The sequence below is a fragment of the Columba livia genome, chromosome 2 (genome assembly GCF_036013475.1).
Source record: "Columba livia isolate bColLiv1 breed racing homer chromosome 2, bColLiv1.pat.W.v2, whole genome shotgun sequence".
NCBI classification, from domain to species: Eukaryota; Metazoa; Chordata; class Aves; order Columbiformes; family Columbidae; genus Columba; species Columba livia.
The window spans coordinates 144,371,834-144,516,012 of record NC_088603.1 but is presented as its reverse complement, the minus strand read 5'-3'; positions in this window follow the sequence as shown (position 1 = coordinate 144,516,012).

Here is a 144,179-nt window from a genome sequence, read left to right as displayed (position 1 = left end):
TAGCTAGAAAAGCTTAGCTGGTAGGAAAAATCCCTAAAAAAGCATTTGTGTTGTTTTAACCAAAAGCAGGACAGTGTTTTAAGTTGAAAGAAAACAAACTTACATTATTTCTAAGTTTAAAGTGAAGTTATGTCTAGAGGAGCTGTCAGTAGATGAATTTAAAATTGGGAGTTTATTTCGTAAAGCAGAAAACTGGTTGTGTAGATACAGTATACATTTCTGCAGTTTGTTCCTCTAATAGATCTCTATTAGCAAGAAACTGCACATGAGATCTTAGTTCAGTCACAGCCACTGAAAGCTTGATTTTTTTAATTCAAAAATGCCATTGAACACTATCAGCTGATGTACTGATGATGTTGAGAGGTCTCTGTCACAGTCTGAGACTAAGCAGTGGAAGAATCACAGAATCACAGAATGTTATAGATTGGAAGGGATCTTGAAAGATTATCTAGTCAAATCCCCCTGCCAGAGCAAGAACACCTAGATGAGGTTACACAGGAAGGTGTCCAGGCAGGTTTTGAATGTCTCCAGAGAAGGAGACTCCACAATCTCTCCAGGCAGCCTTTTCCAGTGTTCTGGAGTAATGGAATTTCAAGCACAGTTTCAATCTAATTTAAATCAGTGATAGGATGATAAAGCTTTCAAATCCTAACATCAATTCTCTTACCATAAATATGACTAAATATTACTGATGAATGATAATAAATGGGAGTCTAGCTTTAAAGTTGTAGATACTGCTCTGGTATAAGCTTATGCAGGTATGGAGTTGCACAGCATGATAGCAACACCATGAGCAGATAAAGCACTATTTCTAGTAACATAAACATTTTCAGAAGTATTACAGAAAAGTATTATTATTATTATAGAAGTGCTGGGAAAACTCAGCAAAGTGTGTTATAGCATCTCCTGATTTAAATATGTAAAGAAATTTTAAAATTCAGAATTCACAGACACAAACTCTTCTTTCTTTGCACTCCCCTAATTAAATCAGTTTCATTGACTACTCTTTCCACAGTTGTCCTCTCTTGCTACCCACTCTGCTCCCCACCCGAAACCTGCAAAGCCTGCACTGAGACTCAAAGGTGCAGCTGCTTAGTGAACTAGCAACACCTATCTGACCCACGGTCTGTTCCCTCTCACACCTCCTGCAGATACCACACTCACACATTGCTGCCTGTGTAGAAGCTGGATCTGACCCTGGGGCATTCTGCTCACTTGGCTGTCAGGGCAGTGTGACAGCTTGGTGGCATGGTTCTCGGCAGCTGCTGACAAAACCAGCTGTGTCACTCAGCTGTCCTGTCCAAAGACAGCAACCAAAATTCTGCTCAGTAAGTTATTTATGTGTTGCATCACACATTCTTCTACTGCTTGTTCTCCTCTATCATGCATTCTACATTAAATTTTCTTTACTTATCCATACACTAAAGGTATACTGATATTCTCATAACTAGCAGCATCGCATTTTTTCAGTCATTCAATACATCTATAGATGTTGTATTTTGTCATTTCTCTGTTAAAAGTTTTCTTCATATAAAACTACAGGTATTTTCTACAGGCAATCTACTTGTGAATCAGTTACCTACACAAGTTCCATATTAATTCAGTTGCACAGCAAGAGTAATTTCAGATCAGCTCTTTCAAAATACACTTTTTAGAGTTCTTTTCCTCCTTAAAACAAACAAATAAATAATGCAGTGTTTCTACTAAAAGCAGACTTATACTAAACATGGGACAGTATAGATTGAATGACTGGCTACAAATGTAAAGATATCATTTTGCAATGTTGTTAAAAATGTTTTGAATTGTTTCCATTCATTTTCCTTACAGAAGTCAAAATATGATATTGCTCTTTTCATTCTGAACTCTAGGAAATTTTGAACGTAGTGAGGATTTAGAGAACATCTCATGACGTAAAAGAAACTGCAAATCAGCAGTGATCCCCTTTGCCCACTGTGCAACCAGAAACCTCCCATGTAAGAGAACTCTACAGCCAAACTGTATCTTTTTGGCTAATTGACCAAATTTCCTACTTTTGGCACATACTCACGGTCTATTTTCTAGGAGTTGCTGACAAATTTTTCAACAGGAGAAAGGAAACCCTGAGATCATTTTAAAATTAAGGGAGAATAAATTCAAGATTCATTACTTTCTGCCTTTAGTTATAAATAAATATATAAAATATCAAATATCACACATTTCTATGCATTAAATTTACTAGTGTCACGAGACATTGAAGACTGCAGTTTGAGTGATTGATGTTAGGTATATCACAATTATCCTTTTACTTTGAACTATGCTTTTACTAATTCACATTAAAAAAAAAAATAGAAGAGTCTTTCTACAAAACCACTACAGGAAATCTTTCATTTGTAATGTAATCCTCCACTTGCTAATTTCCTTTTCTGAAGTGAGTATAGAGTTGCACAAATGTAACTGACAGCAGAACTTGATCTCAGCTCTGGCTTGCATGATCTCATCTAATGTTTCAGGAATCTTTATTTCTGTTAAGAATAGACAATATTGTTAGGTCAAAACAGCAGCAGTACCAAAATGATGAGCATTGGAATACCTGACTTCTACATCTGGTCTATGGAAGAAATTCCACCACTCTTTCCCTCTTGAAGCTCAGGCTCTCATGTACTGTGAGGACACATCTGCCTCTGCCTTGGAATTCTCAGCCTCAAATGTCCTGCTGAAGATCATTATTTTATTTTTTCTTTAAATAATAAATGTTATAATTCTTTTCAGACTTTAGTAGAATAGATTGCCACTACGTTGCCATCATCTATCTGCAACTCAGCTCAAAAGTAAACACATTTACCCATGATGTGGGACATCTGTGGAGATTCAAGCCCATGTCTTCTATGTAATAGTCTGTGTAAATAGAACCATTCTGAATAGATCATGGACCACTTAGCTCTTCCACATAAAACATTGATTAAAAGAACAATATGTGCCCAAGGACAGAAGGTTGCTAGTTTGTATGGGAATACTTCAGAATAGGTTACTGGAACAGTTTCATTGGATGTTGTTAAATATTTTCAGGCAAAGATATAACTGGAAACTGTGTCCTGTGTAAGTGCATTAATAACTTTATGAGCACCATTTTGAAAAAGTCAACAGAAACTGCATTTTCAGTGCATTGATCTGTTGACTGCACTTGAGATGCTCTTACCAGCTGAAGCTGTTTAAGTTACACAAGATTAGCTACTGTCTCAGCAATGACTTTTAGAATCATTATTCTGTAATTTGAAACAGTATAAAGGGTTAAACAACAGAAGTTCTTGAAGTTCTTACTAACATACCATCAACATTTATTTTGTGTATGCATTTAAATAGATTTCTGTAAGCCAGATTTAGTGTATTTTTTCCAGACTTTTGTATACTTTGCATAAACCGAGATGTTCTATTATAGTGATTGTTGTTATCATAATGTGCACAAATATGAAACAAGCATTTTTACAAAACAAATAAATTTTAATAATAAAATTTTGTTTAAACACTTTCAGAGATTCACAGAAATTCTAATCTCACACAGAATTTTATCCCCACAAGAGGAAGTTCAATACAAAAATAGTGGAAGAAAAAATTAGAGCAAAGAAAGTTGAAGTAAAAAGACAATAAATGTCTCTATTAAAGCTCAAGCAATAGCAAGAATAACTTTGATTCACGATTAAATTTGTATGCTAAAACAAAAGCTGTGTTTAGTATCAATATGTTGTTTGACAGAATATCTGCTTAGATAATTTAGAAGAAATTGCATTGGGTAGTCATTTTGATGGCAAGAATATACTTATTAAAAGCTTTATTTTTTTCCATGCCTTACTAGTCTTACAGACAACTTGAGAAGCCCATTAGTTTTGTTAAAAGATGTTTCTGAATTCTGTGTTACTTAATACAAGACAAATAGACCTGTTTTTACTTTCAGCATCTTGCAACAAAACTAAATTTGTCTGCCATTGTATATCTAATTTTTCTAAATTATGCTGCTCTGGATATCTCTCAATAATTACACACTCAGTTCAATAAATCCAGTTTGTGAATGTACGGTCTTAGTTTAATTTTACATTTAATGTTTGAAAACAACTAGAGTATCTTAATTTCCTTCAGTGTGGTCAGAAACTTTCTTCACATCCTTTGTGGTGCTTTCATAGTTTTCGTAGGAAAAGGTACTTTGGAATCTCCCCACAGTTATGTATTTGTGTCTGTATGTATCTATCTACCTCTATCTCTATCTCTATCTCTATCTCTATCTCTATCTCTATCTCTATCTCTATCTCTATCTCTATCTCTATCTCTATCTCTATCTCTATCTCTATCTCTATCTCTATCTCTATCTCTATCTCTATCTCTGTCTCTATCTCTATCTCTATCTCTATCTCTATCTCTCTATCTACATCTACATCTACATCTACATCTGTCAAATGAGGTACATATAAACTATACAAGATAAATGTTCTAATTCTAATTTTTTTCAAATGTCTTGCCAAAGTACAATGCACAAGCTTTACATAATGATTCACCTTGTTTTACTCATCTAGACTTTAGGAGTAAAATGTGAAACATGATCCATAACTGCTACCATTTAATTTAGTTCTTTGTGTTGAAATAAATTGGCTCTGTTCCTGGTTCATGTTCTCAGAGAGGCTATTTTAAACTCTTCCTCATAAACAAAAAGGGTAATAACAATTTATCTTCAAAGAAATTCCCAGTGCTCATGGGTAACTTAGATTTGAAGCAGGGGGTGGGGTGGTATGTGTGAAAACTTTCCAAAAACATTCTGTGAAATATAGTCGATATGCATATAATGATTTAATGATATAATGATTTAGGATTATCTCCTCTATCCCATTATTTCAAAAGGTCACTTGTTTATGACTGTGTATATACAAGGCTCTGTTACTGTTACTGCTACAGTTAATAGCCCTTTTTCTTCCAATTTAATTTTATGAGTGGAATAATTCTGCTTGCTTTGACTAACATGCAGGTCTGGTCAGCTATTACCAGAGCCATCCATCCACCTTCATACTTATTTTTGCATTACTCTCCTGCACTGAGATTTCCCTACCCTCATCTTCATTTCTTTACACTAGAGACTATTTTACTAAGTAAATCGATAACTCAACAGCTCTCATTTATCTCATTTATTAATGCATCTACTTTCTCATTCTCTTGCCATCAGTCTTTTTGGTTTTGGTTTTGTTTGTTTGGGGTTTTTTGTTGTTTGCTTGTTTTGTTTTGTTCTGTTTCTGTAGAGGCTGTTATGCAGACTGATATCTGCAAAACTATGCAAAATCAGATAACTGATGAATCATCGAAACAGTGTAATAGAAGACTACCCATAAGTGCAGGATCCTATCAAACAGATTTAGGAACTGTGTAAGTATTGATGTGGAAACCAAAACAAGCATGTTGGAAACTGAGATATGAAGCTTATGCAGAGCATTTCTAGAGCCAGGCACTACATTTATCAACATTTTATTTCTAAGGCAACCAGTAGTACCACAAAGCATAGCACCTCTAAGGGCAGAAATTCCATGGCTTGATACATATTGAATGATGTGTCTGCTTCTACCCTGCATTCTCCTGACAATGTACTAGGAATTTGATGCACTGCCTGAAAATGCTCCAGGAAATCTGAGAGAGCAATAATTCTTTAATCACAAATTTGACATGTGCAAGAAGTGCTGTTCATCCTTCTGGTGAACCTTACTGACTTTCTTGCTTGGATAAGCTCAATATCTCTATGTTCAGCAAATCAGGTTCTTTTAAGACTGAAAGATAATGGATGTGTTCCAAACATTTTACTTAAGCAATAGTTCAAGAAACTTCACTAATTTTTCAATAAATTGAATTTTTCTGAATTAAAGGCAATCTTAGCCATCATGGAGGTTAAGCAATGTGATCAACATGGCAAGTTTATAAAGAGAAAATTGTGTTTAAATTCTACTCTGTTCTGAGTTCCAGATAAATTTTAAAATAACTGGTACTGTGAATAAATTGAATAAGCCTAAACAAGTAATCCAATGCAGTATTCTACATGAATAGAAAACTGGCTACATTGTTATGTAACTCTTGAAATGGTTTTGTTCTTAAAATGTAATTTTTATTGGCATTTCGAACATTAGACTTGGGTGGTAACTCATGCAGCTCTGGAAGGGCAGAAGATGACCCTACATGAAGCAGTTTTTTGTGTCGATGAATGTAAAAAGAGTTTATGAACAATAAATCAATTAATTTAAGAAAAAAGTCAATTTAGGAAGTAGTGATAGATGTTACTGATGTAAGAAAAGATAAGATGATCATCCATTATGTTTACATTTTCTTTATCTTAAAACCTACCAAAATGGCATGATCCTCAACTTCAGTCTGTCATGGTGAGTTTTGTAGGCAATGTATATAGTTTGTGTACAGCTAAAATTAGTGGAACATAAAAGTGTGAAGTTTTTGATTTGTTTGTTTATTTGTTTTAAATTGGGTTATGCTATGGTTATTTACTAAATGTGATGTGCACATCCATGTTGTTACAAATTTCAAGTATTTTTAACTAACTGTCTTCAGTTCTGCATACCACTCATTCTGGAAGATGTATTAAGAGGTGAGTGAGGGGGCAAGAAAAGTGCTCTTGTCTGCATTCAACATGAGCGCTAAAGACTTTCTGAAGCCCAAGGTAAGGGAGAGGAAAATAGAATCAAAACAGCATTGCTTACGTTATATAAAAACACTACTGCCATATAAACATAAAGATATTTTGCAATAGATTTTAAAAGCTCAGTGCTTACAGTCAAAAGTAAATAGATAATTGTAATTTTGTTAGTGTTCTGAAAAGCAAACACAAATGACATAGGGATAGGCAAAGGCAAATTCTGTTAGTCCTAAGTAATTGACTCCAGCAGAGAACAACTGTGATTTCAGTGAAAGCCAGTGAACAGAAGTAACAACTTTAAAAAAAAAAAAAAAAAAAACAAAAAAACGACTAGACTAGAAAGAAATCTTAAACTTTAAAACTGTAGTCAACAATACTGAAATGCTTTCTGAATTTCTTGGTTTCTCTATTTTCTTTACATTCAAAGCAACAGAAGAATGAAAGAAGCCATCTTAATAGAAAATCAGTACTTAAAGTACAATAGAAATGTGTATATTGACATTGATTGTTAGTGACAAAGCCATGATAATTGGTTTATTATTGCCTGCAGACAGAAAAGATGAATATAGAGTGCATTTAAACCAAGGAGTTACTTGAATCACTTGTGTAACTCCATTTTCTTTTTCTTACTTGTTCAGCAAAATAAAACATTAGTCAGAAAGCAAAGCCTATGAAACACCAAGTATTTTTATGCATCACACATAGCCAAACTCCGCTTGCTAATGAAACACTGATATTTAACCTACTCTGTTAGTTACCATGCCTTTAGCCAGGCATCCAGCATTTCCATCTATTTATCTTTTTGGCCCTACACCTGGTCCTGCTGTTACAACGTTGCCTCCTGCTAGCAGGGAATAAATGGAATCACTTCAAACCTCCCCAAAGATAATTAGAGGATTTCAGTCTCCAGAGCAACTAATCAATGTTCTACTAGTTTTTTGAAAAAAAAAAAAAAAAGAAAACAAAACAACAGCAACAAAAAACTCAAATATAAAAGGAAAAAATCTCAGAACATGAAACAGTTTGAGACCTTCTAAACATTAAGACCAACCACTTTATAATTCTGAAAGAGCTAATACTGAACACATTGGATTTTCAGATTTTCATGGAAAATACTGTGGATTTCTTGTTTATCACAGCACTGCACATACACACATGCTGATGTAAAATCCAAAATTAACAAATATCTTGAATATTGCCATTGTGTTTCTATTATTCTGAGAAAAAAATCCTATTTTTACCAGATCTTCAAAGCAATATTGAAATGCAAGTCTAAATTATTGTATCGTATCCTCTGCTACAAAATCCGTTCAATTTTTTCCTATAAATATTATGAAATTAAAACATGCTGATTCATACATGTCAGCATAATCACACGTTCAGGATCTTGAACTATGTGAAGTATGCCTGTTTACATGAGTAGTACTGTATGTGCTTAGGTTCCTTGATGGACACAAGCTAGTGCTCAATACCTGATAGCACCACGTATGATAAATGCCTGCAGAAGCCTTGTGATCTGAGCTGGCTAAATTTGGGCTGTCCTCTTTACAGATCAAAATTTTGAATGGGCAGGAAAATAATAAATAAATAAATGGAGAAGAAAAAAATGAGAGTAGTAGGGAAAGGTAAAACCTCCCTTTCTGCTTGCCTTCCCCATGGATTATAGAAACAGGAACTGGGTTGTCTTTTCTTCCCTTTTTCCTTCTCTATTTTTGTGTTACGTCTTTGACAGATCACTTCCCTCCCATTCATGCTACCAACAGATATGGCAAATAAGGTGGCTAGGTTTAGGGGGACATTGCTTGTTATGGGAAGAGGTGAGGTAATGAAGATATTGTGATTTACTGATTCAGCAAAACAAAACCTCGGGCTCTCAGATGATGCTGGAAGCCAGCAGATCTCCAGTTCTGTTGGAAAATAACTAAATCACAAAGGTGAAATGATCAAACTGCCACAAATTGTGTCATGTCCTGTCCAGCTACCTGGAGTCAAAAGTGAAGAGTAAATTCTAAAACTGCAATACATCCAACTTCAGCAATATCTATCACAGTTGATGATTCAGTAAGGGATCAGTTCACTTGCCTAAAGGGAGATTTCTATGCTCTTTGAATTGCCCTAATACCAGAGAGATTTGTATGGGGCTGTCAAATACAGGAAACTCATGCCATTTCAGAGCTTAGATAGGATACCTATGAAGTCTCCAACAACAATAAATGCTTCCAATTAGGCAAATGGATCATGCCCATAATGTTTCATTGCTTGTCTTGTAAATCAGCAAGTTGTACAGTCTTTGATATGTACACTCTCCTCCAGGGTTGTTACGTTTCTCCAAATTGGAATATAAGCACTACTCATTTTTTCTGACATTGACTATACCCTTATATCAAAAACCTCATCAGATTTGTGATGAAAACTTATTATATTCTGCCTTTCAATTTATATGCATCAGCCTCAGTGTTTTATGTGCATGCTGCTGAACCTCTGAAAAACAAAATATTTTTTGCTCAGAAGAACACATATAATTTTAAAAATCTAACTTCAGACAACAGAGGTGTGATTTAAGCTGAAGTCCCAAAGTGCAATTTTCTATATTCCATCCCCAAGTCACAAACTAGAAGATTCCTACAAGGAAGTGATTGCTGCTGTCTTCCTCTCTACTACCTACCTATTCCTGCCTGCATTGAGGACTCTTTCTTCCCTAGAGGGATTATTTAAGCCTAAATTGTTATACATTCTCTTTTTCAAACTAACGGTTTGGTAAATCACTTTAGCACCAAAAGCACAATGCTATAGATTAATGAAATGCACAAATTTTATTCTTGGCCCTTTAATGCATAATGTGTGAATCAGTCTGTGGGATACAGATGGTCATATTGAGCAAGTTTGTAACTCTAAGGTAACTCAAGTTATCTGTGTACACATATATGCAATACTAAGGAAGGAAGGCTCCAGAGTCATAAGAATTCAAACCAACCCAAAAACTTTTACTGATCTTATTTGTCTCACACAAGATTACCTGTATCAGATGGGCTTCTACGTATATGTATTCTCTCATACAACAGCTAATCCTGGATATAATTTCCAGGCACATGAAGAACAAGAATATCGTGCAGAGTAGTCAGCACAGATTCAGAGGGGAAGTCATACATGACCAACTTGTTAAACTTCTACAGTAAATGACTGGTCTGGTAGATGAGGGGAAAGCAGTGGGTATTGTCTACCTGGACTTCACCACAGTATGATACTGTCTCTGGAAAGAACCTTACAGACAAGCTGTTGGTGCTTGGACTAGAGGAGGCAGTGAGGTTGACTGACCAAGGCAAATAAAACCAACATGTAGGTACATACAATTCAGGCCATACCTCCAGACTGGGAACTTCATTTGAAAACAGTGCCATAGAAAAGGGTCATAAAGCCTTGTCAATCAAGGCAACAAAGATTGTACTGACCACGTAGAAATGCAGAAATATTATACCTCACATCATTCAGTGACTTAACAATGAAGTAGTGTTTGAAACTTAGTGGGGACAGATTCAAAATGAGATACATGGCAGAAAAAAATAATTCCTAAACTACCATACAAAATAGTGGATCCAAGCTTGTCATTACCACCAGGAATTAAATATTTGGGTTATGATAGACAGTTCTGCAAAAACATCGTTCTAGTGATATAACGGCAGTTTAAAAAAAAAAAAAAAAAAAAAGTTATTTTTCTGTCCTTTCCTAATATTGGTGGAAACATCAATTTTACTATATTAATCCTGTTTGCAAACTGCACTCAGCATCTCAAAAGTGACATGGTATAATGAAAGAGATGTCAGACTAGGGCAGCAAGAATGCGTTGGCTTCTCTATTAGACACCTAGAAGTAAACTTCACTTTGGGAAAAAGATGAATGAAGATTAATACAAGAGAGATCTATCAAAATCATGCCTGAGTGGCATGATCATGGCAAATCATGTTGAGTGAGGAATTATTATTGTTTCTCTTTTCCAGCTTAGAGAGTGGATGTAAGAGGCATGAAGCATAATAAACACATGCACAAGAAGCCAAAGAGGGTGAGATATTAGGACAATGGGGTGAGGATCTCTGCACGACGCTGTAGAATTTGCTGTAGTTGAAAAACAGGTTGAGCAATTTTCAGAGGGTTACTAAGTATTCAGAATCCAGGTCTCAGTTAAGAAAGCCTTAACTGGATTAAAATCTGGGGGAGTTTTCAAGGGGATGTTGATATGTGCTCACTTTGTTCATATATTCTTGTCTACATATTCACTTTTGGCCATTATCAAAATCAAATGCAGTGCTAGCTAGACCTTTACCCTGTAGACTCTATTTATATCTCATGCTCTTATGATGAACTACTGAATATGATTGCTCTGTGATGCTGCAGTAAAATGATTTTATGCAACTCTTGACTATCTGAAGAGTGGAGGACTGCAATGAGGTAAAGATAGCAAGGATTCTGCCTTGATTCCAAACACTGTTGGGCTGTTGCAGGAACACCATAAATGCTTTTTGTCAGTTCTTCAACAGCTGTGTGTTGTAAAAATTAAAAGAGGTCAGAAAAAGTTGTATGGAAACCTTTATGGTGAGAGAATAAAGAAACTCAAGTGATCTGAGAAAAGGCTAAAGCAGTTTTTTGATCACTGTCAGCAGGTATACATACTGAACGGAAGAGATTTTTGATAGGTACTAATCTATTGGTGGATTATACTCCTAGACTGAAGCAAAGCACAGCACAGAGCACTAGCTAGATGCCTTGCTAGCTACTGTTTTGGTGCATGAAACCTGATCTATACAGCGACTCTGAAATTACTTTGTTAAAAACCTAAAATGTAATCAAGGAAATTATTTTTTTTTCTTTTCAATAAATCTGTATTTAAATCATACATACTGTTAGGGAAATAATATCTTTCTAGTCAAATGAATTTAGTCAGGTATCGAGAAAACCTTGATGTGTGAAATTTTGATTAAATAGAGTTTTGTATTTATGTTGTAAAGGAACAGGAAAAGGAAACTCGCAACTGAATTCTCAGAATTCTGCTACAGGTTTTAGCCATATATTTGTACTTTCAAAGATTTTAAAAACAAATTCACAATGGAATTATTTTGATATGTTTAGTTTCCTTCACTTTCTAATCTGTAAATGTTGTATGCACATTGCTACAAACAAAGCATGAGATGTATAACCCTCTGATTGCAGGATAATTAACTTTTATCTGTTAATGTCCTTGTCACTGGGAAAAAGTGAAATTTAAAAGCAAATCAGCTTTCAGTGGAAGCGATTCTCACTAGTATGACTTGTAGGAAATCAAAATCTATCCAGTTCTTCTTACTACTGAGAAACTATTTTATTTCATCATTCCTGGAAATGAAGAGATTGCATTTTGAGTCTTAATTTAATTCAAACCTCCTATCTATACATTGAAACTGCCTTTTTATAAATAGAAGTGTTACTAGAGAAACATATCAAAAAGAACAAGCACTAAAAAAAATATATCATAAAGTGTGCTCATCCTTATACCAGGACAACAACAACAAAAAAAATGGTTATAATAAACATTTCTCTGTTGTTCCAAAACACAAAGAAACTTTTCTTGCCCAAGAATGGTGTTTGTAACAAGAATAACTCTCTTTAGACCAGAGTCAAACTTAATGCTAAAAGCTATAGAGCACAATCTGGAGCTACCATTTAAACTAGTTACCTGGCAGAACTGGCAAAGATGGATTAAGAGATTTACTGCAAATGTTCTGGAAAGATGAGGAGAGAATTATGAAAACACCGCTTTGTCTGAGATATTCAATGACATAGCATGTGTTTAACCATTTGCAGCCTGTATCTGATGGTATCCTAGGAAAGAAGAATGAATTTAACTGTCAAAGGTATCAATTGTATAACTGTTTCCCTACTTGGACAGGAAAATCTATACCCCAGCCCACACTATGGGAGTAAAATGCTGCTGATGAAGTGCACTGTATTCATATTCAGTGAACATTTTAATGTATTTCATTATGGAAAGCACATTTATTTTAGCTGTAGAAACTAAAGGATAATAGACTGTAGTGGGATGCGCTGCCTATCATCATTTCCATTTGGAAGAGGCAGAACTATACATATGACTTGTAGAAGCAATTCAAAGCTTAGATTTAGGGCATAATCATGGTCCAAGCACCTTTTTATTTCAGCAAAACCTCTTATCCTTGATGACACAAACAAGCATTATAGTGCACGATTTAATAATAATTTTTTTTTAAAGACTGTCTTCAAATCTTATTTTATCTTGTGCTGTGAAGCTAGCACAGTCTTTGGAAAATTTCCTGAGGTGAAGGGAACTAGAAGAGTAAGATTTTTTATTCATTTTATTCCTTAGCCATTAAAGTTGTGGATCTGTGGTTAAAAGCAAGCACCCTAACTAGCAGCTTTGTCAGTTTGTACTAAAGTACATGAATATGTCACAAACATATTGAATTTTTTTGACACTTTCATGTGTACTTTATTTTCAAAGTGTCATGGTTTAATCCTGGCAGTTACTCAGCCCAACACAGCCACTCGCTTACTCCTCCTCAGTGGGGTGGAAGAGCAAATCACAAGGGTAAAAGTATAAAAAATTGTTCATTGAGATAAAGACAGTTTAATAGGTAGAGCAAAAGTTTTATGAGCAAGCAAAGGAATGGATTCATTCATTACCCATCTGCAGTCAGGTGTTCAGCCATCTCCAGGACAGCAGGACTCCATCACATGTAGTGGTTATTGGGGAAGACAAATACCACCAGTCCAAATGTCCTCCTCCTCCATTCTTCTTCCCCAGCTTATATTGCTGAGCACAATGTCATATGGTTTGGAATCTCACTTTGGTCTGTTGGGGTCAGCTGTCACAGCTGTGTCCCCTCCAAGCTTTTTGTGCACCCCCAGCCTACTCACTGGCAGGACAGCATGAGAATCAGAAAAGACCTTGACACTGTGTAAGAAAAGTTCAGCAATAACTAAAACATCCCTGTGTTATCAACACTGTTTCCAGCACAAATCCAAAACACAGCACCATACAAGCTACTATGAGAAAAATTAACTGTACTCCAGTCAAAACCAGTACACCTAGCTATGCATTTTCCCTTCCCTCCCACCGCCAGATGTTCTTGGGAGAATTAGAAACCTAAAAAAATTGAACCTGTAGCTCTTGATGTCTGTGTTTGCTGAAACTCAGCTACTGTCAGAAGCAGCACTTGTATCCAAGAATTGTCTAGTGAAATATACAGAGAAAGCTTGGTGCAGGAAATGGAAGGAGACTGGGACAGGGATTTTGACTTACTGGGGAGAAAAAAACAAACCAAAACTATTTTGTGTCTAAGATCATTAGGTTCTCATTGTAGATTAACAGTTCTTAATAGAGATTCACCAGCCTAATTTTAAGTTTCTAATGAATTAATTCTTTCATCAATTGTTTTGAATTCAGTATTAGCAATGAAAGGTACATACACATCAGAGTGGAAGAAAAGGAAGGCTATTCTACATTTAGCCAGAAGATGGTTTCAGGCAGTGTTCCTCTGTGAGGAGAGGGCAGAGGCTGCCCAGATGCATCTGGTCCCAGACAGCTTCACGATGGACTCATGATAAACACAGCTGAGACCATCAGCCAAGCTGGTGGTGCCTCTGTCATAACAAAATTTGAAAAGAAAAAAAAAAAAAAAAAGACAGACAGTAGAGAGGAATGAGGGAAGAAAGAAAAAAAACAAAACAAAACACAAACAAAACCCACAAGAAATGGTTCTGCAACACCAAGGTTGGAGAAGAAGGAGGGCAGGAGGTGCTCCAGGCGCTGGAGCACAAATTGCCCTGTAGCCCGTGGTGCAGACAATGGTGAGGCCAGCTGTCCCTCTGAAGCCCATGGAGGTCAGTGGTGGAGCAGAGATCCACCTGCAGCCCATGGATCCCACATCACAGTAGGTGGGTGTTCACTGAAGGCAGCTGCAGCCCCTAGAGAGACTGTGCAGGAACAGGTTTTCTGGCAGGACCCGTGGCCCGTGAGGAAACCACACTGGAACAGTCCATTCCTGAAGGACTGCACCCTGTGGAAATATAAGTACTGTCTCCTCTAGGTGGGACTCCACACTGGAGCAGGGGAAGAGCATGAGTAGGAAGAAGCAGCAGAGACAACACATAATGAATTGACCACAACCTCCATTCCTCATTTCCCTGTGACATTTGGGAGAAGGAAGTTAGAAGATTCAGGAGTGAAGTTGTGCCTGGGAAGAATGGAGGGGTGCAAGGAAAGTGATTTTAGATTTGTTCTCATTTCTTAGTATGTTGCTCTTTTGAACTGGTAACAAATTAAATTGATTTCCCCATGTTGAGTCTGTTTTGCTCATTAGAGTAATTGCGGAGTGACCTCCCTGTCCTTGTCTCAGATAAGCACCTCTGCTACCCAAACTTTGCCATATAAACCAAATACAGAGGAAAAAAACATAAATCAAACTTAATTCAAATCTGATTTCTGCTAATATAGTAAATAAGCTCCTCGATAATTAGACAATTTAGAACACGGAAATAACTACTTATCTACATTATATTTACATACAGAGTTCCTACACTGAAATACAGTGGAGGAAGAAATAATTAGTTGAAAGAACTTTAAGGTTTAAAATTGAAATAACATCTAACTGCATAAAATGTCACTCTCATCAATCACATTTGTTGACATTTGAATGTCAATTCAAATTCAGTGAAATCCCATTCAAATGCAGACATATTTGGATAGGGAAATTAGAAGCACAGAAGAATAAATAAGCAATGTTAATACACTTAATGGAAACACACACATATATGTGTGTGTGGAAATTTCTTGGATTGTTTGTGAATTTAAAATCCTCTTGTGTAGCTCAGTAAAAGACAAAATGACACAGTCCACTGAATTAGCTAGAGTCAAACAAAATACACTCCTCCAATAGCTTATTCCTGACTTTTCATATTTCTAAGGATGAATAGACTACCATACCTAGTGTTTTATGTGATGTACATTCACCTACTGGTTTACATGCTTTGACTCAGAGATCTTGAATTCTAAAGAGTAAAGCTAAAAAGTTCCTACTAGTGACTAGTAGAAACGGAGCTACAGCTCCAGTCTTCTTCCTTTTCACTTCACTCCCTGTCCATTAGTTCATTCATAAAGAAAAAAAGTCATTCTATACAGTATTAATCTATTCTAAATATAGGTATACCAGATAGGTATAAGATTTGTCAGAAAAGTCATTTCCTAACATGAAGTAAACAGACATACCAATTTAAGAGTATTCAGTAGTCTGCGTTTCTTTCTTATTGCACTATTTTGCTTCCAATAATGGGTAAACTCCTGTCTGAAAAATCTTCACAGGAACTTTCAAACCTCAACTATTCAGTGATTCTCTAAAAGTAGAAACTAATATTTTGATAAAGCACTAAATATATAGCCATTTTCCAAACAGTCTGAAAATCACATCATTGCCTGAAAAATTGAATAAGATGGATTACTAATTGGTTTTAATACTATTGTGCCTTTCGTTTTACATTAAGTTAGCAGAGTAGTGACACATTTTTTTCTTCTGTGTATGGAAATCAACTATAACTTCTAGGATGGTTTAAGGTACTACAAATGAATATATTAAAGCAAACAATTTTTAACTTTCAGGCTTGCTGCTTTATCTCTTTTGCAGCATAATTTTCATGTACACAATCTTTTTTTTTTCTTTAAATGACAGCTTGTTTCTTAAATTTTTAACTGAACTTCCAGTTTGTATTTTACAAAACTGATTTTTTCACAGATATTTTTACTGCTTAAATAATAAAATTTGGTTTGACTAGTATTTGACAAGGAGTTTCAAATAACACTTAAAAGAAACTGAATGAGTATGTGGGTACGAATATATAACACAAGACAAAACACTTTTCTCTAGACTAAACTATAGGACTTTAGTGACACTAGTCTGGTGCAGCTCCCTTTAATGAATCTGTTGCTTTCCTGATTTTTTTTCTTTTCAGTCCATCCTTATTTTAACAAAAAAATGCGAAATCACTCAGCAATTTATATGGTAAGAATAAAGATCATCTACATTTTGTGTAAGCTGTGACATTGAATTCTTTAAAACAATAGATCGCCAAGGGAGGAAACAGTTGTCCGTAAGAATAGGTTCTAAAGATATAACCAATATAATTGCATATCTAATATCTGCTTCTGAAAAACAATACTTTATTAACAATTGATATTCTAGTAAAGGATATTCTTTCAGATATGTAGTAAAGACATCAGCTTCAACAACATGTGCAGAAAAAATTCAGAAAAGGGTGGGAACAAGCATATTTTCTATAAAACCTGAAAACTAGAAACAATGTGACAGTGTTTTTGAAGCCTTAAGAATGCAAACTTATAACTCACAGATTCACTGTAGGACTTCCTAAAGTCCTACACTCTCCCACAAAAAATAAAAACAAACAAAAAAAACCCAAACCAAACCAAAAAAAAAAAAAAAAAAAAACACACACCAAAAACACCACAGCCAAATAACAACAACAACAAGTGCTAAGAAAAAGTGCTACGAAAAGCTGTTCTCCACCACCTTTTTTTCCCCCTATTTTGCTGCTATCTTTTGATAACTCTTAGAGAACATGTAGTCTTGCAGGTGGGAAAATGAGAGCATTTAACCAACCCAGATGCCTGTCTTGATAAACCTTTTCCAGGTCTAAAATGTTATCTAACATGTTATCTAACATGTTATCTATGTTTCAAGAATGTTTTTCATATACATATGTACAAGCACATATACTCGTGTGTCTGTATATTCATCTCACATTCTCGAAGCTGAGGAAATTCTGGTATTGTTTCTATCCTGTCTTAACAGTAGGAACCCAGAGTTATTTCTTCTTGGAAAAACCAAATGGCTATAGTAGTACTTAGACTGCATTAGTTTCATGGATCTATAGACCAATTGTGGATTCTCAGGATAAATACCTCCCTTAGTGATCATATAAATCACTTTTATTGGCAAATTGTATTAAAAGAGAATCAAGTATAAATTATGTTATTTTTAAAATGATTTATAAATAAAACATATTCCTGATTGTTATTTGTAAATATCTATCATACTCTCAAATAAAATAAACACAAAAGAATATGTCATCATCTGGTTATTTTTTCTGTGCCAAGGTATAGCAAATGCACGTCTTGCTTGCTAATTGATGATTTTCCAACAAGTTTTCCCATGAAGGAAGACTTGGATATGTGTGAAATTAAGATACATAAAAATTTTCAACTAATTAAAAATAAAATACTATAGCTTTTAGCACAGTTCATAATTTAAATTTATAGATCTGAATCCAGCCATTTCCCCTAAATCTTTTCCAATTCAGTAATAGATATTATTCCTTACACATTCTATCCTGCTGTTTTTTCTTAAAGCACTGTAATCCTGTGCACCACCTGTTTAATTTGTATCCAAAAACATCTTGGAATATCTTAAAAAGCCAGAACATTTCTAGTTTTGTTACAATTTGCTCATCTTCCCATTTTTTCAGCTGAAAGTAATATGCCTGACAAGTCAAATTTGCCACCAGTAACAAAAGTTGCAGGGGAGTGAATGATACGTATTTTTAAAAAGAATGGATGTCAGCTTCTCTTTCAAAATCTTCTGGGTTTTTTGAGAGAAGATTTCATGTCAGAAATCGTGAAAGAAGATAAAATGAGAGGCATTTTTACCTGCTATAAAGCATCGTTTTCATTACTTTTATTCAGTGCAAAAAAGTTAAATTGCAACTTGTCTTTGGCTTCAAACTCCATGGAATTTAAATGTAAGAAAGGGAACAAAAAATGACAGTGGAAAGAAACTTTTCAGTATAATTTAATTTAAGCATGTTTATTTTGTACCCCACTGCCTTGTCTTCTGCATGTAATACATGAATACCTCAGAAGTAAGTCATAAATATGAGATCAAAAAGCAGTGGAAATTTCACAATAAGTCACTTTATCTTATATATAGAACAAACATGAGTATACCCTGCAGTTAATACTTGTCTGGAGACTTTTAAAAGTTGCTGAGATCTTGATTATGCAAAATGGGCTTTTATCTTCAAAAAAGTCAATACTTCAATTAAAGTGCAAAATGTCTTTCAGAGAAATCCACTGTGACCAATTACTTAGGTTCAGTTAAAAGTTAAAGAAGTCTGATACTTACCTATTTTTTCCTTGTAGTCAGAATGATGAAATAGCATCACTGAATAAAGGGGAGAGTGTAAGATAAGAATGACATAGATGTTAAGTGAATTCACTGCAAGAAACAAACCTTCCAAAGGACACAAAAACTCTACTGATATAATGAATTAATTTACAGTTGTAATTGTTATACTATTGCATTAGTATCCAAAAATGCTATCAGAGAAAGGGAAAGTAAGGGGAGGTTTTATTTCCAACAAGTAAGCTTCCTACAAAACACTAAGAAAATCAAGAACAGATAATTTCAAGCATAATGAGAAAAAAAAAATTCTAATCAAAATTTATCAAATAAATACAATCTGTGCAAATGACAAACTAAAACACCATGATAACATATATGTATTCTTACCTTCTCCATTTATTTATATATATATATATATATATATATATATTTACATCCATATAAGTATGTTTGGTAAAATTTGTTTACAGTTAAATGTTCAGAAGGGCATTATAGAAACTTATCTGTATAGACTGGTAATGGATTAATAAGAACACGTTTTCTTCTTAGTACTGAGTACAATAAGAATGTCACTGCTCAGCCAGCATAGCATTTCAGAAGGATTTGGCACTCCATATAAACAAGTCAAGCTGTAAAGTAATCTTGATATATATGCCAAATGGCAGCAATAAGAACTTACTCTCTGGAGTAGAAATTACATGAGGTTGTCTTTGCTTGTCCAGAAAATACATGTAAATCCACAGAAAATAAAACCACATTGCAGAGCACCCTGAAACTCTGAAGATATTGTTATTTAAATGTAACTAATTAGATATCTGTACAAAAAGATGGAGAACATATATATCCAGTAACTGATTTGAAATACTAGTGAAACTGAGAAATCCTTACTTAGTAATCTTTCATTGATAAGATAACAGAACTGGGTCTTTTAATATTAATATCAGGCAAAGGTATGGGAGGCAAGAGAAATGGGCAAGAGGCTTTTGTTTGGACTTTGGAGACTGTACTACAGTAAGAAAGCTTTCCTGCCTGTAATGGGTTGAGCCTCCTGGTTAACGCTAGCTGTATTTGGCTCTACAAGCAGAAAGCAATAAGGGCAAGTGCACCAACACTTTTGAAAAACCCTTCATGTATCCTCAGTTCTGGAGGGTTTTGATTTAACTAGTAAGCAAATTAAAATTTTCTCCCATCTGTAGTTGAATCCACTGTGCCTTTCTCTGAAAAATCATGCCCAGGGGAACTGAGGCAGAACTGAGCTAATTTTCTCACTCTACAGTTCAGTCACTAAGAGGGAAAAGGACAACAACCTCATACCACAACCTCTTTAGACTGTCAGGAAAAAAAAAAAAGTAATAGGAAGTCTGCTGCAAGACTATGGATCTGGATCTATAGAAAACCTTGAAATTCTCAAAGCCTGCTGAAATATTTTATAGTAATTTACATAATGATGTGGTCAGCCGTGGCTTAGTGATAAAACCATAACAACTCAGCAATAATGCTTGCTAAACTAATTTTGTTTGCACATCCATTTATTATTTGTTTCTGTCCTCAGTACTACATTAGCAATAAAATGATTTAAATCATCTGGACATACCGATTTATTCCTAATAGCAGCTGTAAAATATCTTAGTAATGATTGTCAAGTATTAGAAAGTCTTGAGTCATTACTGAGAGTAACTTTAAGTGACCCATGATTGCAACTTTTAATTAAAGTCTCTCCATATTAAAATGTTATCTTGCACCATATATCTGCAAATGTATTATTTTAATGACTTCTATGAATTATATTATGTACATTTGTCAGGGCTAAAACTAGTGAAGAGCAATGAAATGTTGTAGTCAAAATTGTTTTTCTCAGCTGACTGTCTCCTTTCATTCAGGTCCAGAGTCATCTTCACTGACCTTCTTAATTCATGTCTCTTTCTCCTGTCATGTCTGAAAAGTTGCATTCTGCCATAAAATATCTGATCAAATTTCCACAATATTACTTGAAACTTTGGTTAGTACTTCTTAGGAATACTTGCAGCAGATTTCTCTCTGTTTTATCAGTTACATATTTTCACACATAAATACCTAATGCTTTATCTTTTGTAGTACTGGAAAGGTCAAAAACTTTTTCTCCAAGGGAAACATTTCTTGATATTATCTTCCAAAATATTAACTCATAAAACTACTTACAAAACTAGTAACATATTTAATCCAAGCAATAATAGTATAGGTTTGTAAAACCTGTGATAATCGTAGAATCATAGAATACTTTTGGTTGGAAAAGACATTTAAAATCTCCACATCTAACCATTAACCTAACACTGTGAAGTCCACCTATAAACCATGTCCTTAAGAACCTCACCTACACATCTTTTAAGCAACTCCAGAGATGGTGACTTAACTGCTTCCCTGGGCAGCCTGTTCCAATGTTTGGCAACACTTATAGTGAAGAAGTTTTTCCAGATATCCAATCTGAATCTTCCCTGGTGTAACTTGAGGTCATTTCCTCTCCTCCTGTCACTCGCTACTTGGGAACAGAGACCAGCACTCTCATCGCTTCAGTCTCAGTTATAGAGACTGCTAAGGTCTCCCCTCAGCCTCCTTTTCTCCAGGCTAAACAACCCCAGTTCCCTTAACCACTCCTCATTAGATTTATGCTCCAGACCCTTCACCAACTTTGTTGTTTTTCTTTGGACATGGCCAAGAATCTCATTGTGTTTCCTGTACTGAGGGGCCTGAAACTGAAGACAGTATTTGAGGAGCAGCCTCACCTGTGCCAAGTAGAGGGGGACAATCACTTCTCTAATCCTGCAGGCCACACTATTCCTGATACAAGCCAAGATGCTGTTGGCCTTTTTGGTCACCTGGGCACACTGCTGGCTCATATTCAGACAGCTGTCAATCAACACCCCCAGATCCTTTTCCTCCAGGCTGCTTTCCAGCCACTCTTCCTCAAGTCTGTAGTGCTACATGGGGTTTATTTTGACTAAAGTGCGGGACCTGGTATTTGGCTTTGTGGAAAGTCATACAGTTGGCCTCAGCCCAAGGATCCAGCCAGTCCAGATCCCTCTGTATGGCCTTCCTACCCTCGAGGAGATCAACACTCCCACCCAGTTTGGTGTCATCTGCAAACTTAGTGAGGATGCACTCAATCCCTCATCCAGATCATTGATAAAAGCATTAAAGAGAACTGGCCCTGATACTGAGCTCTGGGAAACACCAATCGTGACCAGCCACCTACTGGATTTAATTCCATCCTTCCATCCACCACAACTCTTTGGATCCAGACTGCCAGTTTTTAACCCAGTGAAAAGTATGCCCATCCAAGCCATGAGCTTCCAGTTTCTCTATGAGAATGCTTTTTTTCTCTACAAGGAAAGCCCAACAATACTTTTTTTTTAATTTTTTTTTCTTCCCTATTTAATAGCATATTGCCCAGCTATTTACACTGAAAGGAGATGGTACTGACGATTTCATCCATCATGTGTGTACAAAGCACATATAATGCTGTGCACAATACATATCATTCAAAATTTTGAGCTAGTAGAAACTGGGATGCTTCTGCTGATTTCAGCGAGTATCATGAACATTATTCTGTACCCAACTCTATAACTCAATATTGTCTAAAAATGCCAATTTAAAAATAAATTAACATACGCTTGGTTATTTTGTTCAGGTTATTTTATTTCTTGGACCTAATTTTTGCTGTTAATGAACTGATTATTTAAATGATTTTAGCTTTTTAAAATTTAAAAGTTACTTTGAAAATTAATTTGAATTATTTGGATATATTTTTGAGGGCAGATTGTTATTGGTGATATAGAGAGCTGAAGTTTAGGTTTTTTTTCATAACCTTTTAGGTGTAAATTCCATATCTTTGTCAGGCTAAGCAAATGATACTCTAAGATCAAGTTTTAGAACTTTTAATGCCCAGAATTTAAACAATAATTTTTTGTATTCTTTTTAAAAATGCAATCGTTCTCCTACCTCAAGCAATAACGAACCACAGTAATGGTATGTTGAACAGGTAGGAAGTACCATATAATTAATGAAAGAGTGTCTTTGGGATTTACTGAAAAATACTGATCCACTTAAATAGCCCTTCAAAAAAACACCCAAACACACTCAACTGCAAAACTGAAATTAATTAAAAAAAAAAAAAACAACAAAAAAAACCCCACAACACTCAAATATTTTAACTTCCTTTATATGAAGCAACCTCAAAATCTTTTTACACTGTACGATGGTCTGAAGCAGGTGAGATTTGCAGGAAGATGTAAGCTGTCATTATAACAACTGCTATAGTAGAGAAAAAATAACAAGCTCTTGAACACAAAAAAGAACAGTTTGTTTGCCTGGAAGGTTGCCTGTTCTCAGCTCCAACAGTATTTTCTATTAGATGAACTAATATTATCTTTCTCACAAACATGCTCACAAATATCCTTTACCCATCACAGCTAGAGCAATGTCATGACAAGAGCAAAGACTGTTTTAAAGAAAACACCCTAAGCCTTACAAAGTAGGCATTGAGTGCATGTAGTGAAAAATCTCTGCTATCAGTTGCTTTCAACCTGTTTGAATGGTTCTACTTCTGCTATTTAAGTTTCTTCTACTCAACATCTGTTGGTAGGAGTCAATTAACTATCTCTCGCCTGAATTTATATCATGTCCAGTCTCCACTTGTCATCTCTCACAACAGTAATATTTTTCTTGCAACATCTGGACAACAGAAAAATAACAACATTAATATCTTTGACAACAATTTTCAACACTGATGCCTTATGCTGAATGTTGAAGTCTCTGTGTGCACAGGCTGCAGTGGGGCCCCAGAAAAACATTTGATTAAGATAAAGTGTCAAGCAGCCACCTCATGTGTCAGTCTTCAGAGTCTTTTAATTGAGGGTCACCAAGAAGAGAGGCATCAGGTCTGTGGTATGCTTTTCATTCTTTCGTAGAGCAAACTTATTTTATTTTTATATCCTTGGTTACCAGATCTATACTAAATCAGACATGATATAGTTTGAAGATAATATAAAAATTAACTGAATGAGTACTTGAGCTGTTCAGCCACTGCAAAACCCTGGAGTCTGTGGAAGTATGTTGATATAAGCCAAATCTTTTCCTCTAGCCTGTTCATAGTCTCCTAAAACAAAAATAAAATCTAAAGCTCTTTATCCTGAGACCTTTGCTGAACAATCACCCCACACACAGGGCATTATCTGGTGTACTTCATGGCTGGTGTCCTAAGAGGATTGCTGAAGAGGATGTTGAAAATTCCATAAATAAAATATAAATGAAAAAGGAAGCAAGCACAAAACCTCCTTACACAGGCTATCTATCCTGTAAAGAAACTCAGGACGATCACCAGTTCTTTCTCAATAGTCTAAGTAGTGGTAAGCATTAAAATTGACCTCAAATAATAATAATAATAATAATAATAATAATAATAATAATAATAATAATAATAATAATAATAGAATCTCACATGACATGAGAATTTAAGTAAATGAAGACAGGGAAAAAAAAACACACAGAAATATATAGACTAACACATCTGGATATTCCCCAGACTCAGAACAAGACTAAACTTACATACTTTATCACTGATTAAAAAGGTTTAAAGCATTACGTTTACTGCAACTTGCACCTTAAGACACTACAGTAAAAATGACTGAAAATAAAATTTTAAAATATACTTCATATTGTAGCCTAAGAGGGCATCCTGATGAAGTTTAATAATAGAGTAATGCATTTACAAGTAACATCTCTCAAGAAAAATGAAGACTTAGCAAACCAAGAAGAAGAAAAATGTGCCACATTGAAAGAAGTTGAACTTTCTTTCCAAGTGGAAAATCCTGTATATTAAAAAGAAGGCATTTGGAAGACCAAGTTTGAGAATGGGAGGCAGGGGGGAACACATCCTGACTACTTCTGAACAGAGGTAAGCTGTAAAACCCTGGCAAATCCCTTCTTTCAAACTAATTTGTCACATTTGCAAAGGCAAAAAAAAAATGAAGTGTAAAAGCAGAGGTAAGTTCACATCATCAAAAAAATTTCAGGGCTTCAGGAGTACAGTGAAAAATTCTGAGGCTAAATAAATGGCCCAGTGAATGTAAAAATGGGATTTCAGACCACCTGAGGTTCACGTACTGTCTGCAGCTAGATGAGCACAAAAAGTTCTGTAGTTTACCCCATTACAAATTGGTATGTATCACTTGGAGCTTATTATCTTGTAATCCTCCTTGGATGTCAAAAAGCCTCACGGAGCAATGTGAAGAGAAAAATAAGTTTGCTCTTGTGAGAGATTTGAACAATGTGAAAGATTTGTGAGAAACTGAACACAAATGAGAACAATGGACAGAGCACAAGCATCTATTTACTGAGATGTTGGAGGCGATTTTAATCTCCATCCTGTCCACAAGCTCCAGAATGGGACCTAGTGTCAAACAGGTTTCTGACATGGTCATCTTTGTAATCAGATTGGGTAGAGTCTGATCCTGGTAAACTTTATCAGTTCAGGACCATCACCAACATGTAACTTAAGACTGTAGTATAAAAACATGACTGTGTTGGGAATGACTTCTTCAAGAACAAACCAAGTCATACAGGTAGTTCAAGTCATCAGGGATTTAACAGCAGGGCAGCAATTCAAGGCCCAGGCTGAATGCTTGTATACAGATGTCAAAATTACTGCATGTTCTACTTGTGTTTTATGGTACTACCTAAAGAAAAATTATGTTAGTATCGTCATAGATTTAGCGTCCTGGAACAACTACATGTGTAAGTACCTGCAAATATAAGAAGCAATTTAGGAAATGTATTTGCCTTTTTGAAAGCAGAAATGTAAATAATGGGTTGACTATATGATTTGTCCAAACTCTTATATCCAAAATAATATGAAGTGAAATAAGTTTCCTTTGCTGTATTTCCTACCAGGAAAAGTAAGATATACAGATGATACTTTATCTACAGAGGATAGAGTTATTATTTTGTAGTAAAGTCAATAACATCTTTTCAGAAAACTCAGTTCTTAGCAAGAATAACTGGAGAAAAAATGCATACATTCTTCTTTTATTTTAAGGTGCTTGGTGAATTCGGTTGTATATTCAGTTATTGTGCCTTAATACTCATGTGAAGGCACCTGGACTGTACCTTGTTTTACTTGTTCTGTCAATTTCTGTTCTGTACTTTTAATATTGCTGCAATTTACCTGTCTGTTGCCCTTGTAGCTCTAGTAGCTTTGTGTCATCATGTTATGCAGATGAGTTTTCCTTCCTCAGAAGGAAAAATCCACGTATTTGGAGTTAAGGTCAATGTCCTTTACCTTGTATTTTTTGCAATGTCTGTTAGACCAAACTGTGTTATGCACAGTCAAAGAGATCTTGTTGTCTGTGGGGAAGAACTGTTTCACAAAATGCTTGTGATGAAATGACAGTGTAAGAGGGTTATAAGGCTTCCATTCAATGAAAGTGAAAACAAACAAAGAAACAAAACAACTTTGCAATGCAGAGAACACAAGGAAATGGATTTTCAGAGTACCAAACACTGATATAATGAGGAGATGATCAGAATTTTCTCACACCACTATCCTTGAACTTTCACCTATGAACAACACCACCAAACCAACAAAAGACTGCAGTAATTGAAGAGTAAGCATGACCATTTTTCAAGTGCAGCATACAATACCTAACATTGCAAATGTATACTCCTTGTACAGCACCACGATTTCAAATTGGGTCCATCTCTTTGAAACACCCTGTATTTGTAATGTAACCTCAGCAGCAGTAACTTTCATTTCAAGAAACATGAAAGCAGTAAGTTATATACATATAGAGATGGAGAAAGAAATAAAGAAAGTAAAAAAATATGTTGGGAATGGTGCAATGAGGCTGTGAGGTGGCACAGTATCTTCTCCTATGATATAGCCATACTAAATGTCTTTTGGAAAACTACTTACAGACTTTGGAAAAGGGTGGACCAAGTATACAGGGCAGTGGAAAAGAAAAAAAAATGAGAAAGGAGAAGAGTTTTCTTGTCTGCAGAACATGTTGTCTTCACTTTCAATGGTGAAAAACTGTCATTAACATTTTTTTATAATAATTTCTGTTCTTTGGCATAGCAAAACAATCTCATGGCTCCTGTTGTAGTCCTATGTATATTGCTCTGCCACTAATTTCTGACTATGGGATCTTCCACAGGGAACTAAAAATAATTTTCATTTTTAACCAGCTTTCACAAGGTTACCAAGCAACACATCTTTAGGAAGAATTAAAAAAAAAAAAAGAAAGCAGTACAATTTGAACAGATAGTGTTGACCTTTTTACGTTGTCAAGTACACTGTTGGAAGTAACTCAGTGTTGTCTCTAGTCAGCTTGAAGCTTCATATTTTCATACGCTATCATTTTCAAAAATGCATAATTGTTCCATACAATTGTGATTTTTTTTTCCTAAAAGCTTTTTTTTAAAATGCTCCACATGATCACAGTTTCTAAAGCACAGTCCTCCTAAGAGCTGTCAAGAGATGAGGTTTTAAACATAATATTATAAAGAACATATCCAGATCAGTGAAAACAATTCTCACATTTAAAACTCTTCTTAAGTAAGAACATTTTTTAAACATAAGTGAACTATACACAAACACCTATGAGTTCGAAATATTCCATAGAATATCCCTGAAACATTAATGATATATCTTACTCCCTGAAAGCTACACAAGATGTATTGAAAATAGTATCCAAGAAAATTTGATTTCCTTTAAAAACCAAACAAACAAAAGCTACACCACAAGAATACATAACTGAAGGCTCATTTGTTCCAGTGCTCTTCATCATAGTAAATCGTAGTCTCTCTGCCCCCAGCCAGCCATATCTTGCTCTCAGAGATGCCCTCTAATACAGAGTATGTAGTTATAACCCATGTAAGGTAATAAATATCTTTAATCTACTCACAAAAAAAAATCAGCTTTCAGTTTTCCAAAAGCACATTTCAGAATCCTTAAATGCTCTTTCAGCCAAAGTTGAGGAGAAAAGTGGGATGGAAGAATGTTGAAACTTCAAACATCCATGAGAGGTGACCATAGGAGCAAGGATGTCACTCTCCAATTAGTGAAAAAAAGCACAGGTCGTCAAACAGCTGAGCCTTCCCAACCCAGCTGCCCTCACACTGGTGGATCAAACACGATAACCACCTGTCACTACTGAAAAACCCTCTTTTAGTAAATTTAGACCGACGACATGTAATACTGAAAGCAAATAAACATCAGGCCAGTCTGCACTAGATCCTCTCACCAGCAGACCCGTCCATACTCGCCTCTGAAGTTACCAAAAGAAAGGAAACAACACCCCAGTTAAATTTAACCTTTTACACATGAACACTTTACTACAAAGTAACTTGTGAGTGGCTTATTGAGCTCATCCCTTTCCACAGGGGTCCAGCCTCCAGAGTGATTGTGGAACTGCAGGGTCGTGTAGCCACTGAAACCGTGGTGGCTCTGCCTTTGATTTTCATGACATCAGAAAGATGCTCTCACTAGGGAATCATGGTGTCTGAAGTTCGATGAAACCATCAGGTCAGTTCCTCTCCATCAATTGAGACAACAATTGCCTAATTTCAAGGCTTCACAGGTGAAAAAGAACATCAGTTTTTTACATAAAAAGTGTTTGAAATGTTTTCACCAATGCAAGTAGCATAACTTGATGAATATTCAAACATATTTTTTTTTTTTTTTAGTATTATCTACCCAACATAGCGAAGTCCAGGAATTCAAAATCCAAATCTCAAATAAAACAGAATTTGAATCAACCCTCATGGTAGACATTCAGCTGTTTGCTTAACTGTACACTGTGGTCATGTCTTTAGGAAATATACTCAGCTAGAATACAAATTAAAATAACTATATGAACTGCAGCTTCCCCACTGAAAATGGTGGTTGCTACTTAATTTTAGTAGCGGTCCAAAGACTCACCTGTCTGTAGAAATATTTGGCTGTCAAAAATAATAAAATATCAGCTTCTGTCATAAACAAGGATTAAAAATGGCCTGAGATAGAGCTAAATAAAATCAGCTTGCATATGTGGATTTGAGGGTGTATGTATAATCTCATTTTCCATTTGTTTACTGTACCTAAATAGAGGTGATAATTAACTAGGAAATATGGAGAAATAAAATTAAAACAGGAAGAGTTGCCACACATAAGAGACACCTTGCATCAGGCTTTATCAGTGTCACTCATTGTGGTCAGGTATTGAGCTGCAAAATGCCAGATTCTATAAAACATAAGTGACCTTGAACAAAATTCCCTTGCCTAAACTTGGCACCCTGAAAGGATACTGCTGCAGCTAGAAAAAAATATATGTCCCAAATACTTATATTGATAACATGGATCAGTCACTAATCTCTCAAAAAAGTACTAACTTAGATTAAAAGTGTCATTAAAATATTGCTGATGGCTCATTCATAAGCTGCAAACAAAATAAAAATATTAAAGGAAAAATAGCCAATTAAAAATACCTACAAATAATGTGACACTTTAGTGGTGTATAGAAACATCACTAGTCATTAAGATGGGCAGCTGGAATGATCTTAGTGGGACAGTGTAGATGTTTCTCCTAAGCTTTGTAATTAGTACCTACTTTTTGCAGTGGAGGGTAGACTGGAAATACTGATAGACAGGTGACTCTCTCTGGATGTCTTCTGTGACTAATTTTGATTGTGTCACAGAATAGAAACCATAGCTAATTTTTAACCAGAGGGCAAGGCCATTAACAAAAACATTTTTAATAGGAGAATACTGTATAGCTGTCACAGTGAGTACATATTAGAATGTGCATACACAGACCTACACGCACACACAAACATGTAATTAATAAAACTGAGTTTAATCAAACATGAAAAAAATAATTCCCTCTGTACAGCTTAAACCAAGTCCAGTTTTTATGCAGAAAGCTTTCACTGTAAAAATAACATTGCTTTTTATATAGATTCTGTTCAAGATTTTTAGTATGTTCAACCTCAAATACAGGAATATCTAGGCATTTTCTAAATTAAATACAATAGCTAATGATTCACATGAGAACACAGTACTATTTTTTTTTTTAAAGGTAAATTTCAGTGATGATATATATATTTTTCCCAGACTTTTCAGAATCTATTCTAATAAATTGGTGGCATTTAAATGCATTTTTATATCAGTGTGACGTTTTACATTACATCTTAAGAATAAATTTCTCCCTGAATGAGAAATCATCTGTTCAGAAACGTTTCTTCCTGGTTTACCTGACTCTTTTTGTTAACACATAATTAATTAATTACATTGTATACAGTAAACTTCAAGTTAGTTGGAGAAAAAATTGTTCTCTGCCAGTTGTTTTTTCTTTTCTTATTAAACGAAAGAATATTCCACAATTTGTAGTTGTTACCCCTTTCTGTTATATGCCATCTTTATAATTTATTAATCATTTGTTTTGTGATGCTTTTTACAAAGATTATTAAGTCTATATACTGATGATCCATTTATGTAAAACTATCACAAAGTAATTATTCATGCTAGAACAGGTCCATCACATAATACAGTTTATCACTCTTGCTTTTCTCTCCACCTAGACATTTTGAGATATTAATATTCATCCTTTTGTTCTGAAATAAAATATAGTTATTGCATTCAGCATTTGTTTATTTTGTGGGTTGGGAGATCATGTCAGTTCTTTTGCGCTATGTGACAGTTCTTTTTTCCTCTTTTATCCTAAATTTAAAGCCCACTTAACAACAATTGGCAGTTTTTGCAAGCTGGAGGTCAGTGGCTCTTTTTAAATGCAGGGAAAGTATTCAGAAGTTATTTTCATTCAGTGCATTAGAAACTGGGTCTCAAGGTTGCCATTGAATCATTTGCACTTGGCAATAGAAATAAGGCCTCCATTTTTCCTAACTTATTTTTCATTTCTGGTATTAAAATTATATATATAATATATATATATATATATATATAAAAAAAAAAAGAACCAAAAACCCCACCAAAACACACACCAAAAAAAACCCCAATAGTCCTCACAGTGACCATATAAAGCATCAGTAAAGCAGGACTGAAATTAAAACAAACATACCTCTCATGGATACAATACTTCCAGCAGTCTGAATTCTTCATTTGGTGACTGTATGAAGAAAAAATAAAAAATAAACTAAACTGTAAAAATTATTCTAGATTTTCATCTAATCAGAGTCTATAAAAGATAAGCAATCTAAACATTATGTATTATAGTACCTAATAACAGGTCAAAATGAAGGTCACTTAGTTTCTTAAGTGCAAACAGCTATATGATGACAATGGCATCTATAGTCATCAATCAGAATGACCAAGCATAGTCCTGACAAGAATCTCCAGAGGATCCTACTTCAGTGCTTATGTACCTCCAGGTATAAGGATCCCCTCGAGTGACTCAAGGCTGAACATCTAGCAATAAGAAATGAAAAATCACTTGTCAAGATGAAGTAAGAAGAACTAAAACAGAGATGCAAGAACTGACATAGTGGAAAAAGCACTGCAGAAAACAGTAGTGACAATGCCAGCAGGAATTGCTCCTTCCTATGTCCAGACATTAAAATAAAATAAAATAAAATAAAATAAAATAAAATAAAATAAAATAAAATAAAATAAAATAAAATAAAAATTTTGGTGTTTTTTAAGTTCTAACAATCAGTTTAGGGGAGAGTTTGGGCAGCAGTTCTGCAGATAAAGCAGAAACTAGCATGTTAGTTTAGCTTTTAGAACCATGTTTTCAATAAAAGCAGATACAGACATATGTGCGTCTTGCCATCTTTGCAACTAGAATTCCTTTCCCTGTGTAAGCGACTGCACCTTTCTAGGGAAAAAGGCTCAGAATCATATAATTGACAGGGGCAGTTTTCTTCTTGACTACACGCAGCTCAAAGCAGCTTCAACTTTAATCAAATCATGAATCACAAAGAAAAAATTATATTCAAGAGTTCAAAAATTAAAAAGAAAAACCACATGAATTACAGGACAGATAGAAATCCAGCTGGGGAAATAACTCTAGCATAGTGTCAAAACCACCATCAGTAATGGAGTGTCATATAGGGCACCTACCTATGGGGCTTCAGCTGTATAATGGTCATTTTTTAAAGATAAATATTCTTGCTGAAAATTACATTTAAATTTTATTATTAGAAGCTATAAAATATACAATTAAAATTAATCATGCAAAAAATTATTTTTGAAGTAAGGATCATTTTCTTTGTATGCAACATTGTAGTGGTTGACTTCTAAAGTGGGTGTGCTGGTAGGAAACCTTTTGTAGTTTATATATTTGAATTATCTTAGTGGGTTATTTGGTGGAATTTTTCTTACTTTTCAGAAACCCACCTATCATCAAGCATATCTTGGATGAACGCTATCTGGACCTATTTACTATGTTTAGCTGCAGAACAGAAAAAAAAACTTGCTTGATTTATGCCCTGACAGAATAACTGTTAAGTCTAATCTCTGTATGCCAACAGCGAGAGATCAGTTAGATATAGCAGCTTGAAATTATTTGAGAGTCCATTTTAAGCAGAACATGGCTGTAAAGGATAACAACTAGTAGGTCTACATCTGACTAGTTTGAACACCTTCTCAAAAGAGCAGATAGCTCTGCAGTATAAACCTAGATGAAAACACAGGTAAAACTCTTAACATGTTCTCAATTTCACATGTGGTCTTCAGTAATTTTAACAGGCCGAGTCTAAAATAATTAAAGGCACTTGGCCAGTTTAATGTAATGCATGCATAAACAACCAGTGCTCTTGTGCTGGCAGACAAACCAGCAGTATCACACGTGGTTGGCTGAAATGTAAATTTTCAGGGAGTATATAAAATATGCTCCTTATTGTTCCTCCTAAAGATCTGTTTGGTTTTTTTTTTTGTTAGATGACAACTTCTGATGACCTTTATTTAAAAAAAAAAAAAAAAAAATCTCTTATTTTTATCTTGATCTGATGGAAAATGGCCTTCTTTAACGAAAACAGGTATCCCTTGTTTTTCTGAGGTAGTTTTCAACCACTCAAAAGAAAGAAAAATATATTTTACAAAATCAAAGTGAACACTTTTTATTTCTCCGTGACTTAAATAACAAATTTGTGTTCCGAAAAAATCTTAATTATTAAAATCTAATTTATTCTTATTTTTTCTACAATAATTTCAGAAACTTCAAAACCAATTAAAGCAAAGCAATAGCAGCAAAGCTGTACAGCTTCTAAAGTTCTTCATCTGTTCTGGGTACTCTAAGAAAACACCCACAAGTATCCTTACATCAATTAAATTTTGAAAACTGTTTAAATCTGTTGAATGACTACTTAACTGTTAACTTGTCTTTTGAAACAGCTCACTTTCAGAAGAAAAGGAAATAGTTGCCTGAGATAATTCAGTTCTGTTCCCCTGTAGACAATGTAGCTAATAGTTATGTCAAGGGATAATCTGCCCCGTTATGTTCTTCCCTCAAATTATTGTTCAATTTTGAGAAATATTAAGACCAATACAAGAGTGTGTAGCATGGGAGGGGTATTTTTGGACACTTGTTTCAACATCATAGTACTGTACACTATAATTGTATAATTTAATTTAAAATAATATATTGGAAGGGACCTCCAGAGGTCAACTAGTCAACTAGTCTAATCCCTGTTTTTAAGCAGGTCCACTTACATGACTTGGCTCAAGTTTTGACTGACTCTAAGGACTGAGATTTCACAGAGTCTCTGTGCAACTCATTCCAGTGTTTGACCACCCTCACAGTAAAAAAGGGTTTTTTTGTATCTAATTGGAATTGTTCATTTTGCTGCTTGTGCCCTTTGTCTTGTCATCTGACTGTGCACATCTGAGACCAGTCTAGCTTTGCCTTCACTACAGCCTCCCATTTAGTGACTAGAGACAGAAGGATCTCCTTTAGACTTCAATATCTAAAACTGAATACGATCAGATCTCTCAGTCTTAGCCTTCCCTTTGTCAATGTGCTTCCAGAAGACCTCACTTCACAGGAGTGCCATCTCCTGCTCAACTTTTGTTTTCTGATCTCCAACCCAGCAATCATGAGCAATGTCTCTGTGGTCCTCTCAGGTAGCTCATCCTTGCCTCCACCCCGCTTGCATTTTCTTCCTGCACTGGTGCTCAGTTGGGGTCTTTATCTGAGCTGGTCTTCTGCTCTGTCAGCATGAACCATTCTGTACTTTGAAGATGTTGTCCTTGAAGATCAACTTGTTCTTCAAAGCCCTTTTGCTCTTCAGATCAGTCTCTCATGAAATTTCAAGAAGTAGATCCATAAACAAGCTGAAAACTCCTGTCCTGAAGTTCATGGATGTAACTCTACTATTTGTTTTATTAATTTTCCTCAGGACATCAACCTATCTTGTCTCACAGTTGCTATTAATATGATCAAGGCTACCACCAATAAACACACCACCAATCAGTTCTTTATTTGTGAGCAGCAGGTCCTGCACATCTATGCATCAAGAAACCATCCTCAGTACTCTCCAGAAGTCCGCTAGAGTGTTTGCACCCTTTCAGCAGATATTGGGTTGGTTGGTGTGCCCGATATGAATGACGTAGTGTGGAGCAAACACTTACCACAGTGTCACTGTTATTGGTCCATTCTCTGATCCCTGAGTTCTCAAATGGCTTTGACCCCTTCTGAGGCAAAGCTCTGTCCATACGATAGGATAAAAGGAACAAAAAAAAAAAAATCTTTTTTAAGAAGTACTTAGGGATTTCTTATAGGTATAATGATCAGTTAAGTATGCCTACATAATACTGAAAATATATATTTCTTGCTCAATAAGATAACTTGAATTAACTGTTCAAATTAGAGTCTATATGGAACATCATTTATACTTCTTAGTTTACACTTAGCTTCTGTATTGAGTTTACATGTTAAGGTTTTGATAGCAGGGGATGTTCAGTGATGGGTTTTGTAAGAAAACACCAGGACTCACCCCTGTGTTGAACAGAGCCAGTTCCAATCAGATCCAAAACAAACACACTGCTGCCCAAAACTGAGCCAACCAGTGAAGCTGCTAAGACTTTTGTGATAACATATTTAAGAAAGGGTAAAAAATGCTGTGCAGCAGCTGGCAAAGTGAGTAGTAGAAAATATTTCAGAGAAATAACCTGCAGATAGCAAAGTCACAGAAGAGGAGGAGATGTTCCAGGCACCAGGGCAGAGATTCCCCTCCAGTTTGTGGAAAAAAACATTGTGACACAGGTTTTCCCCCTACAGTCCATGAAGTACCACAGCAGAGCAGATATCTGCCCTGCAGACTGTGAAGGACCTCACATCAGAGCAGCTGGATGCGCCTTGAAGGCAGCTGCAGCCCACAGAGAGCCCATCCAAGAGTAAGTTTTCTGGCAGGACCCGTGGCCAGAAAACCCATGGTCCCTTATGGGGACCCACACTGGAGCAGTCCATTCCCGAAGGACAATACCCCATGGAAAGGGCCCATGCTGGAGCAGTTTTTGAAGAAGAGTTTCAGCCTCTGGGATTGACTGACAACAGAGAAGTTCATTAAGTACTGTCTCCCAGGAAAGTGACCCCACTCTGGACCAGGGGAATAACGTGAATAGGAAGAAGGGGGGCAGAGACATATCATTATGAATTGACCTCAACTCCCATTCCCCATCCACTTGCGCTGCTTAGGAGGAGGAGACAGGAGAGTCAGGGGTGTAACTGAGCTTGGGAAGAAGGGAGGGATGGGGAGAAGCTGTTTTTAGTTTGGGGCTTTTTTTTTTTATATTAATGGGCAATGAATAAAATAAATTTCCCAAGTTCAGTTTGTTTTGCCCATGACGGTAATTGCTGAGTGATCTTCCTGTCCTTATCTTGACCATGAGCTTTTCATCTTATTTTATTCCACTATTCTGTTGAGGAGGAAGACTGAAAGAGGTGCTTGATGGGCATCTGGCAGCCAGCCAAGTTCAACCCACCACAGCTGCTAATCCAGCACAGAAAAGGTTATTTTATTCTTTTCAGCTTGATGTTTTAACCTAAATTAATTACATTCAGGTTCAACTAGTGAATCATAATGAAGACAGTTTATATATGGTAAATTATGTGATGTCTACCATACACATTCTTAAGGAGCATTGAACCAATCCTAAAACCAGTAATTTAATATAGGTTTTGAGAACAGAATATTTTTCTTCTATTTTATTTAGTGTGAGCTTTTGAACTGCAGCTGGTCTTGTTGACTGTTATCAGTTATGTCACCCTGTTTCATGACCCATGAACAATTCAATAGCTTATGTCAGGGTATGAAAACACCTTGGCTTGGAAGGCTTGGAAAGGAAGGGTTTATCCACCAAAATACCCCAAAATCAAGAGGTAAAGTGACAGTTTACAAACTAAAAAATAATAGCTTTGAAATATCTTTTTATAGGATCTAATTTATGTAGCAATGGGATGTTGTTTCGCTCCTAGCTTCTTTGTGTTTTATTACAACCTCTGTCACCTGAAAAAAAAGCACATTCATTCCATACCACTAAAGAGAGACTTCTATAAGGACTTGAAAACTGATACACAACTACTTCCCTGAACAATAGTTTTCAGAATGCTTTTTAATTGTTGGGGTTTTTTCTTAATTAGATGAAGCATCTTGAAAAATAATGTTTTCCTTACCAAAATGCAGCATTTTTTACCTTATTCCTTTGAATCATAGGACACAGCTGCTCAGCCAGGAAGGACTTATTTTCTTGCAGTACCTTGGCAAGCTCCTTTGGCCATTTGTGTCAGCAGCTCTGGAGCTACTTTTGGTCAGTCATTTGCTTATGCAGCTGATAGCACTTTTGTCTTCTCCAATCTCAGGAAAATATTGTTGGGTTGATTTTTTGGTTTGTTTTATTAAAAAAAAAAAAAAATAAATTGTTCTTGTTTCCTAGAAGGCACATTCATTCAATGTGGCAATTACATTTGTTGAAGAGGTGATTTTTAAATACCTCTAAAAAACTCCAAATTCTTCTCTGATTACCAGCAGATATTTCACTTCTTAATACAAGCTACAACAAAGTTTTTAATTGACTTAGTGAAAGCTAAATGGATTAGTCTTCAATTCAGTGTAATGAACTATGGAATGACTTAACTTTGTATGCAGAACAATCTACTGTATGTAGCACACTACATGGATGTCTCATTGACAACACAACATTTTTACATTAGATTTTCCTGCCAAGGGTATGGCTTCTGGTAATGTGTAATTAAGTTTCTGTATTTGTTCAACATGCCTGCCTTAGATTTTTCTTCCGAGTTATCTGTGTACACATATATGCAATACTAAATGAGGAAGGCTCCAGAGTCATAAGAATTCAAACCAACCCAAAAACTTTTACTGATATTCTTTGTCTCACACAAGACTACCTGTATCAGATGGGCTTCTACGTATATGTATTCTCTCACGCAGCAGCTAATCCTGGATATAATTTCCAGGCACATGAAGAACAAGAATATCATCAGAAGTAGTCAGCACAGATTCACCGAGGGCAAGTCATACATGACCAACTTGTTAAACTTCTACAGTGAAATGACTGGTCTGGTAGATGAGGGGAAAGCAGTGGGTATTGTCTACCTGGACTTCACCACGCTCTATGACACTGTCTCTGGAAAGATGCGTACAGACAAGCTGTTGGTGTATGGACTAGATGAACAGACAGTGAGGTGGATTGAAAACTGGCTGAACAGCTGAGCCCAGAGGGTAGTGATCATTGGCACAGTGACTCATGACGTACCCCAGGGGTCTGTACTGGGTCCAGTCCCACTTAACGTCTTCATTAATGATTTCAATGCTGGGCAGGATGTACCTTCAGCAAGTTTGTTGGTGACACAGAAATCAGAGGAGTGATTGATAGGCCAGATTGTTGTGCTGCCTCAACAGGCTGGAAAAATGGTCTGAGAGGAACCTCAAGAAGCTAACAAGGAGAAATGCAAAGTCCTGCAAACAGAGAGGAATGCCTCATGCACCAATATATGCTGAGTGTGCTGACATCCATTAGGCAACACATTGCCATTGGTTTAAGGGAAGTGACCCTTGCCTTCAGTATTTGAATGGATGGTCTATGGAAGCAGAGTAACAGTTTCAAACACATTTCTCTGATATCAAAGAAATTGCCAGAAACCCCACAATAGTAAAACTGTAGCATTTCCTGTACAAAATAGATATTTAATGGATGCCATAACGATAAGCCATCACTACGAATGCAGAGGTGGTTATATTTCATTATAAACAGCACCATTAGAAATACTGGTATTGGTCAAAAATATTATACTTTTTAGAAGTTCCAGCTATAATATTTGACAGCACCATAATCTGATTGAGTTAATTCTAAGGGTTAGTTTTCAAACTACTCAAAAATTGTGTTTTCTTTTACAGTATATTAAAACAAAGGATAGGCTATTCCACTTTATATATACACATATCTTTAGTAGTTTAGTCCACTGTCTGTCTGTTGAATTTGACATTTTCTTCTAAAGTTAAGAAGTTTGAATTTAAAATTTTTTCATACTGCAATATGTCTTACAGTATATTTTGGACCATGCATATACTATCTTTGCAAAATCACTAGCATCTGTGCTGGTTATCATGTTTCCTTCCATGTATAATTAGAAAAGGTAAGCATCCAGTTGCAAAATGTAGTCTATCTTCAAATTATCAACTGTGCTTCATGAAAATACCAAAATCTGTTTTTCTCTAAGAGACATGAATGGCATATCAAAATACACATATATCTAGGTCTCTGCATATCCCTTGTTTAGAAACACAATATTAATGTATGAAAACCAAGAGCCAAACATAAACAACAGCAGAGAAGTAAACATATACAGGACTTAAAATATGACCTGATTCATGACTAGCATCTTAAGACCTCAAGGTGGGGATGAGGGGAGCGGGGATGGAAATCTAAAAACTTTATTAAGAAAGAATTGCACAAAGGTATTTTTTCTTTAAGAAAAAAAATAGATAATTTAATTAATAGAGAAATCTAATTCCTTCAAACATCAAGATATAGATTTGAATCTGAGATGTATTCAAAAATCTCTGATATAAACACTAATGTCAAATTTCACCCTTCATACACTTCTGATTCAAAATTTTTATGACAATATTAAAATGTTATAGATTAATTTCATACTTGTCAGTATTAATCTGTCTCATACCTATACTGGTATGAAAGGTAGAAGAACATGAAGTTAGACTGTCTGCTTTTGGAGGAAAAGCAAACCTACCTCTCTTCAAAGTAATAAGTAATTTATGCTTCTCCTTAGTGCAGCTTCTCCGTGGTGCTTAGTCAGCAGAATTTTCTTAAAATACATTTCATCAAAATTCATGATTAAATTCATGTCATAAAAGAAAAATTATATTAGTCTTTCTTCTAATGGCACTAAATTATGTGAGTGCCTGGAAAAAGCTTAGTTTGACTACTGGCAGAGGCAAAAATATAATACTTAAATTTCTATCAATTTACAATACTACTAATTACAATTTTCAGTTATGTTTTACATGCTGCCCTGTGTTTCAACTACACATCCAGCTTTTCTGGAACTATCAGACTATCTTAAGCCTCTGAGACAACATGCAACACATGCAATACTTAGAAACTGCCTGAGTATGTTTTATTTCTAGGTTTTATTGACGTGTGCATGGGATGACATATAAGGCTGGTTTCATACATGGTATCATACATGTTCTCATACCATGTATAAAACGTATGTATATGTTTGGCTGTCACTTCATTTAAGGTAAGAAGCAGTCTAAATAAAAGGAGCTATTTGTTCCTTAATAATTCAACTTATTAAGAATGAATGGCACACAGTTACAAGATTTATTTATTGCTAAAACTTGACAAAGTTCAACATACACTATTCTTAAACAATTTCATGTGAAGTGTCCCATTAAGAAAAATTAGGTTTATAGCTTAAAATCTCTGCTGACTGTGTAAATGCATGTGTATTATTCATGTACATGTCTTTGAAACTGTCAGATATTCTTGTAACAATAATATTACCAGGAAACTAAAGTTGGTTGACTGGGAGTAAGACTGTCAGATATGAATTAATTTGACAATCCAATGGAGAGTGTCAGCTGTGCAAATTTATAATGTGAACAATCCAGAAATCTCTTTTGCCTGTTTTTCTTGCATCCATAAAAGCTACATAATCTCACAAAAACATTTATTTTGAAAATCTATAATGTATTATTCTCTGAGAGAATTGAGAATTTAGGAGCCTATGCATTCTAATATTTTCATAACTCTAACCCTTATAGAAGTCAAATTTGTTTCTGAAAATTACTTTCAAAGCAAGAACAGACATATCTCAACAAGTATGAATACAATTAATGCAATTTTAGCAAATTAAATAGCTGTTTCATATTTTGTAATGCTAATGGGTCCATTTAAAAACAGCTATTTAACTGCCAAGATTACAAAAATCTCTATGGACAAAAACCAATCCTGATGTATGAATCATGCATTACAAATAATGGAAGTTACAAATAAATTAGAAAGCTATCTCCATTAAATAATCTTCCAGGCAGAAACCCTTTATTTTAAAGGAGTTAGAAACTCCACTAAGAAAAGCATTGCTTATTCTTCTAAAAATCAATATCTGTTATAAATCTAGCTCACAAAGTAGTAATCTCAGAATTCTCCAGACGTGGATTGTCTCATCGGACATGACCTATACAGAAACAAATAAAGCATGTTCTACCATTTTTATCCTTAATCTTTGTCATAAGAAGGAAATAACTACCTTTCCAGAAACAAAACCTCTCCTGAGTTATATACAAAGTATTACATCATTATGAAGGAAGAGAGATACAGATGAGAACACACAGAAAAGGAGTATGCAAATTACATCCAGTGCTACACCTTTCCTTCACATCAAATAGGAACAACTCATAGTCCTTTTAGTACTCACTGAAAATTAACACCTGAATAAGAAGCATTTCATTAAAGATAGATTAAAGAAACTCCAGATTAATATCAAAGTGTGATATCGAAGGAATCTGAAAATATTTTAGAGAGTGACTGAGTTCAAAACAAATAAAATATTGTGAATATTATTTGACAATTAAACACAAATATTTCCCTAAATAAAGATCACTTTTGGTTTTGTTTTTGTCCAGTTTTAGACATAGACAGATGTTAGAATTAAAAAAAAAAAAAATAAAATGCTGTCATTTACCTTCAAAGAGAATGGACTGAAGAGAAATTATTTTAACTTCAGAAACCCCTGATCTTTTTCTTTTTCTTTTTCTTTTTCTTTTTCTTTTTCTTTTTCTTTTTCTTTTTCTTTTTCTTTTTCTTTTTCTTTTCCTTTTCCTTTTCCTTTTCCTTTTCCTTTTCCTTTTTCTCTTTCTTTTCCTTTTCCTTTTCCTTTTCCTTTTCCTTTTCCTTTTCCTTTTCCATTTCCTTTTCCTTTTCCTTTTCCTTTTCCTTTTCCTTTTCCTTTTCCTTTTCCTTTTCCTTTTTCTCTTTCTTTTCCTTTTCCTTTTCCTTTTCCTTTTCCTTTTCCTTTTCCTTTTCCTTTTCCTTTTCCTTTTCCTTTTCCTTTAATGTGAGTTTGCTTTAAAATGTCTCTTATAACAAAAGGCACAATTATATATTACCATTAGTTTGATTCTTCTTGATTTCCGAAAAGATTTTCATATGTATATCAATTCCAAGCATCCTGAGGTGTTCTCCTACGCTTTATAAAAGAACTTATTCCATGTATATTTTTGAGGATCTGAGAAATGAGATGTAGCATCAGAGCAATATTAAAATATTAAAATATTAAAATATAACTTTAACTCTTCCTTAAAAATAATTTCTTCCATACCTTGCTAGAGTCCTATAATTATTCCTCTCAAACTAGTTGAGAGTTGCCGATTTCCTTTGTATCTTAACAACTTGGCTTTAAAATCATGGACCCGATCATCACAGTACTATGAACAATGAGGAGATATCAGCTATATATATTATATGTGATGTTTTAGTAGGACACAAAATCCTCTGAAGTACCTTAGGGCCACGCTATATACTGACTACACCTACATACAGAATTTTGAATGGATCATAGCAAAGGTAGATGAAAACACGTATTTCATAGCTTAGTTCTCTTTTACAATATTTAAAATCTGACAGAAACCTTATCATTACTGCTAACGAGTATAAGAAATACTGATATAAAAAGTAGTATGTTGGGATGAGCAGTTTTCAGTCAATTGCATGCGCTGCCTCACTTTCTTTTTTTCACTATTAACTGTCCTACCCAAACTCCCTGTCACACATCTGCAAGTTTAATTTTTCCAGTACTAGCCTGAAATGGGAAAGTTAGAGATTTTTGTAGCTGTAATAGCATACATTCTCTATAGTCTGAACAAACTGCGTTTGCCAAACCATATGAAGGTGTAATTGAAAGTATTTTGTTTTTTTGACCGCATATTAAATAATCAAACCATTTTACCAGTCTTCAATATTCTCACTCATGGGAGCACTGAATTATGAAGCCAATAAGGACACTGAGCTACCTGAGCAAACAGTGAGAAAATATCAGAGCACGTATTGTGGAAAGGATTGGCTGGATGTTCAGAATAATGGGGGGAATTAAAAATTTCAGGTAAACATGAAAAAGGCTGTGTTACAACTAATTAAAATGTCTTCTGACATTTTCATCACTAGTGAACTGGAAGGGGAGAGGCAGAATCAAGCCAACCTTTTTTACTTCAGTTCATGATTGCAATTTATTTCCCCAGAAAACTATATCAAGATGAAACATTCATAGATCAGCAAACTGAAATAAGGTAAGCCTTGTGTTTTGTCTGTCCAGGGGCTAAGATTCGGAATAATTAAATCAGTATTAAAAAAAAAAAAATCCCACAAATCCCACCTCCTTCCCTCCAGTAATTATTTGTGAACATAAAGCCTGAGAGATCCAGTTGTTGACTTTAGAAAACTAGCAGAGTGGCATGACCAAAATATCTACAGAAGTATTAGAAGCATTTGGAGCTTTAATACAAGAACACTACATTATATCAATACAGGAATTTCTAGAGCTGTCTCATAGTAGTTCTATGTATCTACCTAGCAGTGTCTTGTGCATAGATATTCCCTCCTATAGCTACATTGGTTCAGTATATTCGTACCACTCCCTTTCAGGCCAAGTACATTATCTAGTTTGCTTGTCTAGATAGATTTGAGTTTTAAAATGAAATACAAAATTCTATCATGCAGTTTAGGCATAGCCTTAAGCACAGCTTTGCTGTGAGAGAAAGGAAAATAGCACACTGGAATCAAGTGAATCCTCAGCAAGTTTGCGGATGTTACCAAGCTGAGTGGTGCAAATGACACACCTGAGGGATGGGATGTCCTCCAGAGGAACCTGGATAAGCTCGAGAAGTGGGTCCATGTGAATTCATGAGAACCATGAGGTTCAACAGGGCCAAATGCAAGGTCCTGAACATGGGTTGGATCAAGCCCTGCTATCAATACAGTCTGGGGGATGAAGGCATTGAGAGCAGCCCTGCATAGAAGACCTTGGGGGATGGATGAAAAACTGGATGTGAACCAGCAAAGTGCGCTTGCAGACCAGAAGACCAAACTTACCTTGGGCTGCATCAAAAGGAGCACGGCCAGCAGGTCAAGGGAGGTGATTCTGCCCCTCTGCTCTGCTCTGGTGAGACCTCACCTGGAGTCCTGCGTTCAGCTCTGGAGCCCTCATCACAGGGCATACATGGACCTGTTGGAGAGGGTCCAGAGGAGGCCAACAAAATGATCAAAGGGCTGGAACACCTCTCCTGTGAGGAAAGGCTCAGAGAGCTGGGGTTGTTCAGCCTGGAGAAGAGAAAGCCCTGAAGAGACCTAATTGCAGCCTTTCAGTACTTAAAAGGAGCCTATAAGAAGATGGGGACAGATTTTTGACAGGACAAGGGGTAATGGTTTTAAATTAAAGGAGAGAAGATTCAGGCTAGACATGAGGAATAATTTTTTTATAACAAGGGTTGTGAAACACTGGAACAGGTTGCCCAGAGAGGTTGTAGATGCCCCATCCCTGGAAACATTCAAGGCCAGGCTGGACAGATCTCTGAGCAACCTGATTTAGTTGCAGATGTCCCTGCTCATTGCAGAAGGGTAGACTAGATGACCTTTGAAGGTCCCTTCCTACCCAAAATATTCTATGAATTCACTAACAGGATATACTAATCCATTGTGGGTCACTGCATTGTCTGAGTCTGAGTTAAAGGAATATAAACTGTTTTTGTTCTAGTAAGTCAGGAAAAAAACTCGCTTAACAGACATTTCAGTAGAATAGCATTAAGACATTAAATATACATAGATGATTACGGTTATTTAGAAATGTCTATTCTTATGTGTTTTTTAAATTTTTAATTAAAAAAAAAAAAATCAAGAATGCTTTTGGACACCAACACTAGTTACTAGGTTTGAGTTGAATAAACATGAGCCCAAATCCTAGAGGTATTACATGGTGATACAACTTGTACATTATATGTCATGACTTCCCTGAGGCTTAATTTGTGCTGAGATAAAACCTCATGAGTATTTCAAGGACAGATGAGGATGAAGAGTGAAGTCTGCCAACTGAGGTAGGTTCAGTCAGGTAGATAACAAAACTACCAGAGAACCCAGATGGCTCATTTTTGGGTGGCGACCATAGGGCTTCAGTGCAGAAGTTTTTTAAATTATACAGATAACTTGAAGGAAGAGCATCTTTAAATTGCCAATCTTCTGATAAATCATTTGTCGTGTAACTGAAAAGCTGTTTTATCCCATCAACTTATAAACTTACTCCACGCTCACATGGTTTCAGTATTGCAAGCAGAATGCCCTTTAGACATACATAAAATTTTGAGCACTTTCTTTTAATTATTTTTAAATACAGATTTAAATTCACTTTCCAACCGGGAGGCATTCTAACACTAAAACCAAGGAAAGCAGGAGTTTTAAAATTTCAAACATGGCTTGAGGGATCTTTTTGTCAGAGGAGGAGAGAGTAAAGAAGGAAACTTTTGAAGCAGGGGAACTCCATGTTATTAAATGATGGCGTTTCATACCTTAAATCTAGTGCTCAGTGATTTGTATTGGCAGAAAATAAGCAACTCAGATCCAACAATGCTCAAACTTAGAAAACAATCAGTAGGCTCCTTTGACTAGCTTAGTTAAAATTTTCTTAAGCAAAAACTGGATAGAATTGTCTGAATTTGTCACCTAATTAATACCTGATGGGCACTAGATACTGCAGTTCTAGAAAGAGTTTCCATTATCATAACTAACTTAAAAATAAGTATATTATACAGAGAGACAGGATCTTATTAACTTTATGAATCTATCACTAAACGTGAGAAATAAGAGGGAGAAAATAAGCTTTATGATATTAAATAACTTTCAGGAGAGAAAGTGGCAGGTTCTCTGTGTATGCATATGTTTATTTTAATTCCAAGAGAAGTAAAGATACAGTCTGCACTGGTTTAGATCTCATATGGTCAAAACTCAGAGACCAAGCCATTTCTTACTCAAAAAGGCCTCCCAGTTGTACATGACAGATAGACAAAGAAATGAAGAATTTTTCTTTACTGATATTAATTTTTCTCTGGGTAATAATAGTGTGACAAAATCTATGTTTCCATAGACAAAACCAAATTACTGGAAAATAAATACTTAGAATATGAGATAGTTTCTTCCTCAGTTTTAGACTAGCCATTAACCAGCAGCAAAAACAGAGCTGCTTCACAAAGGGGATGAGCTGGGAGCTGAATGTGACCTGAGGGCAGGCCATATCCAGCTGAGGACTGAAATTTCTGTAGCATTCACCTTATCACACAAATGAGAAACTTAAGCACCACAGCGCTTAGTTCAGTAGCTACTTGAAGACTGCATCATTCTTCTGAAACCATATTCTCTGTAAATGAATACTAGTTATTACTCGTGGTAATGCTTATGAAGTAGGAATTATATTAAAAGTGAATACAGGAAATACAATGGAATAAAGAGTTCTAATTTTGAGGGGAAGCAAACCTTACTGGGTGAAAATGAGGTCTGAACACCTTAACAAAAAAATATGAAAGTTAATAATTTGCATAATAGTGGTGTTAAAATATGGGTGGGCCTGGGGTTGGTGGAATCTTAAAAATTCTACGGGTAAAAGTTAGCTCTAACAAAAGTTTAATGCAATTCACGCAAGTGCATGAAAGGGAAGTGTCCAATGGAAGCTCTGCTATTGACTTCTGTAATACCAGACTACAACATGAGCCAGTGCCCTATGAAAGTAAATTAAAATGTTCCTATGAAAAATTCATCTCAATAGGCATCTAGATCTGTGCAAGACACCTTGGCTTACTTAACCACTTATCACAAGCAAGTAATTAAAGATTATGATGCAATTCATTGCACTATTTATAGCATATGCTCTATAATATTCACATTTAGTGAGATGAATTACACTCTTTATTATATCTATATTGACTGTGACAGTATAGACAAACAGATTCAGTTTTAGATGCCAACAGTGCAAGAAAGATGAGCATTGCAGGGAGGTGTAATTAATTTCATCATAACATACAAAGTGCATAATAAGTGAATACCACTTTTCCCTAAACCAAAACCATCGGTGGTCACAACATTAATGCCAACTTCAGAAACAAAAGAGTAAAATAAAATTTATTTATCTTTCTTGTTCTTTTTTCAAAATAATACATTTCAGGATTTTGCTCTCTGGTTTTTGTGTTTTAAAAAAACATGGACTTCAAATTGTGTAGTTTTTCTCCATAGTACTGAAGACTGGAAATTAACAACTCTGAAATGAAAACTGAGTGTTATTTTGCAGGTGCTGACAGTCCTACTTGATGGACAAGATGTGTCAGCCACCCACTTCTAGATTCATTAATAACCAAGAAAACTGCAGTTACTTTCCACCACCGTAATCCATTATTTAGCAAAAAATATTATGACTTCTGTTATTCTTTAACTTATTACTTAGAAATTCACTTCTAATAACTCAGAAAGCAACTATTTAATAGAAGCTTAAAAGGTGTGCCTACACTGACAGTTATAGATTGATTTCAGTTTACTTTGTGCAAGTGAAAGCACAAAGTAGTGGAAGAAAAAGCACAAAGCAATTCCACACCAATGTTGAACCTCTCCGACCTCAGTCCTGATGCAATATTAGTGTGCATCAAAGATAATTCCTGCCAAGATATCCAGCTGATGAGTTACATTCCTATCCAAAGACATACCAAAGCATTTGTTTGGGCCACGTAGGACTCCAGGTTCTAATATTCCAGTAAGCTGTCATCTCTGCACTGCACTCATCCAGACACACACGCATTGGCAACCCGAATGACTAATGATTACCTGCTTGTTCCATGTGTGCTGTTTCATAAGCAATTTTTTTTCTCCCTTCAGAATTATTTATCTTATTAACTTGCTGTATTTTTCAGTGTAAAAGGTAAGCTCTTCCAGTCATAGGTTGTTATTTTTAACAGATTCATGGGCTACATGATACAATTGGGTCCTACCTGGTCAAGTCATCCACCCCAAAACATGTCTGTACTGCAAATTTTAGAGCCACTTTGAACAGAATTGATGAACCACAGCAAATATTGAAAAGAAAGAAGGTAGGTTCTGTCATAATTACCTGAAAACCACCATTTTCCAAACATCTCCATCAATGTTTCCACAGACATTTTACAAATGACCTTGGCAGGCTTAAATTCTAGATTGTATTTGAAGGCCTCTGATAAAGCTTGTAATGGTATTTTTTCTGTGCCCAGCTGTTGGCTTTTCAGACCACAACAGTTAAATGCTTATTGAAGACTATGCTGGTCACGGATACCCTGCCAAATTAATGAATAGGAAAATTTAGATATAGCAATAACAGTTTCTTAAAGAGGCAGCTAAATTCAGGCTTTTTGTAATGTTAAATTATCATCGTCCATTAGCTTCTGCAGATAGAATAAAAGAGTTGGCAGAATCTTTTCTACAATATTTCGACTAACATATTTTTGTTCAGTTTGAAAGAGCACACAGATTTCTGCTCAAATACTTTCCAAGAAACATCACGCAAGCACTGGAAATTGCAACTGGGTCAGATTTTAGGTAAGACTGGGAAAAAGTTTTTTTCAATTACATATGTACACACTATTTAAATGTATTCATAGTATATCATACAGTTCAAGATGAAAAGTGAACTACAAGTTACAAGAAACAAAAAAGAAAAAAAGGAAACAGCAATCCTACAGGATGGCATGGGCTTGAACTTACGTCAGCCTGAAAGTAAAAAAAATTAGGGGCTTTTTCAGGAACTCCCCATGAGTGAAATTCAGGCAAAGCTATGAAAAAATTATGTCTTTTTAAATTAATATTAATATTATATCATAAAAGAAGCAATGCATATAGTTTGGCTCTAAATTTTATTTGTAGTTACTGTTGGAGAGAAGAATTAAGACATAGCCAGCAATGACGCCAAATTAACTCATCAGTTTGATTACAAGTCCTTTTATTAAGAAAGCAATCTTAAAATAGTCTGTAAAACAGCACAATAAACATCCCATGTAAGTATAGATTTTTAAAATGTTTGCTTAAGTATAGTTTTGTTAAGACTGAAAAAAGAAAAGTATGTAGCCAAGGCTCTAAAAACACCAAAGTACTTAAAGTGGGACTATCACTGAAATAACTCAAACAGCAATTTAGCTAGGAAATTATGACTAAATCATGATAGTGATTAGCTCTTTCAATATGTCTGAAGCACTGACTTTTCCTTCCTAAGAGACCCTAGCAAGCTTTTGGATTTCTTAATAAGACAAAATGCTCATCAAATTTGAACCACTGTGGATCCATCATATATCCACTGTCTAGGTTTAATTCTCACTAGAACAGAAATATAAAGGTAGTCATTCTGCACATATATTTTAAGGTTAATTTAATTTCACAGAAAAAAATCATTTGGAATTTGAAATAATGAACACACAAAATCAATTAAATTCAGTTATTATGTTTTTAAAATCAGTTGTGGTCAATGTTTATCTTGAAAGCTTTTAGATATTTTTCCCTTCTTGCTTATCCTCTAATGATTGGAAACCCTTCTTTTAAATTTAAGGCCTGTCCAGTTTGTGGCAAATTTATAGACATCACACCTGTGCCAACATTTGCCCTCAGCTGAAATAACTTTTCCCTACCTCCTGTTTGCTTCTGTGATGTATTTATGGAGGAAAATCTGATCTCCTCTCATTCTTCATTCTGTTGGTTACACAAGCCTAATTCTTTTAATCCTCTCTCATAAAACTGACTCTTCACTTCCTGGTAAGAGTTCTTATCTCTGCCTATGCCAATTCTACCATGTCTTCCATAATCAAGGTAACCAGAGGGGCATACAACGTTCTAGATGAGGTCTATATGTCGCAAGAATAAAAAAAATAAAATAAAATAAAATAATAATAATAATAGTAGTAGTAGTAGTAGTAGTAGTAGTAGTAGTAGTAGTAATAAAAAACCCAACCTAAAATATATATTTTCCTAAGGTCATATTTGTGTTTCATCAGAAATACACAACTGTGGTTAACGGATATGATTAACTAATATCACCAAATTGATCTGATCCTCTTTCCTTTACTCCTCTTTGTTAGATGGTCTTTTCTTTTTCTTTTTTTTTTTTTTTTTAAAAAAAAAGGGTTTTTAGAATTCAACCTTAAAAGCACCATAAAATTTTGTGATTACATTTTGTCTTTATTTTACATGTATAGACTTGTAGTTCTTTCAGCCTCTTCTACTGTTATCTGTCCTTCCATCTTTTTGAGTTAAGTATCATCAGTGCAACCTTACTTTTAGTGTTTAGCTCATCAAATATAATTGGTGGAAAAACAAACAAATAAACAAAAAACACAAACAAACAACCATACAAAATCACAATAGCAACAACAAACACATCACCTCATTCTGAAGAGGTACTCCAACACTAGAAAATTCCTTTCTAACTCAAAAGTATCAGTAAAATAAAAATCTATAATTATCCCACTTTAACAAGTTCTCTGTTGTCTCAAGGACCACATGTTTTCTTTTTCATGTTGTAACAAATGCTTAACTGAATTCTTAAATATTTAATCTATTTCCCTAATATTTACAACACTCAAAAATACTGAAGACATCATCAGTCCTGAATGTTGTAATGACATGCATTAGTAAAACTGTGCAGTACTCTATAGAGTTTGGTTTTTGTCTGCATCGATCACATGATCAGGGTTTTTTTTTTTTGATGACTAAAAAATATTTCAAAGCTGTAAAAAGCCCGGTGTTTTATAGATGATTAAATATATAATTTTGAAAAAAAAATAAAAAATATCGCCAATACATTGTTAATCAGATTTTTTTTTACCCAAGCGGTGTATTTTATATCTGGCTGTGACAGCTGGGAACATTATCTGGATTCATGATGAGCTGAGGGAGTTAAGGAATCATGGCTTGTTAGCACAGATGTTCCATAAATAGGAATTTATTTTGAAATATGTTAATCAGCTTCCAGATCCTGAAAAAGTATATCAGATAACTATTCATACAATTCTGTTGTACATTAAAATATATAAATATTAAAAATAAACTCTCTATCAATCTGTCTAGGTAAAATTTAAAATCAGAAGTTTAGATCTACTATACTCACTTAGCAGCTGCTTTGCCATAGGTGAACCATAATAGTAGAAAATAACAGAAAGAGTAGAAGTTCAAAATGTAAAACTGTTGTGGTTTTGTAGAAATTAGTTGTCATCATCAATACATTGCAGGTAAGAAATTACAATGTGTGGGACTACGGTGGGTCCTTGGATTCCCTGATGGAGGGCATGGGAACAGAAATTAGCCTTGAAGATATTAAGGCCTACCCGTGAGAAAGATGGGAGTAAAGGAGTATCCGGAGATGTTAAAGATGTAACCATGAGTGAGAAGGGAGTAAAAGAGTAACATTGATGATAGCAAAAATAGCCAATGAGATGTTACTGCTGTTACATGTAACCAATAGTGAAGAGACACAGGAATTGATAAAACTGTTTAAAAATGCACTTGTGGCAATAAATGGCATCTACTACTGTCACGGAGGCACCCCGAAGTTAGTTTAAGGGACAACAGGGTCCAAAACAACTTTTATTAAACTGGTGAGAAACAGGGTTTTAGTACTCCAAAAGTGACTTCAATACAGGTTCGGATATCAGTTGAGGAAAATTATTAAGGGGCAGCAACTAATACAACAGGAGGTCCACAGAGTGCATGCACATGGTTTCACCCAAAACAATGCTGGAGCCGTCCCTGAGTCCCGGAGAAGTACACACATGCCTGAACACGGTGTGGGATTATTTTTAAAGAGATACACGTACTCATAGTGAGTACGGAAAGTGTACACTCGCGATTGTGCGAGGGTAAGTTTATAATACACTCACAATCCTGCGAGGGTTAATTTACTTACACGTGCAAATGTGCACGGAATATTACACGTGTTTATGTGGAAGCACGGGAGGAAAATACACTCGCGATTGTGCGAGGAAATAATTGATACACGTGCTCATGTTGAGCAAGGAAAGTTACGCGTGCAAATGTGCACGGAACGTACACGTGCTTGTATTAAGCATGGAAAGTTACACGTGCAAATGTGCACGAAAAGTATAAATATACTCGCAATCCTGCGAGGAGAAGTTTTACTCACACCCGTGGCGGCAAGGCATGTGGAGTCCCCATCCAGGGGAGGGGGGCTCTCGGCGGCAGCATCTTGCTCGTGCTCCGAGAGACCTGCGACAATGGGCGGAGTCTCGACGAGAATCCCGTTTTTATATTGGCTGATCAGATCTGACTGTAGGTATTCTAGAAGCTTCTCTGAACCCCCACACTGGCTGTGGGTGCCCCTGAAGCCTCCAAACTTCCCCCACACTGGCCACAGGCACCCAGCGGTTCACTGGTGCCTCAGCACTCCCTTTTCCTAATGGCCCTGGCCAGGGTGCTCTGGGGCCAAACAAAAGAAGCTGTTAGCCTCAAGTAGCAGAGAGAGAGGGAGATGTGCCTACTCCTTCCATACTGAAGGAGGGAGGGGGAGAGAGGGGGGTTTGCATTCTGCCACAACTACTTTAATTGTGGAAGAACTTGGTCTATGCCGTTTGTCCGTCTCAACTGCGACAATAATGATATTTTATTTACATAGTAATATAGATGTAAATTCTAATTTTGATATCTATAATAAAATAATATTTTTCCATTATTCTAATAGAATCAAATTCTTCTACACGTATTGTAAGTGTGAGCTATAATAAATATTCATAAATCATTCTTCTGAGACATTGTCAGGGGTGACACTCATTTCACCTAAATATCTTCATCCTAATCATAAAGTAGGAACAACAGGTAAATGACATAATACAAACATAATTGCCAAGTAATAGTAAGCATCTTAAGGCTTACAGGACCACAAACAGTTCAGCAACTATCATCTGAATAGGTACAAAAAGTACTGAGAAAGCTAACATAGTTATTAGTAGATAAACATTGTACAGTTGGAATTAACTAGACAAAAGTAAGTCTTGAGTTACTTTCATTCTTCATGTAAAATGGAATAGTGTTTGTAAATGAGGGAGATACAGGTCAAAACAAGAATTTCTGAATATCACATCTTTTAGAGAAAGAAATACTATTTTCACTACCACTACAGTCTACACACAGAACAATTATTTACTTGAAATAACTTCTTAATGCCAGCATTGTTAAAAATAAATAATTTCTCTGAAGTTGGTGTCAAATATTCTTGTAATATATATTCAAATTCTATTGGCATCAATCTTCAGACAATTCACCTTCATCCATCAGATCCAGGAACTGAAAGAAATAAGATACTTTTCCATTTGTCTCCAATGTATACCCATGAACTGATGTGAACACCAACATTCAGATGACTACATAGCCCAGTCACTTGAGAGACTTTCCTCAGGCCTGATGAACATGACTGCAAAATTAGCCTCCATCAGACTACTTAAGAAGTCTCTGTTCCCAGACACCTTGTGTTAACATAATGTAACCAACCACAACAAAAACCCACAAAAAAAAAACAACTAAAAAACCCCAAGAACAAACAGCAACAACAACAAAACCACCACAACATGGTGAGACACAAGATAGAGGTTTTGCGTGAATATGCGAGCAATGTGACCATGAAAGGTGCAAAGATGCATGCAGCTATGTATAAGAGAACTCCAAAAAACAGAAAGTTGCAAGACAAGGCAAGCACAAGGGGCAACAAGCAGGTAGGGCACCCTGCCAAATATGTGAGACTGATGAGTACAAAAAACAAAAACAAGACCAGGAATGTTGGGAGCAAACTGCCCACTTTTGGGAGGAAGGCAAGTAGCAAAAAACATCAGGCAGAGGCAAGTAAAATTAAAGAGAGGACACCTTTGTTCTCACTTCTTTCCTCAAAGAACTCATGACTGATCTCCTTGACCTCAGTGACTTAAGAACCACCACCAGCAAAAGTTGTCAGTACTCACTGTACAGCATCAGCTCTGTGTACTGCATACAAATGATTAATTTTAAAATACAAGTATTAAAGACTAATGGTTTTGTAGGTGTAGTACTGATGATTAGTAACAAGAAAGAATTGTTAGTACAATAGGTGATGTTATAGAACTAAATTAAGAAAGTTTAAAGTTTAAAATTGTCTTGATTTACCAGTCTTCGAAACACTCTTGTCAACACAGTCCCTTGCTGACACAAAGAAATTCACATAAATCATAGAATCATTTTGGCTGGAAGACACCCTTAAGATCATTGAGTCCAACCGTTAACCTAACTCTGGCACTAAACCATGTCTTTTATATACATCCTTTAAACACCTCCAGGAATGGTGACTCTACCACTTCCCTGGGCAGCTTGTTCCAGTGACTGACAACTCTTTCAGTGAAGGAATTTTTCCTGATATCCAAGCTAAATGTCCCCTTGTGCAACTTGAGGCCATTTCCTCTCATCCTGTCGCTACTCAGGAGAAGAGACCAACATCCTCCATGCTACAGCCTCCTTTCAGATAGTTGTAGACAGCAATAAGGTCTCCCCTCAGCCTCCTTTTCTCAAGGCTAAACAGCCCCAGTTCCCTCAGCCGCTCCTCATAAGACTTGTTCTCTAGACCCTTCACTAGCTTCTTTGCCCTTCTCTGAGCTTGCTCCAGTACCTCAATGTCTTTCTTGTAGTGAGGGGCCAAAAACTGAACACAGTACTCAAGGTGAGGCCTCAATGATGCTGAGTACACTGGGATGACCACTGCCCTAGTCCTGCTGGCCACACTGTTCTTGATTCAAACCAGGACTCTGTTGGCCTTCTTGGCCACCTGGGCACACTGCTGGCTGATGTTCAGCCAGCTGTCGACCAAAATGAGTGTTCGGCTTTAACAGTTTTCAACCACCAAATGACAGCCGCGTGATCCAACATTTAAAATAGTCATCTTCAAAGATACATACATATACATTCTCTGTTTGAAAGGATGATGTTTGCTTTATAACTCTGTTTCTCTATTATGTCTAATAACTGTTGACAGAAATCTTACTATCCCATCTAGAAATTATGCCTAAATAACATTTATCTTCACTCATATTGTTGCTTTCGTCTGTTCTACACGGGACTATCAAACCATAGGGAACTCATCAGCCCACAAAGAAGTAGAAAAATCTTTGGTATCTCAATTCAGTTCAATTATCTGTAATTTCTTGTACTCATAAGAAATCCTTAGTAGGGAACTGATACTGGTTCTGAACTGATGCATTTTATTCAAAAAAAAAAGTCTATTACAAATTTTTCTTCCTAACAAATCTCAGTTTCTAAAACTTGAAGAAATTCTGTTTTTTATAGTACTGAATTAAAAGCATGAACAAAGTTATCATGATTCGTTTACCTGCTTTGTGCCTTTAGTCTACTTTATAATATAAATGCAGAACTGAACACTAGTAATTCTGTCTGTAGAAACTAATTGCCTGTATTATTATACAATCTCTCTTCTTCATCATGCTTACAATGGTTTAAGTTCATGCAGTGGCAAAAACACTGCAAGTCATGAGAACTGTAAAAGTTCAGAAGTTAAATTTGTGTGCTCTTATTAACTGTAATGACATGGTTATTTTCTTTTAATTAAAAGAGCAATTAGCTATTGAAAGAAAGTGGAGGCACAGGAACCTCCTGTGAATGCTGTAAAGCCTGCAGGTATTCAAAACTGAGGCTGCACAGATCAGACTAGGGTTAATGGGAACCCTCCAGCCTCTAAGTAAATTTATGCCTGAGGCAAGCTATGAAGGAAATTGATTATTCATTTTTCATTGTTTCCCTTTATAACTTATTATTTTTTTTTCCCAGAAAATATCTTTCGTCATATTTGGAAGTTTCGTGCAAGGATAACTAGGGAAAATTCTGTCACTTTTCCTCAACACAAGACCACAACGGTGCAATCTAATAATATTCATTCTCACATCATACTAGCAACAGAAGCATATAGAAAGCCATTGAATACCATTTCCACTTGCAATTGTGTGATATTCACTTGGTCTACGCTGGGCTAGGTAACACAGAAAAAAAAAAAAAAAAGGATAGTAAGTACAGCATCACTAATCTGATTGAGGAAATGAACTGCAGCATCAAATGGTTTGCAAAGAATGCAAAGTGCCTGGAGTGTCTGACTAGATATGCTGGATGTAATCAAGATTTATAAGCCTATTAACATAAACTATAGTTAGACAAGTTCATTTAAATTTGCGCACAAATGGCCACAGATATGGCCTTAAGATCTGCAAAATTGTCAGATGTTCCAAGTGTAATTATTACAACTGCATTAATTAAAAAGATTAGATTAAAAAGTTTAGTTTAAAGCTAGCATAACATTTCACCTAATAAACATGAGCATGACTATAAGGAGAATAGATTCCCTAGGCACCTCTCTTTACCATTGACCCATAAATGATATGCAGAAGAGTAATTAAAGGTTTTTTTCTTCTTTTTCAGCATGCAGTCCCATTGGGCTCTCTCCCTAGATCTGACCCCTGAAGGGTACATACAAGAATAATTAGAATATTTATTACATCATGAAGTTCATACTTTGTAGATCTAACTTGAAGAGGTTTATCTGTGCAGAGAAAGGGTTTGTATTAAACTTATTTTTGGTGAGGAAAATGTACTATCTACTGGAAAAAAAAATAAATCTATAAAGTAGAAAACAAAAGATAACTAAAAGCATTAATGTTGATCATCCCACCTCCAGCTCAGTGGGTAAAGAGGTTGCCCCAAAAATATAGTTTATATGTATGTATACATATAAACATATATACATTATAATTATTATTACCAAAAAAGACACTTGAAATCACTCTTCCAAAACGTGTCTCCAGCATTTCAATGTATACTTCATTCTTTTACAGAAAATGTTCCCAGATAAAATTAGCATGGTAGAGTTCCTTGTTCTACATATTGTTTTACTGTAAGAGTGCACGTGTGCTTGAGAGAAAAATACATGTGAACAATCTTTCAGCAGTTTCACCTTCTGTTTTTTTTGAGCAACATAGTGGCTAAAGAGCAGCACTATGGCTAAGCAACTCTCTGTTTCTGGGACAGAAACAAAAAGCAAAAGTAGATAGAAAAAACAGTAGAGAGAAAAGCAGCAGGTAAAGTATGAACCAGAATTATTCTAATAGTATGGATGGATTCACTGCAGGAAGTCAAATCTTATCTTTCTTGTATAAGGCAGTGTAATGACCAGTATTTGCCAAAAAACAGAAGGTTTCACCTGTGATTCCAGAATAGACTAGTGGAACAAAGAGCTTTATCATCTCTTGTTATATGATAAGTGCAAGAGAAGTATACCATAATGAAGGAGGTGTGACCACTGCATTTGTTACGACTTCTTTTGATGCAAAATATGACAGTCCTAGTGGACTTCATTGCATAACATTCCCTGATGGCATCACAAAGTCTACAATTCAGATATTTTTGCCTTCTAACTAGCTGTGCCTATAATTATTTTATTGTGTTACTTTAAGTTATCATAAATAAGAGGATTTTCTTGAGATCTGTGAGCTTTAAAAACTTGGTAAAGAAGATGACACGCAAGGAGTTCCTGCAAGTCCTTGCAGCTCCCAGGCTTATGCAAAAACTAATTGTTATGCCTAAAACAGACAAGACTTGGCAGCACCTGTTTAACAACTCTTCTACACAGACAAGTCTTCGACCTTAAACCTCTTGAAGTTAATAGATGTCAGTGAACTGTGGCAAAAGCTTTTAATGGTAAGGCTGACTTATAGTATTCTAGTCTGTACTCTGAAAAAACATTAGGAAATTGATCTTCCACAGTACAGGCAGATAAGTAGAGGAATGTGTATTGCTTCATAACATATTGGATTTGATCCTGGAGACAAAGCTGTATTCGTAATAATGTGTCAGGGGTGTAGAGAAAGACATTTATTTTTTATTTGCTTCAGTTTTAATCTGTGTGATGGAGGTATTAACACTACCCTGCTCAAAACTGAGCCCGTTCAAGAGTCTGGAAAGGCATTTAATGAGATTTATATAAAAGAAGTTTCTGGAATGTTATCATTAGTCTCATTACACCTGTCAGAAATCACCCTTATGAAAAAGTAGGGGTACAGAAGTAATTCCTCTTGTAGGCATCATAAAAATATACCTGTTCAGTAACTTTACACATGTTGCATTGTTTCACTTGTTTTAATTTCTGAAACTTATTTTACTGGTAAAACGCAGTTGTTCTTTTTACCTGTTTCTGGTCAGTCACTAACACACAGTCAACATTCATTAATTAGCTTATTTCGACAGAATCACAGGATTGCTAAAAGGACTTTAAAAGCTCTTTCACTTATTAATGTACTCTAAGATTGATATTGTTCCATAATTTTGACGGGTTTTGTTTTGATTCTTTATAAGCATTTTGATTTGCTTAATTGAATAGTTTCCTCTGGTCGTGATTATGCTTAAAAGTACGCTTTTTGGTATATAATTCAGGCACATAAAACGTGTAATTATATAGTTATTTATTTTGCACACATCTTCTCTAATTATGAAATATTTGTTTTCTGATAAGGTTAACTGTTCAGTAAATTATTCATCAGTTTCAGTGCTCTCATGTCTTTATCTGTGCCACACCACATAGAAGCTTAACACATATGTTAATGGTGATTTTCTTAAGAGAAGCGTATCAAGATTTTACACACTTGATGTATTTGGGAAGTTATCTCTCAAATAAGTAACTGGATAAGAGTAAAAAAAAAAAAGTTTAATAAATTATGAGAAACTCTGTTTTGAGGGGACATGAGAAGGAAATAAATGAGATTTGTGCAAAAAAAAAAAAGTCCTTCTTTTTCTTATTTCTATGATTTGTAGAAGATAAGCAAACACTGCTCACAAGTGTCATGATACTCAGTGTGTGTTCTGTGACAAATTATGGTTGGTAGGTCTTGATTGTTTTAATTAAGACTTTGATCTTCTTCACATAATCTTTCCTGAATATTTCATTGCATACACAAAATGTTTGATTGTAATCATTTTAGAATACATTTCTATTCCAGTGTAGTAGTGGTATTTTTCTGCCTTCTGGTGTAGTCATTCAATGGCCAAATGAGAGATGTAATTGCAGTAGTAGGTCACTCTAGTAGTCACTCTAGTAGTAGGTGTGTATTACCAATACAGATGAGAGCAGTTATTAAGGGTAAACTACCGAGGAAACTCTAGTAGAATATAACTATTTCAGAATGGCTAGACCAGTTATCTCTTTCAGTTGATAAAGTCCACAGAATTGCACCCATCCACAGATAAGAGATCTGCATCTGCTTGGAATTCAGAAGTACAAGCTGTGTTGCTGAAGCAGTTCCTGACTATGTAAATCCTCTTGTTCAGTGCAAGATGCTGTGATGCATCATTAAGTGACTTGTCTCATGCTTTATGCTAAATTAAAAGATTTTGCATTTCCCTCAGACTGAAGAATTCCAGAAACTAAATGTGACCAGAATTTGCTGCACAAATAGGATTTCTAGTAGCTTACTCCAGCAGATCTGTTTGTGGTAGTCTCCCTGCCTGAGGCCCTATTCTCAGCCAATACAAAATAATTATCCTAACTTTCTCTGGTCTAGTGTAGGATACTCATGAACACCTGGTTTCACATCTTTCCTCAGAGAGGAGCAATAAGTGACAGAATTTAAATTTTTACTTGTTGAAAACACAGAGAATAAAACCAACTGCTTCAGATTTGTACCTAGTTCATTGAACGGTTCCTGTTCCTGGTTACAAGTTATTATAAACATAATCGGTCTCTTAAGAATTTAGACAAGAGAAAAATAAGTGATTTAAGTTCCAGTCTGCTTTTTTGCCACCTGAGATTTTTTTTTTTTTACCATAGTTCTTAGCTCTATGGGTCAGTGTGATATTATTTGAACTCCAGCAAATTTCACATTGGATTTTCTTTACTTCATGTTTTCCTGACATAAAACAGAAAATAAATTTTGGTCTTTTTCTTACCTGAGTCTTGGAGCTTGTTAGTTACAATGAGGCAGAACTGAAAGCCAAGAGAAAACACTGGAGTATCACACTTATCACCACAAGGCAGCTGGCTGATTTGGAGTCAGGATCACCACTTTTTTTCCTCTGGCTGCAGACCTCCATCATCTTTCTTGCTCCTGGGCTGGCTCACCAACTGACAAGGGAAGGGAAACACCACAGACTGGATGATGGAGGTGAAAGGAATAGTAATCTCAATTTGTATCATCTTAATTGCTGCAGAAGGATAGGTGTAGAACAGCTCAGTAGCTGTTGAAACTGATCTAAAACATCTCCCCACAAAAACTCAGCCTCAGCACATCCTTTCCCATAAGGTGACACCAGGTAAGTGAGGTCACTTCTGCTGAGTTAGCATTCTGTTTCTCTAGAAAATCTACATGCCCAGATAAGCAGTTATTTAAAATTCCGATGTATTTTACCCAACTACATGAGACAAAACCATGCAACTCAGCAATGCTGTGTTCTTGGTAAATGTGATGACTGGGGAAAAAAAAAAAAAAAAAAAAAAAAAGGTAAAGAGCGATATTATTTTCCTGCTAAAATTGAGAGAGGATCCGCTGTAGACAATCTACACAGTCTTCCTGTGGAAAATGTTTGAAATATATATGAGTAGTAATACAACTGCTCACACCTGCTCATTTCTGCGGGTAAAGGCCAGAGAACACATCCACAGAAATAAATCCTCAGAGGTCTTTAAAGTATAATATTTTTCAAGTATATTTGGTTTTCTGTAAGTAAATATCAACAGATGCTGGAATATATGGGCTCCTGCCGTAGGATTGTGATATGAGGTCCTTTCCTTTTTGTGCTTTCCTTCTTGTGCGACAGTACGCTTTTGATTGTATCTTTTCCATTTCCCACTACTGCTTTTGTAATATCTTTTGAGAAACCTGTCATAATTAATTCTTTATTATCAGCGACAAGTTGCTATTAGGGATTATAACAAGAAGATACAACTGCAAACTTTGAAAGCCCGAGAGTTGCTTTATCAACTTCATAGACTGGAATCTCCCTCTTAAATAAAGCATTCAAAGCCTGTTTTCCATGGTTGTAATATTCACCATTGAGCTTTCTTATATCCCACTGGGTACAATATGAAAATGAAAATATTTCATTACAGCTAAGTACTATAAACAATCAGTGAAACTGGTGTATCCAAGATTAAACAAATACAAATTGTCACCAAATTCTTTATGAAATCTCAGAATAATTTCTGCTCTTTTTTTCTCTTAAAAAAAAGTCAGCTCTGAAGTACAGTTATTTTTATGTCAAAACTTCAAAATCAGCGAGGAGTTGAGTTCATACCAATATCCTTAAGAAAAAAAATAAAATGAAATGCAGACATAAAAGTAGACCTTACAGTTCAGATGGATTATTTTGAATCAGCGTCTCTTGTCACTTTATAAAATGACAAAGCTCAAAGTTCAGCAGATCAATCTTAAACATAATTACTGTGTGCTCAGATTCAAAGATAGATGGCAGATTATATATTTGTTTGCTTTGCTGAAGAATAGGTGATGGTAGGCCTTGTAATATTTTGGGGTAAGATGCATAAGCACAATTTCTTTTCAACCCAAAACTTAGTTCAGATGCATTCCAAAATAAGCTGAATGCTTTTCAGGAACTCAGTATTAGTCTCAGCTTTTGACCAGATTGTTAGTCTGGTTTGCATTTGAAAGAAAGATAAGTAGAAGAAAATAAACTACAGTTTGAGTTTTTAATAATTCCTTTCCTCTTTGTGAACTCAGGATTTTCTTGGAACATAGAGAGTACTAGCCCTGCATATCCATACACAATGGTAAGCTAACGAGTGGTTCCAGTGACTCATGAGTCATAAAAACCAGTATGTTTTACTTTACCATTTCCCAAGCAGCAAATATTGGTTTATTGTTAGAATATTACTCTCTATCAAAACCCGAACTAATAGCATTTAGAATACTATTTGATCATTCTTCCTCATATTCACCAAGATAGGCTACCTTACAAGCATATGGATTCCATCTGAGTATTTGGAAAAATTTTAGTTGTGCTTTGAATCTTGTTTATAGGAACTTACTAAAATAATACTAATGCACTTCTTACTAAACACTGTGTTCATGTGAGTTATCAATAAATTTTAGTGGTCATACTCTTCTTTCTTTATACAAAAGTTTCCACAGTACCAATAGCTGTTTTCTTCAAAGCCTACATTCCTTTCTCACGGCATGCAGTGCATGTTCTCAAAAACCAAATCAAAACAAAAGGAAAAAAAAAAAAAAAGAAAACAGACAAACCAAACAAAACTTCCAGTGTTTTAAATTATTGTATCTTTTAGATAAACAGTTTTTATTTCAATGTAAACACATCCTTCCTCACTTGTTTCCTGTATAAAAAAGGAATGAAAAGGTAATAACCCCACTGTTGAAGCATCATCTTTGTAAAAAATGTGTCTCAACAGTATTATTAATTCAGCATAGTCTGTATCTAGCCAGAATTATTATTACTGGTAGCCAAATAAATCATTAAAACCAAGATCTTCTTACTGTTTTAAATACTTTGCAAATAGATCTGCAAGTACAATATGCAAATAGATTAGCAATTATAATACGAAGAACTGAAAATAAACAGGATGGAGGCAGAGATCATACAACAGAATTTATCTGACTGGAAAAGGTAACCACAGAAGCACTTCAATATAGTTAAGGGGCATAAGATTAGAGATGGTAACGTCTAACTATTCCTCAGCTATTAGCTTCTCCATAAAAAGATGGCTTTATTCTGAGTCAAGTTATGCATAGATCTCAAAATCTACAGGAAAAAAAAAAAGGGGGGGGGGGGGGGGCGGGGCGGGGGAATGTTAAAAGGAGCACCAAGGAGTGAAGCATGCAGAAAGAAAAAATGACTGTATAAACAAGACTCTTCACTCCTAGTCACATCTCTTTGGAGACCTCCACAGGTCTGCACTCCTTTCCTGGTTTGTAATGAAAGACTGAAAGGTTGAGTCAATTACCCCCCAGCCTAGGGAGAGGAATTAGCCCCACTTGTTCCCCTCACTGCCCAGAGACAGGTAACCAGGCTCTGTTTGTCAGTGAACTCAAAGGTACAAATCCCATGAAGTCTGTATCCTCACCTTTCATGCTTTTTCCTCTTGCACTCACTTTTGTCTTAAACAATTTTGATTCCAGAATAAAGTATTATGAAGGCAGATTCTCATCTCTGCCAATGGGCTGTCTCTCAACAGTCAGGATTTTTAACAGCTGATGATTTTGTCCAGAAGGTTATTCTGAAAGGTGCAGTACATGTTGGCAGAGAGACCTTGCTCTCCAGCAGCATTCTGGTGTATACATTTGTGTTTGCACTTGTGCTAATTCTTTCTGAGTGATTACAAGCAGATTCAAAAAGATAGTTTACATAGAGATTATAGCAAAGCTCTGATGACCTCACTACTACAGGTATGAGCCTCCTACAGTGCAATTTGCTGTGGAATTTTGGGTTTGTTTAGAAGTAGAGAATATACTTCCTCTTATAGGCTCTCATAAGTTCCACAGATCTGTTCTGCTTTTGGTCATGCTATTTTACTGGTACACTAGATCTCTTATTCTGTCTCCTGTGTAGACTGCTTGAAATTGATAATCCATCCATATCATCAATCCAAGACCATTGTCAAATGCTTCTCTAAGTGTAAAGGTATTTTGAAGTTATCAGACCCTGTTAGAAACCAAAGAATCTTCACATATATTTAGCAGTTATTAAAGAAGAAATCAAAACATGCTTTGAAAACTGTAATATCTTTTACTAGTATTGCACCCAAAACAATATTGCGTAACCTTGGATAAACCGCTAATTTTCAGTGCAACTCAATTTCCCCATCTGTTTAATAGAAATAATACTACAATCAAAGTGATAAATAGTAACTTCAAACTTTTCATCTTCCCTTATTTTCTGGAAGAGTTAGAAGTCAAATAGAATAATTAAAAATAATTCCATTCCTTCTCTTTGTCAGATGAAAATGTATGTCTAACGACAGTCATTTGATCCTTATGGTTGAAAGATTTAAAAGCATTTTTCAGAAGGAGCCCAGAATAATGGGGGGTACACTGAAGCAATATAAACCTCTCATGTTACAACAGTGAGCCTACTAACAGGGTATTCTCTCTCTTGTAGTTCTCATTTTTCATAGGAATGTCTCCAGCTCCTGCATTGCTTCTTGCTGAGCAATATTAGTTTCTCACAAGTTATAGCTTTCCACCTGTTGTTCTAAGTGTGAGATTAGATAATGAGTTTTAATTTTAGATAGAATAATATATTATGACATTTGTATCTATAATCATCTTGCAATTTTATAATGACAGTTTTGTGAAAAATTTACTAAAAAATAATGACTGGGGTTATTAGGTGAAATTATTTTTAAATCTCAGGGTGTTGGTTTTTTTATTATGTGAAGGGAATGAAGCCTGTCTTCATAAGGAATAGCAGGCCATTCATTCACCTTGGTGGGTAAGACATGCTCTGGCAAAGACATTGAAAACAACAGGAGGAGGAGAAGTCAGAGCTATGCCTACTGTTTCTGAAGTGAGCATGTCAACCAGTATATTTCTAAATAAACATAAGCCACAGCAAGGAAGACCATGCATCATGTGAAACGACTGATTTTGTTAACATCTGGGAATTAAAGAGAAAAAGGGAGAAACATATGTTTTTCATTAACAATAACTCTGTTACTGAGAACCACTAGGACATTTTTAGTACTGTAAGCAAGAATTTGTACTCCAACTCAGGAATGGAGAATAGATAGCAGGAAGTCTCACCCTGCCTCTCACCTGTAGCCTTGATGGAGCATACTGCTAGCACCTAGTCCAAACAGCTCATATCAGAGACTGAAAAGAATTATGTCTCAAACATTGTGCCAAAATTAGTTCCTCCAGTCTCAGGAGATGGAACATTGTCAGAGACTGAAAAGAATCACACCTCAAACATTGTGGCCTAATAGCAGGAGAAGGGAAACTCAGGATAAGGTGAATCATGATTTACTTATCAAAAACAAGCTAAGGAGCCACAAGCAAGCCTAGCTAGCTGACAGTAGGATTTGGAGGACATGCTGGAAGGCACACAGCTCCATATTCTGATATGCCGAGCATGACACGAACGGAGAAGCTGATACTCTTCAAGCTGTCCCAAAACTTGCCTGTGTTTTGCAGTCATCCCCCAGACTTTTCTATCTTTTCACGATAACACCTCCACAAAACACAAAATAAAATATTACAGAAGCAGGCAAACCAGAGGGCTATAAAAAGGCTCACCTACACCAGTATTGGCAGGGAACCCACCATCCTGAGGACTCTTCCCTCCAGCCTCGTTGCAGGAACCAGACCAGACACCTGAGGATGTTGCACTTCCAGACTGCAAACCTCAGCATCCTCATCACAGGACACCGGAGAGCACACATCACTGGACCCAGACTACAAGGCACATCATCCACGCTTGTAGATAAGAAGTATTTTCATACCAGGAAGCAGTATTACTATCACAAATTTATTAGTCAATAGTCAATTATGAAAGAGCTACATAAAGACCAATTGAATTAATAAAAATAAATGTGTCTTCATATTAAAAATCCAAAACAGTTTTCTACACCATTCCTCCTAAGTTGATTTCTGACCAAAACCATCACATTCTTTGTTCAGTTGCTACAGCGTACTAGACCACAACTGAGCTGCAGTCTGTTTCCGCTTCTGCGATTGACATAATCCTTAATTCACATATTGCATCTGGTTACAAAAGACATTGTCACGTAATACTCCATTAGGTCTTATATTTTGTGACACTTATCAAAATATTCTAAAAGTTAGACCATACTAAGTTTTACCATTCCCATTACAATGTATTCCAGAATGGAGCTAAATGTTAGCTCTGAACAGTGTTTTATTAAGTTCTTCCGTTCACTCAAATCACTTCCTTACAAATGGCAATAACTTTTAGAATCTGTTCATTGTCATTCTATTGTAAACTCAAAACCAGGATCATAATTTGTCTTGATTACAGCTACATATTTCCCTGACATTTATATTAACCTTTCTTAAGGTATTCCAGGCAGCAATTTTGAAAGAAATATCAAGGTTTGCAGCTCAAAAGGGTCACGGTGTGTCTGTTCTGGTGTCAGACTCACAGAGAAGCTCTTTAGAATGACTCAGCACCTGCACTAAAATGCAAGCTGCTTTTGTAAACACCTAAATGTCTGACATCTATGTTGTTATTCAGCAAGTCCTCCATTAATCTGTGAGGAGGCACCATGCCAGTCCAGGAGATGAGTAAGAGCATTGACAGGAAAAACACTATGCAGGAGTAGGTGTAAAGGCATGATTCCCAGATTGAAATGCTTCTTCAACAGTGATTAAGAGGATGTGTAATCACTATCCTAGTTCTAAGATCAATTATCTTTGAAAAATATTTCTGCTGCACCACCAGGTATAGTGAGCTTATGACCTTCATGTATTAAATGGATTCCTGTGTGTTTTCCTGCTATGAGCTAACCTCTATTTTATCATACTGCACTCAGCTGAAAGCAAGGATTCAGTTCCATGATAAATCACTACAAGGTTGTTTGCTAGTGTGGAACCGGTTCTTAACAGAAAGTCATACAAAAGAGAGTTAAGCAACACAGAATTTATTCACATATCCCTTCAAACAAAGAGACTTACAGTGTTTAATCTTCTGGCCATATATGCAACACCACCAAACAAAAATGCTGCCTTAAAACAACTGAACCATGATAAACATTTATTTTCCATTCCAAAAACCTATTCTAGGACAGAAGCCTGAATCTTCTCAGAGCCTTGCTTAAGGTGATGGGGCTTTGTAGGATCTTGCTGATATACTCACAAGCACTGTTTTTTTAGGACACTGTTCATCTCTTTTTTTTTCCATTTTATACTACTCAGTTTGTGGACCCTGGCACAAAGCTGAACAATCTCAGGTCAACTGATCTGCTGCATGCATCTGAGGGTTGGCTTTGAGCAAAAATAAGGTGAAATGTACTGACTTTCATATGAATGAATAATATATAAGTAGTTAGATTTTACTTGCAAATTTGTGCACATGGTTAGTAGGTGTAGCCCAGGGAATGCTTATTAGTGTGTATTCCAGATACCTAAGCCCTTATGGACTTCATCTTTCTCCTAGGTATTCATGATTTCATTTGCAAAAGATGTTAGTGGATGTTTTCTTGGTGAACAGGTCAATTTGTTACTGCACTTCCTTAATGTTCTACATAAGGAGTCTTCAGCCAGCAACCACAAGCAGTGTGTGACATGTTGTGCCTGCTCTTAAAATTCTCCTTCTCAGTAGTTGTTCAGGAGTCAGGGGGAAGTGACAGCAGATCTGGTGACAGCAGTGGCCTTTCTATGCTGACATCTTTCATAGGTCCTACCCATACGTGAGTATCACTGCATCCAGGCAAATGGTGCCTGTCTGCCCCAGGGTCCCATCACAGAGCAGGAAAGGGGCTGTGATGGTTTACAGCCATCCTATGATGGCACTTGAAGATAAAAGGCCCAGCCCATCTCACACAGAAAGGTGTTCTCACAGAAGCACTGAATGTAGAAACGAAATTGTTCCTCAAGAATATTTGTTTTGACAGAATTTCAGTGAAAATAAGCAAGGCAGAAACACAAAAACTGTGTAATCAGTGCTGACAATATAGGACAAATGACAAAATGATTACTAATATTCTGTATCATTACTACTTATGAGTACAAGCCATAAACTTAGTAATGATGTTCATTTTTACAGGTTAACCTGTATAGAAGTAATAGTCATAAGACTTAATCAACTACCCTGTTCTGTAAGTGATTTAAATTAGAAGGCAATTTTGAGCAGGATGGATGAAGGTAGGTTAAACTGTTTTGGTGGCAAATGATAGCCAGAATATCACCATTAATATCCTTGTGTAAGCAGTAGATAGAAACTGTGATAAGAGAGGATAGTAGATAAATATGAGAGGATGAAGTTCTAGACAACATTGAAAAGAAACACAAGAAACAGTTTCACTAAAGGGTCATCATTGGAACAAAATCCAATTAAGTCAGTGGACTTCTGATGACGTGATAGGGTATTGCACCAGGACATTCTCTGCAAAAGAGGCTGTTTGGGAGTCAGATAAAAGAATAAAATAGTAAAAAGTAGTTGTATACACTAACTGCATGAGATAGTGAAAATGCTGTAGTACTTAACTCTAGTATCAGCAAAAACCATCTCTTCTGAGTCATGTTAGCTGTGAATTCAATTGAGATCTATAGTTCTCTCATACCATACTCTCCTAGAAGTCATTTAAAATGTCCTGGCAGGGCTGAATTTCATTTTTTGTCCAGACAGAGCTGAGCAAAACTTAATTCAGGTCTGTAGAGGTTTATGACCTACCTGTAACTGTTGGCATATTTTTCAAACCATATTAAATTATTTTGATTAATGAGCTTTTCTGCGTTTTCTTATGAAGAAAGTGTCATTTTGTCATTATGGTTTTTTAGCTGTTTTTAATTTAGTGGTTTTCTATTTATGTCATTTTAATAATTACAGACACTTTAAAATTTATTAACATCTGGTGCCAATTCTTTCTTCAGAAATTAAATATGACAATTGAAAGATTTTAGGCATCCCAAACAAGTTCAAGAGATTGATTTTGGATTATACAAAAGAACTGTTGTTAAAACTGTCAGAATATAGATGTGGGTGTGTTACTTATATGCAGAAAGGACTTTAGCTTCTTCCCCACAGCACACATTCCCAGCTCACAGGGTAGTAAAAACTTTTCCAGTTGACTCCTCAGTTCACCATGATGGGTAGACCTGATTTAGACTATAGACTCTAGGGAGCGTGACTGCAGCCATACCACATGAACATTTTTTTCTGCAGACAGACCCTCCCATATTTTGGACTATGCACCTCTTCAGCTTATTTCATGGGTGTGACTATCACAATATATAAATCCTATTTATGGAAGGATTTTAGATTTTCAGAAACTGGTTTAATTCTGAACAAAAACATAAAAATATGTCTCTCCTTTTCTTTTTTTCTATATATACACAGATACATTCATATACATATGCTTGTAGGTATGAACAGTGCTTGTATGTACAAAAAGTTTTATTTTTAATATATTTTAATGCAACAGAAACAAGTATTTAATTCATTTAAAAAATCTTATTTTCTTCAAAGTAAGCATTTTTTGTTTGCTTGTTTTAAATCAGAACATTTCTTAACATATATGAAAGCAATGTACTGCACTTTCCAAACAGCTTTGTTAAAATTTTTACAAACAGCCTTCAGGTTTAACAAGTTGCAGATCACTGGTCAGACACCTATATAGCATCCACAAAGAACACTATAAATGATGAAATAATTAAAATACTTCTCAGACAAAGCAAGACTGATTGGAAAAGTAACTGTTACAACTCTCCTTTTCAATGGCTGTAATTGCTTGAAAAGAAACACTTGCCTTAAAATTAGATGGACTTCTAATCATCAAATACACTGTTACATTCTGCCTACAACTTATAAAGAAGCTTAACTTTTGGGATGCATGACATACATTCTATTAGTGGCCAGTTCATTTGAAGTATAAATATGATTCTTTACAGATGTCGAACTTGGAGTTTCTTCCTCTATTTAGTATTAAACTCCCTTTTCAGAAGTTTACGTACCTCTTCAGGGATTGTTTGGGGAGATGAGAGAGAAAACAAGTATGTTTCAGAGTTGCTGGAAGCTTATGTATCCTAATATATTTATTCTAACTTACATTTGAAACCCAGGAATTACTGCATATTATCCTGCTTAACCTGACACATGAATGCTTTGATTAAGTGTATGTCCTACAGCAATGAAAACACAATGATTCTCTTTGTTTTCCTTAATTTGTCAATATATTATTTAAGCCTAGGTAAGTTTTATGCAGTTTTTTAGGTTTTGTGCAGTTCTGCATGGTGGGGAAAGATGATTCCTTTGTCTTATGACACCTACAGAAATTTTTTAGTAGATTGACTCCTCCCACCATTAAGAGATAATGATTTTTGTAACCGGGACCAACTGCTACTCTCAGGTTTTTTCACTGCCTATTGCAACAGATCTTGTTTTATTTATCTCGTAGCATATGAATAATTTTTATTTGTAAACATATTTAAAACACATAAAATGATGTAAATTGTTGCAACATTAGCAACTGATAACAACAAATGTAAAACAGACACTGAGGCTGATTCTCAGAAGCTCTTGAAAGAGCAAGAAAGGAAGGCACACAGTGAGAAGTTTGCAGCATTGAAAAATCTGTGCCCAGGTTGTTATTGATATACCCATCACCCATCCAGTGGTCCTAGTCAGTCATACAGAGCATAATGCAGTAAAGATCATCTGAAACATTTGAACTGGAAGAGAAGGAACACATCCTTTTATCAGAAGGATTTAGTGCACACTCCACAAAAACTACAGACTTGTTAAATTTCCTATGCCAGGATACCTCTTACTCCTTTTATGCTTCTTTTGCTGTCTTCTGCTGCAGAAATTAGCTTTCCTGAGTGTGTCTCTCTCCTTGTATGTGATGGATAAATGAAGACTTGCATCCTTTTAAAAATAAAATAAAATAAAATTAAAAAATCAATCATTTTAGCAAAGAAAAAAAAGGAAAATCATAATTAAGCAAAACATCTGGTTAACTTCTCATTCTCTTGCTTCATTCATTCATGCTCAGTTAAAGGGTTCTGGCAAAAATAGAATTATGTAAACTATTTAGAGAATAAAGAAATATTTTTATAGAATGGTATCCAAAGCAAAGATTAATTCATTTTTATTTGGGGTTTTGCGTTGGATTCTTTTGTTGTTATGTAACAATAAAAATCAGTAAGCTATATATCCTACACTTTCTCACTCTTACTGTGTAAATCGTCACTAGTTGGCAACGTTGTAAATTCAGGTTTGTCCTTGTCTACATTACTAGAAAAATTTAGATCAACATCATGTTATTAATAGTTAACTTTACTCCGGAGGTCATGTTCTAGCAGCGTAAATTCTTGCAAAGAAGACAAAGGCCTTTACAAACCTTGTGAAGATTCTTAGAAAACAGAACAACTCCCACTAATAGTTGGGGGAATGCTTTTGTGATAAATGATTGTCAAAACTTAAAGACTCTTAAAAAAGGGATCTGCAAAATTGTGTACTAGATTTCAAATGAAAAGTTTATTCTGACATTATTTATAATCATAGTTATTAGTTTCTACAAATACCTCAGAGCTATTTGCTATCTGTGAGAATACTGTCTGAGAGAAAGTTTGAGAAAGACATTTAAAATACATTTGTTCAAAGATCCTTGACAGAAGCGGTAGTGTAAATGTCTTAAAGTTACTTTGATTTCTTTTCTGTTTATGAGTTGTGATCAGAGCAGGGAGCAGGAACAATTCTCTATAACTCAAGTAAGTACTTCAACTTATGGTAAATAGCAGCCTGATATTCCCAAGATAATTTGTGATGCTACAACAACACTATATGGCTCACTATATTACTTTGTGGCTTGAGAATATTAGCCCTTTTGAAACACAGTGTAAAAATCAATAGACTGAAATGAGTTAACATTAAAAGTTTTTGTCAGTTATTAATAATGAATATGCTTTTGAATTAATCATTTGTTACATAATTTACAAAAAGAGAAAAAATTATACTGCACTAAGTTGCTTACTCTGAATCATTCATAGTGCTAACTATCATTTGGACAGGTGTTTCCTGTTTGCTAGTACTCCTTATTATGAAAGCATATATTAGTATAAATTCTATGGACAATTATAAAATATATATCTAATTTGTTCTGTAGTACATTTTGTTTTGAATGTCTGATATTGTATTAAAATAGCATATGTTAAATATTATATTCACATCAAGTCATGATATTTGATCCAATCCACCCAATATTTAGGGCTTTTTCTTGGAAACCAAAAGACATAATCCTTTATAATCTACATCATCTAGGTATTTATTCATTACCTTGAATAAATCACATTTTCAATCGGAAAGATACATATATACCACATAATGATTAGCTGCCAAGTCATATTCTTCCAGGAAAACAACAATTTATCTGTTTGAACTGACCAGTAAAAATTCACAAATTACCAACAGAGCAAAAACCATGAAAAAGAGGATAGATTTTTTTTTTTTTTTAATGTACCTGTAGCATTGATTAACTGAGTTGACAATAGTATACGTGACTTAAAGAACAAATGCTTAGATAAATAATGACAGAAGTCTGCCACAGCATCAAAAAATAATGGTTGGACAAGTCATTAAGTATGTAAAGCTTTTAGAGACAAATATTGTAGAAATCAGGTTGTAAAAATAATGGCACAGATAGAATATACCCTCGGCAGTTCTAATCCTATTGTTTGACTGGAAAAGTGGAAGTACAAGGAAATATTTTTTTTTCCTGTCTCCACAGTGAAAGTAAGTGTAAGGACAAAGAAAATGGTATTGTGAATCAGATGTCTGGGATTCAATACCAGGGACACTGACGTAAAAGCATTAATCCTTGAAAGTATGCTTGACACTATTCCTATATGGTTAAAGAAGAATAATGCATTTTACTTCTGGTACATCATCTCTTAATTTGAAATCCAGTAAATTTTATTTAATTTATAAATTCTGTGAAGTGAGAAAAACTTTACATGTTAAAGTGTTTTGGTTTTTAAGCACTGCATCCATATAAAGGATGGCATTAGTGATCGATCAGTGAACAGCAACCAGTAGTATCTTGGTGTAGAGGTGAATGCTTCATTTCATGAAAAATAAAAAGTGTTTCTAACCATTATGGAACGAAAACAATGCCCTCTCAAAGACACGGTAAATCCCAGGAAAAACTTCCTTCCACTTCTGTGGAAGTGGACATTTATGAAAATAGATTTTCTACCAACACAGAGTCACAAGGCCACTTTTTCTAAATCCTCACTACCACCTCCTTCTGCTACCTAATACTTGAGGAAAACACAGAAGCAAGCAACAACAACGAAAGAATGTGTGTGACCATTTGTATAACCCTTCACAATGATTAAAGAAAAAGTGCTATAGAAAAGCTCGATTATTACATTAGCAGGTAGAAAGAACTGAAAATATTGTGGTGATATTGCAGGTACTGTGGAAAACACATTCTGATACTGCTCTTTTGTGAAAGGGGATATTCACAGCTACATGAATTCCCCATCCAGGAGAGATTCCCTTGAGCATCCAGTCTCATTCTGTGAACATACTTTTCTTAGAATGACTCCAGAAATAAGAACATGTAACAGAATTGTATTTTAGAGTTTATTAGAAATAACAGTGCATGTAAAGGGTTAATTGTGTTAATCCCAATGCAAAAAATGTGTCTTTTTCATGACTGCATTCGGTTACCCATAGTAAGCAGTTATATCCTCTCACAACTTCAGCAGGAAGCGCAGCACTATTGTATTCTTTTTCCATGTTTAGCAATGGATTTATAACAATCATGTCATGAATCACTTGACTTCGTCACTCTGAATTACCTCAGCTATGTAAGCCACATGTCATAAGCTCATTTTCCATCTCTATAATAGTAAATTCTACTTTATTCCAGAAGCAACAGAGCATGGCAACCTTTAATATTCCAGTAGGCCTTACCCATGTTATATAAAGAAGCAAAAAGATATATACATTCTAAAGAATACTTTAGGTCATCTCAAGATACAATTCCAACCACCAGACCAGAGGTGGCCAGCCTCTCTGATTTATGAGTTACAAGTTTTTATGTGGCTGGAAGGTCCAACACATTTAGCACACATTGGTCACCAAAAGATGTGAGCTTGTGCTACCTGTGTGATTTATTTCTCCCTGTACCAAGGCTTGTGAATTACCCAGAAGCATTCTTGCTATAGCATCTCTGCTGTTCAACTATACTATGTAGACAAAGCATGTAATCCACATTTACACTGACAAGTAAAAGGCAGATTTGCAATAAGAATTTGGTACCTTGGTTCAAACTACAATTAATAGTCTTTGTTCTGAATATATGATCTTGTATTTTGCCATTTGCGACTCTTTAACTAGGAACTTTATATCCCTGTATAAGAGGAATACAATCTCAGTATTAATTACTTCAACAATGCCTGCTTTGCAAATTCTACTTGCAGAGAATGTATTCAGTCTGTGTTTTTGATAAAACTAGGTAAAAAGTGTATTTAGTATTCCTTGTTGCAAGGAGAAAGTTTAAAAAATCTGAAACATTATTTTAATTTATGGGTCATTCATTCTCAACAAGTGTGTTACCACTTCAAAATATTTTTATAAGCCTGAAACAGAGACATATTTTACTATATCATCACAAAATCATTACTCATTTTTGCATATCCTTTATCCAAATGCTACATTCTCAAAGTATGGCATGAAAAGAAACCACATCTATTTTTGAGAGAAGCTGTGGGACCAATTTAGCAAGTGATGGTAGAAATACAGCCAGGAAAAGAAGAAAAAAAAAGGATGATTCAGCTCAGAAAAGTACAAGGCTGTACATTTGGGGACAAGTAATCCAAAATCAGATTCTGTGAAGGAGAACTACGGAGAGTAGGAACGGTTAGAAAGATGTGTACAGGAAATCTTCCAAAACATTTGCATTGCATTAACATAATCAATAAAGCAAAACTATTCCACAAATCTGCAAATATCAGGAAAAGTTTATTGAATCCTAATATAATCTAGTGAAAGCGTACTTTCCCAAAATAATCCTCAGTGCAGCATTTCTGTCATGCAGAGAGCACTGATTTAGACATTGACATTTCACTCAAGTTTACAGGTCTCTCACATAAAAGAAAAAAAACAAACTGTGAATGACAACAAAAATTCAGTGAAGAGGGAACTGTTCAGAAGATATTTTTAAAATATCAGTCACTAGATGCCTGGATAAGAAGAAAGAGATCACAATTTGTAGATGGCTTTCAAGTAGAGACAAAAGTAGAATAAACTGATGTTTTAAGGGAACAAAACAGGTTATCCGAAAGTTCTACTCTCAAAACAGTTGCCTGGGATGAAATAAACTGCTCAAAGAATAGTTTTGCATCTGTATTTTCCATTTGATGGGTCAGTATTTTCCCGCATGTATTTAATCTCTCTGCAGTAAGATAGCATAAAATGATATTCTTGTCTGTTCCTCAAAATCTTGATTTCAATAAATCAATATTTTCTTAAAAAATATTTTAATGTAAATTCCTGGACAGCTCCACTTTAAAGCTGTTTGTATACACAGGGGCAATATGTAGGAAATACATATGGCCTGAGGAAACTCTGAGATAGAAATAAAGCTTTGTCTCCGATATTTGGCATGGACACATATCCTACTAGTTAGTGCTGACCAGACAACCACCAGAGCCACCTTCTCCACTTCCTTTGGTGAATCTCCTATGACACATGCTTAGCCTCCCTCAGAGAATTTGAACATGGAAGCCATTTAGCTTATGCAATACTGGATTAGATGTATGGCCTGACTTTTTGGCCTGGAAAATATGTGGTAAAACTTTGTTATAGTTTGGGTTGTTTTTTTTGATGGTTTGTTCTGGCTTGTTTTGGTTTTAATTAGTTTAGTGCTCTTATGTCTTATGTAATACCTGTATCTCTTTACACTGGATGCTGTGCAAAGGTATTTGGCTAAAGCTTGGCAAATGTAGATGTGAATAAAGATTAACAGCTTTCATTTAGCTGTTTCACCAGTATTGTGAGAATTCAAAACACTTTGATCTGAATGCAGACTTTATTTTAGTCAAAACCAAAGTCCTATGCATGCAGTCACGTTTTTTTTTCAAGGGTTTATTATATTATTTTATTTTATTTTATTTTGTTTTATGTGATGAAATAATTTTTTAAAGTTGAAAAGGCCCAATTGCTTAAAAATTAGGGATTATTTAATGTTTTGACATGTTCAGCCCAAATAAACATACATTATTTCTGTGTCCATTGGAGTACATCATGTTCATCATTTTCATGCAACATTTTTAGATAATTTGCCATTATTTCCATGGGTGATATATGAATTATTTGGAAATGCCCTTAAAGAAGTTAGTAGTGACACATGGGCAAATAGAGAAAACCTCAAAAGGAATGACACAGCATCATGATAACATGACGGCATAGCACAAAAGAAAAGCAGTCCTCTTACCAAACCAAAAGTACTCTACTCATAGATTATATAAAAAAGATGAAGACACAATATCTCCTAAAGGAGAAATCAATACTTCTGATTCCAGAATAAATGCAATGACACCACAATGCCATTTACAGACAAATTTCCAACAACTTACTGCCTAGGAAGTGGAGCAATATCAATATTCTCCAAATGTGATTTTTCAAACAACATATTTTTTGTGATGAATGAAGCTCCTTTCACTGAGGCTAAGAAGGTTTTAGATTTAATAAAAGAGGAAGAAGTATGGAAAGAGGAGCAATAAAATAACATAAAAGTTGAATTATCTGAAGATACCGAGATATATGCATCATAACATTGCCTTCAACACACAGTGATACAGGAAAAGTCAAAAGGAAACAGAGCAAGACTACGTGAGGAGTATTTCTTTAGAAAATTATTAACACTGAAATAATTCTTTCAGTGGATATGAAATAATCTTGAAATAGACCGAATTATCAACAAGATACTAATCTCAAAAATGAGAGAGAGGAATTAGTATCAAAGGAAGAAAAAGAACAAAGAAAAAATGCCAGTGACATAAGAAATATGAATAGCTGCAGCCCCAAGCTGATAAAGCACAAGGAGTGGGATCTGAAGTAAATGGAAGCCTTTCCGATTTCAAATTATCAACATCACAGCTTTGCTGGGACAGATTATTTGCTTTTTCCTAGTCTGCTGTCTTCAGATGTAATTAGAATCTACTTTTGTTTAATTAAAAGCATATTAAAAATATATACAGGAATGTTATTAAATATATTCAGACTATACCTTCTAGAAGGCATTCTCAGCATAAACAGTTTGATCTGGTAGTCAATTCTAGGCATTACTTCTTCAGTAGATATTTTGATTCACAATTGTTTTCACTATTTGCTATATTCTTCTGAAATGTAAACGATAGAGGGAATTAACAATTAACTGATTAACACTTAAAGAACTTGCCTGTGTCTAAACTGCAGCAAGGAGAGAAAGGAAAAAAAAAAAAAAAAAAAAAAAAGTAGAAAAAAACGCTGCTAGAAGTGGCAGAGGGGGAAGTGGGGGGCAGGACAAGCCATATGCCTCTCAGGGTAGCCTGACACCTGTAATAGCACGAGCTCCCCTAGAGAGTGCAAAAGAAGTAGAAATTTGGAAATGTTATTAGATGTAGCTTGGAGAGTATTCAGTAACAGGGGAAAGGAAGATTGTTGAAAGGATGAGAAAGTAGGGAACCAAAGAGGTTGGAAGGTTTTGAAAGCCTTTAGAGAGAGATCAATGTATATTGGGAAAAATGAATGCTGGGGAAGATACAGAAAAAGTAGGCAGAGAGAAAAACAGACAGTAGCAAGTTTTGAAAAAGACTGATGGGAACCTGGAATGAACAAGTGGAATTTTTGGTGGATTGCCAATGAGTAACGACTACATAGTAGGTAAAGGGAGTCACTGGCCAAAGTGAAAGGACGTATTTTTGTGAACCTTTGGAATACAAATTAAGTGAACAAGTAGATATTGATAAATTTCTATATATGTCCAATTCCCCAAAACTTTTTTGGGAGAAATTTTTTGGAACAAATGGAGGCAGTAATCAGATTAGAAAAAAGGAGAAATTACTGTGGAGGTAAATGATCAGCAATATATGAAAATAATAGGCTTGCTTTTAGCAACTGTTCCCACAGAAGGCAAGATTAATGAAGAAGTTGTGAACCAAGTGTATCCCAGGGTAGAGGCTTCTTATGTGCCTGGAAGAGCCAAAAATGCTCCACCCATCAAGGTAAAAAGCAAAGAAAGAGAAAAGTCGGTAAGGATAAAACAATACCCTTAGAAAAGGGAAGACAGAGAAAGAACTTGGCTGGTAATAGAGAAATTCATACAAATTGGGTGATAAACAGAATAACAGAGAACCTCTACGCAATGGTAGCAAACCCATACACCTATCTGTCTGTATTAACTCTAATTTAATTTGGTTTACTGTTCAGATTTTAAAGATAACTTTTTGCCCTCCTCTCCGTGAAGGCGGCCAGACAATATTTACATAAAACCCAGCTCACATGGACGGTGCTGCCACAAGGATTTAAGAACAGCCTGACAATATTTGGAAATCAGCTCGCTAAAGATTTTGAATCTTGGGAAGCCCCATCTGATGAAGGACAGATGCTACAATATCGCTACCAGAACAAAGGAGACGTGCATAACCTGAACTGTAAGTTTATTGAACTTTTGGGGGCTCCAAGGATATCGGGTGTCACGGAGGCACCCCGAGGTTAGTTTAAGGGACAACAGGGTCCAAAACAACTTTTAGTAAACCGGTGAGAAACAGGGTTTTAGCACTCCAAAGTGACTTAAATAAAGGTTCGGATATCAGTTGAGGAAAATTATTAAGGGACAGCAACTAATACAACAGGCGGTCCACAGAGTGCATGCACGTGACTTCACCCAAAACAATGCCGGAGCCGTCCCCCAGTCCTGGAGAAGTACCTACTTGCCTAAACACGGTGCGGAATTATTTTTAAAGAGATACACGTACTCGTAGTGAGTACGGAAAGTGTGCACTCGCGATTGTGCGAGGGTAAATTTATAATACACTCGCAATCCTGCGAGGGTTAATTTACTTACACGTGCAAATGTGCACGGAATATTACACCTGCTTACGTGGAAGCACGAGAGGAAAATACACTCGCGATTGTGCGAGGAAATAATTTAAAGTACGCGTGCAAATGTGCACGGAAAGTTACTCGTGCATATGTGCACGGAAGGAAAATACACCTGCGATTCGGTGAGAATTAATTTTACACACGCTCATATGGAGCACGGAAAGTTATACGTGCATATGTGCATGAAAAGTATAAATATACTCACAATCCTGCGAGAAGTTTTACTCACATCCGTGGCGGCAAGGCAAGCGGAGTCTCCATCCAGGGGAGGGGGGCTCTCGGCGGCAGCATCTTGCTCATGCTCCGAGAGACCCGCGACAATGGGCGGAGTCTCGACGAGAATCCCGTTTTTATACTGGCTGATCAGATCTGACTGTAGGTATTCTAGAAGCTTCTCTGCACCCCCACACTGGCTGTGGGTGCCCCTGAAGCCTCCAAACATCCCCCATACTGGCCGCAGGCGCCCAGCGGCTCACTGGCACCTCGGCACTCCCTTCTCCTAATGGCCCTGGCCAGGGTGCTCTGGGGCCAAACAAAAGAAGCTGTTAGCCTCAGGTAGCAGAGAGAGAGGGAGATGTGCCTACTCCTTCCATACTGAAGGAGGGAGGGGGAGAGATGGGGGTTTGCATTCTACCACATCGGGTATCACAGAAGAAAGCCCAGATGATACAGCAACAAGTAACTTACTTGGGCTATGAAATTAGTGCAGGGCAGAGGACCCTGGGACAGGCTCAAAAGGAGGCTATATACCAAACTCCAAAGCCTCAAACTGTAAAAGAATTATGGACCTTTTTGGGCATGACAGGGTGGTGTCAGTTGTGGATCTATAATTACGGCTTGCTTGTCAAACCATTGTATGCACTGATAGCCACAGATCAGAAACACCTGCAATGGAATAAAGGAGCTACACAAGCTTTTGAAGAACTTGGTAATGCTTTGATGACAGCGCCTGCTTTAGGACTCCCAGATGTGAGTAAACCATTCTTTTCTATTTTCTCACGAGAAGCAGGGAATAGCCTTGGATATACTGGCACAGGATCTTGGCCCGTACCAACCAACAGTGGCCTGTTTCTCCAAACAATTAGACGCAACTGCAAAGAGGTGGCCTGGATGTCAAAAGCAGGTATAGCAGTAGTACTGAACATACAGGAGGCCTAGAAATTTACCATGGGTCAGAAAATGACTGTGCTACTATCCCACATGGTGTCTACAGTTCTAGAAGCAAAAGGGAAACCTTGGCTTTCCCCACAAAGATTACTCAAGTATCAGGCTAAATCATCGTCACTAACATTGTCAATCCAGTGTCTTTCCTCAGTGGTAACATTGGAAAACTAGGTCATCATGATTGCCTGGAAACCATCGAAGCAAAATACTCCAGCTAACCAGATCTAAAGGACAATCCTATGGAGAACACTGAGAACTGCTTTATGGATGAAAGCAGCAGTACCCTGAACAGTGAAAGGCATGCTGGTTATGCTACAGCCATGTGATGGAATCTGGACCTCTGCCTAAAAGTACTTCCGCACAAAAGTACTTTGGCACAATAGTCGCCCTTACCTGTGCTCTGGAACTAGCTGAAGGTAAAACTGTGAACATTTATATGGACTCTAAGTATGGTTTCAGGGTCATGCATGCGCACGAAACAATTTAGAAAGAAAAAGGACTCTTGGACTCTTGAACTCTCAAAGCAAACATATCAATCATGCAGAAGAAATATTGGCAGCTCAACTTCCTAAGAAGGTGGCAATCATGCATATCAAGGCACACCAGAAAGTGAGCTTGGAATTGGAAAAAGGAAATGAGCTGGTGGACAGAGAGGCAAAACTGATGCTCAAGCAAAAGGTAAAAGCAGAAAGTGCCTTAGTCCCCTTAGAAAGTGCCTTAGACGGGCAGGTCGCTTTAGAAGGTAAGCCAGGATATACTAAGGAAGACCAGAAACTTATTATAGATCTAGAGGGATCATATAATTAGGAAGGGTGGGCTCACACCCCACAGGTAAAACCTAGTGTCACCTCCTATTTAGTATGGCCTTTAGTAGCAGAAGCATTATATAAACATTTGATGAAAAATAGTAGCTAGAAATTTCTATACTATTGTAAGACACGTGAGACAGCAACACGATCTTTGCCTCCAGACTAATCCTAAGAATATACCCAAGCCAGAAATGGATCAAATCGGGAAAGGAAATGGACCTGGGCAACAATGGCAAATTGATTTTTCAGAACTCCTAAGTAAACGGGGGTGCCGATATGGGTTGGTACAAACTGATACCTTTTCAGGTTGACCAGAAGCGTTCCCTACCAGAACAGCAAAAGCTCGGGAGGTAACTAAAACATTAGTACAAGAAATAATACTGAGGTTTGGAGTTCCAGCTGTTATATCCTCCGATAGAGGGCCACATTTTATTTCAAAAGTTGTACAGCAAAACAGTCAGCACTTGGGAATAGACTGGCAACTACATACTCCTTATTGTCCTCAATCCAGTGGCCAGGTAGAAAAAAAGATGAATCATCTAATTAAACAACAAATTGTAAAGTTGGGACAGGAGACGAACTTGACTTGGCCTCAATCTTTGCCTTTGGCCCTCTTGCATATACAAACAAGGCCAAGGGCAAAGGAAGGGTTAAGTCCTTTTGAAATCCTGTATGGGAGACTCTATACTGTACAGAAGAGGATGTCTGCACAAGTAGGGGATGAAATTATGACTTCTTATATGGTAGTATTGGGTAAACAACAAAATTGGGAAACATGTTTGGAACTCGGAGTAGGGGTTTGGATGGGCCAGTACATAACATCTCATTGGGAGATTATGTGTATGTGAAGTCTCTTGCAGAAAAGGACTTTGGAACCACATTAGGAAGGTCCATTTCAAGTCCTCCTGACATCTTTCACTGCTATTAAGATTAAAGAACAGAATGCCCAGATCCATCATTCTAGAGTGAAGAAAGCCTGCAAAGCACCATGAAGGGTAACTCAGGTGCAACCTGGAAAAAAACTGTTTCTTACAGTCATAACCTTAGCACATGGGTGGGATGAAAATTGGCATGGGCAAGATCTGAATAAAACCATGGGGTGATGCTTTAAATTGGTGCTTTGGAATCAAACCAAGCAGAGTATATATATTACATTGCTCACTTCTGCAGGAGAGAGCTTTAAATTTGTAGGAATTAACCAAGACCTTTCTGAAATTCTATCAAAGAAATTAGATTATGTCCACCTTGACATGTTTTGGTCCTTCTGGACCTTCTGAGTGACCTTTTGGTCCCTTTGGTCCTTTTGGTCCTTCTGGCTGACCAGCCCAGGCGGCACTTACTACCTCAGCAAGACGAAACCCGAAAGAGAAGACAAATGCTACAACTGCAGTAAGTGGGGTCACCACACCAAAAAATGCAAGCTCCCATCACAGACCAGAAGATGTCGTTTCTGCCAGAGCACCAGGCATATGATTGTCAGCTGCCCCAAAAGAGCTAAGCAGCACAGCAGGCAAACACCGGGAGCCAGACTTTTGCATTAACATTAAAAATCTGTTTAAGGATAGAGATGGGTTTTCTCAGGTAGAAGTAGCCTTCTTACCTGTGACCAGAGAAAACATAGATAAAGAATCATCACATTAGTAAAAGAATTTACTAACCTCTTAGAAAAGGGGAAATTATGCAGGAAATTGTCAATTAACTAATTAACACTTAAAGAACTAACACTTAAAGACACTTAGAGAACTAACCCTTACTCCACATCACTAGACTTAAAGAGCCAACAGAGAGCTAGCCCTTTAACCCACATCACTATTGCCTAGCCTTGCTTAGCTTTGTGTAAGTCATTGTACGAGAAACAGGAGTTCGCTGACACCTTGCAAAGATAATAATCCTTGGGTGCATCCTTGGTGCATCCTTGAGTGAACTAGATAACAGAAACTTGGGGACAGGGCAGGACATACGCCAGTTTTAACCAACTCAGCAGTCTGAGTCCCAACCAACTCATCACACTGGACCAAAGGTGACCGTGTACAGAGAAGAGGACCCGGGTTCATGATTATTGCGCAGCTGCAACTAGGAGGAGCCAGAGGTGGAGACTGTGGAAATGGTGTCCCAGAACTGATTGTAATAAGAACCGCCTTCTTGGGGACAGGTTATGAAAATGTATAGGCGTTCCTAAAACTTTCATGAATATGTAACACTTTACTGCATTTAACCAAGCTCACAGCTACTGTAAATTTACACACAACTTGGGTGGAGCTATCCTCTGTGTGTCCAGCACTGTATAAATAAATACATACCTTCTTTACAATCTCAAGGGTTGTAAGGTCATTTCCATGCTTCATAAACATAAAATCAAATTTACCAGGGTAACTGAACATTTTGTCACCAGACATTTCTGTCAGATCAAAAGTTTTGGCTTAATGATCCCTGATTCATCAGTCATTGAAATTTTCATCAAAAAAAATACAAACATCTTATTCATCCGCATATACACAGACGCACATATGCACATAAACTCCTAGAAAAACACAAAGCTTCATGGTGTCTCAAAGTTCAAAAATCATCTAGTTGTCTAGTAAAATTTAGGGTAGTTTAACAGAGGAAAGAAAAAAAAAAAAAAAGAAAAATAAGAAGAAAAAGAAACGGAAAAAGAAATAAAAAAGAAAAAAAGAGAAAGAAAATAGGAAGCCTACAGAAAGTAGAAGAAAGGACAAGTAGCCTGGGAGGAATACAGAGAAATTGTCTAAGCATACATAGATCAGGTTAAGAAAAGTAAAGCCCTGATAAAATTAAAATCTGGCCAGGGTCGTCAAGTTCATATTAAATATATAAGAAAGGGAGAAATCTCCAACTAGTCAGGGATTTAATTCTTCCAGTGAATCTTCATGGTGCCATTTGAATCTAATCTGATTCATTGGAATATCTAACTTGACCTCATTATAGTTTTTCCATATTAGGCAAATGCTTTTTTAAGAACCCGCTTCTCCTAGACAAGCCTTGTAGAAAAATACAACAATCATAAAAAAACTTTCTTCAGACTTCGAGACAGCATGTGGCAATTTGTGTTAAAATGAAGTAATTGTTAACCAAATTAAATTACTGTAAGAAAAAGCATTATAAATATAATTTGGAGCTGTCATAAAACGGTTTGTCATTCACAAAGAAAACAAAAGCTGACAGATTCAGAAATAATCTTTGATATTAAATGTACTTTTTTCATTTTTGTTTCTTTTCAGAGCTATTGAAGACTTGGAGAAAAATGCCTAGTACTATTAGTATGTCTTTTGTAGCCAAAACTGTCTTTTAGGCAAATCTAAAACTACAATATTTTCATATGGTTGATTTAGACTAACTATGAAAGAACTAAAAAGCAGTGATATAAGAGATGTGGATTTCTTTAAATTATTAACATTAATTTGGTTTTGGAATAAATTGCATAATAGCTATTTTACAGAAAAAAATATACTGAAATTCTGTGAGATCATATTTAACGTGAGTAAAGGTGCAAGTCTCTAGTCCTAATGAATAGAAAAGAAATACTGAGCTCTATTAAAAAATTAAAGTTTGAGATTAACAGATGGTTTTGTTTATATTAATAGAAAGGCAAAAAAAACATCAAAGTAATTTTTTCAGTCCTTTAATGTCAATGCAAATATATTGTCCAAGTTTTGTTAAAAACAAGTTTATCTTTTAGTGAATTTGATTGTCAGCTAAAGCCTTCATATTAACTGCATTTTCCTGGAGAACCAGACACATGTTTTGGTAAACCTAGCAATGGAATGCAAACTTATTGATAAGCATGGATGGACATCTCGTGAGAGGGGCAACGAGAAACAAGTGACCAAGAAACTGACCAGCTGTGTATAGCATTCCATTCACGTGAATACTTCATATAAAAGTGGGAGATCACAAAGATATCGTCCCTTTCCCTTTTCCCTTTTTCCTCATGGCCGACATTAGGAGAGGACCTTGCTAGTCGTCCCTGCGAACTGAGGCCTAGTGACAGACTGAATCCAGCTCCGGTTGGCTGCAAAATCCAATCCAGGACTTTGGGTGATGGCTCTGCAGTTGCTGAGACTTTCAAGATTGGTTTTGTATATTTTGTATTATTTTCTCTCTTCTTATTAGTAGCATTAGTAAAACATTGTTAATTTTTTCAACTCTCTTCTGTCTGTCCTCCTTTCCCTCCCAATCACCTGTCCTTAGTGGGAAGGAGGGAGAGGGAGGGGCAAAAGGGGGAAGTGAGGGGGGAGAGGAGGTTAACAATACATCTGTCACAGTTTTGTTGTCACCCCGCAATTTAAACCCTCGACATATATCCATTTTCCTCAGCAAGTTTAGGTTGAGATCCGCATTCTTACAAAAAGTCACGTAGAACCAAAGGTCAGCTATATCCATCTTCCCTATGGATTGATGAGATGGAATACACAAACTTATGCTATGCCTGCTTATGTGTTTCTAAGTGATTTGGCAGGATGGAAATGCAGATACATATATGCCTAATTTTTGAAAAAGAAGTAAAAAAAAATATTGGAAAAAAATATGGTATAGCCATCTGTGGCTGTGGAGCAGTGAATATTTTCAACAAGGAAAACATACAGTCTGATCTTCCTGCATGAAACAAATTAAATATAAGAATGAGTAACCTGATCCTGCAAGACATCCGAGGGGGAACTAAACAACTTGCCACTTATTTATTTCAAACACTATCCTTACAGAAATTATAATTGCTTACATAGTCACCAATGTGACTCACAAATGTTTTTGCCTGTAGAGTGGCTGCAAAGAGAAGTTCTATCCCAACTTGCACTGTATGTCTGTATGGTTCACTCCAGACTTAAGCATAACATACTGCTCAACAAATATACATCATTAGTCATGATGTTATGTATTTCTCAGAAAGTACACAGTACTGTCTAATAGTTCAATCATCTGCTCTGGTGTCTTTTCTTTGATACCAGTCTACCAGTAACTCCAGCATAAAGGAAAAAAAAAAAAGAAAAAAAAAAAAGCAGTTTCTTTTGAAATTACTTTATCTGTCCCAGTACAACTGGTGATTCATATACTGGTAGAAAGGATAGAAGTATGTCTGAATTGATTTAACTTACAAAGTTGAACATATATTCACACAAGAGTGGTAAATACTCTACCCCATCTCTATACAGCTGCTATCCTACTCTCCTTCAAGTTAATGGTAGTTTATTTACTGACTTGAATGAAATGAAGCTGTATGCTAAATCACCCGTTCTTCCAATAACCTATTTACTTTTTATGTTTCAAATTCCAGAATGTTTTCAGATTTCATTATTTTTCCAAGCTTTTTACTAACAATGACAGATATTTATACCTGGGGACATTTTTGTCCAAACAAAGTATTTTTTAAATTGTATATCTAAAAACTGAAGAATCTGAACCCTAAGAGAATATCATAGAAGAAACAAAAAAAAAAAAAAGTGATTAGTAACTCCAGGGCTTGTACTACTTGCATTTTGATTCTTTCATTGAAAGACAATTCAAATAATTATATTACAGTTCTATAATTCCCACTCTGTTAACATTTTCTTTCTTACCTAAAGCAGCTTTACAATATATTCCATATGGTTTTCCAACACCCATTAAATTAAAGTTGACTCACTACTATGCAGTTCCTGCTGTTTTTATAATGTTGAATTTTGAGTTTAATTTTATTTGTTAAATGCATGAACAACACTTCATTTTTACAAGACTGGTAATAAAAACTGCAAGAGGTTGGAAGGGAATAATGATAAGAATCTTGAAGCATTCTTTACCATACCTAATGACCCTAGGCATTTCAGTCTGTGATATGAATGAAAATTATGAAAACCTGTATACCCATTCTATTACACAATACCAAGGCAGCCATCAATTTTTATTCACTCATTAATCAGATAAAATGTAATATATTTACAGTAGTATTTTTGTCATAATTTTAAGGCCTTAACTTAATCTGTCAGACCACACTGAATCCAGTAAATTCTTTAGGGTATTGGCAAGTTTATGAGAATTAGTAATAGCTTGTGGGAATCTGTGTTCTTTAATCAGCAGGTTAGATCTCTAGTGACCAAGGGCCTTTTTGGTAGTTAATAGAAATAAATTCTCTGGTGTCCTTTGCCTGTTTTGAAATAAGTAAAACAGTGATGGCCTTTGGCATGTTCTAAAGAGGTCACAAAAAGTACAAATGTTTTCTTACCAGCTTTCCAAATAGACTTCAACTTAAACATTCTCTTAGCAATATGAGTCAGATTTGTGGAATAAAACCAAGATATCACCATGTAGATGGTTTGTGACAGACAATATATACCTGCTCATACTAATCAGGGCTCCCTTACCTTTCTACATGTCTAGTACAACTGTGCATACTTGTCATTCAGAGTGTGCCCATGAATGAATAATAGTAATTTTAAACAAATAAAATAATAAAGAAAAAAACTTTTAGCTGATTACTCCATACTTTTAGCCAAAAAGGACTACATTCTTTTTTGTTTAAGCTGGGGGGAAAAAAAAAAAAAAAGAAAAAAAAAAGTTTTTGAAAAAGAGGCAAGATTGTAATAATTCTTAACTCTCCCTTGAAATTATTTTTTGAAATTACAATTTCAAATTCATTTTCTTAGACTAGCAGAACAATTACATTGTAGCACTCTTCACATGGTATTTTTGTACATTCAGTTTTCACACTTTCAAAAATAGGCACATCACTTGCTAAATAAAATGTGGGAACCTAGAGTCTTTTGTATGCACCATGTGCACTAAATATTCAGTTCAAGTGTCTGAACTTTGCAAGGTAAATACTGAAGACATAACATATTTTGAATGGAAACTGTAGAGACATCTGCCTGTCAAAATTCTCACCTTGATATTCTCAAAAGAAGACCAAAGAAAATCTGGAACATTTTCAGATTTCCAGATGATTTGATTAAAAGCTTTTCTACTACTTCTCCATCTTTATACCAACTCTTTCTCTCCCTTCTTTTTCACAGTTATTATATTTTTCTAGCTTATCTGTCTCTATGAGTGTTTCCTTATTCCCACACATCTGCATCTTCACACTTCATCCGCAACCTACCTTTTTTCAGTGTTTCAGTCTGTCCTGGCTTTCCAAATTTTGGGGCCTTTTACCTTTCTAGATTACAGCTGAGCCCACTAGTTTTGTCATTTTCTCTGATGGACATGTATTGTGATGAATTTCTAACCTGAACACTTTAGTAGAGCCAGTGAATTTTTTTTATATATGGCAGCTGGAAAGAACTGAGAAAATACTGGGAAACTGTTTGTAATTAGTATAAATGCACATATAAATCAGTTTAAAATATTTTCCAGTTTTAAACTTCTGATTTAGTTTGTTCATTTAATTACTGCAGCTCAGGTATATTACAGCCACGTTACAGAATGTTCTGTGACCTTTGATTTATCAAAAGGCTTCTGAGGTTTGGTGTTATCTTCAATGCTACCCGGTTGTGCCTAAAATAATATCAGTCATGACATGGTTTATTAGAGCAACATTATCACTCAGACTGAGTCCCAGCAGTTTATTTCAAACTATGCTGTGATTTATAGAAGACATCATCAAACGTAGGGGCAGAGACATCCTCTTACAACTTCTTTGTATCATTTCCTTTTTGTAACCAGTGCTGATTGATCAGTGATACTTAACAGAAAAAGGCAGTTACTATATTTGTCTAAGCTGCCAACAGTTTTACCCTTCCTTTAGAAAAGTGATGGCATGTGCTGCTGTAGGTCCCTTTCTTCTCTTCTCCCCTGATTCTTCAAAAACATCTTCAATTTAAATCAAGCCTTTAAAGTGAGTAATAGTCCCCTTAAATCAATTGTCAATAATCATAACTTCCTGAACAGTATTAACAATATTTTCAGTGTTACATACTCTATAAGAGGTAATATGCTGTGCTCCATATAGAAGACACCTAGATTTTCACCTAGATTTTCAGTGACAAGATGAAGAAGTGTGAATTGAGGCACTCTTGAAAGACACATAACTAATACTAATTATTTGTTTAAAGAAGAAAAGGCAGGTACACTAAGGATAATGGCATGGTTAAGGTCACATGGATGCTCAGTGAGAAGTAAGATTTCTGTCCGAGCCTTTTGGACAAAATCCTTTAACAGCTTTAACTTCTTCCTATGCCTGTTTGTTTTTCAGGAGAGTGTGTGTGCTCTTCATAGTTGTGTATGATTCAACTTTTCTGAATATTGGGAATAGGGTGCCAATTTTATTTAAATATTTCACTATTTTTACATTAGTATAGAAGGGAACACAAGATTTGTATATGGTAAATTCTGTTATGAAAGCAGTAAATGAAACAATCTTGAGACTAAGGTTACAAAAAAATCTCACCTTCTTAACAGTCAAGATTGATCCCTGTGGATGCATTTTAAAATCAGTATAAATATTATCAAATATATAGCTCTCCAACTTATCTGGACAATTGAGGCTCTGAATTCACAACACAAGAAAACAAAGGGACATTTGTAAGTTGATATTATTTTGATGGACAAACATATCCAGTAATGAATAATAAATGGAAACAGTGAAAAGTTCATAGCTACACCTGTGTGGATAATTTTTTCTTTAACTTTTTCTGTCAAATAAGTGAAAAATCTATTTTTGATTGGACAATATTGAGTTGGTTTCCACCTAAATCAAAAGGTTTTCCTTCCATTTTAGGTAAGTCAAAATAATTATACTGACAACAAAAGGATATGTTTGAGTTGGTAGAGTTCTCCATGTACAAATAATTAAGGCAAAAACCAAAACTATGATAGGACTGGATTTCATTTTGCCATCTCTCTGCATGTACCTCAATGTGAAATTCCTAAAATCTGAATTAATTTTCTGAGCCAGCATATCATAAAGTATTCAGATAGCATTTGATTATTCTCTTCCATTGGAGCTGTTTTAATTTACATTAAATACTAAAAAAACCCCATTGAGCTGGTGAAAGAGAATTGAAATTATGCCAACACTTTGCAATCCTTTTTTTTCTAATACTTGATCTTTTTTTCTACCTCAAAAGCTTGTGTGGGAGGTTTTAGAGGACTTTTCTACATCTGTCATCTGACAGATACTCATCAGAAGCGACTTTCTTGTATGTGTACAAAATTTTTAATTGGGATACCAAAATTCCTGATTTGGCCATAGGGCAGGTGAGCTATGCCTGCACAGTCCGTCCACTGCATATGGAAACACTGGACTTATTACGAATACATAACACAGTTATTCTGCCATTTGTAGGTCTGATGCTTCTCAAAAGTGCCAGGTGTGCAACACATCCCCAAATGACTGCACACATGCACAGCCCACATGTAAAGGGTATCTTTACCTAGTCCAGAATTTCCATCAGTATATTAGCCTTAAAATCTGTTTCCTCTTCTTCTAAAAGGGGAAAGTATTGGCGATATCTGCTTCAATGTCAATTTAAGTACTTCATACAACATGAAACAGTGTCAACGGTAAAATGGGTGAAAACCACCCACCCAGAATAAAAGGTAAGGGGACTCAGGAGAAGAGCAGTTTCATGTTCATGCAAGTGTAGTAAAGAATTGCATCTGGCATTCCCACAGCCTAAGACATTTCTTTTTCCAACAATATTTTCCAAAAATAATTTCTAGATATATAGAATCATAGAATGTCCTGAGTTTGAAGGGAACTACAAGGATCAAGTCCAACTCCTGTCCCTGCATATGACAACCCCACAGTTCACACCATGTGTCTGAGAGCGTTGTCCAGCCTCTCTTGAACACTGTCAGGCCTGGGGCTGTGACACCTCCCTGGGGAGCCTGTTCCAGTGCTCCACCACCCTCTGGGTAAAGAACTTTTTCTTAACGTCAAACCTAAACGTCTCCTGGCACATCTTCCTGACATTCCCTTGGGTTCTGTCATGGGTCACTAAAGAGAAGAGTTCAGCACCTGCCCCTCCTGCTCCCCTTGTGATGAAGCTGTAGCCATGATGAGGTCTCCCCTCAGTCTCTTCTTAGCCTCTTCTTCTGCAGGCTGAACAAACCAAGTGACTTTAGCCACTCCACATATGGCTTCTTCTCCAAACCTTTCACCAACTTTGTAGCCCTCTTCTGGACACTTTCTACTAGCTTTATATCTTTTTTATCCTATGGCGCCCACACCTGCACACAGTGTTCCAGGTGAGGCCGCACCAGTGCAGAGCAGAGCGGGACAATCCCCTCCCTGCCCGGCTGGCTATGCTGTGCTGGATGCACCCAGGACACGATTTGCCCTCTTGGCTGCCAGGACACACTGTTGGCTCATGTTCAACTTGCTGTTGACCAGAACCACCAGATCCTTCTCTGTGGAGCTGCCTTCCAGCATCTCGTCCCCCAGTCTGTAAGTACAGCCAGGGTTGCCATGTCCCGGGTGCAAAATCCAGCACTTGCTCTTGTTGAACTTCATGCGGTTGGTGATGGCCCAGTTATCCAATTCGTCCAAATCCCTCTGGAGGTTTTCTCTGCCCTTGAGAGTGTCAACAGCTCCCCCCAGTTTTATGTCATTAGCAAACTTACTAAGCAATTCCTCAAGTCCTGAGTCTAAGTCATTTATAATGGCATTGAAGAGTACCAGCCCTAACATGGATCCCTGCAGAACCCTGCTACTGTAGAGTGAGATTGTAGCAGAAAATTAGACTCAATGGGGGTCTGAGAGATGTATACTAGATTTCTTCTAACCAATACTGTCATCTTCCACAACTAATCCTTTGGTTGTTCTGTAATAAAAAGGCTTTTCTATATACCGTTGATTCATTGGCAACCTATAGATGGCAAGTACATATTTGTCTCTGTGATGTAATATTACACTTACACATGAAATACTCCATGTGTCCTAGAAAGCGTGTTCCATTTGTACCTGAGACTGTCCATGTGCTTGAATGTAGGTGGCAAGTCAGTACAGTCTTCTGTATAACTCAGGGCTTGTTATATTGTTATATTGTATACAGACATGGGAAACTTGGGCACAGTGTTGTTTTGCAGTATCATAATTAAAGTGTGTTGTAACTCAGAAGTTTTTTTGCAGCAATAAACATTGTAAAAACTGCAAAATACTTTTAAACCTCAGTGCTGTGGGTCCCACTGACATTTGTACACTTTTACAGAAACTTACATTTGTATGTAGATTTTTCCTCAGGTTGTGAAATTATAGAGCATTTTCCAACAATGCTAAAGACACTTACAATAAATTAAACTAAGTTAAATACTAAACAATAATTGTTAGTTTCTTGTTTCCTGAAAAAAAATCCAATATTTCAAATGGCAATGGCTTTCTATGCAGCTGTTCTCACTACAGTTGATATAAAGCGACAATTGACAGCAAATTGTATTGACAGGCCCTGGCTGAATATAATTACTTCAACTAAGAAAGGTTCTGAATAAATTAATCATGGAATAACAGCATTTCTATTTTGCAGCAGTCTAGTATCAGAAAAAGAGAAAGCATCACATTTTTAATTAATACAAGTTATTGCTTCTGTTTACAATTGCTGAATTATGTCACTTGAATTAATTGAATTTTAACTATTCAACTAGTATTACACAGAATATTAATTATGCAGCAAATGCAGATAAAGCAGCATCTACTTTAAAAATACAATTACATTCCAATTTATTTGTGAAGGCTGTATGCCCTATCATAAGACAATAAATTCTCCCACTCAAGCTACACAAAACAAATAGAGAAACAAGCAATTAAATACTGAGTTTTACATAACTTCAGGACAAAAGATCCTAAAGTGCTTGTAAGTTGAAAACAGCAATTCCCATAACCACAACATGCTGCATCGTTTTGACAGTTCAGAAATATGCAGATACAATCAGTTTTCTTATGGGCCTTGAAGCAGAAAGTGAGTGGAAACCATTGGTCCGTAGGCATCCATTTGCTAATCATGCATTTGAAGTGGCTGAAAATAAAAAATGGACCACAAAACTGAGACCAAACTTCTGTCCTTAACCTGAACTTTGGGCTGCAGGTGCAGGGTGTTGTCCATTGAGAATCCCAAGACTTATTCAGTTCCCTAAGCACAGGCTCACAGTGTCACCTGTGGTGCCTGTGGGTGAGACAAGTGTGTGCCTCCCATGGGCCTTGAGCCACACTTGCCAGCACTGGACAGTTGACTTAAATGCTCATGGGCATCAAAAATGACATGAGGCTTGTTTGTGGGCAACTGATTTGAGTTTTGTCTGTTAACAAGAGATTGTAAAAAATATGTCTAGTTAATTTTGCAGTCACTGCTATATGGGGTTTCTGGTCATTTTTTCCTTGACTTTGTTAATGTTCCATTTAGTGCTTAATTTAGATCACCTCTTGATTTTGCCGCTATCTTCACTATGGATTCAGATACAAAATAACCAGCACATAGTCATCCTGCCCCTGAAGCAGAGCAGGAATTTCATGACAAGCTTGGGGGGGGGGTGGGGGGAAAAAAGAAGAAAGTTCCACCATCTAGGCCTCTACTGCAGGATTAAAGAGCACGTAGAAGTTTCATATCAGTCACTAGTTGTTTATGCCCCAAGAGCTGTTCCTGACATTGAAGTTTTGAAAACATTATTTTTTTATTTCAAAAACTAAGTCAATATTGCATAGCTTAAAAAAAAAAAAAAAAAAAAAAAAAACCAAAAAAAACCACCAAAATAAAACCCCACCACCCTGCTTCTATATTCCTTAGCAAGGAAGTAACAAAGAAGAAAAAAAATAGTCATGGTCAGAAAACCTTTGAATTTCATACACAGAGCAATCTTGAGCACAGCTGAGGTCCAGGAAGTTTGTATTCTTTTTTTTTTTGTTTTTCCTTCCTTGCTCCAGGGAAAGACTGTCAAGTTCACAAGAGTTAAATGGTCACCAAGCCATAATGTGGCTTATCAATCATAGTGACAGCACTGAAAGGAATCAAGAATGTTTCACGCTTAGTGCTACAACATCTTCAAAATCAATGTGCATGTCTAAAGAGACAGATTTAGAGTCAAGCCAGGAGAGAACTGAAATTTCTTTGTGGATGTGCATGAAGCATATACACGTTACAGGCTTTCTTCCATTATATTTCATTATAATAATGTAATACCAAAACATAATTTAGAAGTATAGCTTTAGAATTAATTTCTTACACTTTAAGGCAGGTTCACTTTCTTTTTTCTTGTCTTTTGAATCAATTGCCATGTTACTTCCAAAAACAAAGCTATGCTATAAATAGAATGAGCAAAATGCCTACAAATTGCTTTAACACACACATCTGTTAAAAGTCAATATCCAATTAAAACACTTGATTTAAAATTTCTTTTTTGGTCACTGTTATTTTTATTTTTTCTTCTCAGTTTTCATAAATATATTGTATATGTGGCTACATATATATATATATCTACATATATGTGCTTTATTTTCCATGGTAAATTAGGAACTCACTTCCCTTGCTGAGTTGAAGTGAAATACAGGTTAGTTTCAACTGATAGAAATCTTCAGTGTTGACTCCAGTTCTTGCAATTTAGGGAAGATAAAAATGCTTATAACTGCTGATAAATGAAAGTGAAGATATATATTTGAAATCAAAGAAGGTTTACACTAGCTACTGGACTATAACAGGTTTGTGGGATTTTTTACATGAAGGCTGTGTATATAGGCTATACTTTTAAGTATACGACAGTTTGAAAAGCAGGTTCTATTGTCTTTACAGCAATATAATATTTCTTAATTTTAGCCTCACAAAGTCTCAATGTGTAACACTGAAAGTAATTGCTTGTTCTTGCACAAGCAGTCTTTTGGTCTTCAGCTAAGTTCATCGTCACGATTTACTAAAAAAAATAATGCTTTTGTTCAAGACAAAACTATAGGAAAACAGTCCATTCCTTAGATTTTTTGATGCGATATATTAATTCTTAGAATCATAGAACAGCTTGAGTTGGAAGGGATACATAAAGTTGGAGTCTAACTTCTTGCTCCTTGTAGGACTACTGAAAATGAAAACATATGACTAAGAATATCATCCAGAAGATTAGGCATCCAATGAAATCTAAATTAAACTGATACAAGATATACTATAGTTGTAAGAAGCCATTAAGCTTTTTTGTAAAAGTAAGTAACTGGAACAATTAAGCCCTCCAAGTGAATATGTGCTGATGTGAGCATGCAAGTTCATTCATGAGTTTAACCTATGTGAGCAGAGGAGTCATGTTAGGCTAAAGGTATTTGAGGATATAATTCTGCTTTGGACCTAATCCACTGTATTTAAATGTAGAAAGGAAAAGTTCTGCTCTTCCCTTCTCCTTCCACATCTTGGCTGCAAACTCTTGAGACTTCTCTTTTCACAAGCGCTTTTGCAATCCCAGCATGAGTTGGATGCAGGGAAGCAAACAGTAAAGCCCAGGAGGTGGGGAAAAAAACAGCCAACATCTCTCATTGACCCACATTTAGTTTACATAAGGTGTAATGATAAACCACATAAATGAGTGAAACAGAAAGAAATTCCAACACGACTATCACAGAGAAAACAAAGAAACACAACTGATACAGCCAGAATGTGTCCCAAGAGCATAAACATCAGAAAAATCTGGAGAAACTACTTTTGGAAGTGACAGCTTACTGAAAACACTTTTATTATATGCAGATAAATTGTTTCATGGTTCATTTCTCCAGAGCATAGAAAAATAGGATTTTGCGTCTTCCTTTTCAACTCATCGGATGTATTAAAGAGAAAAATCCAACTCATCACTTTCTCCACTTAGCTGAAACAAATGTGTGTCCAGCATTTCTGAAGATCTAAAAAATTAATTGCTTACTTTAACATATGTTAATTTGGTGATACTGAGATGAAAGAATTTTGAATGTATGTATTAGATGTCTTATTTAATTTGATTCAACATTTCACATTAGATCTTTTAAAGACAAATCTGATTTTATTTTTTCTTTTTTGTTTTCCAGGCTTGGGTACTTTATAATGCTATAGAACTCATTTTTATTCAAGGGATATTCCAATTTATAAAATTTTAAAAATTACGGACATCTGCCATGCTTTGCGTGTTATTTTAAAGATTGATGTGGATTTACCATTTAGTAATAAGCCAAGAGCTTCTGCCTCCTCATTCTTTTCCATTAGTAAAATACAGCACTGTATTTGGGCTTTGGGTAATGTGAAACAATATCAGCCATGCAACTATGCAACATGATCTACTAACATGGGTGTATCAGCTACTTATCTTTCAGATATTTCAGTCTGAATTTTTTCTATTTTTCATGTAATACCTGAAGTTGCTAGTTTGAAGCCAACAAATATTTGTTCTGAGTTGCAACTGAATTAAAAGTTCACAATGGTCTTGTTGAAATGAAGAAGGCATTCCCAAGGTTTTTTTCAAATTTAAATGGTAAAGTGTACATTGCTATCAAATAATTGTGTGTTTGTGTCTGTGTTTGCTGTCAAACCCTGTGTTCAGCTGAGGTTTATTTTCTCTATTTCACGAGGCAATGATAGAATAGTATTTCAGAAATTCTGAGAAGAGTAAAATGTTCAAATATCTGTCTTCTGAGCAATTCAAGATACTGCATGTAAACAAACCCATTCTCTTCATCGGCAGCCTACAAATGCTAAATAATTTGTTGCCTTTACCTTTAAACCTCATTGTAAGACACCTAAATAATTACAAGAAACTGAAGAGATCTCTACCACTAAACCAGGTACCTTAATCTCATCAGTACTCTTTACAATTACAACAAAGCTGAAAAAGATTTTCTGAAACTCCTGTTTGTGAAAAAAAAGATATTTCCTGAAACTTAAGGCTTACTGAAACCTCACCTTCTTTCATTCGAAAACCAATATGGTTTCTTTTGATTGTATTTCCACAACAACACGTGTATTTTGTAAGACACGTTAATGAAACAAAACTAAAACCAAAATGTGACAGAAATTAATTCCACTGTTTAAAGCAGAACTGGAAAACTGTGCTCACTTAAAAAAAAAAATGAAACATCAAAAATATCATTTAGAAACATTAGATCCATTGTTTCCCAACACCATTAATATATCCATGCTGTATTAATTCCAAATTGGCACTGGTATTATAATTTCACCAAATCAGTAGCAATTCAAGTACAGAACAAGACAACAAAATTAAAATTCAAAGACTGAATGACATGTTGAGTATTCAGCCCAAATTATGACTCTAAATGGATCCAGTTCTTTCAAAATGAAACAGTATTCAGAATGTATTCTTATACACACAGTTGTAGAGAAAGGTCCATGCAGGGGGACGTGGCAATTGAAGTCCTACAGAATACCCATTATAACAAATGAGGTATAACAGCCAAAACACAGCAAGGTTTTCAACACTATCTCACACAATATTCTTCTACTCAAATTCAGACATTATAGCCTGGGTGGGTGGATAAAAAAAAGTTTGGATGATCGGGCTCAGCAGGCAGTTGTTGTATGATTGGGCTCAGCAGGTAGCTGTTGCACTCTTCCTGGAGAAGAGTAAATAGTATAGTATCACAGGGCTCTATCATGGTTCCTGTTCTTTGAAACATTTTCATCAGTGACCAAAAGTAGGTAACAGAGTACACTCATCACATGAAGCTATGGGGAACAACAATACGGTCAAATACAGAACCACCATCCAGAAGGACCTAGACAGGATGGAAGAATGATCCAATGGGAATCTTAGGAAATTTAACAATAGCAAATGCAAATTCCTGCACCTGGGAAGGAAGAACCTTTGGCAACAGAGAAAGCAGGGGCCTGACTAACTGGGAGCACAGATCTGCTGAAAAGGTCCTGGGGGTTCTCACGGGCAGCAAATTGAATAAGAGCCAGTGTGAGCCTGGCAGTAAAGGAACCAAGGGCATCCTGGGCTGTAGGAGCATGACCAGGACATCAAGGGAAGTGACTAGTCCTTTTTGACTCAACTCTGGCCGGATGACTTCTGGGATACTTCATGCAGGCTACTGCCTCCCAGTGCTAGAAAGTAATGGATAAATGGGATTAAGTTCAGTGAAGTGCCACCAGGATGGTCAGGATTGGAGCTCTTACCCTACAAGGAGAAGTTCAGGGAATTAAATTCACAGGAATCTGTCAGTACCTGCAGGAAAGTTACCACAAATACTGAGCTGGTCACTTTATGGTAGTGCATGACAGGAAGAAGAGAAGTAGTGCTCATAAACTGAATCAAGAGAGATTACTTTTCCCACATAAGGATAGCCAAGCATTGGATCAAATTGTTCAGAGAGGCTGAACAGTGTCCACTCTTGGAGGTTTTCAAAACTTTGGGTAAAGCCTTGTGTGACCAGGTATGATCTCACAGCTGATATTGAGTTCTCTTCCAATCTGAGACATCCTGTGATTCAATATGGAAGAGATTTTCTTTCTCTTATTGTTTACTTCAGGTAACAAATTCTGAATGTGACCGTTTTAGGCATATGCTTTTCTCTGTGAAGAATGCTGTTGACAAGGTCAGAGGTGATAGGAACTTAATTTGACTATTTAATGCATCACATTATGCAGAAAATTATTATCATTATAAAAATTATCTGCCCATCCCCAAAACTAAACCATTTGTTTATGTACATATTTTCCTCAGTTAACCATCTTATCTCTCAAGCTCACCAGATAAAGCTGTACTGTAAGTCTCCATCTGTCTTTCCTGAATCCATATATTGTTGACAAGAAAAAGTACCTCCAGTGCATTGATTTTTTTGTTTTTCTTTGTTTAAAGACTTTACAAAGTATGCTGATGCTGTACTGAACAGAAAGCGTAGATGGGTTTTGTCAACGGTTCACTGCTCTGTAGGAAAATTAGGCTCAAACAGAAAGTAAACACCACAAAAAGTTTACCTAGAATTCTGTAGCTATGCCTCCTTCAGAACTCAGTGGAAGATACAGGCTGAGGGATAAAGGGGAGTGGGGGTGCGGGGAGACCATTGAAGAGCAGACCTTCTGAAAAGAACCTGAGGGTACTGGTGGATGGCAAATTGGAAATGAGCTGGTATTATGCACTTGCAGCCCATAAAAGCAAATCTTATCCTGGGCTCCATTAAGAGAAGCATTGTCAACAGGTGAGGTGATTCTGCCCCTCTGCTCTGCTCTGGTGAGACCCCACCTGGAGTACTGCATTCAGCTCTGGAGCTCTCAGTACAGGAAAGACATGGACCTGTTGGAGAGGGGGCAGAGAAGGACCACAAAAATGATCAAAGGGCTAAAACACCTCTTCTGTGAGGAAAGGCTGAGAGGGTTTGGATTGTTCAGCCTGGAGAAGAGAAGGCTCCTGGGAGACCTTATTGCGTCCTTTCAGAATTTAAAAGGGGCCTGTAAGAAAGATGGGGACAAACATTTAGCAGGGCCTGTTGTGACAGCACAAGGGGTAATGGTTTTAAACTAAAAGAGGGGAGATTCAGGTTAGACATGAGGAAGAAATTTTTTACAATGAAAATGATGAAACACTGGAACATCTTGTCCAGGGAAGTGGCAGATGCCTCATCCCTGCAGACATTCAAGGCCAGGCTGGACGGGGCTCTGAGCAACCTGATCTTGTTGTAGATGTCCCTGCTCATTGCAAGGGGGTTGGACTAGATGAGCTTTCAAGGTCCCTTCCAAACCAAACTACTCTATGATTCTTCGATTTTTTGGTTGAATGAGGAGAAAGGATATAACACCAAATTCCACCTCTTTACTTAACTTCATATTATCATCTTTCAGGTCTACTTCCACAAAGACAAAAAGCAGCTTGTTTCATAAACAGAAAGGTGTGAGGATGGAGCAAGCTGAAATATGTATACAATCTGCCAAAAATTGTCTTATTGGATAGAAACTATGCTTTGAATGTTAGGAATATTTTGTATTAATATATTTGGCTTATAAGCCAGAAGAACTAGTTAAATAATAGGAAAGAATATGCAGGTTTTTTGTTTGTTTTTGCTCTCTTTTTTGTTTGCTTTGTCTTGCGGGTATTTCTTTCTTTGTCTACTTATTGATAATTGATTATACATTGACTTCGCTGCAGTGATTTCTTATTATAATGAGATATATAGTCCCCAACAACTTTCAGATTCAGGGAGAATTTATTACAGGGGACAGATTTTGCATGCAGGCAGGTACGCATTGGCAGCATGATAGGAAGGATGAAGTCCTTGGTGTTTCTTTGTGTCAGTGGAAGCTTATTTCAGTGGCTGATTTGAAGTGCCCTATCCACAGGTAAGTTAACACATGTCTGAATGGGAGGAGCTGGTACTGAGCTCTTTGAAAATCTCACCAATTATTTAGAGAAGATATGTAGCACATGGCATGCTTTATATCCCTTCTACATTCCCTAAGCTGCTTGATTTATCACAGTTCTGGATCACTCTCTGTATTTATGTCCTTAGCTTCCTGTCCTTTCTTTTTTCTCTTGTTGGCCTGTATTGAATTTCCTAGCAAGTAATGTTTTCAATAAATGTCAAAGCACTGATGACTCAGAGATCATAATTTCTTTCCAACAGCTTAGACTCTGAATAAGCAGGGAAGATAGATTCATGTGTATATGGTAGGCATCATTAATTCAAGTAAACGGATGAGTATATCACACATATGGCTTTTACAATCATTTCTCTGTTTTATGCCACAGCTGAAAAGGAAGTGCAGAACATGGCTTGTCTTTTCATAGGTGATTATGACAAACAATATTAAGCTCTGTAACCTCTTGCCATTTTTCACATTTTGTCATATTTTTTTCCAATTGGTGCCCATAAAGATCTTTCTTTCAATATTTGTTTTGCTGTATTCCTAGTTTAAATATGAAAGTTTTATATCTTTTTATTTGTAAACCACCTCATTTTGATGATGCAAAACAGGTAAATGCAGACATGATTCTTTTATATTGAAGGACACAATAACACACATTTCCAATTGCCCAGATCAACTGAATAGACATGAATTTTCACGTTTACAATCTACCTGCTTTTCTTAAGCACTAATTCCTCAAGACAGGTACACAGCTACTTTTCTCCTAAAAATATATTTAAACATTTTGTTCTTCACCTGTTATTTTTTACCATATATTCTTCTATTTAAAGTGACCTTTTAACATGAAACATGTTGATGGCTAAGAGAGGGCTTTTTACTATAGTTTTAGCAAAAATGTGGGTTAAAAATTCAGTTCCCTCTACTTTGCTCGCACAGTAACAGTTCAAAGCATTCCTGCCCTTATTCTCCGTACATAAACTCCTGGTCATGTTTTACACTGTATTACATATTTAATAACTACTCACAATCAACCTGGGACAATAACACCAATTTATCAGGAAACAGGCTCAGCTCTGCTGTTTGTAAGACACCACGAAGAACACCACTAAGAACAGTATGTTATGCCCTGTAAAGCAGCCAGGGCTGTTTTATTAAGGTCAGATGGCATTTGAAGACAGAATCATGAAGAAACATATTGAAAAGGCTTTTATAGAATGGTCCTGTTGTGAAAACACCTTAGGGACCTAAGCACATGAATACATATGTTTCTTGTTTTTATTTCCATGACTTCATGTATAGTCACTCAGTTTAGTAATCAAAAAGTTTCCTGTTACTGCTGTCCTAAGCCTTTACTATATGTGGATCTTCAAAGTATATGTTCATATGGCATGAAAATAAACTGGGCTTTTATTAATGTCACTGAATATTAAATTTAAACAAACAAACAAACCACTACAAACAAACAAAACAAAACCAGTGTCATGGTTTAGCCCCAGCTGGCAACTAAGTACCACACCATCACTCCTCATTTCTCCTCTTGCCCTCGGTGGGATGGGAAGAAAAACCACAAAAAGCAAAGGTAAAACTCATAGATTGGGATAAAAACAGTTTAACAGGACAGCAAAGGGAAGAGATAAACAGTAACAATAATAACAATAAGAGAATATACAAAGTGAGGGATACACAATGCCATCACTCACCACCCAGAAACCAATGCCCAGCATGCTCTCAAGCGACAATTGCCTTCCCCATCCATCTCTCTCAGTTTTTTACTGATCTTGACATCATATGGTATCAAATAGCTCTTTGGCTAGTTTGGGTCAACTGTCCTGGCTTTGTCCCTCCCAGCTTCCTGTGAAAATTTACTCTATCCCATCCAACCCCAGGACAACCAGATCAAAGAACAAAGACTTAAAATACAGGTATTATTGTTGTTGTTACTATTATGTAGAAATGAAGATAAGGATGTATTTAAATTGCTGTCTCTTTGAAGACAGACAGTGAACCCAGAAATTTGGTGCAGCCTTCAAGGAGCTAAGAGAGCAAAACTGGGGAGCCAAACCAGGAAATGGGAAGAAGTGCAGAGCACAGCATCAGCACAGTGCCGTTCCTGAGCTTCTTACTTGAACAAATGGCTATTGATTCTGCAGTCCGAGATAGTCTAGCAGGAGCTAAACAATCCTACTTCCTAAGTCTTGGGTCACAAGTTTTTTTAGGTACATTGTTAAACATACTTTTTAAAGCTGGTGTTTTCATACCTAAAATCTGTATTTCTGACTTAGCCAGTGCCCAGCAAGTTGCAATAATTGCACCATTTTTTATATTCACTTGTATTTTTCATCATGATTAATGCATCCCTAAAATTAAGATGGCTCAAGAGTCAACATTGTCAACATTTCATTTCATGAATATCCTTTACCTGTGGGACTGCAAGACATCACTGCTTATGTTCAAATGCTTGCCTATTTCTTTCTGGAAGACACAGATTATAACATATATACTTAGGGTCCTGTTACTTCAACCAAAAGAAAGAAAGTATATGACAGCTGGGGGGACAGTTAAAATAATTCTCTACACAGCTTACTTTACTTAATTTATTTATATTTTTTCCATTACTCACACATCTAATCCATATTTCACATAGTTTTTCAGATCTCATCAATCTTCTGTGAAGAAGAAAATCATACATTCATTCCAATGTTTTCCAAGCTAAGTGGAATTTTTAGAATAGTCATAATTTCACTTATGGAATATTACCTAGGAAAGTATACCAAAACACAGGTTTTAATCACATGTGGTACAGAATATCACTTTGGCCAGCTTAGGTCAGCTGTCTTGGCTATGCTACCTCCCAGCTTCTTGTGCGCCTTCCCACTGACAGAGCATGGGTAGCTGAAAAGAATTAGTGCACTGAACTTCAAATTGTCTTTGCATTCTTTTCCACGATGTGTAATGTTCTACCATTCTTCTGGCTTCTTACTTCTTTTTCTAGACACGTATTTTTCCCCTCACAAAAAAAACTGATCATATCAACAAAAAGCCCTGACCTTCCATGCAGCTACTGAGCAAATAAATAGTGCCTAAACCATGAAATATGGATTATATTACTGCCTTCTATGAGATCTCCACAAGTTACTTTTTTTGCTTTGTTCATCTGTATTTATGCTGTCCTAAGCATCTCACCTTGAAAGATCTTTGAGATCTTTCATGACATAATTCTACATTGCCTGATGTTGGTCCAAAACTCTCACCTATATAAGTAAAAACTAATGGTAAAACTTAGAGCAAAAGTAGCACACTTTCAAAGAAACTGAGATTAAAAAGCTAAACACAATGCTTCTGTAGTGAATCTAACTCCAGCTAAATTGTTAATTTAACATGGAATTATTCTAAATCTGTGACACTGTCTTAGAACTTGAGATAATCAAGTAAGGAAAACACATGTAAAATTCAGATCCTGGATTAAAAAATATTCTGTCAGGCAGGTTCCCAGTTGATTACTAGTTCCAAAGTGCTTGTTCCTGTTCTCTGTTAGGAAAAGTTAAGACATTTCTCTGAGCTTCAGCTAATCTACACATAATCAGTCCTGCGACACATAAACTCTTTGCATAGATATGAAATGTCATGTGATAGGAAATTAATTCTGGGTGAAATGCTTCCTATTTTGCAAATGCAGATATGCTAAATCTTCTAAGTGTAAAGCTTAAGATGGAAAATGACCTCATGAGGCTTTCTATTCAGAACTCTGTGATACTCTGACTGAGTTCAGGAGCATGCAGATGGCAGCTGAAAAAAGACAGCTGATTGCAAAGCTCTTAAATATTACCATGAAGAACAAATATACAGTACATTCATTTTTAAAACATGTAAGTGTATTTTCAATTCATTTGAATGCCTTTTTTACTGTGCCTCAAATAGCAATGCTATACCAAGCGAAATATCCTGTCAGGATGCACAGCAAAATGCTGAATTAATATGTACTGACATTCTAACTTCAATATCTGGAGAAAACGTGTGAATCATTGTCCTGGTTTTGTTAAAAACAAGTTTCTCTTTCAGTGAATTTTGCCTGTCAGCTAAAGCCTTCATATTAACTGCATTTTCCTGGAGAACCAGACACACGTTTTGGTAAGCCTAGCAATGGAATGCAAACTTATTGATAAGCATGGATGGACATCTCGCGAGAGGGGCGACGAGAAACAAGTGACCAAGAAACTGACCAACTGTGTATAACATTCCATTCACGTGAATACTTCATATAAAAGTGGGAGATCACGAGGATCTCGTCCTTTTTCCCTTATCCTTTTTGCCTTTGCTTTTTCCCTTTTTCCTTATGGCCGACATTAGGAGAGGACCTTGCTAGTCGTCCCTGCGAACTGAGACTGAACTGCGAACTCTCAGTGAGAGACTGAATCCAGCTCCGGTTGGCTGCAGACTCCAATCCAGGACTTCAGGTGCCGGCTCTGCAGTTGCTGAGACTTTCAAGATTGCTTTTGTATATTTTGTTTTATTTTCTCTATTCTTATTCGTAGCATTAGTAAAACATCTTTAATTTTTTCCAACTCTCTTCTCTCTGTCCTTCTTTTCCTCCCAGTCGCCTCTCCTTAGCGGGAAGGGGGGAGAGGGAGGGGCAAAGAGGGGGAAATAGGGGGGAGAGGGGGTTAACAATACATCTGCCAGGGTTTTATTGTCACCCCGCAATCTTAACCCTCGACAATCACAGTTGTAGATATCATTATTTTACAACTCCCACCACTGTATTGCCATGATGAGAATAATGTCTTTCTCTAGAAGTTGTTGATAGTGGTTTATTGCAGTCTCATATCAAGAGCAAGTGAGAGAGGGTGGGACTTATCCAGGAGAACAGAAGAATTTGCACTTTGTAAAACCAAGACATTTACCAAAGTAGGACTCTTGGGGTATTTTTTTTTTTAAATATTAATTTCTTTTTAGATTACAATTCAAGCTATTTTTTCAGCTCAATTCAGATTGTAAGACACTTTAAAGGTACTTTACTGCATGCATGAGTTCATCAACCTCAGGATCAACTTTTGAACAGAACGCTCAATAACTTTTCTTGTTAGTAATCCTGGAAATAAAAGGAATGAAAAATGGAAGTGCTATGAAAATATTTCTCTATTTCATGTAGCTTATTAATGGCAGCTTTATTCTACATTTCTTCCCCTTATGTTGTTGGTTTGACTTGGATTTGTTTTTTTGACAGCTTATAAAACTCTTCTTGGAGACACATGTCACAAGAGAAAAACCCTTTCTTGTCTTGAAAAAAACAGTAACGATAGGCTTAAAATGAGAATACAAAAGGCAGAAACTTCTTTTTACCTACAAACATATACAGACATTAAAAAGAAAAAAAAAAAAAAAAAAACAGCAAAAAGTCAGATGGGAAGCAAAAAGGGGATTTTAGTGAAGTCAAATACTGTCATTATGCAAAAAAAAAAAACACGGAACCAAAGCAGAAATTAAGACAATTCATTTAAAAGATTCTGCATCATGAAGTCATTACTATTCATTATGGTTAACAGAATCACAGAATCACAGAATGTAAGGGACTGGAAGGGACCTCAAAGGATCATCTAGTCCAATCCCCCCGCCGGAGCAGGAACACTTAGATGAGGCTACACAGTAATGTGTCCAGGCAGGTTTTGAATGTCTCCAGAAAAGGAGACTCCACAACCTCCCTGGGCAGCCTGTTCCTGTGTTCAGTTACCCTCACTGAGTAGAAGTTTTTTCTCAAATTTAAGTGGAACCTCTCGTGTTCCAGTTTGAACCCATTACCGTTTGTCCTACCATTGGTTGTCACCGAGAAGAGCCTGGCTTCATCCTTGTGACACTCACCCTTCATATATTTCTAAATATTAATGAGGTCACCCCTCAGATTTGCCAAACCCTGTCTCCTTTTGGCAACTAGACAAAAGTTCTGGCAGTGCACACAATGCAGCTCCCCAAAACACATTTTCCTTCAGTAAGAATCACAGAATGTTAGGGATTGGAAGAGACCTCGAAAGATCATCTAGTCCAAAACCCCCGATGGAGCAGGAACACCCAGAAGAGGTTACACAGGAATGTGTCCAGGTGGGTTTTGAATGTCTCCAGAGAAGGAGACTAAACAACCCTCCTGGGCAGCCTGTTCCAGTGCTCTGTTACCTTCACTGAGAAGAAGTTTCTTCTCATATTTAATGGAACCTCTTGTTCCTTGGTTGTCACCGAGAGGAGTTTGACTTCATCCTCGTGACACTCACCCTTCACATATTTATAAACATTAATGAGGTCACCCCTCAGTCTCCTCTTCTCCAAGCTAAAGAGACCCAGCTCCCTCAGCCTTTCCTCATAAAGGAGATGCTCCACTCCCTTAATCATCTTTGTTGCCCTGCACTGGACTTTCTCCAGCAGTTCCCTGTCCTTCTTGAACTGAGAGGCCCAGAACTGGACACAATATTCCAGATGTGGTCTCACCAGGGCAGAGTAGAGGGGAAGGAGGACCTCTCTCGATCTACTAACCACCCCCCTTCTAATACACCCCATTGGCCTACTTGGCCACAAGGGCACAGTGCTGGCCCATGATCATCCTGCCGTCCACCAGGACTCCCAGGTCCCTTTCGCCTACGCTGCTCTCTAATAGGTCATTTCCCAATTTATGCTAGAAACTGAGGTTTTTCCTGCCCAGATACAATACTCTACACTTTCCCTTGTTATATTTCATTAAATTTTTCCCTGCCCAACTCTCCAGCCTGTCCAGGTCTTGCTGGATGGCAGCACAGCCTTCTGGCCTGTTAGCCACTCCTCCCAGCTTGGCGTCATCCACAAACTTGCTGATAGTACACTTTATTCCCTCATCCAAATCACTGATGAATATATTGAATAATACTGGCCCCAGTACTGACCCTTGAGGCACTCCACTAGATACAGGCCTCCAACTAGACTCTGCCCCATTGACCATGATTCTCTGTCTTCTTTCCTTCAGCCAGTTTGCAACCCACCTCACTACTCGGTCATCCAGACCACACTTCCTCAGTTTAGCTGTAAGGATACTGTGGGAGACTGTGTCAAATGCTTTACTGAAGTCAAGGTAGATCACATCCACCACTCTGCCATCATCTATCCACCTTGTTATGTCCTCATAAAAGGCAATGAGGTTGGTCAAGCATGGCTTCCCCTTGGTGAAGCCATGTTGACTGCCCCCAATGATCCTCTTATCCTTGATACGCCTGAGATGGCAAGGACAAGTCTTTCCATCACTTTCCCAGGAATGGAGGTGAGGATGACCAGTCTATAGTTACCCAGGTCCTCCTTCTTGCCCTTTTTGAAGACTGGAGTGACATTTGCTTTCCTCCAGTCCTCAGGCACCTCTCCAATTTCCCAAGACTTGGCAAAGATGATGGAGAGTGGTCTAGCAATGACTTCAGCCAGCTCCCTCAGCATCCATGGATGCATCCCATCCAGACCCACAGATTTATGAATGTCTAGATTGCCTAATTACTCCCTAACCCAGTCCTCATCAACCGAGGCAAACTCCTCCATTGTCCTGACTTCCTGTGGGGCCTCAGAGGTACAGGGCTTCTCAGGACAGCTTCCAGCACAGTAGACAGAGACAAAGAAGGCATTCAGTAACTCTGCCTTCTCTGTATCTGTCACGGAGGCACCCCGTAGGTCAATTTAAGGGACAACAAGGTCCAAAAACAACTTTTATTAAACCGGTGAGAAACAGGGTTTTAGCACTCCAAAAGTGACTTAAATACAGGTTCGGATATCAGTTGAGGAAAATTATTGAGAGGCAGCAACTAATACAACAGGCGGTCCACAGTGTGCATGCACGTGGCTTCACCCAAAACAATGCCGGAGCCGTCCCTGAGTCCCAGAGAAATACACACTTGCCTAAACACGATGCAGGATTATTTTTAAAGAGATACACGCACTCGTAGTGAGTATGGGAAGTGTACACTCGTGATTCCGCGAGGGTAAATTTATAATACACCCACAATCCTGCCAGAGTTAATTTTACACGTGCTCATATGGAGCACAGAAATTTATACATGCATATGTGCACGAAAAGTATAAATATACTCGCAATCCTGCAAGAAGTTTTACTTACACACGTGGCGGCAAGGCAAGCGGAGTCTCCATCCTGGGGAGGGGGGCTCTCAGCGGCAGCATCTTGCTCGTGCTCCCAGAGACCCGCTACAATGGGCGGAGTCTCGACGAGAATCCTGTTTTTATCTGATCAGATCTGACTGTAGGCACTCTAGTAGCTTCTCTGCACCCCCACACTGGCTGTGGGTGCCCTGAAGCCTCCAAACATCCCCCACGCTGAGCACGGCTCAGTGTGCCTTGGCACTCCCTTCTCCTAATGGCCCAGGAGCCAGGGTGCTCTGGGGCCAAAAAAAAGAAGCTGTTAGCCTCAACTAGCAGAGAAAGAGGGAGATGTGCCCACTGCTTCCATACTGAAGGAGGGAGGGGGAGAGAGGGGGGGTTGCATTCTGCCACAGTATCTTCTGTCAACAGGGCACCCACCTCATTCATCAGTGGGCCTACATTGCCTCTGGTGTTAGTTTTATCTGCCACGTATTTGAAAAAGCTCTTTCTGTTGTCTTTGACCCCACATGCCAGGTTTAATTCTAAGGAGGCCTTAGCTTTCCTAGTTTCCTCCCTACACTCTCTGACAACAGCCTTATATTCTTCCCAAGTGGCCAGCCCCCCCTTCCATGATCTATAAACTCTCCTCTTCCACTTGAGCTTAACCAGCCATTTCCTGTTTAACCACACAGGTCTCCTGGCTCCCTTCCTTGACTTCCTACATGTCGGGATGCTCTGATCTTGAGCCTGGTAGAAGCAGTCCCTGAACACTAACCAACTATCTTGGGACCCTTTACCTTCAAGCAGCCTTGCCTGTGGGATTTCCCCCAGCAATTGTTTGAAAAGGCCAAAGTTTGCCCTGCTGAAGTCCGGGGTTGCAATTCTGCTTGCTATTCTCTTCCTGCAAAGAACATATTAGCAATTTCTCATTCTAAACAGTTGCTCATAGAAAAGTTTCAAATAATACATACTCACAGTGTGTAATACATACACTTTGTGTATGTATTACTTGAGAGGATATTATGATGACTATGTCTACTCATAGAAAATTCATGAACAAACCAGAAATTATCGAATATTTTTAAATAAATTTACTACATTTCTTTAGGTACTATCTATACAATCTATTCATAATCCCGATTAAACGTGATAATGGACACAAATATACTAAAAATACTAAACAAAACAATGAGAAATTTGAAAAGCCATCTTGAGAATTCATAGTAGCCCAAGCAAAAACGTATATGGCATTATACCATATCGTATCTTATCATATATCATATTGATTTCTAAATTAGAATGGTTTTGGAGAAGGTATGGATTCTTGTATTCCTGCTATATATGCATTTATTTTGACTTGTGAATTGAGAGGTCCAACTCCTATTACAGCTTTTGCTTGTACAGTAACTCAATTAGGAATGAAGAAATATCATTTTTTGTGTTATGAACCCCCTTATTGCAGTTTTGATTTGGGGATTTTTAGTTGGACATTTCTACTTCACTGACCATTTAGGAAGACAATATTTATTTGCATGGTTTCACAATTATAAAGTGCTTACAAATTTTTTATTACACTTGAACCCTTAAGGATTTTATTTCATTTGTTATATCTTATGGCATTCTACATAAGGAATGAGGGTCTCTGAAGGAAAAAAATGTTACATTTTTAAAAATCAGTTATTTTTTTAATTGCTGTTTGCTTCATTTCCTGAATTAACTTAGCATTGATTCATGAAAGAACTTTAAAAAATCTTGGAACCATGTCTGGATTTAGATGCTTTTCAAATTGCAGTTCTAGCGAAACAAGCAATGGGACATATCTAAATAAAACACTTGTGGCCTTTTCTCTGAAATCAATCATCTAGGATTCATTTCAGTTCATGCACAGTCAGACTCTTCAGAAGGATGTTGAAATCTAACAGCCGACTGATCAGTAAAGGGAAAACAAGGAGAACAGATGTAGCTTTCCAGCCCCACTCCCACAGGGACATCCGTGCCTACAAAGATATTGTCTCTTTGACTAGTGAAACCACAGGTGGGAAATTTTCCTGGAGGTTGAAATCTAAAGTCTTTCTTTTAAGAAAACACAGAAACAGAGGAGCAGGAAGAGGACACATTTCTGGTATTACCTTGTGTTTTATCACCTGTATTTGTACTGACTTCTCTTTTCTGAACAATTATGTATTGCTTAGGAAAGCTGTCTAGGAAGAGACAACAGTGCAGCTGACCACTCATGCTGCAGAACTGTGCTTTTAGTTCTTCTTTCCCTCTCCCTCTGCTGGGTTAATTCTATCCTAGGTGAAGTGCTGGATGTTCAGCTCTAGAGGAGCCTACAGTTGCATAGTGAAGTGGAGTTGCAATAACGATAATAGGCTGATTTAGGCTGATAAGGTGAAATCTGGTTGACTGAACCTGATTTGGGCTTTACTTATATTAGCAAGAAATATGGTCCAACAGGAGTAGATGTGTAGAGACAAACAGTTGGCAGCGAAGGCACAACACTCACATTACGTACATTTTAGGGTGATTACAGCTCTGGTTTAGTCCTGTGGACTGGATGCTCGCTGGTAGTTGTGTGAATTAGATATGCCCTTGGAGCTTTTCTCATGTTTCATGTTTATTTCACCAGATGACATCCTATGTTCATGCAATCCTATGTTCATGAAGTTGTATGTTCTTGTAGTCCAAAACAGCTACATGATAAGAACTAAAGTAGATAAAGTAGGCTAAAAAAAACAAAAACAAAAACAAAAACAAACAAACAAACAAACAAAAAAACCCACAAAAACAAAAGAAACAAACAGTAGGAAAAAGTGAGATTTGCTTCAAAAGCATACACCTGACTAAAGTTGAAATGTTTATGTAGAACCACCCTTATGAATCTGGTAGGTTTAGTGCCAAGTTGCTAAAATACCTGGATAGCAAGGGCAAACTGAGGAACATAGCTTTGAGTATCCCAGAAACAAAGAAAAGGAAGGGGAAGAAAGGTGAAAGGAAAGCAGAAGGAGAAGGGGAAGGTGGCAGGTGATGTGCAAGAGAAAGGTGAAGGTGAAAGGAAGAGGGAAAATAGAAAAGGGGAGTGTTAAACAGGTATGGAAAAGCAAAAGGGAAAGGAAAGGAGAAGCAAAAGCGTAAGTAGAAAGGGAAGGGGAAAGAGAAAAGTGGAAATGGAAAGAGAGAAAGAACAGCTAGTCTTTACAGATGTGTAAACTCAGAAAGAGTCTGAACAGGCTTATTTCAGGACTATGATCTTGAGAATTTTCAACTTTTTTTTTTTCCCTATGAATCTATTCTTCCTACTATTCTGTTCCACCATGGTAGTATTTCTCTGATTAACAATCCTGATAGACATCTTTTTTTTCTAACAAAAAATAAAGGTTCCATAACGTCAGATATTAAATTACTTCTGAATTTACTTTGTGTTTGCTTTGATTATCGCCAAGGGTTTTTTCCCACTCTGTATTAACAATTCATGGTGCCTGAATAGTTTAAAAATTAAGTGTTTAACTTTTCAATCTGAATAATATTTAAAGTCTTTCAAAGGTATAAAATATTTAAACTGTCATGGACCTCTCCCAGTCACTACATTCTTTTCATAGATAACAGTCAAGAGCCTTGCAAGCAGCCGCAACTTTCATCATATCTAAGTGAATCCCACCTAGGAGATGGACTTGAAGACATACTGATATTCTGAGTAGCCCCTAGTCTAGTGTTCCTGCACTGTTGTTGGCACCACTCCTGAGGTGATGCTTGCACAGGTACATGTCTCTCTGCAGATACTGGAGTCACATTTTCTTGATTTTGCTCCTAAGTCTGTAGTAATTCTGTTGTACTGTCCTCATGTTTCCTGACACTGTTTCTACTTCATATATGCTTTCTTTCTGCATATCAGCTCATTGAGAAGCTCCTTAGCCAGGTGGATCTTTTGCTGAAAATCTGAGTTTTCCACACAATGGAATGTTTTGCTCCAGATTTCTCTGTTTTCATTAAAACTCAATCAGCTTTTTCTCTTCATAACAGCTTCCCAGGGATTCTGACAAGATGAAATTAGCTGATGTCTGGTCTTCTAAAAACTCTTTCTAACCTTTCAAAACTTATACATAAAAATCTACACAGTTCTCTTTTTACTAGAGGACAGCTGGAAGTCAGAAGGTTGCCAAGCAGAATGGAAGTGGAAAATATATTTTCTGTAATGCAGTCAACAGTCCTTAATCAGGCCCAGGATCCCGAGGGCTCTAAGGTAGTCGTTCCACTCTGCTAAATGGAAAATTATTAAAATAACATCACATACTTTTATATCATCCTCTCTCCAGGGTTCTCAAAGTGCTTTTTAATAATTATATTAATTAACTAAGCCTTGTAACATGGCTTTGGCACAAAATACAACTCCAATCTACAAATGAATCTGCTCTTAATTAATATATGTGTCAGATGAACAGAGGTGGTGTGCCTGTAAGCTTGTCTATTCTTTCAGTTAAAATAAATGTTTAAGAAAAACTATATTGATCATCTTTTTGTGATGTTCATCTGTCTACAGTGACCAGACACTAGTGGATTACCTGAAGCAATTTACCTATATCCAAAAAAGAAATTCTGTGCTAAAGATCCATTATTCCAAAATCTGACCACATGTTGTAGCAGAGACACTTTAGTAAACTGAATGGTAAAGAATAGAAAACAAATTCCACACACACACTTTTTCTTTTTTTCAGAGAAGAAAATTTACTGGTTTTATTAGTAATTTACCAATGTTTCTTTTAGTTTATGTACTTTTCAAAAATAAAACCCAAATAGTCAAGGTATTTCTAAGGTAATATCAAGGAAATTTTCAACACAAAACATTTATGGTGATGGTTCAAATAGATAGAAAAATAGATTCCCTGTTATTTCAAAGTTTAATCATTAAATAAGATAACTATATAAGTATTCAGTATGGTTACATCCAAAATTTCTGTACAAAATGCTTGCTTACTTGTATTAAGCTCACAGTGCTTTGGCTGGTAAGTAACAGTGTACAGAGCCCAAAGGCATGAGACTTATATAGTTTAACATACAATATTTTGAATAATGAATAGTGCTTCCACATGTTGGTTGTGAATATGGCAAATCCATTTGTACTTCTCAGAGTGCTGGAATAACTTTGACTGACTTTCAAAACCCTTTATAAGATAAACCTTCTTAAATATATTAATTTATATGCTGTAATTTGAAATGTACACAGATGGATAAAGCTTCATATTTAAAGGTAACTCTTTAGCAGTTCTCAAAAGTATATATGCTTTAGCTAACATAGAATTACTTGTTAAATTAGTTCATGATTATTCCAGCTGTTACCTTTCTATTATGCTCAGTCTTTCATCTCTACACTCAGCTCGTTCTACTTAGCTTGTACAAAAATATATTAAAGAATATACTGCAGAACACTTCATATAACCATACATTTTAAAATAGTTTAATGAATAATAACTACACACAGCACTCAACTATCAGGAATGGTCCATAGAATAGCACTTAATTTAGCAATTAACCAGCTATCCCATATACAGAATATTTCTGTTGACAGACAGTGAAAACATGTTTGCAAAAGTTCAAAGGCAAGTGAAAGCAAATGGGGGTTTCTACTGAAGTGAAATTAAATAAAAGCACCTGTAAAGTGGAAAAATCAGTGATTCAAATTGAGTATCCTTGTATAAAAACCCAGTGTGAGTTTTAGTAAATATTTTACTTTGTATTCTGCTCTCAAGCTTTTAATATTGCTCCAGTAAGATAATACTTTATTCCTGAATGGATTTTAGAGTGTTGGGTTTTGTTTTTTTTTCCAAAAGAATTACATTGTCAAACTCATTTTCCTTATTTCTCAGAATATATTTGACTTTACTATCCAATTTGAGTTCTTTTTACAATTCCAATGTGTGAACTCTTCCCAGTTGTTTTTCAAAGACCACTGGTTTCAGCAAGCAGAGGCTTTGATGTGGCCCTTATCTGAATTATTTCTGACAATGTAACATCTATATATTTCTAGCCTGAATGAGATGTCATTACTGGTATTTTTCTTCAGAGTTGCATGTATTGTTTTTTTCTTAAGAGAGTTATAGTATCATATCTTCTGTCTGTGGCTAGTGTTTTTGTCTATGAGCAAATATCAGAAAAATATCATTTAACGGACAAAGTTGAAATCATAAAGCAGTTTTAAAATGCATATAAAATGTAATTTTTATGTATGTTATTTAAGTATCTAGTTTTTAAATAAAATTATCTGTATATATAGGTATTAAAGAAATCATTGATATATTAACATAATTTAGGGAATGTTTAAATTTTCATAGTTACTTTTCAAGGGAGATATGTGCCACAGGACTGTCACTTTTTTTACACAGCTTCCCTTACAGAGACAGACAATTTTATTCTGTGTTTGTTTTTTTTTGTTTGTTTGTTTTTGTTTGGTTTGTTTTGTTTTGTTAGCAATGGTGAGGGGGATAGAGAATAAATGAATAAAAGTTATGCTCAATGTAAGAACATAAGCAATTAAAATGAGGCAGTTTTAAGTGACTAGCAGGAGGTAAATAAGAGGAGAGGAGAGCTGGTCATGCAAGACAGACATGGACGTAATTAAAAGTAAAGGCATTATGGACTGACTTTCAAATCTCTGATTTTACCTAGAAAAAATTACTTCAGTCACCTCACCATGTGCCACACGTGACAGCAATTCACAGAGTTCACGCCCATTGTGCCTACGAAGGAATAAAAGCGGGAACCTGAGAAGAGGAACACTCTAACCAACATGATCTGGGAATAGAGTTTGTCCAAAAGGTTGTCAACATGTTACCAGAAAATGCAGCGGACAGCATTCAAACTCCAGAATGTATCATCTCATGTTTCTCTGGTTGTAATGATACAAGAAGACTGACTACAGTGAGACCAAAGATCTCTCTAGAACACTATCATAAGAGTGGTCGAAGGTGCATACCTAAGGAAAAACATAAACACAGGGCAAATATGGAGTGATACTTTTCTGAATGCTCTTCCACCTTGGATTTATGTGTCAGGGACTTTTCATTTTTCCTTTTTTTTTTCCTTTTTTATTTTTCCCTTTTTATATTTTTTGCTTTTTTCTTGTTTTTGTTTTTGTTTTTGTTTTCTTTTTTTTTTTCTTTTTCTCTTAACAATACTGCCTGGAAATTATATAAGCTTTTAGTATCCATCACAAACTGTGTGAGGAACTTCCATTCTTTATGAAGTAATTAAATACATTGCATGATGTGTGCTTCAAAACCATCAATGGCTGTAAAGGTCCCAATTAACAACTTGGTGAACATCAAAGTACCAGCAACCAAACTTGTCGTAACACTTAGCAAATTTCACCAAGGAAGGTTCAGATTGGATATATAGGAAAAATTTCTCCATGGGAAGGGTTGTGAAGCACTGGAACAGGGTGCCCAGGGAAGTAGTTGAGTCATGCTCCCTGGAGGTGTTTAAAAGGCATATAGATGAGGTTCTTAGGGACATGGTTTAGTGCCAGAGTTAGGTTAATGGTTGGACTCGATGATCTTGAGAGTCTCTTCCAACCAAAATGATTCTATGATCCAAAAGAAAAAAAAAAAGTGCATCTTTATGTCCACAAGAAAACTAAGATTAAAAGTGAAGGTTCCTTATCCAGAACCCAATCATCTTTCAAAGTGAACTCAAACCCATTTTATTTTTAACAAGGTAAGTCATAAGTGGGTTTCAGATTGACCACATTTCTTCATGAATATTGCCAACATCTCCAGCAACAAAAATGTGAAGTAGGATTAAAATATAATTAAATATTTGTCAGAAAACTTCTCTCAGGGATTAGAGTAGAAGCTAAAAGAAATACATAATATGCTGCTATGTATGGCAAGCCAAGTGCACTAGATAAATAGGGGAGCTATATATTGTATTGCTGACTCTGTGAAAATGAGGGTAGGGTGGAAGAGTTTGTACTAAAAGGTTATGCTTGTTTTATCTGAGCAGAATAATTCCACAAAAATATTGCAATTCCAACAGCATTTTCAATGTAAAATATTTCTTTGGTCTAAGGTGGAGACTCCTGTAAATTTCGGAAAGAAGTAAGAGGAAAAGGTGAGAGTGGCCCCAAATTTACTATTTTCAGTAGACATTTATGACATAGTACATTAAGCATTATTTGAGAAGGTTTTATTCTTTTTAGTTGGATAAAGAAACACATTTTGAAGACACTTAGTTGTTTTCTGGATAGGTCTAATGACAAAGCCACTTAAAAAATGAAATATATGTGAACTATGGATGAATAAAAGAAAATACATTCACGCCTAACAATTACATATGAACCAGAATAATTTCCTGTCACAGCAGTAAGGGACTGAACGTGTGTAGTTTACAGAAGCTAATCAAGTGAAAGTAAGATCTTTGAAAATGACAGTTGATACTTTTCTTTAGTTAATGTGGCATTTCCTCAACAAAAGGGTTAGGGAGAAGAAGCAGCATTGAGTGCATCTAAACAAAAGAGAATTCCAGGAGACCAACACTCCTGGGATTAATTTATTTCCTACAGTCTGTGAACCTTTTTGCTGTCGCTGACTCTTCTTGACCAGATTCTGATTTTGAAGATTAAATGTTGTTTTGTTATGTGTTACTTTGTTTTTAATCTCCCCTACTTCTACAGACTGTTTTTGAAGACCTGTCAGACTTCACCTCATATATTAAATTCTGCTGGCTCTCTGAGACTGTACTTCACCAACTTTTCTTTCTCCAGAAAGTTGTGGTATTGTATGTATTGTGTCACTATGTATGTGACACTGGTTGATTATTTTTTCCCTGTGGTCTGTCTCCTGCCAAAGTTCACTAATTCAGCAGCCTTCACCTGTCACACAGTAAGAAAATAGTAGTAGATAGCACTTCATAAGAATAATGTGCCAGCATGAGTCTTTTAAAATACAGATTTTGAAAATGTTCTTTAAAGGGAAAAGAGTAATGGAAAATATAATAGCTTGAAGGTAAAATACTCCCCTCATTTCACATGTTTATTTTTTTTTAAATAATGGTTTGATATGTGTGGAACCACTTAAGTTTAAAAATAGTATATTGTACTTTTGGCATGTTGCAATTCAATGTCAATAATGTTTAAAACACAAATGCCCTGAATTTGTATACATACAGAAAGGTCTCCTAAATAACTTTTGACAGCCAGCACATACGTTTTTATTAGAAGATGTTGTCAGATTTTTTTTTTTTTTAATTTTATTTTGATACAAATAATGTGTAAGCAACAGCATGAAATGCTTTTGCCTACAAAAGGTGAAAATGAAAAACACGAAAGATGTGTTCACATTTTCTCTTACGCTAATATTTGGTTCAACTCCAAATAAGCAGTTTCCATATAATACACCTCACTTGTTTACTAGAGCCTTCTGCAAGAGCAATTTCCTTTCTGATGTATTCTTTCACAGGTTATATTATTAAAAAGTGAAGAGGAATAGAGAAGATGGAATAAAGATCAAATCTTTAACTGAAAGAAACGGGTAAACTATTCAAAAAGTTTTTAGGAATATACGTAATATTTTCACTGCTATCCTAAGCAGTAATACTGGTATAAAGATCCTATAAATTCTATTCACAGTAATATCCTCTCAATGGCAGACTTGAAATCATATAGATCCAGACAACTGCCTCTGGATGAAATGAGGTCAGGGAAATAATACTTGGCCCAACATAAGCCAGCACTTTCTGTGTAATGCCAGATCCAGATACACAGTAGGCTGAAGCTTCATCATTTTATCTTTTATGGTTGTTTTCACCAAACAGATCCTTGTTCTGAGACAGACCGACACAAAAAGGTCAAAACACGGATCTGGAGAATTGCCCTCAATTCCATGCTTTTGAAAGTAAAATTACACTGTAAAACCAATAATCAAACCCTTCAAAGTAAAAAACAAACAAACAAACAAACAAAACCAAAAGAAAACAAACTATAAACCTGCTCATTAGTGATTCATTTATCAATTATTACCAACAACACTCCCCAAATATATTTTTAATAGACAGCAAACCAACAGTTACCCTCATGGTCTCCATAGTATTCCCACTTCAGTGCCAATATTAAAGACCACATCAGATGGAAGTATCAGAGTTCCCAGAACAAGCATACTATGTTTTCAAATTGTTGTATCTATGTACATTGTCATTGTACAGAAAATTGATACAGGAATGGCATTTCACTTTTTTTACCACCCACAGTGAACTAGCTAAGTGCCATAAAATTCATAATCAAATAAACTGTTTTGATGCTTTCATGTATAGGATACTCCAAATTAAGAATTACTGGAATTTGTCAGATATCACAGCTCCTGAAGGACAAAGCTTTTATGATCAGCTCTAATGTTCTGAGAGATATCTGTCTCTAGTCTTTTTTTGAACAGGCAAACTTATAATCCTAAAATGAAATATGTGCATATGTTTACATTTGTTACTATGTCTGTTATGTGTGCCAGAGTAAGTTTACCTTAACAAAAAAAAAAAAAAAAGCTCTAGCTTCTATATATGTTTTACTACAGTGCCTGTGGATGTGTTATAGATTTCCAGTCTTGATTCTGCAACAAAACAAGGAATTATTGCCTGATCTCTTCTACATACGTTGGTTTTCCACTGCTAGCAGTTATTCCACTGTTGTCAGTACTTAAATGTAATTCATTGTAACACACATTGTAGTAAATCATATTTCCAGACTGGAATAGAGATATTAGTCTCTGTGTTTACATATAGAAATACAATTGCCAGGTTCTAGGTTTTTCCCTCTCTGCCTTTGGATGAGTAATGAGTTCTGCCTCCTCTCTGATGGGCACACAGCATTCTCCCTCTGCAGTCAGCCATGTGGGATTGAGCTCTGCTGCTGCACAGCTCCAAGACAGCCAGGTGGGAAGCAATCAGCATGTATCAGGTAAAGCTGTGAGCAAAAAATTGACTTGCATGTTTTAGTGGTAAATCCAAATTCTTGCTTCTGCATGATACTTGGTTTAATTTTTCTCCAGCCTTAGGTCTACACAGGAAACAGTTTGGTATTAAGTCCTCAAGCCCTCTTGTCTCAGGAAAAAGGTCTCATTTTTACCAGAGGCTTGTGGCACTGAAATCCATTATCTCAGTTTCTCTTTTGAATGCTTCCAAGGTATGAAGTCCCATTATACAAATGCTCAGCCTGAGTCAGAGCAAGTACGATATTCTCTTTTTCTCTTAACTATTCTCTTAAGAGTAATTTCCTAACTTCCAGGCTATGATACTGTCAGCTGATAATAGATGAAGCTTGCAGCTCTAAGACATTGCATGAAGCTAGAAGCATTTCTGGGGGAACTAAACTGCTCAGGATAAGTGGGAATCTAAAAAGATATTTTTTTCACCTGTATTTTCATTGATGCCAAGTATTTTGTTATCCTTCCTAGAAGTATGCAATTTTTGCCCTTTGAGCAACAACTGGGTTTATGTTTGGCAAAAAAAAAAAAAAAAAAATAATAATAATTTCTCCTTTTTGAGCAGGGAGTTTATGCTAGTTTAAGAGATACACCCTCCAAATACAAATTAGTAAAATAATGGCCTTTCAAGTGAAAGTGATTTTATTCACAACAGAAGTACAGTAAGGCTATTATTTAATAAATTTTCTATTAAAAAAATCAATGAATAAATGAGGTATGAGAGTATTAAAGCCATTGTAAATATCAGTGGGCATCTAGATAGAAATAGAAAGAAATAGAATACATAAAGCAAAAGTCATGCACACAAGCAAAATAAAACAAGGAATTCATTCACTGCTTCCCGCAGGCAGGCAGGTGCTCAGCCATCTCCAGGACAGTCAGGCTCCGTCACACGTAATGGTTACTTGGGAAGACAAACATCATTACTCCAAATGTCTCATCCTTCCTTCTTCTTCAGCTTTATATTCTGAGCATGGTGTCATGGTGTGAGATATCCCTTTGGTCAGTTGGAGTCACCTGTACCAGCTGTGTCACCTCCCAGCATTTTGTTCACTCCAGCCAACTGGCTAGTGGGGTGGTGTGAGATGCAATAAAGGCCTTGAGTCTGTGTAAGCATCGCCCAGCAGTAACTAAAATATCCCTGTATTATCAACACAGTTTTCAGCACAAACCCAAAACACAGCCCCATACTGCTACTATGAAGAAAACTCTTCTGCATCCAAAAACAGCACAACATTTTTATTGCTGTATTGTCTGCTTGAATGAAGCATTTAACGAATAAATCCCTCAATTTAATATTTTCAGAGACTTCTAAAATAAATAATAACTGACAAGAAAATAATCTACTTCTTATTCTACCCTCATAAAAAAATATAAATATTTTCATGTGTTTATATTTTGAAATTCAAGCAAATATTAAGACAGGCTTCAAAGACAATCTATGAATGTTAAATTTAAGCTATTTTCTATCATAAAAGCTGACATGTGGACTGTTTAATATTTCCCTTTTCTTGAAACTGATGGCAAAAATCACACTGATTTCACGGGAGTATGATGAAGTCCCATGTGAAGTCTGCAATGCAAACACTGCATAACAGGGACAACTTTATTAGTTGTAAAACCTAAATGTGCCAAAGAGAAAGAGCCCAGAATGACCACCACCTTACAGATCCAGGTTTTGAGAGGGGTTGCAGTAGCTGGTTTGTTTCAAATCCATGCTTCACATTCTTCTTGACTGAAATATTTTGTAGCTTATATTTATCTGATGATTCTGACAGCAGTGCCTTTCCTGCATAAATTTTGAATTAATCTTATATACAAAGAGAATATATAAGAGTATATAAAACGTCACTAATGATTTCCAATCTGTAATAATAATGACAAACTTTTATTTTTTGAGACAAAAGTGAGTAGATTTTTTTTTTTTTTTTAATAAATTCTAAACAAGTACTTCAGTAGTTGCTGCAAAAAAGGGGAAAAAAATGTTTATTCTTGTCTGGGTTGGACTAGCTGATCTCCAGAGGTCCCTTCCAACCCTAACCATTTTGTGAAATAAATGCAATAGTCCATACAGAATTAATTGTACTGTGTGAAGAGAGGACATATGCATGAAAACCCATGCATCAAGAATATTTTGCATTATTTCTTACCTATTAAAAAATGTAAATTTAAAGCAAAGATATAGCCTAGATATTATTTTTAAAAAAACTGATACAGAGAGTAAAATTAATCTATATTTCTATCTGGCTTATCGTGAGGTCAGCTTTGCTTTAAATTTATTCAGCGGAATTACATTTTTTCTATATTTAAGATTTTCTCTTTGATTCATGGAGATGACTGACTATGTAATGTTATTGCACAAATACGTATACATTCTTTTCCAAGTACTTCCAGAAAATAAATCTTGAAGTTTCATTACTTATTGTTAGAAAATAGGTTTAATAAGCTTCTTGTGCACATAAATGCACATAAAAATGGACATGTATACAGAAAGACACCTCAGCTGTGAGCAATCAGCTAAGCTTGTAGAGCTACAAAGCACTTGTAGAGTGCACAGAGATGTTATCTGGGCCCAAAATGCCACATTGCCTGCAGTGGAAACATTTTCTTCTCTTTACAGAGCAAGATTTTTGGAAGACATTGCTGAACCTTCTGCTAAACATCCCTTACAAATGAATCAAGGACAACTACATTCAGCATTCTCTGCTTAGCAGGAGTTATTAAGGTTAAATAGCTTTTCAGTGTATCCACATGAGTATTAATGAGACATTCTTGATCCTTCATTGCTCTGGGAATATGGCTCTACTTTTGTGTAGTACTGTTCTGCGCAATTTTCAATACCTATTTGTGCCATTAAAACATAATATAAACACAACTTGCAATTAGAGTATCTAAATGTGTTCTGCATCACATGGCTATGTTCTCTCTCATAGGTTATACAAGGTAAGGCAACAAAAATACTGTATTATCAAAATGGAACAAAATCACTTACATATAAATTTGAGTAGCTTTATATGTGTCCCCTGCGGGAAAGTAAAAAAAAATAATAAAAAAATAAAATAAATCAAACCTTACCAAACTAGAGGGCAAAAACATTTTTACGAAATGATACTGCTCTTAAAAACTTACAATCTTCTGAGTAGATTAAGCGTATGCAGAATGGTGTTCTGAGCTATAGAGGAAGAGGACTAGAATAGATTACTTCTACACAAGATCCATGCAGAAAATTTCACAAGTGAATACAGTTGAAAAACTCTCATACTGAAAACATAAACTTCCCTTATAATACTGGAACAATCTTTTCCTTAAAGAGAGATCTGTGGGCAACTTCTAGAAGTGATTTTGAGGCATTTCCTCTTTGGTCTTGGCAAGAAGTCCTTTTAAAGGAAAAACATCCTGTGGAGAATAATCTTTGATAGTGATTTCTTGTATAAAAAGAGCTAATTTTCACAAGCATTTAATGAATTATCTTTCTTTGACCAGGTTTAATGTTATCTTTTTGTTATTTATCAGAGATGGACGTGTTAAGGAATTTTACATTAAGTATTTCTCATTTATTGAATACTTAGAACACATGGCTGAAACTTTGTTAAAGTGCCTCTTTTTTGAGATTTCTTTTATCACTTTGTAGAATGGATTGTTAAGAGTCTCTTTTTGGTAGATGTGTCATAGGCTAGCTAACATCCAGTTTCACATCCTGCACTGTTTTCTATGGAGCCTGTGTATTTATAGCTACTATACTGTACCCTGATAAAGACAGGTGGCAATGAAGCCAGCTGGGAATTTCTGTCTTCCTTTGTTCACTGGCTTTTATTCAATGACTCATAAAGTCAGATGTGAACGAACACCAAAACATACTGGTTCAGTTACAATAGAACCAAATGGGTTTAAGTGAAGAAAACACATGTATCTGCCCAATAAATAAATGAAATGTGCCATTTACATATAAGAGTTGAAAAATATTATAGAAAATATGATCATTGTATTGAAAGGTGAAAAGGTAATTTTGACATAGAAAATCTAGATTTCTTATTCTCAGAATGTAAATTCTGAAATATATTTACAGTTTTTATCACATGCAGTTTTTTATTATTCAGATTCCATAGAATTTGCCCTGAAGAAGCCTGAGAACAAAAATTTTGTCTGAAAGTAGCCTTTAAGTATAAGAGCATTTTACAATGGCTGATTTAAACTGGAATATTTTCTGAATAAAGCATAGGAATTTTAGTAATGAACTGAAAAAAATTGTCACAAAGAGCATGGCATATGATGATGTTTCCACCTTCCTCAATTCCACTCCCCAGATTCCAAGATGCCTAAGAAGCTTTACTTAAGATTCTATGCTAACAAAATATTAACACTTCTATTAAATTCTATGTTAATGAATTTAAAAGGTTATTGGAACAATTCACAAAAACTATAGTATTGATAAAGTAATGAAGAAGATACTTTTTTTCATTTGGGTTATTTTGTCACTGTCTAGAAGAGGGACCTAATCCCTATATTACTTTACCACAGTGGAAAAGACAAACTATGAAGGTCACTTGTATGCCACATTTCAGAAACCGTTTTCATCCCACTGCACAGAAAATGTTGCTGGCACAGTAACTGTGTAATCATTTTAATCTTCTGGACCCTGACAAAACGTTAGCACTAGGAGGTGCTGAAATTAGATTTGAGTACGCTAGCTATGGCAGGAATTTTGTTTCCTTTGTTTTTCTAAAGGAAGAACATTTAAGGACTGTCGAGAACAGCAGGTTTTGAAGTGGGTTGTATTGATTTTGTTCACAGCCTTGTTTACTTTGGCACTTCTGCATGGCTCAATTTTATCTTGAGCTGATGATCATGTAGAACAACACTACTAGGAAACTTTTTATTCAGCCACCACAGGCAGTGAACACAGACTTCCCACTTCTGTGAATTAAGAACCTGGTGAAAGACCTGATTTTTTTTTCAAAGCTCTGTTTTCATCATAGTATACAACTTCTATGAGGACATGTATAACAGTCTGAGAACTAGATTGAAGTATCCAGTACAGAGAAATCTGTGAAAAGGATTATTGCAAAGCTGTGCTAGAAAGTAAAGACAGTTGAGGACAGCAAAACTTCTTATGAAAAGACATCATGTTATACTAGTACCAATATACTTCAGAGCTGTTCAATGGGAAGACAAAAAGCCACCAAAAATCCCTTAGGAGTTATACTGGATATGCCTCAGATACAGACAGAAGAAGAATCAGAAAGTGAGGAATGCTTGTGAGGACAAGGTGTCAAAGAAGAAGATGTGATTGATCAGGCCATTAATCAGGATGTGGACATGAAATTGAATCACAAGACCTGGCTGGGAAGGAATCATCATGCCTACACTCTACAAAGATTTTTGAGTAGAATAATGAAGGCAAACCTAGAAACTTAAAAAAATGAATATTTTAATGGCTGATTTTGAGTTTTTTGATACTGAGATAGTTTTATACTTTCCTCACTGAAAATATAAATTATTACTTTTGCCTGTCTCTCAGCAATATTTTGATCAGTAATAAAGCCTAGGCTTTTAACTTTTAAACTACCAGAATAGGGTAACTTCTACTTCCACCTCTTAGGGTGAAATCACCATCACCACGAATCTGATTTATATTGCACAAAATGAATGAAGAGGAGAGATTAGACTAATATAATATATATTTTTTAAAAATGTTTTTCGTTAAGTGGAATTTTATGTAGTCTCTTTTCTATTTTATTTCTGAGCAGCTTTAATAAAAATCAAAGGAATATGTTAATAATGTGAGTCTATATTAGAGCAAATAAAAAAATAAAAAAAAATAAAAAAGAGATACATTAACTCTGCACCTTGGTGACCAGAGCCCTGAGATGATATCTGCTATAATACTAGTTGATACCAAATGGAGAAACTCGAACTGCAGAAACTGAGAATACCCCATACCCCAAAGCCCAGTAGTTCGGAGGCCACAGTTGAGATCTTGACTTTTATCATTGTTCTGTTATCATTGTTCATATGGAAAAAAAGTTTATATATGACTCTCCCATATATGTGGTAAATAGCCCTCACAGGCTATAGAAAAAGTTATGAAGGAATACATTGCTCGATGGCTTTGTAAGAAGTTATTAAACCCTCTTCTGAAAATACAAAATAAATCCACATAAGTTTACATATTTACCATTTTTTATAAATAATATGGTTTTCATTTTTTCAGCTGAAATGTTAATTTCTGTTCTTGGTGCTCAGAATGATATTATCTTGTAAATCAACAATTCACCATAAAATTCGAGATGTTTAGTATCAATACTCCATATTTTCAAGCCTCCTTTTTCCTGTCACTGGGTCATATCACAACACTCTCTGTGGTGCTTGTACCTAAAAAGTTGATTCAATTCGCATCTTCTTCAGCATAGGGAAGAAAAAAACTTCATTTTATTTCAAATTCTCTTGGTATCTTGCCTCTGATTCAGTCCTCTAGCACAAATTCACATGGATCTTTTATTAGATGGCTATAAAATAGTGCTTAGAACAATGAGCATTTAGAAAACTGATATTTTCCAGATACTGACTGCTTAATGTTTTTAGCTGAATGTGAAGCACATATGTGTTAAGACATAATGAATTCTTCTTTCCCCATGTTGAACATTAAAACAGCAGAGACAAAAAATTAGCATAGCCATTCTCTGTTAAATAAATGAAATATGATGTTATTCTTAGAATGACTAATATAGCAGTCAAGATCAAATATAGAGGAAAGGTAAAATGATAATACCAGGCTACTGTAAACTACATTCTGTCTCCACTGCAATATGTAAGTCCCTAAAAGTGAAATCTGCACGCAGAGAAAATAATTTTTTCAACTTTTAGGTACATAGCTGAAAGTATGTACATCAAATTCAGACCAGGATGTACAAAGCTTTAGCCAATCAGGTCCTGAAAATCTCCAAGCATTTGTAAATTTTCTGTTGGCAGGAGCACAAGGATTAAATATCGTAAGCAGTAATTTAAAATAGCTTTTAAAAAATCATTTTTTATCACTCTTTGACAAAATCTGAAGTGTTCATACAAGAAAATGAAATCTCCAAAAGAAAATATTTTTTTAAATAACAGAAAGCTACAGACTTATGAAGTATGCGAAAGTTACCATGATGTGGCCTAATTTCAAATTTAAAATGATTCACTGGAAAATACTTTGAGTTACAAAATACACCATCATCTGCTTGATCATTCATTCCTGAGATCATATAATTTGGAAGGAAATTCAGATCTCCAGCTCAAAATCCTGCTCAAAGCAGAGTCAGATCTGAGGTCAAACCAGGTTATGCAAATCTTCAACCAGCTGGGACTTGAAAATCTCCTTGGCACACTTAGTACCTAAGGCTACTTAGTGTGCAGCACACCTTAAATTTAGGGTAGTATTTGCATTTAATATTAGTCTTCTATAAGCTAAGCATATAGCCAAGTCTGGCTAGGCCAGCTCTCAACAGCAAATGAAGACAGACAGCTTCAGAGAATAGATCACCCAAATGTACCTTAAATATTTATTTTAAAATAAGATGATTTATCCCTTAGAGATGCTAGAGGTGCTTCGTTATCTTATATATAAGGGAGACTGGAAAATAAGCTTAAACTGAGAACTTAATTCGTAGCTGGTTTTAGTCGAGTGAGGTAAACCTTACACTTCATCAATTATGAATTATTTCTTTTTAAGATACTGACTGTGGCTTACAAAGACCATCTTAAATAATCAGTATTTTAACCTCTTTTAATCTGATGCAAGCTCTGGGCATGAATCATCAAATCATTCAACTTGGAAGCAGACTAAGAAGGCCTTTAGCTCTACCTCTTGCTGAAAGTATGTACATCAAATTCAGACCAGGATGTGTAAAGCTTTAGCCAATCAGGTCCTGAAAATCTCCAAGCACAGAGTCTGCACAAATCCTCCTATTCATTCCCTATGCTGCATGTACTAGTTTAGAGGCATTTTGGCAAGGCACCTAAGTGTGTTGATTCCCCAGTGTGAGCTTAAGATCTTCCCTCATAAAGCTGTTCTGCAGGCACTTCTTTCTTTATATGCTTAAGGCTGAAGCAGTTCCACTTCAGTCCTGTTTTGTTGATCACTGTGTCCCTTCTGTTCCCATCACCCTGAACTTTTGGCTTGCCTACCCCATCTAAAATTTACACACTTGTTTTTTGAGGAAGCTCTCCTTATTAGTTCATCCAGCCTTTTTGGGAAAGACAATGTTGCCCCACTTAGTCAGCTGGATCCTAAATCTTCCAAGCAGCTGTTGACCTTCTAAGAGAGTCCCATGGTTGTAGAACCTGAAACCCCACTTCAAACATCTGCTATGCAAGTCACTATTGACCCTTAAGATCTTCTGAGTCCTCCTAATGCCCTTCCTCCTCACTGGCAGGAACAACTCAAATACTATATGGTTCCCCATGTAATTGAATGCTGGCCCTGGAGATCTGTAGACACACTTGATCATTCTCAGGTCACCCCTGTCCATGCCATTGGTGTCTATGTGGAAGAGCAATAGGGGGTAATAGCCTGGATTAGGCCTCAGTCACGCATCCACAAAATCACCCAGCAATCAAGAAACTTCTCTAAATGACAAGTATGGGCAGCACATGAGAGCCTCTATCCCCTGCATAGACACTCTTCTAACACCACCAATCATCACTTCCTCCTGGTGGTCCTGAGTGGTTCAGATACAGACACCAGAGATGTTTCATTTGACAGCGCTCCTGGCTTCTTGTCAGCTACAGGGGTGGTGAACCTTTTCAGTAACCGCAAATCTTTAAGTGGGACAGAGTGAAACAATGATGGGAAAATCCTGCCAAACTTCAGCTGTTAATCCAGCACATGCGTTGTTTTGCATGGAATAATAGAGGACCTTTCGCAGCTGAGAGGAGGGAAAGAGAATGAGAGAGACATTAACAGCTAATCTGACTTGGATTTTGAGCATGTTTTCTAGGATAGATGCTACAATTAAAACTAAAGTACACAGACAGATCTGTCAGTGCATCAAATAATGGAGAAAAACACTACCAGCAATTACCTGCCAACTAGCTGAAAACAATAATCTGTCAGACACATAGAACTGTATTTCATGTTAATGATCTATTTGCAGATCATGCCACTGCTCGATTTATGGTAAAGTGAGAAAAAATCGCCACAATGCATGTTACCGTGTTGGTTACAGCCAGAATAAAGCAGAGGTGTGCTCTCCTCTATGATACTGTGGACACTATATTCCCTTGGTGGTTTTAAAACAAAATCATACAGCTCTGACTGAGGTCATGGAAAGTTCCAAAATTCACGTGAAAAAGTATAAGCTTAAGCGTTCTGAATACTAGAAGCTTCGTTGCTCCATGAGTATTCTACCATCCTCCCACTTCACTTCTAATGAAACAACATTCTGAACTGTACTATGTTAGGTTACTGATATTGTGATGGTGCAACTACATCAGGTTTATTGTAGTAGTTCTCCTTATTTTACTAAGATATTGGGATAGATAAGAAATTCCTGCTCTCAAACACCAAGAACAGTTTTTTTAAACTCTCTGAGAAGGATCAGTAAATTAAGCACTGAATTGCTGTTTCTTTGGCCCTCTACTAGTTCGTTTTCTGTCTGTTGTCAAAAATACAGTGTGAAGAATCTCTTACTTCTTTCTGCAACATGGGTGTAACTACTGAGCTTGGTGAGGTATTTCCAGTTCTTAAAAGGGTAAGAAGGAGCAAAATCATACATTGGCATGAGTTTACCAATACATTTTTCTTAGATGGGTTTTTTTGATATAAATATAATATAGCCTTTCAAAATGAAGGTTTCAAAATCACTATAATTGTGACCTTTATAGTGCACACTTGTGTGTCAGTTACCAGTGATTTAATGTAGCCTTGTAACTTAGTGGTACTGGTAGACTATTGATTTCCGTATCGGATACATTATTTCAAATTTTGCTATGAGGTTGATTTGCAATAATTAGAAAGTTGTGAGGGTTTTTTGGTTGTTTTTTAATATATTTTATTTCATTTCACGTACATGAGAGCTTTGTATATTTTTATTCAGAATTAAAATAACATTCCTACTTTTCATTACTGTGTTCTAAGCTGAACTTCTCTTATTTGATCTATTTATGTATCTATTTTTGCTTTCAATGACAAAGCCTCAAGTACATTGCTAATATCATTGCATGCCACTGAAACATGATTTTTAGGATTATAGTAAGCTCACAACTTTTTAGCATAGTGTTTGGGATCTCAATTTACCAGTGGGAAAAGGTCAGGCTAAATTATGTTCTTTCTTGAATTTTGGACTTCAAAAAGTATTTGAAAGATTCTATGTGACATCTTTTCCTCACAGGGAGATAAATAGAATGATCTAGTTAGTCCTCTACATTCTGGTTTTCTGTATTTATTTTCTAACATGGAACAAGACTTTCTCATTTACTAATGCCTTAAGATATATTTATTCAATTATACCTCTAGTTGTATTTGGTTTAAATTTATGTTTAAAAATAGAGGGGAACAAAAATCTTCCTGTTTTTAAAGATATAGAAAAACTGTGCATAAATTTTCATATCTAAGGTTAATTCATGTATATTTCCTAAATAAAATTCTTGCCTTCTCCTTAATTTTTTCTAAGGGTTTTGATGTAGAGCTTATTGCTACAGTCATTTCTTTGGGAGGTGCTGGCCAGTAGAGTTATACCATCTGAAACACCAAAAGACCCCATTAGAATGCCCTCCTGATTATTTAAAAAAAAAAAAATGATTAATCTTCTTCCACTGCCAACAATATTTTGCTACCAAGACTAATCCCATGGCTATCTGTTAGTTGAAAATTAGTACGGTTCTTCTTTGCATTGCATCTCCAGTAGGACCACTTAGTGACTTATGTTTTATAGTGGGAACTAGCATTGTGGGAACAGCAGAACAGCCACCTGGATGATAAAGGAAGATCAGTATTAACATGACCATATGGAGGAATAATACTAACATGATTAAATTATAGCAATTAGCCAAAACATAAAGGGCCTCAGACAGGTTATACAGAAGTATGTTTTTTATGAGTTTAAGGAGTGATAGCCCAGGTCAGTGAGAATGACATCTCGGGCTAGAAAAACACCCCCGGTATGCATAACATATAAATCTTTGTCCTAGGCGTGTGAATGAGTAGCTTGGAACACCACCCACAGAATATGCATGGGAACGTGACTGGAAACAGTTAAAACATGAGTATGGTATGTTTGAAACAACAATTATTGAAATAAAACATCCTGTCTAACCTCTTGGTCCAGGCCCATCTCTGTAAACCTACAAAGTGAGAACTGTTGTCTGAAGAGGGCTCAGCTCAGCTCAGCTCAGCTCAGCTCAGCTCAGCTCTGTCTGGCTCTGCTCTCGCTGTCTGCATCTCTGTTAACATCTCTGTATGTGTCATTCTCCATCACCACGTAGCACTGTTTCTATATTTTATGAAGTAGGAACCTGGCTGTATAAGTGTTTTATTCATAAATGGTCTAGACCATGGATAGCAAAACCAAAAAAAAAAAAACAAAAACAGGATATCTGGGAAAAAGCTGTAAGTCAGATTGTGCAACTGAGCAGTGATACACAAGGTGCTGCTGCTGCTTTGGACTTCAGTATTATTTCTCTTTTCTTTCAGATAAATTCTACAATTCACTGATAGTATCTGAATTAATGCCAACACATGCAAAACCACATAAGTGGTTTAAAGAATCAGCTTTTTTGAAATATCAAACACAATTGTGTTTCTAAACTTCCTAGGTTCTACAAATAAAAACAGAACGAATCAAGTAAGCTATAGAAAAACAAACCAAATCAGATTAACCAAACCATGTTTTATGTCAGTCAACTCACGCTCATTTTAAAACTGAATTCTGTAAGACACTACAAAAACCAATAAGTTTTATTAATATTATTTACAGTACTAAAAAAGCTGTATTACCTGATTCAGCCCCCAGGGACGTCATGGCAATATTAGCAGCAACTTTATTGCCTTTCATTCATTTCTGCATGTCTCATGCATGGTGTATTTCTGTATATCAGTCCTTCATTATCTACTTGGTCTGTCAGCTTGTGCTCTGTCAGACTATTCAGTCAAATTAAGACATTTCATCTGATGACAGAGCATTACAAATTCACTTTTTCTTAAAACAATGTTCCTTAGAAGTCTACATTCACTATTTTTGCTTTGTTTTCTTCACCTTGATTAAACAAAATAGGTCTATATCTTTTAATGCAAAGCAGTTATTTAGAACTGATATAATACCATTAAGTTAAATGTTGCGTTATACCGGTCAAAAAATATGTACAGAATTTTGTCCACCAGACCAAAAAAAAACCTGTAATAGAGATGTCAAATACCCTGTAAGTATTAAAAGATGTAATTCTGCTAACAAGCAGTTTTACACTAGAAGATGTACTTGGAGGAAACATTACTATGAAAGGTGTCATGACACAATTAAAACCTATATTTACTCACTTTGCCAAGGACTGGATTATTTGTGTACTAACAATTTACACACATTCACTTCCGCAGGAATAAAAGCTAAAAATCTGGTTTGGAATTAGTTAAACTTTGGAGAACCCCTGATGTTTCTGATGAAACATTTGAGATAATATAAAATATATATGTTGCCTAAAAATATATAATCAGCTTTGCTCTCAGTGCTACCCCTTCCTGTAGAAGTATTCTGCTATAATGGATATAGGTTTAAGGCCACATTATAATTTAATATATGGAACCAGATTGGATTAGGAAACTCAGATAACCTATGCAATAGCAAAATATCTACAAATATTATCTAAAAATTCCTTGGTTGAGGAAGATCCGCTTAGAGATTTTTTAGGGAAACTGGACACTCACAAATCCATGGGCCCCAATAGGATGCACCCATGAGTGCTGAGAGAACTGGCAGGATTGCCAAGCTGCTCTCCATCATCTTGGAAAGATTGTGGACAACAGGAGGGGTGCCTGAGGACTGGAAGAAAGCCAACATTGCTCCATTCTTCAAAAAGGGCAAGAAGGATGACTCAGGAAACTACAGGCCAGTCAGCCTCACCTTCTTTGGAAACGTGATGGAGCAGCTTATTCTGGATGTCATCTCCAAGTATTGTGGAGGAAAAGGAGATCATCAGAAGTAATCAGCATGGATTTGCCAAGGGGAAACCATGTTGGACCAAACCGACAGTCTTCTATGATTGTATGACTGGGTGGGTAGACAAGGGGAGAGGCAGTGGATGTGGTCTAGCTTGACTTCAGGAAGGCTTTTGACACTGTCTCACAGCATCCTCATAGGTAAGCTCAGGAAGTGCAGGTTGGATGAGTGCAAGGTGAGACGGATCAAGAACTGGCTGAATGGCAGAGCTCAGAGGGCTGTGATCAATGGTGAAGTCTGGTTGGAGGCCTGTAGTTAGTAGGGTTCCTCAGAGGCCACTGTTAGGTCTAGTCCTGTTCAACCTGTTCATCAGTGACCTGGATGAAGAAATTGAGTGCACCCTCAGCAAGTTTGCTGATGATACCAAACTGGGAGGAAGAGCTGACATACCAGAAGGCTGTGCTGCCATTCAGCAAGATCTGGAGAGGCTGGAGAAGAGAACTGGGCAGAGAAGAATCTAATGAAATTCAACAAGGACAACTGTAGGGTCCTGCACTTGGAGAATAACCCCGTGAGGGGTTGACCTTCTGGAAAGCAGTATTGCAGAGAAGGACCTAGGAGTTCTGGTTGAAAACAGGCTGGCTGTGAGTCAGATGATCTCCAGACGACTCTTCCAACCCCAACCATTTTATGTGATTTGTGTGAAATGGCAGTCACGAAAAATGATTCTAAATACAATTATTGAATAGTTCTTTATCTCTAAGCTGTGTTATGTGTACAGGTGCCAACCTCTCTGAAAGGAAATTGACTTTAGCAGACTGAGGCTTTCATTGGGAACTAGAAATTACCACTTGTATTAATATTCTTAATGGTTACTAATTGTTGAAAAAGTATTGTACAGTTAACTGAAATGTTATGAGATTCAATAAGTCATAAATAATTTTGTTAATAATTATCACTTGTTCTTTTGCTAGGTACTTACACTCAAGAGAAAATGAAATTATTAAATAGAAAATAATCGTAGAATTCTTTGTACTTACATTTTCTTTTACCAAATGGTCAGCATTTCAAAGCATATCTATCAGCAGTAACACCTCCATTAAGGTTATCATACTTTTTCAAGGAGGATAATATAAGAACTGCTGGAGAGTTACAAGCCCCTTGCTGAAAATGGAGTGCACTTAAGACTAACAGATACTTTTTACTGTTAAAATATACCTTTTAACATTTGTTTAATAACAGAATTGAAATAGTGATACACCATATGCTACTGAATGAAACACTGAATCTAAAAAAAGCACAGAAAATACAGAATTATCTGATGGATATCCCATGAATGGCCACTGTTTGGCAATTACAGACTTTCTGAGCCAAATATTATATTTACACCATTGTGTTTAGCAGATAATGATTTTTTCTTCAAACCTATTTATAGTTTTAGTTTCTAAACCATTCTGTGGCAGTGAGCTGCTCCATTTCATTTCTACCATGTTTTGCCCTGCTGATTCTATTAAACCCATCAAAATGAAACATGAATACTTATGTTATGTAAGACTACTCAAAGACAATTAAAATTTTTCCATTCGGTTAAGGAGGAGAAAAAAAAAAATATAAATCTGTAAGATGGATACTTTTGATCCACTGGAAAACAAGCATCATAAGTAATAAAATAAAACAATTTTGTTCTGCTTTTCTCCATTAAAAAACAAACAAAAAAAAATCTAGATAGAAGTGTTAGTAAAGAGATGACATGCTAGACTTTATTTTTGATGAGCTTTCAAGTGAAACAAAATACAGAGAGGAGGAGAGTCAGGATTCAGGCCTTTTAAACTGAAAAAATATTTAGAATGAAAAGAAATTACAATGCAACAACAACCTGGTACCTGATAAGGAAAACATAGAACTAATAAATTACTGTCATATAGACTTTCAATGTACTTTCTGGTCCATTAAAGAAATGTAACTGAGAATTTAAAGTTTTAGGATTATTCACATTTATACTGTTCCCATTTAAAGGTATTTTATACATTCTAAGTACTTAATCATAATAAAATGTTTCCTTTAAAGTATGTATTAACACAAAGGACTGTGATTTTTCTCATCATTTAACATGTTAAAATTAATTTTTTCTTTAAAATGCAGAGCAGAAGCGTTGTTATAAACATAATTCAAAAAGGCTTTCTGTCAGGTTTTTTTTTTTTTTTCTGTATGAAACCTTTTTCATAGTATATATACATATATAACATTGAAACATAATCAGATATCATAGTTCACCTGATATCAGATATCATAGTTCACCTGAACTGGAATTTCAATTTTGGTGGGAATTGCTACTGGCTGGCACAAATATCAGGTAAGGTACACTTTGTAGAAGAGAATAGGAAGGAAAGCACAGTTTGATTCCTGGAAATAACATATTCATGTTTTTTGTCTCAGTGAGGTGGTGCTGAGCATTTCAATTACCTCTATAATGAAGAGAGACAAATTAGGTATTTTATATGTTTATAAGGTTTTAATTAGTTCTTTGAAGGTCAACAATGAAAAAGTGCTAATTTATATTTCCACGTATTGCTGTACTGCATTTAAGTGTAAAGATCCTTGTAGAGAGTAAAATGATGTTTTGATAAACATTTAAAGAAAAGGCTTGAGTCGCAATGGAGAGATATAGAGACAATTTGGCAGGAGCTGTGACAGAAGCAAGAAAAATATTAATCACTCAGTGAGGCTATATACTGTCTAAAATTAGGGTATTGTTGTCACCCCAGACCTTCTGTACTCAACCTTCTTTTATACATTGTTACTATTTAGCTTTTCTCAGTTTTCTCTAAATTAGTGTTAGTTCCAAATACTGTAGGTAGTATTGCATAAGAAATCAAACAAGTTGGTGGTTTTATGAACACAAATAACCACTGGACTTGCTATCTGCTTTCAGCTTTAGGACCCAGATCCTGACCTATAAAACAAACAAGAAAGCGAATGGTACATCTGGACATATTAATTGCACGGGCTGTGTCACCCTTCCATAGAGTTTTCTGAATTCCTCTATTATCTGGTGTTGGTGGTTTTGTTAAAGACCTGATGTAAGACTGGAAAAATTACTGAGTCTGATTTAATTTCTTTGTATTTTAGAGATTGGACTAAAACTTTAGAGATTGGCTTAAAACTTTAGAAATGGAACATATTTTCAGATGTTCATCAATGTAATGCCTTTCCTTTTCTTATGAACACCAGGAAGACAAAGCAACTCACATTAGCAGAGGGCAGGAGAAACAGAGCATTAACAATCCTACTATTCAGTGCTACCTGTTCATAACAAACATATTTGAGAAAAACATATTTTCCTTTCAGATAAATGTTTGATTCAAAGCACATTACAACCATTAGAGATCTTTGACTGTGTACGTTATGGTTTAGATTCAGCTGTAGAGAAAAAAAAAAATCATATATAGGAAGCTCTGTTACTTGCAAAGTCCAGATGCCATCTATATTTCAGTTTTGCTGCAGGTATTTGATGGAGACAGTAGCAAGTGCAAGTCTGCAGGATATTTTAGGATGTTTATCTTCTAGACATACACTGCCTTATTTTTCTCATTTAAATATATGTTTATGAATATTCACTGTGGGGCCAGCATCAGCACAATATAAGTATTTAATGCACAACCCTATCAGAAAAGATGCTTAGGACAGTGTAGGATAACTACCCTATTAAATTTGTCCATTTTAAGTGACCTTTTATTTGGCAGAAAATGCCTTCCAATCAAATTATGGAAAGAAAAAACAGAAACGGCACAATTTCTAGAGTACAATAATCTGACTTGGGACCGATAATAATAAAACTAGAGATGACAAGCTGCTTAATGCAGTACATTTGATCTCACTCCATCGCACAGGATATTTGTGCTGGTATCTGTACTACAGTTGCTCAGAGTAAGAAACAATTTACTATATTATTGCTTAATCCTTCCAACCTACCAAAAGGAGTAGCAATATGGTCCTAAGACTGCATCTCACATATATTTTGTCATCCTTGTAGCAACATGTTACAGGAATAAATCCTCAGCTATTTTTAAGTCATTGCAGCTCCACTTAAGAAAATTGGTGAAACTGATGTGACAGGGTTGTTAGTTTGATGTTAAAAGCTTTTAACTTGCCACAGCAGTGGGCATGTAGCTTGCTTGTCATTTCAACTTTGGAGACCCTTAAAATAATGCAATTTAATGTCATTACTATCACACCATTAAAGTGTAATGCTGTACTCATTTTAATTTTATTTTTCTTTTTTTTTCTCCTCTGCAGAAATTTTATTTCTTCAGCAGATTTTAGCATTTAAAACAGGTTTACACTGTGTTATATTAATGAACAAGCAATAAATTAAATAAGTATTTATCAAAGGGTATTATCGCCAGTGTGAAATTTTTAGTTATTTCATTCAATGGATATGATCCATTTCAGAAACAGTAATATATACTGGTACAACTCTCAATCCTATCAATTTTTACATATTGCAGGAAAATACATGATTTGTAAATTAAGTACAAAGCCTCATTATATTAGGACATCTATATTGCATCAGCAAAACAGTGGGGATTATTAATTTAGTGACACATAGGACTAGACTGTAAACTATTTTTTCAGGGGCATTATTTTCAATGTCTTTGACAAATACTCTAAGAGTCTTAGCTGCTTGGGACAGGATATATACATCTGCTTTTTCCCATCACTGATTGCCAGCAAGTCACCTTGCAGGGCTGTTCAATACATTGCATCATTGAGACTTTGCTGTGCAGAATATTTCCAGAAATTCCCTTCTCATTTCAGTGTTAACAGAGATTATAGAAGTCAGCATAGTGAAAAAGACACCTTTTGATAGTCCTTCACCAGGAGTAATTAATGGATTTTCCAACAGACTCAGTAACAATCCAGAAAGTTATTGTTTCTATTTTACATTTTTTGTTCCTCCTGTGGAAAAGAAACTGGTTTAGTCCATGGAACAGTGTCACTAGGTCAGCTCTTTCTTGATTAATGAAACCTCATCAGTTACATTAATGAATGAACTCTTTACTGTGTCAAATGCTTCAAAGAGTTCTAAGTTTACTAGTTTATGTTTTCTACAGTGCCAAGAACATTCTTCCAGCACAAAAATGTACACAATAACATGATTGTGTATTGTATCTCCTTGGCATATTCATTAATATCTCATCCTGCACACGTCATAGTAATATATTTTTATCAGCTCTAACCAAATGAGCTTTTGCCTGGAAATAAAAGTACAATATTAGCTATTCACAGGATAGGGCTTTGTCTTATTATTCCAAGAAACAGCCGACTGCCTGAGACTTGGGACTCTGCTGATATCCTTGATATGATTTGAAGACATTCAACTACAGTATGTTCTGACTTTGAAGACAATCTGAGGAAGCAAATGCAGGATTAAGTTTTGACTAAATAGCAACTCTTTACTACTGTGTAGTTTGACACATTCCTGAAAACACATTAATATCAAAGGCAACAAATACTGATAAGAGCTGATATAATTACCTGTGATATCAGCTTGAGCTAAGTAACAACTTGAATTAGAGTTAACTGGATTTTTAAGGATGCTTTATGAGATTTATCTGATCTAGTTTTCTTTCTTTAAACATTACTTATTGACCAATACAAGAATCTCATTATTACAGAACATTTTACGCTAAAAAAAAATAAATAAACCTTTTTTTAAATTGTCTTTTTCAGAATTATTGTTATTATTATTTTGGAAGGATACCATAAATTTGAGCAGACTGCTCCTAGAAATTACTCAGATTCACACATTTTTTGAACACAAAGTTTCTATGATTTCTGACTAATACCCTTAATTAACTCTAGGAATATCTTTGCAGAAGTGTTTGGTATTGAGAATGACATAAAGCTCTGCTCAGGCTTCCAGAATCAAATGTCTGTATTTTTATACAATAGTTTACTGTAGATATTTGAGGCAGGCTTCCTAACATATTTCTTAATATATCTCAAATATTTATGTCAAAAAGAGGAGAATAAATAGGTTTACCTTCAGCAAAAACACATTTTTGCATAAACTGCACAACCTCAACTCCATACTAGTATTGTCAACACTAGATGACTTTTTTCAGGCACATGAAAGGTTCCAAAGCCCTTCTAACACAATTTAATTGTATCATAAGTGACAAAACTTATGCCATCTCCACTGTTAATTAACAGTCCACCTTGAGTTCATCTGCTTTGCTCACCTGAGATAAAGGAAAGCACTTGCCTAACGTGCTGAATGCCCAGAGGCTTGTTGAGGGAGCTACATGCCCTGCTCTGACACGAGCAGTGTGATATGCCTGATCTTTTGGACACTGGGGCCGTTTAGCTGCCAGATACTGACAAATCATGCAGATTTCAGTTGACAACAATAATGATACTGAGTTATCCATCGTCTCCTAAATAAAGCAATTACAAGTGCTCTGAACTGATTATGTGCTTCCACCCAGCTTCAAATATTTAATATTACCATCCTAATGTCACTGTCTGCTGGCAGAGTTTTCCTCAGCCAAGGGTAGACATTAGTCGTGTTGTGCTGTTCAGCATTTATTGCATGTGTGGTGTTATTTGTGACAGGGTGTCACGGGGCAGAGATAGCTTATGAGACAAAACAAACTAGGTCTATTAGTACTGAATCCTTGTTAGAACATTAAGTGTAAAGATTTCAGCAACTAAGAATAGAGTTAACAAATTAGCATTAAAGATTTCAAGAGCTTTTTGTAGTAATATGGCTTATACATAAATAAAATACAACCTACAACAATTTTCATCAATAGAAGGTTCATAATATATTTAATCTATTTGGGGAAGAAAAAAAAAGATTTAACATTTTAAAAAGTAATCATAGTGGATGTCTTTTTTCTATCATGATAACAAAAACAAGTTTGCACTTGTGAAATCCACAGGATAGATTTGACTGCAAGACAGCACAGAAAAAGTTCAACTAGTTTAAATTACTGGTCTGGGTACTGGAAGTAGCATTTCTGTACAATACAGTTTGTGTTGGGGCAATAATAGGCAGATGGCAAATGAGCGCAGTGAAACTGGCAAGGTAATATGCCCTGTGCTCCAGGCTTCCCAAGGGCCTCTTGTTCCTGGTCCAGATAGCCTGAGCGCAGGGGTGGCCATCCTCCAGACAAATTGCAGGAAGCACAACAGGTATGGTTTCCTTAGTTACTATTCACATATCTGCCTCAGTGTAATCACTATCTCCCCGGGACTCTGGGATGCAGAAGGATAAACCAGTAACTGTGGACAGTCTTTGACAAAAAGCCCCAATTTTGTAATACTGGAAGGTTCCTGTTGTCTTGTATCTCGCCTGTGCAGTTTTTTTCTGAGACTACCAGTGTTTGTACAAAATTAAGGATAATAGAGAATGAGGACCAGAAAACATCCTTTAGCTGCATTTTTTTATTTCATATGTGTTGATTTGGCTCCCCGTGTCTTTGTAGACTAAAAATTAGAGACTATAGAGAGTTTGAGGAGAGAAGGTTTTGTGTAACTTGTTTATATGCAGTAACTAAACTGTCTTTTTGGTCTGAATTGAATATAAAGTAACTGTAGATTTAGTCATGCTGAATATGAACAGCAACATCATTCACAGTATGAACATTTGAATCACTCCCTGTTGTTCACAGGCATTGTTGCAAGTGAGCTGGCATTTGCAAACACAATACTGGGACAAATGCAGTAATTCAAATTCTGATTATATTTATGAAAGCTTTATTGTATCAATTAGCAAAGCTATACTAAGAAAACAAAATCCACCATCTAACAACTTATTATGGAAAGATTATAATAATACATTTCTCTCCTCACATGGTATTTTTTTCCTTTTTAAATAGATTAAAAGATGTTCAGTTAAGGTGGAAATGCTTACATTTCTTCCTGCTGCCCTCACAATCTATGAATATAGAATATAGATTCCATTTAAAGTATACACTTAATTTCATTTCACTTGGGGATGTTATTAAACACAATGCTGATGCAGTGCAGATTTATCTACATGTTTGATTTCTTTTCAAGATATGATAACTAGTGCCAAGTGCATATCCACACATATGAAATGAAAAAGGATTTATTGAAAGATACAAATGATATCTTGTAGGCTGGATAAAGCCAGGCAACTCAGAAATAAGGTGAAAATTCTGTCTTTATCAGGTCTCATTGTGTCTAGTTATCGCACTTCTCATGGTATCTGAGAAGACTCACTGCTCTGAGAGCCCCAGTGGAACTCTGTAACAAATCAAGGTATAATGCTTAGAATTGAAATTATGTTTGAATATTGTATTCCTTCATAAGTGTATATTTGAACCATAAATTCCAGTTTACTTGTTGTTTTGGGTTTTTTTGTTGTTTTTTTGTTTTAAGCAAGAGTGGTATTCTCAACCAGTATAAACCTGTGAGACCAGATCAGATAGATACCAAAGTGCTGAGAGACAGCTGATGTCATTGCAACACTGCCTTCTATCACCCTTAACATGTTGTGGAGACTAGGAGAGGTCCCCAATAGCAGAAGAAAGAAAATCTTGTGCTTGTTTTCAAAAAGGGGCAAGAAGGATGGGTAAGGATACAACAGAGTAATTAGCTGAACTTCAGTCCCAAGAAAATTCCAGTCCAGGTCATTCTAGTCACACGAAAGAGAGGTAGGTTTACTGAGACCAGCCAGCATGGATTTATCAAGAGTAAGAACATAAAGCTATGATAAAATTATTAGATCCATGAACATAGAGCACTTGTAATTCTTTAACCTGACTTTTTAAAGACATTTGCCACTGCCTCCCAAAATATTCTTATATCCAAACAAAGGTGTCTGGATGGTTGGACTACCAGGAGGGCAAAAATCTGTTTGGATTGTCAAGCTGTAGGTAGTAGTTATTGTATTGTACTATAGACGGAAATCAGTTAACAAAGGGATTTCCCTGGGGGTCTATCCTGGTGCCTGTCTTGCTTAATATCTGTAAAGAGTGATCTGTAAGAGAAGATAAAATGCACCGTCATTAAGTATGAAGATTACACCAAACATGGAGGAATGACACCATTTGACATGCTCAGTGGCTGGGCTGTCATTCAGAAGAAGCTGGACAAGCTGGAGGTTGGTGTAGGAAATTCAACAGGTACATTCACACAGTCCTGTATCTAGGAAGAAATAATAATACAGGCTGGGCATTCACTACCTGGGAAATAGCCCTGCTGAAAAGATGCTGGTGGTCTTGGGAGGCAATAGGTTAACCATAAATCAGTAGTGTGCCCTGTCAATATTAAAGGCAAACAACATCTTCACTTTATCAATGAGGAACACAGCCAGAAGATCAAGGGTAGTGACTAGTTCCTTTTGACTCAAGCACTGGCTAGACCACATTTGGAACATGCCACCCAGGCTCAGGCCTCCTGGTGCTAGAAGGTTGCAGATAAATGGGATTAAACTCAGTGAGGGGCCACCAGAATGGTCAGGGTTGGGTCAGTTGCCTGTAAGTAGAGGCTGAGGGAGCCAGGCTGGTTCATCCTGGGAAAGGGATGACTGCAATGAAACATATAGCACCTGCAAGTGTCTATGAGGATCCAAGAAGGCAGAGCCAGACACTTCAGTGAGGTACACTGTGGGCATGTGGCGGTGGTTATAAAGTGGAAAAGGCAGATTCTACAGCTGATTTGGGGAAAAAAATCTTTTTTCACCACGAGAACAGCCAATGTGTTGGTTGGGCTGCACAGAGATGTTGCACAGTCTCCATGTCTGGAGGTCTTCAGGACCTGACTGGCTAAAGCCTTGCACATCATCCTGGTCTGAATCCAGTGTCATCCTTACTTTCAGGAAGAGGCTGAGCTAGAGATCTCCTTAGGCCAATTCCAAGATGAATGATTTGATGATTCATGCCCACAGCTTGCATCATATTAAAAAGAGGTTAAAAAAAATTATGTTTTCAGATGGTCTTTGCAGGCCACAGATAGTACCTTCAAAAAGAATAACTAATAATCGATAAAGTCTAAGATTCATCTCACCTAATTAGAGCCAGATGAAGATTAGTTCCTTGTTTTGTTTGGTTTGGTTTTTCTTTTTGTTTTTTTTTTTCCCCAGTCTCTCTTTCTACTCAGTAGAAGGAATGAAGTATCTCTAAAGGATGATCCATCTCACTTTTAGATAAATATTTAAATTAAGTTGGATTATTCCCTGAATATTCCTGCATGTCTTAATTTCCTGTAAAGCGAACAGGCTTAGCTAGCTTCATCTGCATGCTTCACTTAAAAATGCCTCTTATGCAATGCAGGAATTGCTACCCTAAATTTAATATGTTTTGTACACTAAATAGGCTATATCAAAATACATGTTAACTCTTGCCTCAACACATTTGAATAACACAACTTATCAATGAAGCATGACATAAACAGCAAGAGTTATTTTACTTATTTGTTTGCAGATTAAAGTAATTAGGAAAAACAAGAATAGAAGTAAAACTATTTTCAGCATGAAATTACTGGAGCTGTAGTTGAATACTTTATATGCGTGTGTATATATACACACACACATATATATATAAAATACAATTATGCTGAGATATGTATTTTCCAAATTATGAACATATATCCTTTCTGTGGTTTGGGAGGAATCTGCTGCAAGCCTTCCTGTTTCCGTGTCACATGTTCTGGTGTCCCCACCATCGCTGATGGGCTCAACCTTGGCCAACAGTGGATCCACCTGGTATTGGCTTTATTGGACATAGGAGAAGCTTCTAGCAGCTTCTCACAGAAGCCACCCTTGTACCCCACTGATACCAAAACCTTGCCTCTAAAATCCAGTACAGATGTGCACTCTTCAAGATGTGCACACTTTTTGTTTTAAAGGCAAGAGACACAGTATATGTCCAAAGAGTCCTCCTCTAGAAGGTACACACTGAATCTAAACATTTGATGACAGATAAAAATACAATAGATTTTACACAGAAAAGAAGGTAAATTCCAGATAAAATACAAACTTTTACATTGCTTAAAAGAGCTGGAAATCTTCTTGCAGAGTTTATGTTACTGTATTTTACTGGCACAAATGGGAACAACTTTTTAGAAGCTATTAAGAAATGAAGATAGTGAGATCATTTCTTCAGCTGTAAAATCCCTAGGCATGAGAAGTTTCTTGAATTATATTGCCAATTTATACAGTTTATAGAGCTGGTTCTATCTGGCAAACCTAGAATTATATCCCACATTAGTCCTGTATATTTTTAGTGTTTTGTCCACTTTATTCTTGAATAACCTTAACACATATTGGTGAAGTACGTAGAAACAGTTGTTCCACTTTTACCGAAGAGACGTTCAATGTAATGATATCAAGTATGTATTTTATTGCCATGCCATTATTATTTTCCCTTTCTCCTCCTTTCCACACACTTCTCACAATTCTTCCTACATAATTATGCTTTAGAATGTCAGTTCAGTCACAGATCCTTGGACTTTATAACCCCTAATATTTTAAAGACAGGAACATTATTCAAAAGTATTTAGGGAGAAATACAAATCTTAATATATATGATTGTGTTACTACAGAAAATGACAGAAGACCATTACACACCATGTTCCTTTCACAGTTATTCCATGATGGGAGCTAAGTTCTTAGTTTTTGTTCAGCTCTCAATTACTGGTATCAACTATTTCTAAGTATTTTTTCCTGGACTGTGGACTAATTGTGCCAGAAAAAATGATGCACCTAGACTGGCTACGTGCAGAGGCAATCTGGATCCAACATGGCTTTTTAATTAAGAAAGACAAATAACAAGTATACAAGGCTCAATTTGGCCTAGAAACAAGCCAGCCTCTTTTCACACAGTCTAAAATCTAAAGTTCCATGCCAAGTGAAACCAAGCTGACTTCACTAAACCTACTCTGGTGCCCACAACACTTCAGTAATTGCAAAAAATTTCCTGGTTTTCTGCACTATGCATAATTGATTTGTTCTATACAGATTCAGTGGTGTTTCTTAACTTCAGCTCAAAGTGGCTTTTATGTGGTCAGGCTGTATCTTGCAGAGTCACCTGGCTCTTGCCAGAGCTCCATGTTGTAGGCATAATTAATTCTAAAATGTTGTTATGAAAATATTCAGGACCAGAAAATATTCAGACCCAGCAGTGCGCCTAAACTAACAGTGCTTTCCCATGACCCTTTGGGAAGCTGGCTTAAAAACACTTCAGGCACAGCACTGTGTAATTCCAGTATGATTCGACAGACAAACAACCCTGGGTTGTTGTTGTAATATTTTACTGAAAATTGGAAAACGCTTTTATAGTTATATCTGACATGACCTTCTTAAATATATGAACTATTTGAAATTTCATAACAAAAATAATAAATTAGAAAAGCACTTAAGAGAAATCAAATCAATACAGTATCATAGATAACTATATGCTTTTTGTACAAGCATTTGTAAATCTATTACAAAATAATAATAAATTAGGAAAATTGTAAAAAAAGCAAATAAGAGAAGTAGATCAACAAAACTTATACTCTCCAAAGTGCATGCCTGGCAAGTATTCCCCACAACAAGAATAAGGATT